Source organism: Dreissena polymorpha, chromosome 1 (assembly GCF_020536995.1).
Source record: "Dreissena polymorpha isolate Duluth1 chromosome 1, UMN_Dpol_1.0, whole genome shotgun sequence".
Taxonomy (NCBI): Eukaryota; Metazoa; Mollusca; class Bivalvia; order Myida; family Dreissenidae; genus Dreissena; species Dreissena polymorpha.
In genome coordinates, this window is record NC_068355.1 from 3,281,352 (window position 1) to 3,407,106 (window position 125,755).

The 125,755-nt window shown below is 35.1% G+C and overlaps 3 protein-coding genes and 1 long non-coding RNA gene across 6 annotated transcripts; 3 read left to right on the forward strand and 1 right to left on the reverse strand.

Annotated features, from left to right (window-relative positions):
- The first annotated feature begins 7,675 nt into the window (after nt 1-7,675).
- On the forward strand, nt 7,676-114,993 carry LOC127868705 (cytosolic 10-formyltetrahydrofolate dehydrogenase-like). 3 transcript variants are annotated; one of them, XM_052410706.1, is made up of 21 exons: nt 7,676-7,786; nt 64,914-65,052; nt 65,930-66,164; nt 68,151-68,316; nt 69,442-69,543; nt 70,050-70,139; nt 70,949-71,083; nt 74,384-74,598; nt 75,403-75,550; nt 91,209-91,328; nt 92,706-92,768; nt 93,995-94,059; nt 94,743-94,893; nt 95,883-96,059; nt 97,790-97,971; nt 100,369-100,468; nt 101,502-101,600; nt 102,549-102,714; nt 105,243-105,348; nt 108,978-109,177; nt 110,915-114,993. In XM_052410706.1, the coding sequence occupies exons 1-21, from the start codon at nt 7,742-7,744 to the stop codon at nt 110,974-110,976; spliced, it is 2,766 nt and encodes a 921-aa protein (XP_052266666.1). In that variant the 5' UTR covers nt 7,676-7,741; the 3' UTR covers nt 110,977-114,993. The 3 variants fall into 3 exon arrangements, with proteins under 3 accessions (XP_052266666.1, XP_052266674.1, XP_052266683.1); XM_052410714.1 differs by lacking the exon at nt 7,676-7,786 and adding an exon at nt 30,694-30,859; XM_052410723.1 differs by lacking the exon at nt 7,676-7,786 and adding an exon at nt 32,184-32,298.
- Nucleotides 10,089-18,903, reverse strand: LOC127868728 (uncharacterized). The gene is made up of 2 exons (XM_052410757.1): nt 18,664-18,903; nt 10,089-11,221 (listed from the first exon to the last, which is right to left on the reverse strand). Exons 1-2 carry the CDS (start codon nt 18,890-18,892, stop codon nt 10,158-10,160), a joined length of 1,293 nt encoding a protein of 430 aa, XP_052266717.1. The 5' UTR covers nt 18,893-18,903; the 3' UTR covers nt 10,089-10,157.
- LOC127868737 (uncharacterized) lies at nt 55,851-59,814 on the forward strand. The gene is made up of 5 exons (XM_052410770.1): nt 55,851-55,940; nt 56,761-56,871; nt 57,170-57,232; nt 57,558-57,624; nt 58,645-59,814. Exons 1-5 carry the CDS (start codon nt 55,886-55,888, stop codon nt 59,081-59,083), a joined length of 735 nt encoding a protein of 244 aa, XP_052266730.1. The 5' UTR covers nt 55,851-55,885; the 3' UTR covers nt 59,084-59,814.
- LOC127868800 (uncharacterized) lies at nt 105,910-106,552 on the forward strand. Its single transcript, XR_008044253.1, has 2 exons — nt 105,910-106,140; nt 106,303-106,552. It is a non-coding gene; the product is annotated as an uncharacterized LOC127868800 (long non-coding RNA).
- Nucleotides 114,994-125,755: the final 10,762 nt, after the last annotated feature.

Here is a 125,755-nt window from a genome sequence, read left to right on the forward strand (position 1 = left end):
TACACACCACTTACAAATTGATTTCTGTTCTGGCCAATAGGACCCAATACCCGATACCCAATATATTTTGGTCATAAATGTTGTCGTTGTAGTATATGTTACCGTCCTGAAGATTTGTTTCACATTTTAAAGTTCACTTGTTTGTTGCCATACTTAACATTTCCACAATAAACTCGAACTGTCTGCCTACATGTATTCAACTACCAAAATCTACCAAAATCTTACAATATCTTCCCGTCATTGACCCAAATCTACACAAAATTGATACAAATAATTATTTTACATCACGTTTGTGATATGGGCACTATTGTTTTTTTCATTCTTCATCTTTACTCGGCACGATATGTAATTTTCCACATGCAGGTGGTTAGCGTGTTTCTATGATACCTTGTTACATATATATTTAATTATATTTTTTTCAGAAAAGTTAATTGTTCGTTATAATTTGATTATTTATCATTCAAAATGATGTTTTCACTCATTAATATCATAACCACAATCTATACACCTGTGTAATTCCCCAATAAACATCAAATATAGGTTACACACCACTTCGCTAATTGATTTCTGTTCGGGCTACCCAATAAATTGTGGTCATACATGTTATCGCTGTAGTATAAGTTATTGTCCTTTAGATCAAAGGTGTTTTACATTTTTATGTTTATTTGTTTGTTGCCGTATTCAACAGTGTTAACAATCAACTCAAACTGCTTGCCCATTCAACTACCTAAATCTACCCAAATCTTACCAAATTTACCCAAAATTGACCTAAATCTACACAAAGTTAAAAAAAATCATGTTTGTGTGACGGGCACTTATATTTGTAAATGCTTCATCTGAACTCGTGACAATATGTAATTTCCTAATAAGAAATTACTTGAATAAATATGGGTTACACACCACCTACAAGTTGATTTATTTTCTGACTATTCTGCTACTGAATAAATTGTGGTCATGCATGCTATCGTTGTTGTATATGTTATTGTCCTTTAGATCAAACTTGATTTACACTTTTTATGTTTATTTGTTTGTTGCCATACTATCCAATTTCAAAAATCAACTCGAACTGCCTGCCTATTCAACTACCTAAATCTACCAAAATCCTCCAAAATCGCCCAAAATATACACACATCTTGTAAAAGTAATTAGTTTACATCATGTTTGTGTGATGGGCACTATTGTGTTTTTTTAATGCTTCATCTAACACAATTGATTCTCCCTCTGCTTTTCAAAGCATATGTCACTTCTTATGACATGTACCATACGGGCTTGGGACCTTCTAGCTTTTATATAAGCAAAACACAAACGAATTAATCACTGTGTAATGCTTAATAAAGGCTAGGCAGCATTAAGATGGGGTTTTTTTTCATTGTTACTTTCACAGTTGATATTTATAGTCCAAAGCACAGAACCTGTAGTGCTATGTAGAGTATGGCAAGTAAGGTTCTGCTGGGACTGAAATCGACGAAGTCAGTGCCAGGTCAGGGCGGGAGCAGTCACAAATCGTACTAATGGTGCCGGTGCAACGGGCACCTGCACTTCTTGCTTGGACTTCTGTTGGAAGAATTCGTCTATTACAGCTGCGGTATGGCAACTTCTTGTTGTACTGTCTCTGGAAGTACCAAAGGTTAGGTTCTGCTGGGACTGAAATCGACGAAGTCAGTGCCACGTGAGGGGCGGGAGCAGTCGCAATGCAATGGGCACAGGTAATTTTGGCTTGAAACATTCGTCCGTCCGTCACTTCTTTCGTTCCTCCTTCCGTCTGTTCGTTCTTCCGTTCATTCCTTCGTTATGCCGTTTGTACGTTCGTGCGAACGTTTGTTCGTCGGTCCGTTCGTTCGTCCCTTCGTCCGTACGTTTGTTCGTTCGCCCGTCCGTTGGTCCATACTTTTCGTTCGTCAGCCCGGTCCTTCGTTTGTTCGTCCGTTCGATCGTCCGTAACTTCGCGCGTCCGTCCGTTCGTTCCTTCGTTCTGCCGTTCGTTCGTCTGTCTTTCGTCTCTTCGTCCGTCCGTTCGTTCGTTCGTCCGTCAGTTGGTCGGTACGGTCATGCGTCCGCTCCTTCGTCCGCCCGTTCCTCCGTTCGTTCGTCCGTTCTTTCGTTCGTCCGTTCCTTCGTGGGTCCGTTCGTTCCTTCGTTATGCTGTTTGTTCGTCCGTCCGTTCGTTCGACGCTTTCTTAATCCGTTCATTCGTTCGTCTGTCGGCCCGTACGTGCGTCCTTTCGTTCTTTCCTTTGTCCGTCCATCCGTTCGTTCGTTCATCCGTCCGTCCGTTCCTTCGTGCATCCGTCCGTTCGTTCTTTCGTTATACCGTTTGTTCGTCCGTCCGTTCGTTCGTCCCTTTCTCAATCCGTTCCTTCGTTCGATCGTTCGTCTGTCGGTCCTAACGTTCTTCCGTTCCTTCGTCCGTTCGTTCGTTCCTTCGTCCGTCCGTCCGTTCGTTCGTTCCTTCGTGCGTCCGTTCCTTCGTTCATCCGCCCGTTCCTTCGTTCGTCCATCATTCGTCCGTTCGTCCCTTCTACCGTCTGTCCGTCTGTCCGTTTGTTCGTCCGTCCTTCCGTCCGTTCGTCAATTCGTCAGTACGTTCGTCAGTACGTTCCTCAGTACGCCCGTTCCTTCATTCGTTCGTTCGTTCGTTCGTTTGTACAGTCGTTTTTACGTCCGCTCCTTCGTGCCTACGTTCGTGCCAACATATGTCCGTGCGTTCGTCCCATCTTTCGTTCGTCCGTTCGTTCCTTCATTCGTCCATTCGTTTCTTCGTTCGTCCGTGCGTTCCTTCTTTTTTGTGACTTATTAACGAAAAATGATCATAGAGCTTGTCCTTCTTCCTTTTTAAGGAACAACAATGCATTTTTATATCGTTTCTAAGTATTGGACCGTTAAGTTAAAGTAGTGTTATCGTTTTGAGACATGCCTAAACATCTTTACAAAACAGCCATTAGCCAACACTAATTTTATGGCAGGTATGCATTTAAACTTTGATAGAAGGATTGTATCGCGTGAATGTGAAACATTTGAACATGATACATGTTGACCCTAGAGCTATACTAGTCTACCCGTGTACAACAACTCATTAAGCAAACCCCTCAGAACGGTTACCTCCGGCATTTCAACATTTGTTAAGAGATTTTAAGCGCATACACTTTAACGGCCTGCTAGGTTATTAATATTCCAGCATAGAAACTGAAGGTATACCTTATATAAGTATAGCTTTAAGTCGCAATTAACATATCACTTTCAAAATGGCGATTTGTGATTAACCCGATTTCCGAAGAAGCTTATCCAATCACCTAGTATAGATATTCGTTATCATAAATCCGCTGCCAATATAAACCAGGTCATGATGGTCGATTAAAACCTGTTTCATATCATTTATATTATTTTTTCGTTTGAGTGTTCAGTACATAAAAGAAGGCCATAATGCCCCCGAAGCATTCACATGGGTACAATATTCACCAATTGCCGTATACATTACCTGGTATCCTTGTTTAAATACCACTTGTCACAGTGCGATACGAGTAACATTACAGACATCATCTTGTATTTGTCATTACAAATAAGAAGTAAAATTTACGTCGTCTGGGACATTACAAAGAAAGAGAAAACAATCGAGTTTGCTTCACCTTGTACTGCGACCTTGACTTTCATCGAGGAGATTTACAGATGCACGCTACACATTGTCTTTTCGTGTGGAAAACTGTTTCGAAATTATAGTTTAATACTCAAAGCTAAACAGAGGAACCAAAATGTATTACCGTTTGGCCTCGACTTAAAACCGATAAACAATTGATTTGTATTAGACAATATCTGATCATGGAGGGTTTATAGTAAAATCCTCCAAAGCACGTTAAACTTACAGAGCAGAAACACACACGTGTGTGCGTAATTGACATTCGACTTTCTCCTTAAAATGAGACAGTTGAATCATTGGAACATCGGCCTAGGACCAGTTTTATTAGGCCACGTACGCAATTCTAAAGATTACGCACATAATTTTACTAACATCAACATACGGCTGCGTGCTATCAACTAATGTGGGAATCAATAAAACAATCCACAAGAAAGGTAGGTCCTTTCAATATATGGTTTGTTCTGGATATTGATTATTCAATTGATGAATGCGATAAATAGAATAAATTGTTAATCATAAATAATTACTCGTTTAAGGTCGATTGAATACAAAGGAATCAAGGTGATCTGTTGATATAAATATATATGTTCAGCGCTCTGCATCGTGCTTTGCAAACGTTAAGCTTGTTACCACGCTAGAGCCCACATGTGCTTGTGAAACTTGTGTTTGAATCTGAGTCATGTTGAGTAACAAAATCAGTTCGCAAGGTCAAATCTGAGACAGGCCTATTTACCCAAACACTCAATCCTAAATACCACACACGTTGTATATTCTTTTTTGTAATTTGTTTATCGGGGACGACTAAAAATGTGCCCTCCATCTGTTATGTATGTTTGTCAGTTCGTCCATTATCCAGTTATACATAAATACGTATTCAAGTCACTTTGTTGAAACTTGGTATACATCGTGAAATTATTCGTCTTTGATTTTTACCGATGGTTGAGGTAAAATTCACAGTAAATAATACAAAAGCAAAACTGAGTAAATGCCAACAGCTTAAAAACGTGCATTAGATAGTGTCATGAAACTTAGCGCTTTGGGCTATTTATTTCAATCTTCCATTTAAACTGATTCAAGCAACCCATCATACCTTCCACAACCGCAATTTGTAAAATTACATAGTAACTTGTAAATAATATTGTAGAAAAACGCACCATATACGACAAGACTATTCACTTGTAAAACTGGAATGATCAAATTTCTCAAAATATGTTGACATGACAATGCTTATTCTTTGTCTTGTTACAACCGGTTTTAGTTATTACATCAGTATTTTTTACTATTGTAAAAACTGAATTCGGTCAGAAAAAAGTTTGAGAGCTGTTCGTGGAATGTGATTACGTGAGCAGGATGTATCAACAGTTTGTCACGTGGTCAACCGTAAAATCACGTAGTCCACAATACCAAGAAACAATTCGTTTAAAATAAACTACCTTGAACTTCATAAGTCTTAAATATGCGAAAACATATCGAATGTATGACCTTAGTTTTAATTTACTAAGCGCTGTTCGTGGAATGTAATTATATCAGCAGGATTTCTCCAAAATGTGGGCCGTAGTAAAATATCATGCAACAAAGGAAATCTCAATACCACGAATTCATATTTAAATAAGGGTTTATGTCTTATATTAGGCACAATATCGACATGAGAAAAATGTATTTTCCATTACATCTCTTCCAAATACTACTTTTAACCCGGTTAGCTAAAGGCATGAGACGTTCTTCATATTTGTTTACAACGTTAGTGGGACCAATGTAAGAAAAATGACAAAAACAAACTGAGTGGAAAACAACACCATTAGTTTAATTAAATAATGCGGAATTAATAACACAAGTTTAAAAAAAAGATACAGAGCATACGACTGTGTTTGTATGTAGATAATGTATAACTTTTAAAGGGACTGTCAACCACGACTGACGAAAAAAGAAAAGTTCTAAAATACCGTATTTTTTTACAATTATTAGTTTATATTGATTAAAATTTCCCGACTAGTATATTACATTACTTGATAAAAGTTCATATTTTAAGTATATTTGGTAATACAATTTCGATATGTGAAATCGAAAGTGCATCGCGAAAATAGGTGACATAACGATATACACACTATAAATAACCCAAGTAGATTGATCATTGTATATATAAAATATATACAATTCACTTCGCATGCACAATATGCATTCCTGGGTTTACCACGTGACGATGATGATGAATCTACTGGCGTTATTTATAGTTAACTGGTAGTTACCTGGTAGACATACCCAGTTAAATTTATTACCGAATTTTACTGAAAATATGAAATCATTACAACTTTTTTCAAGTAATGTAATATACCAGTCGTGATATTTTAATCAATATAAACTAATAACTGTAAAAACACACGGTATTTTACAACTTTTCTTTTCTTTGTCGTCGTGGTTGACAGTCCCTTTAAAGTAAACGTATTTTGTTATTTTAATTGTTAAGCAATTGCAATAACAATATTCTCAATAGAACACAAATTATTTCGAAACCTATCGTCTCATTGAAAAATGAAACAGTAAGTGGAACACATACTTTACGGATTTAAAGTTTTTGTTTGTAATTTTAAACTGAAATTATTTTCCTCCAAGAGATCGAAAGTAAGTTTTTTTGCGCGACTTTGCTTTAAGTGTGTTGATTGGGCATGCATGAAGTATAAACTTTTCTTTTTTTAATAGAGGTCGGACATCTTGTGAATATTTAAATACTTTACTTCTTTGATGGCTTTATATAATAGTCGATTATGGACTTGTACATATATAACGAGCAATACAAAGCTACTGCTGATACTTTAAGGGTTACAGTATTTCATCATAAAAGACTCCTGTATTGCAAGAAAATTTGTAAATCGTCTTGTTTAAATGAAACATGTGTTTTTCGGAAATTGTTCAAGTATTCATATGGAATAAATGCACATAACATAAACCATATTTAAAGTGTATTTTTCCAATAGCTACAAACGCAAACATGCGAGTGTTCGATTTTTTATAAGTTACGCCACTGGAACATTCCGCGTATATTTTTTCTACATCTTATTCAAATAACATTTTCTTATTACCGCTAAATATGCTTTTCTTCAAATAGTGGGGATCGAGTAGAATATGTTTGATTTTTCGATTAATGTGACTTAAGCTGTCGGTTAATGAGACCTTCAAACGACAAATTTCGTGCACCGCAATCACATGTAACTGTTTAATTTTGTAGTTAACTGTTTATGTGTTTAGTAAACCGAAAACAAACCTATATCGCGGGCTGATTCTATCCCTTCAGATAATTGTAAGACTTGGTAAGGTTGTCAATGACATATGTTCAGATCGTCTGTGCCGAAAACGGAGACCTTCATGATATAAAAAGTTATCCCACCAATGTAAATATGAAAATTGTATTGGGTACCTAGTATTTATTAATATACTTAAAACTATATTCATATACTTAAAACAATCAATCACTGAGATCTTATAAAGCAACGCGCGCTCATGTAAGTATACCTCTTATGGCAAATCAATACCGAAAAACAAAAAAAGAAGTATGACTGCTAAATGCCCACCGTTATGATTTGAGTTTATTTCAATCATAGTTAGCATAGTTTGTTTATTAGTCCACTACCGGTGAAACCGGGGGGGGGAGGGGTACTTACATTTTACAGTTCGCTTTTGATAATGGCACTGCGCACTGAGCCTGGTCGATTTGGGGCCGAAAAAGCCTGAAATTTCGGACTGGGCCGAAAGAGCTTGGTGCCGAAAGAGCCTGCTACCGATTTGGGTAATTCGTGCCGCCGTCGCTGCTCAGGTCCATCCCGTCCGCTACACCTGTGTATCTAAAACGTGTATGTGTTTGGAAAAAGATCGTATTTAAAGAAATTGATTCATAACCAAAAGTGGATTCAAAAATTCGAATAAATGTTTTGTAGATTACATTAGATCTTCTTAATACGAATCACGCCGCTACTTCGAACTTAGCGACTTATTGATTAAAAATTATTGATAAAGAATTATTAGTGCTTTATAACCCATTATTCCGCATCAGCATAGCGCTCGCGACGCGTTCGTGTCAACACAAACAGTTTTGATTTGGAAAGATAACAGCTGGAGATGTTATGCGCTAAACAGTTTGTCCGACATTTCTCGTTATCGCAGGTAAACACTTAAAAACTGATTGTGTACTATGTTCCAAATGCTGTCGACTTCAATGGCGTTGATATTGTAACATTGTGAATGTTTTACATGCGATTTCGCGACTCATTACGGTGATGCAATACCAATCATACATGCTGATTGATGTATTAGTTGCAATAATTTCACGCTCAGCTTTATAACCCAACTTGTTGCTGAGAATTACAATGCGCCGTATTTTTACCAAAGGAGCAAAATGTTATCATAAAAATAAGGGCTAAGAAACACTGAAACTGCAATAACTAATCAACGTTTACCTAGTCCAACTTGTTGACGCGCTCAAATATTAAGCTACTTTTTATATTGGTAATATTTGGAGCGTACAATGGCGGAACCATTCAAACAATGGTGGACATTTTTCCTTCTTTGTCTATATTGTTGCGAAAGGATTTTGCAGGCTTGGCAAAAATTGCCGGTCCGCCGGTCCAAAGACCTATAGATTACACAGATTGGAATCTCTCGTCTCCGCTATAGCGATATGCGATAATATCTATCGGCGGACGCGGATCACGTGACATTGATTTTGGAGATGCCGGTGTACCTGTAGAATCTTCCCTGTTCCAGCTGCTGTCGGCCATTTTCTTATAAAGCAAACAATTATTCTTCGTAATTAGTCGTTAATATTTGATGTCGTAGGGTATTCTGAGCATGATCTGGTAAGTTTATATTATTTTGATATTGTTATTAACAATTTTAATGTGTTAATTAGTGTTTTTAGCGCTCGGTTGTCAGTTTGCAGAGCAATGAATGCCTGAAAGCGCAACGTTACGAACTTTACGTAGTGAGCAAAGTCGGTCTCCGAAAAAAGACATATTGAATATTCTTTGTGTGATAAGAAATAAGTATTTATTTTCTGTCTTGATAATTCTTTAGGTTTTGGTAGTTATTATTCTAATTAATTATTAATTTATCGGAATTTGAAAGAGAACACTGGATTCGTTCATTTTCGATAATTTTTGAAAAATTGAAAGGCCCGAAGCATTTTTCTATAAACTTCTTCATTAAGCATCACATATTGATAACGTAAGATTTTTATGCTAGGTGAGATGTTAATCTATGTATGATTTATAAAAAGTAGACGAAAATGAGGCATTTTAAAGGATTTTGCCTTTGTACAATTTGTACTATTGATACTGTTATTTAATTCAATCAAGTGGTTTGTATTTTGTTGAAACACTTTTCTATTTTATTTCTCATCCCATATCTTTGAAGTAAGATTTTTATGCTAGGCAAGATGTTAATCTAAGTATAGATTTAAACAAACTACAGAAAAATATTCAATTTAAAGCATTTGGCCTTATACAATGTTGGTACAATTTTAAGCTCTTTTCTTCTGTTGTACAAGATTGCTGTCAAACGTGTTTTTGTTCTTATTGATAAACTTTTTCATTTTTCATCCCAAATCGATTAAGTCAGATTGTTATGCTTGGTGATATGTAATTCTAGGTATGATTAATAAAAAGTAGACGAAAATAAGTCATTTTAAAGGATTTTGCCTTTGTACAATTTTATACTGTTAATTCATTCAATAATTTTTCACACCTGTCGCCAAAGTGGTTTGTTTCTTTGTGAAAACTTTTCTATTTCTCATCCCATATCGTTGAAGTAAGATTTTTATGCTAGGCAATATGTTAATCTAAGTATAGATTTAAACAAACTAGAAGAAAATATTCAATTTAAAGGATTTGGCCTTATACAATGTTGGTACAATTTTAAGCTCTTTTCTTCTGTTGTACAAGATAGCTGTCAAACGTGTTTTTGATAAACTTTTTCATTTTTCATCCCAAATAGATTAAGTCAGATTTTTATGCTTGGTGATATGTTAATCTAGGTATGAATTAATTAAACTGGAGGATAATGTTCATTTTAAAGGATTTGGCCTTGTACAAAGATGGTACAATTTTAAGCTCTTTTACCCTATTATACACACATGTTGTCAAACGTGCATTGGTTCATTGTGAAAAACTTTGTCATTATTCACCTCAAATTGAAGAAATAAGATTTGTATTCTGGGTAATATGTTTATCTTGGTATGAATAAAAGAACTAGATGAAAGTACAATGTATGGGTTTAAATTCTCATTTAATATCTTATTTTATTAGTATTACCAGTTTTCCTGTCAATGTTACACATGCAAGTTAATATACAAACATATTTTAACAGATAGCTGTGAGCTTACTATTAAAACACAAACAAAAGCTGTGAGATGACTATAAAAACCACAAATTGTCATTGTTAAAAGCGTAAGCAATAGCAGAGCACACGTTATTAGTTTCAATATTCCCATACTGATAGTCCTGACGTTAAACTTCTGGTACAGACCTATAATCCCAGTTTATTTCAAATTACCGGTATTCAGTGACTTTAAAGCATCTCTCAGGCTGGCGGATGTTTTCTTTTCATTTTTTGCACTTTTCTCAGTTTTCTTATTTATTAGTTTTGTAATTGCAAAACCTCTTACAGTAAGAAATAGGTTTATGCAATCTTCAAGAAAGCTCTCTCTTTCATTATCATCTTCCACAAGTTCAAACAGATCACAGCTATAGTGCTTTACCATAAATGAGTCAAGAATTTCTTCACGTAATTCATCTTTTAAGAAAGACTTCGAATGAATGCTTTCATGGTCCACTGATTTTCGCACTACATTTTCAAACTCGCGTATCATGAAAAAGAAATTGTCACTTGGTTTTTTCAAGCCACCACAGTTCTTGTAGTCTATCATTGTGCTGTACTTTTCCGTGAATGTTTTCTCTGAGGATTTGTTCACTAAACTCTTTATAACATCTTTCTTATGTTCTCTTTCAGTTGGATTTTTTACCTTGCTATACCTCTTCAGAAGAGCACTGATTAAATATCCAGATATATAGAAAAGCACTTTCGAGTCATTTTCACTGATTACTTCACTAGTGTTTTTGGATGATTGCGCGCACAATTCCACAAAACTCTTAAATATTTCCCCAACAAGTTCAAGAACAAAATCTTGAATGAAATTGTTCACCGCCTCCTCAGAATGTTTAGTTGTTTCATTGTTTATAGTTCTTGTGAGGTCTTCAATCACTGCAGAGCTCAACCTTTTTTCATGTAGTTTTCTGAAGATGGTTTCTCTTTCTGAAGTTGATGCACCGCTACTTCCATTGAACACCTCCAACATTAGGTCCTCAAACTTTTTCCTTACAATTTCATTGTCTACACAACACTTGGCTACCTTACACTGGTCAGACTGTCCAAAAATGTTGTAGATTGGACTGCTGATAATTGTTCTCAGACTATTGGTGTAAGCTTGTTGGAAGACTTTCTTCACGTCTTCGTTTATGCTGGTTGGTGCATTTGTTGTTTTCTTCGGATACATGTAAGCAGCCTCTTTCTTGTTTTTTGCAGCCCCTTTTTTGTGCTCACAAGCTGAAAATACAAAATACAAGATATATTATACTGAGCAAATCTTCTAACTATCTTCTAAATTTACTTATATTTCTTTTATTAATCAATTAAATTCCAACAAAATTTCCTGGAAATGTTACACAGTGTATTGACAACTGACATTTCATTATTTCACAGGTAATTGACAATGATGTGTTAAACACTTGACTGAATTCACAACTTTAATGTGTTAGTAAGTCAGCTAAAATCGATATCGCCTCATACGTTGATGTTTATCAGATTAAAAAATCGTGCATGTGCGATTGGCCTGAATTCAGCGTAAATATGTTACCATAAGGAACTTTTCATAGCGTTTCAGAAAGTCGTTTTTTAGAATCACAAAATCCCATCATGTTTTTTAATCTGAGTGGAAACGGGTTAACCCTTTCAGTGCGGGAACCGAATTTTGAAGGCCTGTGCAAACAGTTTGGATCCAGATGAGACGCCACAGAACGAGGCGTCTCATCAGGATCCAAACTCCAGATGAGACGCCACAAATGGCGTCTCATCAGGATCCAAACTGTTTGCTATTCTGATAGTATTCTTTGAAAAAAATCGAAGAAAATGCTAATTTTAGAAATTTAGCAGACAACATTTTAGCAGACAACAAATTTCCCAGCATGCAAAGGGTTAAGCACATAGCCATTTTCACTTTGCTTCTGAGTGGGAAAGGGTTAATAGACCGTGTTCGTTAATCGAAAGAGTGATGTTAATTAATCAATCTTGAAAGCATTATGAATAATTCAGTATTTCTTTTTCCAGATCAAAATGCCAAAAAAAAAAGAAGAGAGCAGGTGTTTCTGGTCGGCGTCATAAATACCATTATTTAAAAAAGACAAAACATGAAAGCAGTGAAAATGTGAATCCTGAAATAAACTTTGAATGTGACAGTAAACAGACAGTCCAGCGTGAATTCACTGATGTAAATGTTCAAACAATTCAGACAGAATTTGAAGATGCTAGTGTTCAAGCAATACCTGAAACTAGTGATATATCTGTGCATACTATAGAAAGGGAAACTGATCATACATATGCAAACAGTTATACCGATTATTCAAGTGATGACAGTTTTAGTAATGCAGAAATTTATTCTAGTGTAAATGAATCGCATGAAGCTATGGAGCAGATAGAGTCCATATACATTGATTGTGGGGACGAAGTTGTTGAGTCCCTTTCTTTTAAAGAATTTTCTTCAGCTGTCAAGAAAGGATTGAGCAGTAAAACTAGGAGCTATAGTGTACACGAAACAGAATCAGCATTGACACTCATAGATTGCTATGTTTCTAGTGAAGGTGCTTTAGCAGTGAAATTGACAGTTAGATTTAACAATGACTTTACTTGCAATGTGTGTGTGCACAGGAAAGAAATACCAAGATCACACAGTTTGTGGGAATGTGCGCCAGAGGTGTTTCATACTAGCAAAGATGCCTTGGATTTCTTGGAAAGACTTGATAAGTTCTCTGTTTGCTGTGGAAATTCAGAGGCAGAATTTCAGCAGTTAGTACCTGTTGGGTCTGGGTTGACAAAATATTCCAGCAATGATATTGTGGCATACAGAGAAGGAAATTTTGGTGCGCAATACCAGTCCACAATAAGATCATCTGCGTGTGAGATGTTGACCTTGCGAAAGGAAAAATGTCTTAAATGCAAGGATTATGGCTATGCATTGACGAAAAGAATCAAAAGACTCGAGGACAGGAAAGCAACTCCAAGAAGATTTAGCCATTCAACATTCAAACACTCCGACATGACAAGAGATGAACTTTGTAGCAAACTGAAAGAGCAAAAAAATGAAATTAATGACCTCTCAAATACAGTTTGGAAACTTAAAAGACAATTTGAGCGAGAAATTTCCAAAAGTGGTGTTAAAATGAGCGAGCTTGGAAATATTGAGTTGAAAACATTGTTTGCGACTTGTTCCGAGGAAGTTAAGCGAAATTTCCCAGATAGCAATTCGCGTCAAAGACTCTTTTGGGAACAACAAGAACTAGCTGCAAGTAAGTCTGATAAACGTGGGATGCGCTGGCATCCAATGATAATCCGTTGGTGTTTGTTCATGAGACAAAAGTCACAGGTTGCATATGATGCTATGTGCGAATCAGGATTTGTGAATCTCCCATCCTCACGTACATTATATGACTATAGTCACTTCCTAAAAAGTGAGCTAGGATTTCAGGCTGATGTACTTCAGCTAGCAAAAAAGGAGGCAGAGAAGACCGGTTTATATGATGCGGAGTGGAGGAAGAATGTTGGGCTTCTATTCGATGAGATCAAGATCCGTGAAGATCTAGTGTACGATAAACACACTGGTAAGCACTTGAGTCCTTGAAATTAGCATAACTTAATTTTCAATTTTGATGCCCAATAATTGGCATGTATGTGTAAATTATTTCCCTAAAGAAGGAGATGGTCACCATCGCCAGACACATTTTTTAACACACCCGGTTCATAAGAGACAACTAAAAGTGCATCATTCCTCACGCCAGTCTAACAGTCTAACTTGCATCTGTCATTTTCTGGTATTTACATCCACCATCTGATCATCCAAGTCAGAATTTCTCCTCAAAATACCTCCTACCAATTTCTAGAAATTTAATTAAATGAATACAGGTAGATGTTTAGTATAATACAGTTGCTAATGCGTGTCCAAAATATTGCTTTTTTTGCTTCAGTTTGCTCATTTTTGTTTAATAACGGCTATGTTTGCATGATATACAAGTCTTAAGATTATTTGAAAACGTATACATGTTCTTCTTGTTATTTACATTTTAGCGTTTATTACAAAAGATTAATCTAAAAGGTTGTAGATTTTCCTAGAAGCCTGACAAGAAAGTACATTTTTTGACAGATTAATAATTTATTGTATATACCAATTATATAAATGAGTTGCGTCGCAGGAATAGGGACCTTAAGGTGATTGCAACTAGATTGCAACTAGTTTTGGTCCAGATCAGCCTGTGCTTGAAAGCTCAATCTGATCAGGTTCAAAACTGTTCAATATTCAGTCAGTATATTTTAAGTTTAAGTTAACAAAGACTAAGCAATCATTTGGATCCTGATCAGACTGCACTTTCAAGCACAGGCTGATCTGGATCCAAACTGGTTGCAATCTTGTCATAGTCTCTTCCCTTGACACTACTCAAATTCAATAATCAGCTTGGTAAATTATTCATTTATCAGACTGTTAAATTAAAATGTAATTATCTTAAACATTGAAAACACTAATCATGACATGTTGACGAATCTTGTATTCTATTGCGACCTCACAGTATTTTATTTTCACTTTTGGTTTATTAGTCAATTGAAACCATAGTGTGCTAGTTTATATAGTCCGAAGTTATACAATTTGGGGGCTCGCCTCTGTGTGTTGGTCATTCTTGTGATTTCATCAGTAGTTGAACCAACCACTCTCATCTATAAAATTGTGATTTAGGCATAAATGACTATACAATATTAAAGGCCCTATCCATACCCTAGATGGCCGATTTCGAAAAATAATTTAATAACTTGTTGGTAAGACATCAATACTAAGTGTCTGATTCATTTCTTTATCAAATTTTTTGTATATTAACGGTACAAAAACGAATCGGTCACTTAGTTTTAGTATCTTACTAACAAGTACATGTTGTATGACAAATATATCAAAATAATTAAATATTTAAAATTTATTTTGATTTTTCATATTTTGACATCTGGAGTATAGTGACTTTACTGACCTATGAACATGATTAAAGGTAAATGTTATTCTGTATATATTCACAGGTGAAATCATTGGTTACTGCAACCTGGGTGACATTGCTAACCAGATGATGGCGTTTGATGCTAAAAATGCAGAGACTGGACATGAATTGGCAAAACAGGTGCTTGTTATTATGATGAGAAGTGTGTACGGACGTTTATGTTTTCCCCTCAGTGCATTTGCCACAAAATCTATAACTGCAGACTATCTCTATCCAATTATGTGGCAGACAGTGTCAATTGTACAAACTCAACTTGGTCTTCGTGTTCTATTCTTCACATGTGATGGCGCCAGTCCCAATAGACGATTTTTTCATTTGCATCGTGTTGGAAATGAGGAGTGCTTATTCAGGACTGTAAATCCTAACTACAGAAATAGACAAATATATTTCATTTCAGATGTGCCTCATCTTATAAAAACTCTAAGAAATAACTTGAGTAACTCATTCTCTCACAACAAATCCCGTACATTATGGATAAACCAAAAAGATATTTCATGGATGCACATAGTAAGACTATTTGAGGAGCACTGCGAATTAAACTTGTACAATCCATGCCCAAAATTGACCCGAAACCATGTTCATCTGGCCAGTTTTAACTACATGAAGGTTAAGCTGGCGGCCCAGGTTTTGAGTGACAGTGTGGCCAATGCCATGGCAGACTTGTATGGGCCAGAAACTGAAGAAACAGTCAAATTCATAAAAATGTTCAACAAATTCTTTGACTGTTTAAACGTAAGAAGTCCGTGGGAAGGTCGAAATTCAAGAAATCAAAATCTGGAGCCATACAGTGACACAAATGACAACCGCCTGGACTTTCTTACAGGGGAACTAATTGATTATCTGAGGTCTTGGGATGAGCAGGTGAAGAACAGAGCTGGAAATTTCTCTAAGGCCCAAAGGGCGACTATGCTTTTAAGCTACCAGACGGTTGAAGGTGTAAGATTATCTGCTAGATCAATTAGTGCATGTGTGAAACTTTTGCTCAATGAAGGTGCCAGTTATGTGCTGACGCATCGTTTTAACCAAGACCCATTGGAGCAGCATTTTGGACATTACCGACACAAATGTGGTGGCAATAACAATCCATCAGTGTACGAAGTAAGAAATACTCTAACAACAATACGAGCTGTAAATTCTCAAGCCCTAGCTCCGAAACGTGGTAATACTGATAGAGGTCGTGTAGATAATTTTTCAATAGATAACAATTAATTACCCCGAAAGAAGTAAATGCATCCATGTCTCCTTTCACAGATGATGAAAAGGCATTCTGCATTCCCCCCCCCCCCCCCCCAACACTTAATTTTTTGCAAATATATAGAGAAAAACAAAGGTGAAAATTTAAATTATACCGGTATATGTACTGTTATAAAATTACTCTTTTGATATATTTAAAAAAAAAAGAGTAATTTTATAACGGTACATATATAATTTAAATTTTCACCAGTGTTTTTCTCTATATATAATTTTATAGTCTGTCCCATCTTTTTGGGCCTCTGCATTTTTATTCCTCTTTCATGCATTTTTGCTAATTGTAAAAACATATACATGTATTTACATGTAACTGCAGGTTTAAATATCTACAGACACATTTTTGGGCTTAGTTTCGTTATTGAAAGATTGTATCTCTAAGTTTATAATTGGAATGTTATAATCTCCATTGTTGTGTTAAACAAGTGAAATTACATCCAGTTTTATATTCTGGTTACCGTTTTTTGTCACAATTTTCTGCACCCCATGATAAGTTTTCGCTGCTTAATAGATACTTGTTTTAAAAAATGTAGAACTTAGCTACAAGAAAAACGCAAGAACATATTCAAGGTTTATATTATAAAATAGTTTGAACTTAACCCGTTGTACTACAGTTTCATTGGTGGAACCATTTTGAACACTTAAAAATTACATATGAAGGGGCCCAAAATTTGATGGTACGGATTATTTTAAGTATAATAAAAAACTATGTACTACTACATTATGCTTTTCCTAATGTGTGTGATAATGTTTCCTAGTTGATATTGAGCACTATAGATTAATTGTTGTAATTCTATTGAAGTTATGTTTCCTTTGATCTTGAGCATTATAATCAATTGTTGTAATTCTATTGCATTTATGTTCCTTTATAGAAAAGTTCTGTTGGAATGAATTAAGCATTTTTGAGTCTGAAAACAAATATGTTTATTTAGAAATGGTTGAATACTCACAATAGTTACAGGATTAATATGTATTATACCAGACACAGAGCATCATTTGTTCTTCAATTCTACCTCAGTTAATATCATTATCATGAAGTCTAAAAGATCTGTAATATGCTTAACATTATTTTTTGGCTTCTGATCAGGATCCATTACTTCCGAGTAATAATGTGTTGAGATTTTTTCAAATGTGTATGTGTACTTGCTGTAGATTCATTTTACTTTCTATATTTAAAGCGCCTAGACCACATGTGCTATTAATAGTACCAACACTTCGCTATCTACAAGTTAATGGACTGACAAAATATGAAATATAGATGTCTACACTTTGAAATCTTAACATGTAAAACAGGCTTGTAGATAACAAACACATATTAAATTATATAGGCAGAACACACGTACAAGTATGCGTTACAGGTTTGAAATCTCAACCTCTTTAATATATAATTTTCGTTTTCGCAATTCTAGGATGTTCTTTGTAAATTGTTTACGTTCCTTTTTTTTCTTAAATAATAATTTATTTTGTTATTATTATTTATTTTCTTCTCTATTTTATTCCTGTAAAGTTAAGCTTCCATTGTCCTTTGTTAGCTCCTAATTTTTCGTTTTCGCATTAGGTGCTATAATTTCAGAGGAAAAAACCCATCAAGGATTAAGATACGCATTGATCTTTAGGAAGTACCTACATGTATTCTTTCGATTGTGTATGTTGTGTATGCTGGTTCCTATTACAATTACACTGTTTTTCCCTTTTATCTTGCAAATGTGCTCTACAACTGAATCCACTTGCTCTGTATTAATCTAATGCTATGATTGTTATTATTGTTTTGTATTATACGCTTAAATGTTTTATTGTTGTATGTCTTGGCCATAATTAAACTCAAATACATTGTGAATGGCCAAAGGCGAATATGCTGATTCGCCAATAAATGATAGTGATTAAATATTTAACAAGAATTGCAGACTTCGCGAAGCTCAGAAAATCTTCCAGACAGTCGGTCTGACAGGATCCATTAAACCATCAGACCAAAGTATTTATATAAATTTTATTTTCTTTAATTTTTCCAGACAGTCATTTGAACTAGCTCCTAAAATCTGTCAGCTTGCTCAAAAGAAATTTTGTCAAACATGTCCACTGGGGACAGACAGCTTTCGCGAAGTATGGAATATATATATTTTTTGATACTTTTTTTTCATCATGTGATACTTTAATGAATGCCATTATTAAAGTCATTTTTAACAGATGAAACCTGTCTCTTTTAATCAGAACTACTCCCCCCCCCCTCCGGTATAAAAGCAAATCACTTATATTATATTTAAAGATTTGCAGACTTTTAGACTGATACCATTATAAACCTAATCTATGCTAGTACTGGATATAAAATCTATTGCAAATAATTTGGAACTATAACGTGGCTGCTGAGCAGGAAATACCTGTTTGATACACATATATTGTGAGAATTGTTCTTTAAAGAAATGAAGAAAAATGCCATACCTTTAAAGTTCTCGTCATGCTTTTTCGTTACGTGACCTCGGAACCCAGATATAGTCTTGTATTCTCGTGAACAAATTGGACACACATATATATCTTTCTTATCAACACTAACACTATGTTTATCAGTACAAACAGAGTCATTGTCAGTATAGTCCCCTTCAAAAAGCTCATCAAGGTCTAAATCACTATCACTCCAAGCGAAAAAATCAGGGTCTCTGTTACGCGACATGATTGCACAAATGATACAGAATTAAAAAAATGTAAAATCCAAAATATGTATTAGTATGTCCAACTTATAAGATACACAATCGAGAATAGCCTTTTTTAAAACAGTTTTATACAGCATTTCATTGTGTTTATAACGTACTATTATAAACAAGTATATTAAAATCTTACACATTCACAACAAAGACTTACCTTAATTGGACATCACAATGACACATAAAGAATGAATTCGCCGGCCGCGGCCACTGATCACACAATTAAAATCAATCAACAACGCTAACTGATAATTGAAGTAAGAATCCCTTCTTTTAATTAATTCTCAAGAGTAAAGAAAAAACACTCAAAGCATCTTCAGTTCGCTAATTGATTCGACGATTAACACGCGCGTGAAATGTTTTTGTTTTTTTCTTTTCGCGAAATCCTAGCCCACGATACTGAAAGCTTAATTTAATAACCAAAAGAAAAAAACTGGATTACAAACAAAACTTTCATAACCTATAACTCATGAATAAGATCTAAATAAAAAGAGAATTAAACAATTGAAAAAAATCTACACAATCGATATTGAAATAAGTCGAACTAAACCCGGTTTTGGATCGAACGATCATAGCATTTATTATACTGTAATGTTGTTTTAATCAGAGACCTAGATCTATGTGTCCACATATATCTATCCGTTTTGAAATAATAATATTTTATAAGGTTTTAACTGTCTGAAATACCAAATTATACAAGAATATTTTATCAGCAAAAGCCTTTCAAATAAATTATTCAACAGCATTCTCGCCGCAGGGTTTTTTTTGGCCCGATTTTATAGCCGAAATTCGGCTATGTTCCCAATCCCAAAAAGTATACTTTTTTCCCAAAATGTGGCAAAAAATTCCCAATTTAAAAAAAAAAAAAAAAAAATTTTTTTTTTTTTTTTTTTTTTTTAGAAAGAAGTCTTATCTGTATTTTATCTCAATTTTAATTCAATTACATCTACAAAGTATTATATGATTTTCTTTTAATTTGAATGATTATAAAGAGTTAAATCAAATTTAGCATTTCCCTAATCAGTGGAATTTTCGTGTGGAAAAAAAGGCTAATGAATTTATTTTCCCAATTTCATGCAAATTCCGATAAAATTCCCTATTCCAAAGCCATGGGCTATCTTCCCAAAAAGTGGGAAAAAAAACCTGCGCCGCGATTTGGAAGTTCTTAGCGCAATTGCTTCAATGATCGCGGCATTATAAATTCTTATTGTAGGTAAATAAAATCGAGATTTTATAAAAACATAATTACTCATGTTTCTATGAAACTTTATTTTATGAAAATCGGATCATTATTGACCAAGTTACAGCCGCCTTTCTACAGCGCCGTAACTTTGCTCGATAATCGTAGCCGTTGCTACTGACGCGTCGCTATCTTATCGCAATCGTGATACACCGGCTATCTCCGGACTACTCCGATTGATTCATGGAATAAATCGTCTGCTGATCCCAAGTGTTCTTATCAGTTTCTCGACCACGTGACCCCGCCGAGAGATAGCCCGATAAGGCGCGAAGTTTCCAATCTGTGTAATCTATAGGTCTTTGGCCGGTCCTGACTGGCAGATATCCATTTGGTCCGGCAGGTATAACAAGAATGTCGGTCCTGGTGACCGGCAAAATGTGAAATGAATGCAAACAAATCATTTTTTTTTTTAAGTTAAAAATTCAAAGAGCAAACCCATTACTACATCATGAAAATGAAATCATTATTTTGATGTTTGCAATTAGTTTGTTACGTACAAATAGCAAATCCAACTGGTTACACAACACCTACACTGGACTTTCAAACACAGTGGCAAAATCGGCAGCTGCGTTCTAACAAAAAAGATCTTGGTAGCTTAGACATATTTTTCAAGTAGATAAGAACATTAAAATATGAATTTCTTTATGAAGCATGGCTGTAAAAGGTTGCTTATTAAATATAAACAATGTTCTAGTGATACCTTATAACATGCACATGCCATAGGTCTCCAAAAAAGTTATCATTTTAAATTGTACAACTTAGTGTCTGTTAATCGCAATTTTATTTTCGATAGTTATTTTTTACTTGAGTTTACGTTGTTATAATGCCTAAATGGATATCATTGGTCAGGTAAATATAGTTTAACCAATTAGATGCCCTGTTATATATTTCGTTGGATGGTGCAAAGCCAGATGAAAAAACAGCTTACCGAAGATAAGAAAAAAGAAAAGGCTAAAGACTGAAAAACTGTTATCTTATTAGGATAAAGCACTGGCAAGGGCTTGTTGTCAGAGCTAAAATAAAGGGTTTATGTGAATGTACATGTACATAGTTGTGTTGTTGTTTTTTTTTGGTCCGGCTAAATTTTCTCCGGACCGGCACATTTTCTGAATGCCTGTCCGGATGACCGGCAGATTTTTTCCAATTTCCACAAGCCTGATTTTGTGCGCAACATTCAAGCCCCGATATCAGACACTTAATATCAACGGATCGCAATAATATTTACATACCTGTGTAGATAATTCATTTCTCAATAATGTTCCGTAAAAATTATGTAATGACACTTTGAATTTTGCACACCTGAGCAATTTAAATCCAACCACTATTCAGATTTTCAATATCTCTCGATTCGCTCGCTGTGTAGATATAAATCGATAACACAGCCTCGATGTAAAGCATGTGGAAGAATAAACAGAGTAAAATACAGTTTGCGTTTGTCTGTTGTGGTGCAGAGCGTTATATAGTAAACCGATGTTTTTATTATTTTCTGGATTAATTAAGCCTTATTTTTTTTCTAAAGTGACAATTAAAAAGTTCTGAAATAAATAACATCTTTTATTTTTATAGGGTACATAAATAATAGTGATACAGATCGTACAGTAAACCGTCCTATGTAACGTAGAATGTAAGTACATAAAACACAGACAGAGGTGCGAAAAAGACAAGCATAAACAGTTGCTGAAACTTAGAAGAGTAAATAGAAACTGCACCATATCTGTTTTGAACATATATGCTTATTAAATCGACAAAGATGAGCATACTAGATCTACTTAGGTAAAAGTCAGCGTTAAAAGCTCATGTTAAATAAAATTATGCGTACACGTTACACCGTAATTCCTTCTTCTGATTGGTTCGTATTTAAATCAGTTTCATGACATGGCGACAGGTCAGTGATTGTTTTGCGATTTAAGCAGAAGTTTAACTGAAGAATTTATGCCTTTCTAACTTCAATTTGAAGATATTTGGGATAGAAATGGACTTCTGAACTAAAACCTTATGAGTTGGTAATGTTATTTTGCAATTTTACGCAAATTGATAAAAAAATTAACTTTCTGGTGTCCACCACATAATGGACTTTTCCCCGATAAGATGTTCCAAATAATTTAGCCCATATAAAAAGTATCTCTAAATTCTTTGCGCGTCTTATAAATAAGACTAACGTTTACCTATCTGAAGGTAGTAGCAGTAGCAGTAGTAGTGATAGTATTTCTTTTGACCTCGCAGTCAAGGATAACCCATGAAAGTGCAAGCACTTATTTCCAATGGGGTCCTTTGGTTTTGCTGAATGCTGAAGAGACAGCAAGCAGAAGAGACAGTATTGAGATACAAGGAATCCGAGTGCGATACCATAGCTCTTTGCAAATAGATATCTTGGTTCTTTTATGTGCTCGATGTAAAGCACCGATACACGCGAAAATTGCCTGGGTTTCATACCAGTACATTTCTAGTTGGGTGGGAAACACTTGAAGCATTTCTGAAATTTCCAGTGCCCTGGCCAGGAATTGAACCAGGGACCTCTGTAATGGTAGACCAGAGTGTTACCACTCGACTACTGCACCAACAAACCCATGCAAACGATAACATTATAGCACAAAATAATTGCTTTGTATTTACTTTTTTTGTTTGTACTTGTATCCACCATCAGGAAAAACTGTGACATTGTTGCAGACTTTAAGTGTTGCTACATGTATCTGTTAGGTCACAGTGCACTAATCTTTTTCACATTGTGATTTGTGATGTAGCCTAAGTCAATAAAGATTTTCAATTATTTAAACTGTTTCAAATTTCAACATAAAAATGTCAACAAGAAAAGTTTGTTAAAAAATTGTCTTGTTTTTTTAGGGCTCATGTTAAGGATAAAGTTTGTAGCTTTTCATTCAGGTTTTTTTAACTTGTTTTTGAAGTTTATTCTTCGGTTTTATTAATTTGTCACGAACAACGTCTATTCAGGGATGCGCACAGATCAGCTGCAAAAGACAGTGGTTGTGTTTATGAAGTGATTTAAGTTATTCAAAAAGTTATTGCTTGTATTTTCAGCCATTTTCTTTGTATTAGAATGACAGTCTAATGTTCCAAATCATTTAATAATTTTTGCCACTGTAAGTAAGCTCTTAAACATTTTTCAACAATCAAAGAACACGGCTTAAGTCCTCAATCATGCAAATTGGTTGGTATTTTGTGTGGTACAATACTATATGTTGATTAATTTTTGTATTATTGCTGATTTGACTTGTTATTTGAAAACTAAATGCAGATAGCATTTAAAAAAGGGATAGGAGAAATTCATTTCACCCTAATGTTCAAGTTAATCCATAAACTAACAATACATGTAAAGCAACTTCCCATTGAATTTTCTTCAAAAACAATTTATTTTTCACCTCTGTTTAAAGTCCAATTAATCAAATGCAGTAAAATGTCAACTAGTTTTCACACATCCTCTATGGAGCTAAGAATATTATTGTATGGGCAGGATTCACAATGTCAGTAGTCAGTAAGGGTATCACGTTTACAGATTTTTCTTAACGTTTAAACGAAATGAAATAAACGAAACGTTACCGTTTAAACGGTATCCCTATGTCCGTTTAAAAAGCATCAGTACCATTGCATTTCCAAACTAAAAATAGTAATTATTTCGGGAAGTAATATTCAGCGCATATTCCATTCGCGCAATACGTCATATTAAAACCATAAAATATTATAAACCAGACCATCCGTATCACCACATGTGTATTCGTCATTCTATAAAAAAATGAATGTCGAAAATAATGTAAAATCGATGAAAAATACTGCATCCGGAAACGACACTCCGAAAAAAATGTACGTATTTCGCACATGAAATACAATGTGCATATCGTTCGACCACAGAAAATGAAAAACCAGTTAACTAGCAAAAACGTAATCAATATATAATCAATTATATAATTAATAATATAATCAATATATACTTTTCTAATCAATCACTTAAAATAGTTCAAGATTGTGGCATACGCACTGTTTCGTTGCAATGTTGTAAGATTTTCGGAAAGTAGCGAAGATTTTCCGTTAGTTTCCGTTCATGTCTGTGCCATCCTCTAACCAATCAGAAATAAAGTACCGCCGAAAAGGGTAGCCCGGATTAACCGCAAGTACCCGCATTTCGCAGTTCGTCGTCGCTATACTTCGTACGGCTAGTCGGCTACGTTATTTGTACCCCAATATTTATTATATGTATATTGACTATCGTTTAAACGTTTATTGTTTTGGTAAACGTTTATGAGCAAAACACGAAACGCGACCGTTTAAACGTGATAGCCTTAGTAGTCAGTGATTACAATTGTAAAATAATTCAACTCGTAATAAGTTATATAAGATATAATCAAATAACATGATTTCTCAATTTCTGCTGACTTCTCCTTAAATGCCAGTTAAGAGGAAAGTGACTGCCACCTAAAATTTGAACCAATGCCATCCCCTGTGATCTAGCAAGTAATTTTTTACAAAGTCTTGGTTTACATAGTCAAACAAAGTCATGATTACATGAGTGTTCCATGTGAACACATTTTTTTCTGTATATTTGTACATAATGTGGTATACCGGTACTTATTGTCCCCTATCAGTGAAACCGGAGGGGACCTATGGTTTGCGCTCTGTGTGTCCGTCAGTCAGTCAGTCTGTCACACTTTTCTGGATCCTGCGATAACTTTAAAAGTTCTTAATATTTTTTCATGAAACTTGAAACATGAATAGATGGCAATATGGAGATTATGCATGTCATTTCATTTTGTTCCTACGTCAAAAATTATGGTTGCTATGGCAACAAATATAAAAGATATTCTGACAATGGTGGAGTTTCACTGGTAGGGGACTATATTGCTTGACAATAGTCTTGTTTCATCAATTTTTATGCTCCCCCAAAAATTATTTTGGGGGGAGCATATAGTCGCCGCTTCGTCTGTCCGTGCATGTGTGCGTGCGTTTGTCTGTCCGTCCGTGCACAGTTTTTGTCCGGGCTATTTCTCAGCAACTAATGACCGGAATTCGATGAATTTTTAGGGGAAGCTTCACTACCAAGAGGAGATGTGCATATTATCAGCGGGTTTTGGTCAGATGATTTTTTACAGAGTTATGGCCCTTTGAAATTTTCTATAAAAAAAATATTGTCCCCCAACTACTGTGCCCTCAAGACGTTTCCTTTTATCTGAATATATATAGTGCAATATTGTGACATAAAAAAACTTTGGGGAGCATCACCCGTCTCCGACGGTTTCTTGTTTGTGATGCTGCAGTGATTTATCTTTGAAACTTCAATACAAGGGCTCAAAAGTATACATTCGTATTATTTAGATAACTTGTTAGGTCTTTGTAATTACACACTTTTAATTGCCATTTGTTCTTTTTTATGCCCTCAGATCGAATGATCAGGGTATATTGTTTTTTGCCTGTATGTCTGTCTGTCATTCTGTCCCAAAAATTTAACCTTGGTTAAAGTTTGATAACTTTTGCAATATTGAAGATAGCAACTTCAAATTTGGTATTGCAATATTGAAGATAGCAACTTCATATTTGACATGCATGTGTATCTCATGGAGCTGCACATTTTGAGTGGTGAAAAGTGAAGGTCAGGGTCATCCTTCAAGGTCAAAGGTAAAAAAATACAATCCAAGCGAAGTTATAAGCTTTAAAAAGGAGATGATTTTTTATGCCCCCCTTCGAAAAAGAGGGGGTATATTGCTTTGCTCAGGTCGGTAGGTCGGTCGGTCCGTCCACCAGGTGGTTTCCGGATGATAACTCAAGAACGCTTGGGGCTAGGATCATGAAACTTCATAGGTACATTGATCATGACTCGCAGATGACCCCTATTGATTTTGAGGTCACTAGGTCAAAGGTCAAGATCACAGGTGAAGGTCACAGTTACTGGAAATAGGCATTATAAGGATTAAGCATGGTTCAAACAAGGGAAACAACTACGGTTTATGCATGTTCTTTTTATTACAGATTTGCCTCCCTTTAATTCATTCAAAATCTCATTTTACAGCAGAGATTCCAAATCTGACCTGTAAATGAGCCCCATATTTACTGCCAGTGCTAGGTTACCTTTTCCCATTTGATCATTCTTAAGTATTGGTATTGTAATGCTGCTACTGCTACTTCTACTACTACTACTACTACTACTACTACTACTACTACTACTACTACTACTACTACTACTACTACTACTACTACTACTTCTACTACTACTACTACTACTACTACTACTACTACTACTACTACTACTACTACTACTACTACTACTACTACTACTACTCCTATCATGACTTGCAGATGACCCCTATTGATTTTTTACTATATAGCCTTGCATCAAGCATAGATTAGTGTACAAGTAGTACTGCTATGTTAGTTGTTAAATATTATATGTTACAGAATAAAATTAGTCAGTGAAAACCAAGATTTGGTCAGGGAAAAGTCAGTGAAAAGTCGGGGAATTTTATTTCATCAGGTTGGTGGCAACCCTGATAAACTACATAGCAACTTCATATTTGGCTTACTGGGGGGCATTGTGTTTCTCAAAGAAATCTTGTTAAACCTGCCAAATGATATGTTGACTTTTTTTTCAAAGCGGTGCAAGAGGGGGCATTGTGTTTCTGACAAACACATCTCTTGTTTTATATTTATTTCATGTTAAAAGGTGTGTTACATATTTCACATACAAAATAGACATTTGACTTTTTATTTTTTAAAGCAAAGCTTTTTAAATACAGTAATTACTTTTTTTCGGACACTCTAAATTTTCAGACACCCCCATTTTTTTGCAAATATAATTATTTTGTGTGATTCTAAATTTACGGACATACAAAGTATCATCAATAATTAATGAATCTTAATTTTCTGACAGTTTATTGTATTTTACCAGGATTCTGCCCTGTTGCGCTAAATTTGTGACACTTTGATCATGCGTAGTTACAACCGCATTATTTTCTAGTAATTTAGGTTTTCCTTTAATTTTTTTCAAAGTATGAATTATTCGTGAAATAAATCATACAGGTATCATGTCTAGTGCTGAATAAAGGCTGATGTCTACTTAACCCTTTCCCACTCAGAATCAAAGTGAAAATGGCTATGTGCAACCAGCATAAAACCAGAACAGCCTGCAACTAACTCGCAGTCTCTTCAGGTTCTATGCTGTTTGCTGCTCATCTGTATATAAGGCTTGGAGATGAAGCCTTAAACGCTTGAATGGAGTAAGAAAGGTCTTAAATACGGGAATTAAGTTATGATAAATGGAATTGTTTTTTGTTTTTCTAGCAAAAATTTAACTTTGAATCATTGAGGAATAGCATAAACCAAATTGGCATGTTTATTTAACTCGCAATAAAAATAAATCGAGTAAGACTTTGGTCAGAAAAATACATGCAACATGATGTCAAATACATTCAACACATTCAAAATTATGTGATTAATAATGAAAAAGATGTATAATGATAGTTTTCACAAAAAAGGACCCCAGTACACAAAATTTGTGTCACAAATGACTGGTAGCAAACACTATTGTTAAGTTTGTTAAAAATACATGTTTATTGTATTTGGACTGACAGTATGGCATTAATTCAAGTGCATAAAGAAGTTAAATAATGCTCTTATCTGATATTTTATAAGCTTCAAATTTCAACGCATTAAGGGAGCTATTTTATCAACTCCATAGTCAAGTTAGTGTGATATGTTATAAATCTATTCTATTGTTTGTTTTTCTCTTCTTGGAGGTACATGTTGTATGAATCAAGCAGCTTATAAAGTATGACGCAATATTGCATACTACAATTTACAAAGTCTATATGTTGTAATAATGCAGTGCTGATAAAGTGTGGTTTAGTTGCATCAGTAACTTTAATTCGGTCAGACACTGTTTACAATCTTTATGGTCTGCGTTTGTTATCAGTTTAAGTTCACAGTAAAGTACATTTTGTACTGTTGTTGAGGTCACAATTACATTGTTGGTTAGGTCACAATGACATAATTATGGTATGATAAATGAGAAACGTAAATATGCATACATGTACATGTTTAGTAGTTTATTAATAGAGCTTTCATTATTTAACATGAAGTGTTTCAAATTAAGTTCATTAATGATGGCAGTGCACATAAATATTACTGAATAGTTTTAAGCCACATAAATCATCAAAATACACAGTTGTGTTGTCCTTATTAAAGGGACCTTTTCACATTTTGGTAAAGTGACATAATTTAAAAAAATAGTTTCAGGTTCGCAAATTTTCGAAACAGTAATATTGAACATTTATTATGCTCAAAAATATCCATTATATGCATCTTTTGCTGATTTAAATACCTGAAAATTATTAAGAATTGCAACTAATAACAATTGAATAATTTGGAGAGTTCTATTGTTATCAATATTTTGTGACTCTATGAGGATTGCTTATAAAAAGTATAAAATGCATCACTCGTATGAGCACGGATGGCTTAGTTGTCCAAATGTTAGACTTTTACTCCAAGTGTCGGTGGTTTGAGCCTAGTTGACTGTTACTTTTTTTTCTTTCTTTTTTTATGTTCCCCACTATAGTAGTGGGGGACATATTGTTTTTGCCCTGTCTGTTGGTCTGTTGGTTGGTCTGTTGGTTGGTTTGCGCCAACTTTAACATTTGCAATAACTTTTGCAATATTGAAGATAGGAACTTGATATTTGGCATGCATATGTATCTCATGGAGCTGCACATTTTGAGTGGTGAAAGGACAAGGTCATCCTTCAAGGTCAAAGGTCAAATATATGGGTCAAAATCGCTCATTTAATGAACACTTTTGCAGTATTTCAATATTCAAGATAGCAACTTGATATTTGGCATGCATGTGTATCTCATGGAGCTGCACAATTTGAGTGGTGAAAGGTCAAGGTCATCCTTCAAGGTCAGATGTCAAATATATGTGGCCAAAATCGCTTATTTTATGAGTACTTTTGCAATATTGAAGATAGCAACTTGATATTTGGCATGCATGTGTATCTCATGGAGCTGCACATTTTGAGTGGTGAAATGTCAAGGTCAAGGTCATCATTCAAGGTCAGAGGTCAAATATATGTGGCCCAAATCGCTAATTTTGTGCATACTTTTGCAATATTGAAGATAGCAACTTGATATTTGGCATGCATGTGTATATCATGGAGCTGCACATTTTTAGTGGTGAAAGGTCAAGGTCAAGATCATCCTTCAAGGTCAAGTATATGGGTCAAAATTGCTCATGTAATGTCACTTCTGCAATATTGAAGCTAGCAATTTTATATTTGAAATGCATGTGTATCTCATGGAGCTGCACATGTTGAGAGGTGAAAGGTCAAGGTCATCATACAAGGTCAAACATCATATAGGGAGACATTGTGTTTCACAAACACATCTTGTTTATTATTGTTTTTTACTGGAGCTTTTTAGATCCAATGTTAACATTTATCAATATACAGCATTTAATGACAAACTTCAGTACATGCCGAAATATGTGACAAGGTCCCTTTAACAAGTATGCAACATCAACCCCAAAAATCTTTAATGGCAAGCCCTTTCCAATGCAGGGCTCAAATTTAACATTTTCTTCTACTTGCAAAAAATTGCGAGCAGCTTTAATACCAACTCGCAAAATCAAGAACATTCTCGCAAATTTTGATGGAAACATAAAAAACTTGGACATTATTAGTTTAGTACTATTTAAACAAAATAAAAGTACTTAACATGTATACACATTTTATTTCTGCAACCATACAAAGATATCAGTTCCTTGGACCATAACGGCCCACATCAGGTTGATTGACCATCTTCATCTACAACAAGTTTTAGTCTTATTTTAAGTTATTTTTCCCACTAATTCACTGTTTTCGTAGAAGGATTTAAAATCCGTTTTTTCTAACTAAACGGTTAACTTTGCTTTATCTTTTGTATTATGCATATTTTGTGTTATTTCCGTCTGTGGGAATAAAGTGACAAGTTATTTTTCGCTTCAATGAACATGTGTAAATACACATGTAGTCGACTGTTTCACTTCCTTTGTACCAATACCATCCGCGTATCTGTATATACCAGTCTACATACAAGGTGCGCGCTTACGCATAAGGGTACTTGGGCATTCAGCCGTTCTAAAAATTGACCTAAGATTTAGCCATAATTACGTCGAGCAGCATTATACCTACTCATTTCTTTTCACTATTTATTTACTCGCAAAAAAATACTAGTGGCTTAAAACTTAACTCGCAATCAGTATTTTTTACTCGCATTTTGCGAGTGTGCGAGTGTTAATTTCGAGCCCTGCCAATGATGGTTTCAGGCCATTGTGTGCAAGTTGAGGAGATTAAATGTTGAATTTGTTGTACTGATAATTTTGATAATTTGCAATTTTTAAAAAATACATTTAGTGAAATAAAATGCATCTGCAAATCTAAGATAGTAAGCAGTGTACATGTATGTCTTGATATGGTCACATATTAGGTCATGTTTGCGTGTCATTCACTGATGTTCTTGATTTCTTATCTGCAGTTTTATGAAATTCAAGGACACTGTCAGACACAACAAGTGCTGTGATAAAATCTAGGGCACACACAGTTCAGATTTCTGAGTGATGATTGTTGTGTTGTGGAGTTACTAAAGTTAGACAGTTACAATACTTCAGTAGTCAGTGTATTTTTGGTTTGGATAGTTTATCGGTTTGGATAGTTAATCAACAAACTGTAAGTACTTATTCAAATTGGCTATATTTATGCAAGGCATAATTTTTTAGTTACTTAATTGTATTTCTGTGTATCAGAAGTTGATAACAGTGGTTGTATTTACATATTTATAATATTCAGGTTCTTTTGTAGTATAAAATATACTTGATCATTGGTATATGTTGGTAGCAAATTAAACATGTTTGTTGATTTAAATTTCCTTTATAGTTTATTTCCATTTAGTAAGGAAAGTACATTGAGAAATGTAAAATATGCATATTATGTGACACAATTTGTATAAGAATTGTTATTAATAATAGCTGTTAAAAAGTTATGAATATGTTACGAGAACTAATGCAAACACTTAATTAAATGAATGTGTGTTTTGCACAAATTCTACTTGTAATACCTGTAATGAAGGAAATTAAGTGAGCCTCACACAGGGAGAACTGGGCTTAATGTGAGTGTGAAATGTCATCCCAGAGTACTAGCCTGTGCAGTCTCACACTTTTCTTCTAAACTAGATTTTCTTGAACAAAAAAGTAATTTGTATCATGTTGAAAGAAAGTCGCCAAGAAGCAAATGAACAATACATTTAAATAACAAGAGCACCTCTTAACGGGTGACACGCTCGGCTGCAAAGGCTTCCAGAAAAGTGCTGTCCCTCATTAGCCTGTGCAGACTGCTCAAATTCCCACATATCAAGAGGCTTCCTAGATAGATAAAGACCACTGATTGTTATCAGAACTCTTTGTAAGCAGATTGTTTTGATTATCTTGTCTGGTATTCAATGGCTGTATTTTGGTAAAGACCATATTGATAGCATTACTACTAGTCTACAGACTGTAAGACCCACATTGGGTAAACAAGAAAATCATAATACCTGTGTTGATTTTGGCCTTTGTTCCATATGTGTTTACTGGTGGGCAATATCAAACCTAAAATCTTGAATGATATTGATTGGTTAAACTGTTACTTTAATGTTGGGTCAGTCCATTGTGTGGGAGTGGGGAGTTAAATTGTTTAATTTGTTTGTTCTCAGGTAATTTGCATATTAAGTTAATTTATTCATGTAGTGAAACGCAATACAGTTACAAGTCTCAGATACGAATGTAGGTAAAAATGCCAGAGGTAAAAATGCCATAGGTAAAAATGCCAGAGGTAAAATGCCAGATGTAAAGTGGTAAAAATGCCATAGGTAAAAATGCCAGGTCATTGAATGGTATGTGTGTCATTCACTTAATTAAAAGTTGTACATTTCTTATCTGAAGCCATATGAAGTTCAAGGGGACTGTTGGTCAAACCTTAAGTGAGGATAAAATCTTGGGCACACAGTACAGGATATAGAATATCATAAGCAGTGAGGATTCAGTTTGAATTAATGTTTTGTTGTTTGAAAGTTAGCGTTCTTGAGTAATAAGTGTATCTTTGGTTTGGATATTTCACAGGAAACAGTCATTGTAAGTATTTTTCAGCATAGCTATTTAACCTTAAATGACCTATACAGGTACATACAGTTACCTCCAGCAGATAGAAGTATAAAATATACTTGCTTTATGGTATATGTTAGTTAACAATTTAAAATACTTGGTGATTAACATTTCCTGTGAAGTGTTTGTACCTGTGAAAGGAATGTTAGTTAAAATATTGTATATCATTTTTAGCGAGTCTGTTTTCAGAGAAAACCCGAGCTATTGTCATAGCCAGCTCGCCGTCCGCAGTCCCATATCCGCCGTCCGCCGTAGGCGTCGTGCTAAAACCTTAACATTGGCCATAACTTTTTAAATATTGAAGATAGCACCTTGATATTTGGCATGCATGTGTATCTCATGGAGCTGCACATTTTGAGTGGTAAAATTTCAAGGTGAACATCATCCTTTAAGGTCTAGGGTCGAAAAAACAAAGTCAAGGGAAGTAATAAGCTTTAAATGGACATAGTTATCTGACCTGCCCACATATATATTTTTGTTAAATAAATCAAAGCGGCGCAGTAGGCGGCATTGTGTTTCTGACAAACACATTGTGGTAAAAAGTCAAGGTAATCCTTTACAGTCTACGGTAAAAAATACAGATTTAAGGGAAGTAGTAAGCTTTAAAAAGGGAGAAAATTATAAAATATTGAACATAGCCACTTTATATATTTGGCATGCGTGTGTATCTCATGGAGCTGCACATTTTGAGTGGTGAATCTACAGTCACAGTAGTGGCTTTTAATTATTTGCTACTAAAAATAGAGATTTGTTACAGACAATTATTTTCAAGGGAAGTAATTTATATAATTATAAATCTCATATTATATATTTCCTTACCAAGAATTGAAGTTCTTTTCACATCTAGTTACTGTACAGATTTATTATTTTGATTATTTATAACCCAAATGATTGATTTTTCAAAGTTTTTTTTTTAAATGATATAATTATAATTTCTTTGATGTTCATTACATACCTGTGGACTTATGTCCATAGATACATGATCAACTCTGGCTATGATCTCTTTTAAAACACAGGCCTTGGTTGTCAGTGATGTCTGACATGGTCATAATTGACTGTGAGACCCTCCCCCCCCCCCCCCCCCCCCTCCCCGGTTGGCTTGGACAAAATTCAAGCAGTACCCCAGATAAGCTGCATATCTGCGTCTTTCACCCTATTAACATGTTTAAAAACGCAAAGAAATACAATATCATGCGTATTAAAAACGCAACCGAGTTGACTTTTACGCAAATTTGTCAAATTTGATGCGTACGATACAATAGCTTCGATCGAAAATGCTTCGCTCATTTTGGTATTTTCTCATTGGAATTATTATCGTAATCCGGCGACGCTTTCATTCAGCAAGCACCTGGAAAACGAAGCAGGAAAACAGTCAATGGTATCAAAACGCTCTGCGGACTAAATTTCATTGTTAAATAAAGCGTCTTACCAAATTATTTAAGACGACATACATGCGTTTTAAATCTGACTTAAACCGTCGTTCTTTGTTCATGTCTTTGTAAAGCGTCTGTACTTTCAGCTTCTATTACGATGCAAAATAAAAAGTCTCAGAGAGGTCGAAAGACGTCCGCGATTGTTGCGCCAAAATATCATTCGATCGCAAACGTTTTCGAACCAAGAAAGCAAAAGCCAATAAGAGCCGAATCATTTGTGTAATCATTTGTTTTTAAGTATAAAGTTTATATTATGGACAGTTTAAAGGATTGAAGATGTTATGAAACATCAGTTTATAAAAGTTAATGATGATAGTTTACAATTTTATTGAATCAATACAAGTATGCAGCTTCAACAGAAGTAAAGCGGCAATGATTTTATGGTATGCATTTTTTTAACTCATTTCACCCTATTTCAAGAATGAAATCACCCTATTTTTCAACACCAATGGGTTAAAACCCAGTATTTCCCATATAATTATCTTGGGCACTGATTCAAGGGAAGTAATAATCTTTAAAGGGAGATGATTTCTATACCTGCCAAATGATAAATAGAAAACACATCTCTTGTTGGGTCACTAGGTCGAAGGTCAAGGTCACTGTGACCTCTAAAAAAAAATAAAAATAAAAAATTCTGACAAGCCTTTGCAGCCGAGCGTGTCACCCGTTATGAGGTGCTCTTGTTATTTAAATGTATTGTTCATTTGCTTCTTGGCGACTTTCTTTCAACATGATACCCTATGTGCAATGTCATACCTGACTCAGGATGGTTGAAGACCACAGGTTATAATCAGAACTCTTTCTGAGCAGATTGTTTTAATTGTCTTGTCTATGACTGTATTTTTATGAAGACCCCCATTGATAGCATGTATTGTCTACAGGTTGTAAGACCCACATTGGGTATACAGGAAAATACCTGTTAAAATGTACCTTTGTTTCATAGGTGTTTTAACAAGTATGCAACATCAGACCTTAAACCTAATAATATTGGCTTATCTTTTACTAGGTCAAGTTTTTCCATTATGTGCAAGTGAGAGGGGATTTATTGTTGAATTTGTCATTGTACTCTGGTAAAGTGGTAATTGTATAACATCATGGGTTAATGTATGCATTCAGTGAAATTAAATACAGCTGCAAATCTAAGATAGCAGCAGTCAACTTCTAGTTTTCTTAACATCTTAGGTCATGTACATGTATATGTCATTTACCTGTTTTCTTGTCTGCAGTCTTACAAAATTCTAGCAAACTGTCTGACATATAACAAGTGATGATTAAATTTGGGGCACACATATAGTACTACTCCAAATAATTAGACATAATCTACCAATTATAGCATCCTTCTATTTATAATGTAAGAGCAATTACTGTACAGGATACATAATATCAACAACAGCTTGACGCATACAGATTAATGTTCTGTTGTATGAACGTTTAAGTACATTTGTAATCTTTGTGTCTTTGGTTTGGATATTTCATAGTTAACAAAGTGTAAGTACTTTTCAATTTGGCTCGAAATATTTATTCAAGACATAATTTAAGTGCTAAAGATTGTATTTCAGCTCATCAGAAATTGATAACACTGCATGAATTAACATTTAATAGTATAAATTGTTTTAACACTTCTGATGTTTTTATTTTTATAAGTACACAATATATGCTGGTATATGTAAGTTACAAATTGTAAATATTTGGGAATTTTTAAACGTTCCTGTAAATTTTATTTAGTAACATTTAAAAGGAAATCTGTTACAAATTGTATTCCATGTTTTGTTAAAATGTATCATTTAGCCAAATATTTTTATGGGAATTATTCATATATATTTATATTCAATATGATAATATGTGATGTCATACAGACAATAGTTACATGATGTAAATTCTTTAACCTATGGTAAGTAATTATGAATAACTGCTTTAAACTGGCTTCTTTTAATAATTAAGTGTAAAAGCTTAGTAATCTGTCTTATTTGTCCTTATTAATATTTGGGGTAATTAGCTCATCTATTTTTTTATTTTTTCGGCATCAGCGTCCAGTTAAGTTTTGCGTTTAGGTACACTTTTCTCATAAAGTATCAATGCTATTGCATTCAAACTTGGTACACTTACTTACTGTCATGAGGGGACTGGGCAGGTAAAGTTAGATAATTCTCGCTTGCATTTTGACAGAATTATGTGCCGTTTTTATACTTTTTTGGTTAAGTTTTGTGTTAAGGTCCATTTTATTCCTTAAGTATCAAAGCTATTGCTTTCATACTTGCAACACTTATTAACTATCATAAGAGGACTGTGCAGGCAAAGTTATGTAACTCTGACTGGCATTTTGACAGAATTATGTGCCCTTTTTATACTTAGAAAATTGAAAATTTGGTTAAGTTTTGTGTTTAGGTCCACTTTTTTCCTAAAGTATCAAAGCCATTACTTTCATACTTGCAACACTTACTAACTATCGTAAGGGGACCGTGCAGGCAAAGTTATGTAACTCTGACTGGCATTTTGACAGAATTATGTACCCTTTTAATACTTAGAAAATTGATAATTTGGTTAAGTTTTGTGTTTAAGTCCACTTTTTTCCTAAAGTATCAAAACCATTGCTTTCATACTTGCAACACTTACTAACTATCGTAAGGGGACTGTGCAGGCAAAGTTATGTAACTCTGACTGGCATTTTGACAGAATTGTGGGCCCTTTATACTTGAAAATTTTGTTAAGTTTTGTGTTTTGGTCCACTTTACCCCTAAAGTATCATAGATATTGCTTTCATACTTGGAACACTGGCAAACTATCATAAGGGGACAGTAAAGGACAAGTTGCATAACTCTGGTTGTCATTTTTACCGAATTATGGCCCTTTTTTGACTTAGTAACTTTGAATATATGGTTACATTTTGTTTTTAGATTCACTTTACTTCTAAAGTATTAATGCTTTTGCTTTTAAACTTTAAATACTTTCATGCTATCATGAGGGTACTGTACCTGGCAAGTTGAATTTTACCTTGACCTTTGAATGACCTTGACTCTCAAGGCCAAATTATTAAATTTTGCTAAAATTGCCATAACTTCTTTATTTATTATTAGATTTGATTGATACTTTGACAAAACAACTCTGACCTGACATACCACAATTGACTCTGTCCAAACCACCCCCCCCCCCCCCCGAATCCCCCCTCAATCCCCCCGTTATTTCGTTATTTTATTTTTTAATTATAGATCATCTAATAAATGACCACCACACCCTCACACTATACCCCCCCCCCCCCCCACCAAACCCCAAAAAAATAATTTTTATGCGCCGGGTAGGATGGCATATAGCAGTTGAACTGTCCGTCAGTATGTCAGTCTGTCTGTCTGTCTGAAAAAAACTTTAACATTGGCCATAACTTTTTCACTTTTTAAGATAGCAACTTGATATTTGGCATGCATGTGTCTCTCATGGAGCTGCACATTTTGAGTGGTGAAAGGTCAAGGTCATCCTTCAAGGTCAAATGTCAAATTTATGGTGTCTGTCCGGCCGAAAACTTTAACATTGGCCATAACATTTTCAATATTTAAGATAGCAACTTGATATTTGGCATGCATGTGTATCTCCTGGAGCTGAACATTTTGAGTGGTGAAAGGTGAAGGTGAAGGTCATCCTTCTATGTCAAATGTCAAATATATGGCGTCTGTCCGTCCGAAAACTTTAACATTGGCCATAACTTTTTTAATATTGAAGATAGCAACTTGATATGTGGCATGCATGTGTATCTCATGAAGCTGCACATTTTGAGTGGTGGAAGTTCAAGGTCAAGGTCAACCTTCAAGGTAAAAAAAAATAAAAATTTAAAGCGGCGTTCTCATGAAGCTGCACATTTTTAGTGGTGGAAGTTCAAGGTCAAGGTCATTCTTCAAGGTCAAGGTCATCCTTTAAGGTCCAAGGTCAAAAAAAAAATCAAAGCGGCGTTATCATGAAGCTGCACATTTTGAGTGGTGTAGGGTCAAGGTCATCCGTCAAGGTCAAGGTCATCCTTCAAGGTCAAAGGTCAAACATAATATTTAAAAAATCAAAGCGGCGTTATCATGAAGCTGCACATTTTGAGTGGTGGAAGTTCAAGGTCAAGGTCATCCTTCAAGGTAAAAAAAAAAGATTTAAAAAAATCAAAGCGGCGTTCTCATGAAGCTGTACATTTTGAGTGGTGAATGTTCAAGGTCAAGGTCATCCTTCAAGGTCAAAAGTCGAAATTTTTTTTTTTTAATTTAAAGCGGCGTTCTCATGAAGCTGCACATTTTGAGTGGTGGAAGTTCAAAGTCAAGGTCATTCTTCAAGGTCATCCTTCAAGGTCAAAGGTAAAAAATAAATAATTTCAAAGCGGCGTTATCATGAAGCTGCACATTTTGAGTGGTGGAAGTTCAAGGTCATCCTTCAAGGTCAAGGTCATCCTTCAAGGTCAAAGGTCAAAAAAGTAATATTTCAAAGCGGCCTTCTCATAAAGCTGCACATTTTGAGTGGTTGAAGTTCAAGGTCAAGGTCATCATTCAATGTCAAAGGTAAAAAAAAATAAAAAAATAATTTCATAGCGGCGCAATAGTGGGCATTGTGTTTCTGACAAACACATCTCTTGTTTTTTTCAAACATGGTTAAAAAACACAAATATTTGTTTTTATTTTTTTTATTTTTGAAATACCGTCCAACCATCCCACCCAAGAATCCCCCCCCCCCCCCAAAAAAATAATTTTTTTTTTGCAGTTTTTTGCATTTTTTGGAACATAATGTAATAAATGACCACACCACACCCCCACACTATACACCCCTCTCCACTCCACCCCTCCATCCTTTGTGATTGAAATTGAGATAGGTCCCTTCACCTTTAAAAAGAAAAATAGATGAGCGGTGCTCTTGTTTTATATCTGTCTAGCAATATAGAAGTTTTTTATGATCATGGGTTTATTGTTTTTGGCCTGTCTGTCTGTCTGTCATTCATTGTGTGTGTCCCAAAACTTTAACCTTGGTTAAAGTTTTGCGATAACTTTTGAACATAGCAACTTGATATTTGGCATGCATGTGTATCTCATAGAGCTGCACATTTTGAGTGGTGAAAGGTCAAGGTCATCCTTCAAGGTCAAAGGTCACACACAAAAATTCAAAGCGGCGCAATAGGGGGCATTGTGTTTCTGACAAACACATCTCTTGTTCGCTCTATATTTGTTGTTCAGTTTGCAAATCATAAGTAAGGGTTTTCAGGTTTATGCTGATATTGAAAGTAAGGGTTTTTATGCCTACAATTTTAATATTTATCACCCCCATTTTGTATATGTCAATATTCTTATTCTTTGGAGATTACCTTTACCAAACATTTTTGTATTGGCTATATTGAAGATTTTAAAGAGTAACCTACAGTATAACTTGGTATTAGCATCAAAATATTTGTGAAAAAAGGAACTTACCTGATGGAGTATAATGCTGAATATATGTTTGAATATAAGTTCTTAAGTGAGAACAGCACATATTAATTCACATTCAAAGTTTTACCATTAAACCATTTTTCATGCAAGATGTCCCCTGACCCTTTTCTGGCATTTTTTAAGTCTGGCTTAAAGCGGGTATATACGATCTTGTCAAATATTTATTGATTAATATAAAATGTGTACAAAATTTATTATACATATATTGCAATATAAACTAAAATAAAAGTTAAGAAGAACATGTGTCGAAAAATGCTAAATAAGCCAGATATTTAATTCTGAAATCGAAAAAGGCTGTACAGCCGAATTCACCAGCATGTATATCATGCATGTACGATGTGAATCTAAATTTAGTTTAACGGTTCATTTGAAATTCCTGCAGCGATATCGATTCATACGACACATGAACACTTACTTAAAAGACGAATGCATCGGTTATTGTAGGAAAATAATTACGAATTATCTTCGTCACAATCGGCTCGGGGCGCTAATTTGTATTTGCTGTATTTTATAAAATTCGCCTTTAATGTATCATTTTTCTTGCATATTGTGTGTTATTATAACATATTTGTATCAATATTTTACAATTCAGCACATATAAAAATCGTATATACCCGCTTTAATCCTTAGTGAAAGATGTAATCCGGTAGAACCAGTGCTCCAGTTAAAAATTTTAACTCAGAGTACTTAGAATCTCATAAATATTAAGGCAGTTATAAAACATGTTATTGCTCTTAAGCATTATTTGGATATTTGTCTAACTTGGCTTCATTGCTCATTTTGATAACCGAAGAAAATGACAAGTTTTATGTATCAATTTTAACAAATGTTAACTTCTCTCAGAGGCAAAGTGAAAATGGCTATATGAAAACAGCATAAAACCAAAACAGTTTGCGATTGCGAGTAACTCACTGTCTGTTCAGGTTTTATGCTGTAAGCTGCTCATCAGTATCATTGGTTAATGCCTTTAAAATTTGAATCTTTTTTTTTTTTTTTTTTTTTTTTTTATTATCATTTTTTTTTTTTTTTTTTTTTTACTTTTTTTTTTTTATTATTCAATATAAAAACATACAATATAAATATGTGCATAAGCAAGAACAAAAGTGGTACAATACAACAGTAATCATGTCAAACACATATTATACATGATATGCTAGGATATACTGTTTTTTTTCTCTTGGTTGCATGTGGTGTATTCTGTTATTTTTAAATGTAATAATCAATCCTATAGATGAGTTGCGTAGAGTTAGGTAGAAGACAACTGGACTGGGTTATGAAAGGTTATGCGTTTCCATTTTGTTCAAAAATATGAAGTTTATCGTTGTTGAGGGCTATTTCTTTTTCAATTTGGATCTTTAGTTTTAAATAGTTTATAAAACAGTTGAAAGTAGGTATTTGTTTTTTGTATTTGAAGCTAAATATAAAATATTTCATTAATATGATAATGTGGTTCACAGTGTTAATAATTTCTGGTATTTTAAAAGTATTCACACCGAAACTGATATTTAAGAGAGACAGTTTTAATTTTAATTGTTGTTTCTCTAGAAATGATGTTAACTGGTTCCATAGAATTTGAATATGTTTGCATTCCCAGAAAAGGTGTTCTATTGTTTCAATGTGTTCGCTGCATATATCACATAAATTTGTGTTGGATAGGTTGCACTTAAAAAGGTATTTATTTGTAGCTATGATTCTATGGACATATTTATATTGAAAATTTCTCAGTGTGCTATCTATAGTTGTTTTATATGGCATGATAAATATTTGTTTCCAATTAAATTCTTGTTCCCCAAGAAGGCTTTGCCATTTATTTTGAATCTTGGAGTTTTCTGCAGGGTGTTTTATTTGTAGTTTGTAAAATATTTTGTTTGTTTTGTTTTGTTTTGCAAGTATGTTTTCCGTGAATGATGTTTGAGTACATGGTGTGTTATTAGTATTAATTGTAGATTTAATATGTGTGGGTATGCTTTTAATTAATGTGTAATACATTAGGAAATTGCTTGAAGGTATTCCGTATATATAACATATATTCTCAAAAGAATAGAAGTCTTTTATTCTGTAATCGTACAATTGGTCGACATATTTAATGTTTTTTTCAAACCAAAGTTTATAGAAAAAAGTCTTATTGTTTGAAGTTATGTCTTTATTGTTCCATAAAATAGTTTTACTGGTGATTTGGGTTTCTAGATTATGAGTAACATTAGTCCATGCCGATAAAACATTAGATAGAAATATGTTTTCGTTTGCAATTTCATGCAAAATGGTTTTGCTGATGTTACATTCAAAAAGTAAGGAGTCACCATATTTTTTTAGGATTTTCTGGTAAAATAATTTCCATTTACTTGTATTGGTATTATCTAGATATCTTTTAACCCAGCTGCATTTGATTGCATTCAAGAATGAGTCGATGTCCGTTAATTGGATACCTCCATTTTCTACAGATTGAATTAACTGAGTTCGCTTAATTTTATCAGGTTTACCGTCCCATATGAAATTAAATATTTCTGATTGTATATCTTTAATAATATCATTTGGTGGGTTTGGGAGAACTGTTAGTGTATAAATTAATTTAGGGAGTGCAAACGTTTTCAACACCGTGTTTTTTCCGATTAGTGTAAGTTTACGATGCTGCCATGATTTTAAACAATTTTTAAATTTTTGTAATTTAGGCAGTATGTTTTGTTGAACTGTTTCATTTTCATTGTTTGTAAAGGTTATTCCTAACGTTGTTGCTTCATCTGATGTCCAGTGGAATTTCATTTCTTTTTTAAGTTGAATATTACTTTGTTTAAATTTACCTACTCGTAGCACAGTGCATTTACTTTTGTTAAGTTTAAGACCCGATGCCATTCCAAAAAGGGTAAGCGATTCTATGAGATTATTGAATGAGTCAATACTGTCATTTAAAAAATAAGTTGCGTCGTCAGCAAATAGGGACTGTTTAATATCTTCGTCTGGTTCTAGCGATATTCCATTTATATGTTTATTTGATTGGATATAGTGTGATAGATACTCGATGCATATAATGAATAGTGAGGATGAGAGTGGACATCCTTGTCGTACCCCTCGTTCGATGTTAAAACTGTTTGAGAAGAAGCCATTGTTAATAATTATACTGTTAATATCGGTATAAAATAGTTTTACCCATTTAATAAGACTTTCACCGAAATTCATATTTTCTAAGCAAGAGAACATAAACGAATGGTCTAGTGAATCGAAAGCCTTTTCAAAGTCTGCAAAGAAAATGAGGCCAGAATTGTTTGGTTGGTTGAAATAATTTATGCATTCTTGTATCAGACGTACATTTTCACCAATGTATCGTCCTTTAATAAAACCAGATTGAGATCTTGAAATGACTGATGGTAATACTTTTTTTATTCTGTTTGATATACTTTTAGTTGCAATTTTATAATCATTGTTAAGTAGACTAATCGGGCGCCAGTTTGATAAGGATTCAAGGTTTTTTCCAGGTTTTGGAATGAGTGATATTATACCTTGTTTTTGTAGCGTAGTTAGGTTTTTGTTGTTAAATGAATAGTTAAGTGAATCAATTAAATGTATTTTAATATCGTTCCAGAATATTTTATAAAATTCAACTGTGATGCCATCAGATCCTGGACTTTTATTATTTTGCATTTCTTTAAGTGCTAATCCACATTCATATTCATTAAGTAATCCGTCGCACAGTTGTTTTTCTTCTTGATTTAAAGCATGATGTGTATTTTTAAAGAGGGTGTTATTTTCAACATGTTTTCGTTTATAGAGGGTTTCGAAAAATAAACGTTGTTCTTCTAGTATTTGAGTTCTGTTTGTTATATCTAAGCCATTAACTACTAATTTGTGTACAGTTTTTTGTTCACTTCTACGTTTTTCGATGTTTGCGAAGTATTTTGTATTTTTTTCATTGTGTTCAACATGCTGTGCACGTGCTCGTAATATAATTCCATTGAGTTGTGTATGATAAATTCCTTCTAATACTTGTTTTTTTGATGTTATTTCATTCTCAATGTCTTTGGTATCGTTTGTGTTTGTTTCATGTAATTGTTTTTCAAGTGTTTCAATGCTTTTGATGGTTTCAGTTTCAAGTTTGCGTGTTTCTTTTTGTTTAAATGATGTGTATCTAATTGTTGTGTTACGTATATTTCCTTTAATTACTTCCCATAAGGTGTTTGGGTTCGCATCTTTATTATTTTGAACTGTATTGAGTATTTCTTGTTTTATTTGCGTTTGGTATTGTGTATCTAATAATATGCTGTTATTGATTTTAAAGTATCCTGGGCCTCTTTCAGGCTCTATGTTGTGTATTTTAAGTTCAACTAGAGAGTGGTCAGTCATATATCCTGGTTTTATGTGACATGTGTCAATAATGTTGCAAAGTGACTCAGATATTAAAAAATAGTCTAATCTACAAAATATTGTTGGTTTTGTGTTTGAGTGCCAGGTGAATTTGCTTTCGTTTGGATTTATTGTACGCCAGATGTCTATCATATTGTAATTTTCAATTATGTTATTCAAAATGTTTCTATTTTTAGAATGAGCATAAAGGTTTCCCCTCTTTTTATCTAATAATGGGTTAAGAACAGTATTGAAATCACCACCGATTATAATGTTTTTATCTTGGTTATTAATTACAAACGAGTGTAATGTTTCGTAAAATGTGGAATCATCTATGTTAGGGCCGTAAACGTTGATTAATGTTAATTGTGTTTCATGTATTTTGATATCTATACTTGCTAGTCTGCCAATTATTATTTCGTTAAAGTTATCGACTGTGATCCCTATATTGTTTTTAATCAGAAAGGCAATGCCTTGTTTATTAGTATGTTGCCCACTGAGGTAGATGTCTCCGTCCCATTCATCTTTTAAGGTTTGTGCTAAAGTATGTGTCAAGTGACTTTCTTGTAGTAGGCATACACTATTTTTTTTTTCGTCTAACCATTTGAAGATTTTTATTCGTTTGTCTTTATTGTTTAGCCCTTTTACATTCAAAGTACATATTTTAATCATTTAAAAAGGTGTAAGGTGATGTGAATGATTATGTGTGTGTGCTTGACCGGTTCGTTTTATTTTGAAAAATAGAGAAGAGCTATTCATCCTACACAATAGGTTAAGCGTAATGGAGTTATGGGTCAGATGAGTACTCTGTATGCAAAAATTCATGTCCCAAGTCTCAGCAATGGATGTTTCATAAACAATACATTGTATTATGCTTAACAAAATCATACGTGAGAACGTATTTTTTTCTCTATGCAACCATATATAGATTAAAAGGAGACAACAAAAAAACATTATATGTACAAAAACAATACCTGACAATTTAGTCAGACAGCCTAAGCATGGATTAGCTCTATAAACACATTTTATACAATTTGTGACAATGTATAGCTATATCGACATAAAATATACAGCTGGAAAACATACCGAGTGTTAATACAAGAAAATGAACTAAATCATCTATATTATTACAATATGCAGTGCATTGCATAAATTTAGTTCACGTCTTATTATATTAACAGTGATTAAATGAATAAGGATTAAAAATGGAAGGTTTTGTGGATTGTAATAAATTCTTACAATTATATCCTATAAAGGAATTATATTTGATAAAAATTAATTCCAGGTTTAGTGCAGTGTCAAGATTCTCTTATCTTTTAAATTAACTAGAATTTCAGTTTGCACTGCACTGCGCATATTTACACATCTTTATCGTTAGTGTTTCAAACGATACCGTGGAAGGCTATGCATTGATAAATGTTTACTAAGACATGCACTATAAATGAAATAATAGCATCGAAAATACATACATACATGAATATAGAGGCAACATATATTATCATTGTAGATAAATGGGTATAGAAGCAAAGCGAGACAACAAATTTATGTGTTTCCTTTTTGCCTTTAATAGATTGGAACAATACAGAAACAAAAAAAGGCGGAAGGCAATATATTGCGCAACTTACTGATAGTGCTGCCAAAACAAATTCAGTAAATATGAAAATAGAAAGGTGCATCGCAAATATACCACTTTACGTTTGTTGAAAATGCAATGTATTTGACAACTGTTTGTGAGGATAGTGTAGTCCGAACATACACAATACAGGAAAATATGTACAAGTAACTACACAATTTAGTACGAATGGTACTTAATAAAGGGCTTGTATAGAAAACACAGTATGTGCGGATCCCCGTGGGAATGAATCTTCCAATAGAAGAAACTTATGGAGATACTACACATTGTTAAATATGCTATATCATTTTCCTTAGTTGCTCTCTTTTGCGAAAACGAAAAAAAGAGATGTGGTTTAGGAATTTAACACACGTAACATTGAGAGATATATTTAAGAGAAAGTTGGAAACATTGCATGAAACAATTCTGCCCTAAAAAAATAGACACATAGGTATAAATGTAATTGCAACAACAAATAATTGCATGCTTCACGTTCGATCTTTTTACAAACAATAACGTGAAAAGGCAGTATATTGACACATATTTGCAAGAATACCCCTGCGAAGATTTGTTCTAGAAATTGGAACAGTTCTGGAACTGTTCTAGAACATCCAGAACAGTTCTAGAATGTTCCATATTCGCGTTCTAGTTGCGTTCTAGAACTAATGTTCTGGAATTGTTCCAGAACTGTTTTCTAGAATAATTCCAGACATTTGTGGAACAAGGCTTAGTTCTGAATCTGTTCCAATAATATACAAGAACATTTTTAGAACATTTCTAGAACAAAATAAGTTCAAGAAATTTCTAAAAATGTTCTAAACTGTAGTTCTAGAACACATTTAGAACTCTTTAAGAACCAGTAAGTTCTACAAACGTTCTAATGGGGAATAAGAACACATGTAGAACAGGTCTAGAATCAAAGTCTACAATTGTTCTACATATTTAAAACAAACTAGTTCAGACAATGATAATTTGACTTCTTTCAAATTATATTTCAAAACAATTTTCACATTGAAACTTTGCTTGCTGTGGTGTCTGCAAGATATTGCTGTCATATCATGAGATATATATATCATACACAAACAGAGGACTAATGTTAAGGAGGAGTGTTTGTTGATAGGTCTGGGATACTTTCATAAAACATTATGTGGGTACTCACTAGAAACGACGTTACGAGGCACTTCTAATGAGAATCCAAACATAAGCTTTTTTTTGACCAAACATTTTCTAACTAAGAACTCTGAATAAATTTAGTTCATGAACTATCAATTTATTCCTTTTCCTCATACAGACAACTATACAGTTCATTATGAAAATGTCACTTGGTTTTTATTGTTGAATGTAGCTTATATAAGTAAATTTTTGAAAAAGATGTACATACTTAAGTCTGTAATCATTACATGTTAAAAATACAACATTTACATACATTTTCAACATGTACATGACTTGTTGAAAATGATTGACTATTTATTTTTAATGAAAGTAACAAACACAATATATGAAATGACTTTGCTTATTTATGACTGAATTTTTTTAATTTCTGAATGCTAAATGTTTAAATGAATAACAAAAATGGACTGTACAAAAATATGCTATAAAACTGTTACATTTTATACAAATATCTTTTCTTAATCAAAAGTTATGTAGAAAACAACAGAATTTTCCTTGCATCAGTTCTGCGAATCATGATTTAAATCTATATATATATATATATATATATATATGCATTAGGAAAATCATTAAAATACAGGATATTAAAATCTTAATAACTTTTGAACCAGAAAAGCTATTTTAAGATTTTGATCAGTTATGATAAGTTCTGAATGAGAAGAATATGATTTTGTTATAAAATACAAAATACATGTAAGGTCAGTAATAGCTCTGGGCAGATACATTTTGAAAAGATAGTCAAAAAGGAGTAATCAAACATCAAAGTTATTTCTCCTTTGCTAAAATATTTGTTTCATTTCTTACAAAACTGAAAACTGTGGAAAGTGATTTAATCTTGATGCAAGACTGTTCATTTCAAAATGGCATGACCATGTGCACTAGGCATCAAAGCAACATATTCTTCTTCAGGTGTGGAATTTACACTAATATTTATATAAACTAATGTATCTATCAAGTGTTCTGCAGGTACAATTTCCACAAGGTTAGTAGCTCTAACTTTTGTAAGATGACTATTCATGTTTTCAGAGTTATATTTCTTTATAACAGCATAAACTAAATTGTTGTCTTTGCAATAAATAAAGTATTCAAGGCTACCAACTGATGTTGAACTACTATCGTAAAGCACAATGTAGCAAATTCTTCTCTGCATCCTTCCATATCTCCTGGATGAAAACTGTTTTCCATGAACACGAATACGGTCGGCGATTTTCATTTCTCTCACAGATTCAGGGATGCAATTTGATAGAGCTCGAACAATATCTTCATTCAATTCATGTTCATCCAAACTCTTGATTATTCCACATATGTCACAGTTATGTGCCTTTTCACTTAACTTCCAAAGAGAAGATGATGTTGATTCAATACCCTTTTGTCTCAAATTTGACTCTGTATGTTTGTATTTCATTATTTGCTTCATTACATTACCAGTGCCATGAGCAGCTTGCAGAATTGTAGAATTTGCATCCTCAAAAGGAAAGGTACTCCAAGCCCACAGAGGACCCCATAATGAAACATACCAAACTAAATGAGAACAAGCATTATGCACATTTAGACCACAGGATCCAGCAGAATACAACTTTGCAAAATCTGCATGAAATGTATTGAGTAATGCAGCAGCTTTCTGTAATTGAGCTGTAGATATACTGTCCCCTAAAAGTATGTAAACAGCTTGAGACAAGCATGCAAAATGCTCTAAAAATCTGTCAGGCAAGATGCCAGATAACGAAGGGATAGCATAGAATAAAAGCCATGCTTGTAATTCTGTGGCTTTTAAGCTTAGGAAGTGTTTTTCTAAATCCCGAGGCAATCTTTCAATACTTTGTGGTGGTTTGATATTCTGCAAACGTTGGGATACCACTTTTATATGCTTTCCAATGAAATAGTCCTTGCCACTTTCACTTGATGAAAACCACTTCTTTAATAATGTATTTGTTATACCCAGAAGAATGCCATGCATGTAGTCAGGAACAGTCCCTGTAACAAGATCATAGGACTGTATTGCAAGCATTCCAGAAACACCTTTAAAACCCTTAACTCTTTTTTTGATACTTGCAATTTTCATTTGCTCTGCAACTTCTTGATGATTTCTGATTTTTGCCTTTTCAGTTTCCTCTTTGTGTGGAAAAAACCTTGCGTTTCCTTTCCCTTGTTTTACAACAACTCCTGGTTCTTCACATGCTATACAACTTTCTGCTCCATTAAAGTATGTCATGTTTAGCAAGCTTGCCTTGGCAGGTAAATCAAAAACTCCACAAATAATCGCCAGTTTAACAACAATTACTTCATGTTCAACTACAAGTTCCAAACCTTTTGTGTACATGTTCTCCAATTCTGCGCCTACATGTTCCATAAAAATTTGAAATGGTGGCTTTCCTTTTCCTTGCCAAATTCCTAGAAGTAACACATTTTCCCTAGCAAACCTATGTTTTGGACTAAGTTCATTAATTGCTATAAAAATTGGCCACAATTCAACTTTTGATGATGAGAACAGATTAATTCCATCAGTATTTAATATAGCAGTTAAATTATAATTTAATCCAATACTTGCAAGAAAACCACCAGGTCTTAGAAGTTTCCTGTACTCTGACCCATCTGTTATATCAGTAAGAACAGCATCATCCTTCCTGTCATTTATTTGGCTTTTACACTGTCTTATTTCCTGTAATATACCAGGAGTTTTCAGAAGACTTTTGAGCTGAGCTTGAATATCTGCCAGTATGAAAGACTTTCGTGGCTGTCTTCGACTGCTGTTTTGAAGTGATAGTGATCGCTTGTAACGAATACCATCACAGTTATCCCCATTACATTTAAATTCATTGGGATCTTCAGGAAAATCAGAGTTGCATTTTTCACAATAGTGCACTTCTTTCAAAAAATAACTATTATCAGCATTAACTACACTATAAATATAGTCTAAATCTAAAACTTTCACTTCTTCTGAAGATGGGAACAAGCTTCTCATTGTTGCTAAAATATCTTTGGAAGCACTAACAGACAAATTGTGCTTTTGAAAACAAGAAAGAATCTTGAGAGCCTGCCTTTCATTTTCTAACAGAGGCACACTGACAGTTGTCAAGTTTGACTTGCTGTATACATTATAAGAACTTGAATCACTGTCACATTCTGATACATTATGATCTGATGAAGAGTTTGATTGAAATGAATCTGAATAACTGTCACAACTAGAGATATCATAATCTGAAGAAGAGTTCCAGTCACTGTTATATTCTGAGGCATCATGTTCCAAAGAACAGTTTGATAAAGAAGCATCTGAATCATGGTCAATATAGTCATGTTCTGACAACATGTCTAAACTGTCCGCAGCTTCATTTGACATACTAGTACTTGGATTATTCTTATAGTTTAAACTCGTATTTGTCTCAACAGTTGACATATTCAAATATGAACTTGGCAAATCTTCAGGGTCTAAGTTCACTTGAGCTTTTGCAGCAAATTCTGTCTGTATTTCAATATCTCTAGATGTAGCCATGTCTGAAAAGGATAATAAATTTGGTTTACAGATGGAATGTATCATTTTCAAAGATTAAAGAGAAATTCAATAGTATAAACCTATGTTAGCGTTTCCGATCGCCAAAATCGCCAAAGGTGATTGAATCTTTCAGCTGGCGATTAAAGTTTAAAATGTGAATGAAAATGGCGATTGCAAAAAGCCCTGATATTTCTCTATAAGTATATAATATTCACTACTTTTAAAGAGAACTCGGTACCGATTTCCACATGTAATCGCCATAAAAGCTCCAGGTGGTAATAGATAGTCCACTGATAAGAGATAACCGGATGCCCTTATCGTATATTCAAGCCACATAACACAGTCATGTATGCTGACAGATGCATCACGGAAAATTTTCGGGTAACTTTCCAGTTGCCAAACTGTGATATGTAACGTCCAATCGGTTACGAGAATGTTTATGGAGGCGGAGTTATATAGCGATTATTATTTTTGATTGACGTCGGTCACAGAGTAAGCGTTTATCGCAGGTTTATTAACATTGAATCACAGTTGTAGCATTAATACGTGATATAAAACCGGTAAATAAAGCAGTACATTAAAGGCGGTTTCGGGCATCATCATCACACCTATTTACCGTACTGTAAACAATCATTAATTATGAGAAGTTAATTGCAATTGGTGAGCAGTGTAAATTTACTTGTGTAAAGTTGTGAAAAAAAAAACCCGTTAATAATTTGATGCGGTAACAAATTTAATCCAGTGCATGTATATTTTATCATGTCTATTTGTAGAACTGATTTACACCGTTTTTCTACAGCCACGTGATAATAACTAGGTATTCACTATGCATTAATACCGGTATGCCATGTAGAACCCGTGTTATAAGAAAGAGCGCGAAATTATTGCTGTCGTTCTACGCATGCAAAGCATGCTTTTTAAAAAAAACAGAAGATGTGTATCTAAATATAGCCGTGCCGCTCAGTACATGCAGTATTTAAGACTTACAAATGTACCGGTACGTTTGAATAAATTATATATTGCAACTATGGAAAAATATGTCCATTCAAGAATACATTGCAGTAAATATATTTTTCAAGAATCAAGAAGCACCGGACTACGGCAAAAATTATTGGGAGAAAGGGGGGGGCAAATAGGAGTTACGCAAGACCCACCCAATCAAAGACCGGGGCATATCTGAAAGTTCTAACATTGTATACCGCTTATGCCAGTGCATGAAAATAAAAATAAATGAAAAATAAAAACATGAAATTATTTGATTACACGTAACAAATAATGTATTTAAATGCTAAATGCGACTTCATTGATAATTTAATACAGACATTATTGATACCTATAGATTCGTGATAATGATTATGTTGTTCATTGAGCAAATAAGGTTATAATGTGGGTCGTCATCGTAGTGCTGAAATTTGGCTACTAATTTTTTTCCTTAGCGCCAACCTAGGTATTAACTAAGTGGATTGATAAATTACTTGGAGTTTGCTGGAAGGTCTCTGGTGCAACTGATTTGGAGGCCTGTAAATCAGACGAAGCAGTCTGCTGCTCTGTTGAATTTCCTGAAAATAACAGAAAAAAATATGTATCAAATATTTTATCTTCCTGTTAAAGTTTTCAGTTTGCCTATTGGCCCAGGTGAGCTTAACATGTCCATGGACATTTTCAATGTAAAAATTGTTACAAAAATAATATACTCAGGGTGTTCAATGCTCTCATCGCAGACCTAGACAGTAGACACTAACAGATCAAGGTGAGCAAAACAAGCTCCTAGTAGGCTCATGTTTATACATGTACATGCATAAAGACCCTTAAGTCTTGTAGCCACAGTACAGAAGGTGTATTTTATCTCAAAAGATCACTGCAAGCTTATTTGTTCAAGCATCTTTATTGATTTTTTATGAAGGGGCTGTAATAAGTAAACAATAGGTCAACTCAAACTTAGCCCGGTTATCATATTATGGGGTTTGTGATTGCTTTTCATTCCACCTATACTGTCAGCTCTCTACAGTAAAGATGGTTGATAACACAGCAGGTTACAATTTAACAAAAAACCTAGGGATGATTGCGACCAAGTTTCATCAAGCTGTTTCAGAGAAGATTGTTTTAAAAGTTCATGTCTATAACGCATGCCAATTAATGGTAAAACAAGCAAATTCGTTGAATTGATATCCCCCGCCATTATACTTCTGGACACAAGATATGGCTCCGGACACAAAAAAAGCATGTTTTCAAAATACAAAGGGCCATAACTCCGTTAATATTCGATGGTGTACAATGCCATTTGGAGTGCATCATCCTCTTATCCATATATATACTCATACCAAGTTTCAATGAAATCTGCCAAAACAATTCCAAGATATGGCTCCGGACACAAAAGTGCCGGAAGGACGGACGGAAAGACATACGGACAGACAACGCCAAAACAATATCCCTTCGCCTATGGCGGGGGATAACAAATTTAGGCCATGTGAGGTAAAATGTTTAAAATTTACCTTCTGCACTGTAATCAAGCTGCTGGCAATATGCAAGTGATCTTTTAGCCCTTCCTTCATTATTATTCTGTCTTTTCCATCTGTACAATGTTGACAATGGTACAGAAGCAGACTCATCTTGAAGATATAGTTTCTTTTCCCTCTTTACTGGGGCTACAATAGGTAAAACAAGAAAGTGACAATAAACATGGTCTATTAGGTAAACCACCTACCCAGCTTGGTCATTGTCATTGACGCAAAAACCCATTGAATAATCTAGAATTTAATACCACTATGGGTCCCTGAACTCGCAGATTTAAGACCAATGAGTCCCAGGCCAAAATTATTGAGTCCACCTTGAAAAAGAACGAGTCCCAAATTTTGAAAGATACCAAGTCGTGAAGAAAATGACTATATAAAGTATATTTTGCATTAAACTTTTTAAAATCTCAAAAACAGTGAATTTTGGAACCAAAACATAAATTCAGAGTTATTACTATCGTGTTTGCCTTCACATAAGTTATAAACTTGTCTGTAACATGAATGTTACCTGTTACAACATTTCAACTGGATTCAAGTCGTGATAATATTTAACGTCCGAATTACGAGCTTGATATTATTGTTAACGTCCGAATTGCGAGCCATTTACCTACCGTTATTTAAGTTTAGAGTTGTTTGTTTTGGATTAGCTTCAACACCTTATTTCCGGGCATTATTTCTATATTATTTATGACGAAGTTACGAAAGGTTAGAGCAGGCTATCCGGGGACTCGAGAAAATATCATAACAAACTCAATTAAAAGGTCGATTCTTATTGGTTCGTATACAGCAGCGACTCGACTAGAGCCAATCAAAAGACTTGTTGCATTTTTCAGCGTTCATCCCTACACTTTTGACTCGTACCCAAGATGGTTCGTATTTATCGTGATTCGCGTATGCGTTAAAGGATTCGATTCAGCAATGCGTCCGAGTGGATGCACACATTTCAAAACTATGCGTCTATTTCGATATTTCTGCGTCTTAGACGAGGGACGCTCGGCTTGATTATTCACTAAAATCGATGAAATTTAAGAAAACTTGCATTAATCAGGGGCCATAAAATTAACGATAAATGACAAATAACGTAACAATCTTAACCAAGATCATATCAAACGTCTAGGGTTAAATGTAGCCGATCTGGTTTGGGACTAAAACGTCAACAAATCGTATTCAATATGGCATCGTAAACCGTGAAAAAGTTCTTACTCATTTCGTGTAAAATGTGTAGGTGTGACAATATCCTCTGCTTGGAAGATAGAGATTTGTTGCAGATCAAACAGACAAATTTGCCATCAGCTTTACGGAAATGTTTGTACTTATTTGAACTAGCCATAGTCCTGGCACAAACTAGCCTCTAAACCTATAAGTTCGTGCACATTAAACTTTAATTTGTTTTGTGGAAATCTGCTTGCGACTGCATGTGCTTGCGACTGCATACGAAGATGACGTCATCCCCGGTTTTTATTCTTAAAATAAATCGATATTAATTTCCCGAAATTAAAACGGTGTTGTTTTTCATTTATATTTTTAATTATTTTTTAACTTGTACTATCGAGAAACAATCATTAATAAATAAATAAATATGATAAAACATACAACCGTAAATGTTAGGTCAAAAGCCATTGGTCTGTTGTTGTCAGCATTCTATCCGAGATGTCGATTGGTCCAATCGACTAACCACGCCGCCAGTTTTTTAAAATGGAGGAAAAAAGGCGTTTTGCTATCGTCCATTGGGAAGATAAATTAACAAGTGTAATCAACTTAGAAGATATCAAACACCCGAAGAAGCCTTTTACTGACTATCGTGATGGGGACTACGTGGTGGCATTATTCCATAAAAAGGCTTTCAAAGCCAGGCTTTCGCAGATCAGTGGTAAGTGCATTGTCCAAATGCATCAACGTGTCAAATCAGCGCGATTTACAATAAATAAATAAAAATCCACCGAATGTAACTATATTGTAACAAATTATGAAACTAAAATATATTCATATTATGGCTTGTTGTATGAACGACCGAAATGTCTGGTTTTTTTTTAGAAATTCATTTAAGAAATGTGTTTACAAGACTGAATGTCCTGTAAAATTTCCAAATTTCACAGGACATATTTGAAATCTGCTAGTGATTATTGGATAATCAATATGCTTCAAACCAGGTTATTTACTAATTTCATGACTGTAGTACAATTATTTGTTTGCAGACAACAAGTCGGACCTGATGGCTGAGAAAAACAAAAATGACGAATTTCCACTACAATTTACTTATGAAGAACACGATACTCATGATAAAAAAGGTGGGTTTTGAAATTAAGACATGCAATCTAGACCTAACGAGTACCATAAATCTATATCTATATTTGGAACAACGGTAAGGAAAATAGCCTCAAAGTAACAAATTCCATTTTTAGAGCCATTAAATATTGCATTGTACATGTAGTATATCAGTAATTTTGCGCAATGTTTTTAATAAAAACCTGAGATGTGTGGTAAACACATTTGTAATATGAAATTTATATGAGTGACAAGCATATCGGATAAATGACGATGTGTCAGATCATTTCAGATTTTGAGCAATAAGTATGAGCGCATGAATTTGGATATATTTTATTCTCACCAAAAATTTGTCAAGTTATCAACGGCTATAATGTTCTGATTTTTTTTAAAGAAAAATCAACATTGCCAGTATTTTCAGTTGTACCGAATAACTGCAGTGCCTTCACGGCTTCAGGAATTTTCTACAACAGTATGTAGAAAGACATTTTTTGAAAGATATTTGCATGCCTTGTACATAAATTTTAAACAATTTGTCATTATCGCTTATTTCAGCCAATTCAGGAGACACACATTTGGCCTCAAAGAAGACCAGCATTCGAAAGATTGATGATGTTGTTGATGTGAGTTATAATGTAGAACCAAGTGTGGAAACAACCATATCAGGTAAATATATACATGCTGAGTAAAAAAATATGATCTGAAGCTTATTATTTATTTTAATATTCCTTGTCTGCAGGAAATGCTTAAAGCCTTTGCCTAAAAGTTGCATTAACACAAAACATTTTTATGCCCACCTTCAAAGAAGGGTATATTGTTTTTGGCCTGCCTGTCTGTCCCAAAACAATATTGAAGATAGCAACTTCATATTTGGCATGCATGTGTATCTCATGGAGCTGCCCATTTCGAGTGGTTTACGGTCAAATATATGGGGGTGGGCATAGTGTTTCACAAACACATAAATTTTTATCTTTCTTTAATTTTATTCTTGTTTTTTACTGGAGCTTTTTAGATCCAATGTTTACATTTATCAATATAAATCATTTAATGACAAACTTCAAATATGACAAAATCTGTGAAAAGGCCCCTTTAAGGTAGTAGGGGACTAATGGTCATTATCACAAGTGTGTTTTATTTTGTTCTCATCATAATCATATATTAATAAGACATTATGAATACATTTTTTTTTATCATTAATGTGTTTATATTTTTGTAATATTAAATTATGCTGTCACATGTTTTGGTAGTTTTCCATTGTTGCAGGGCCCCCCATTGGAGTCCCACCCCCAGGTCTACATCATATGACACAACACTCCAGTCCTAGGATGACACCACACCCTAGACCTGGAATGACAGGTTGATATTCAAATTAAGTGTAAATCGATATAATTTTGTACAGCCTGATTACTTCATACAGAGGTGTAAGTAGATTAAATGTATGCCTTGAAGTAAAGTGCACTGACAGCACCATATTTGAGAAGAGTAATGTTTGGGTAAATTATACGTCTTAACACTTTACCCCAAAGCAAAGTGAAAATGGCTATGTGAAAACAGTATAAATCCAAAACAGTCTGAGAGTAACTCACAGTCTGTTCAGGTTATAACATGGTTTGAGGTCACTAGGTCAAATGTAAAGGTCACTGTGACCTTTACATTCAAACAGTTATGCTTTTATGTAGTGACAAAGTTACAGTTGGAGGCATTTGTGTGGTGTGGACACATCTATTGTTAAATTTGGTTTGATCTTTAAGTAGTTTATTGGAATTTCAACCAACTCTACATCTTTTCTGGAACAACCTGCGGCAGAAAATGTAGGGTAGTCTTAAGAGTGTATGTTAACCCTTACAGTGCGGGAACCGAATTTTGAAGGCCTTTGAAAACAGTTTGGATCCAGATGAGACGCCACAGAACGTGGCGTCTCATCAGGATCCAAACTGTTTGCTATTCTGATAATATTCTTTGAAAATAAATCGAAGAAAATGCTAATTTTAGAAATTCAGCAGACAACATTTTAGCAGACGACAAATTTCCCAGCATGCAAAGGGTTAAGCACGAGATGATTTTCAATTACAACTGCAAACTGCAAACATTGAAGCACTAACAAGATTTTTGTAGATCATTTGTCCATGGCATAAACATGAATTTTAAGCAATGTTGTAATTATTTTTTCTTTCAGCATACTTAGGAGACACGACACAGATGATTACAAAGACGACGAGCATCAGTACACCAACAATTAGTGATGAAAACAATAATGGAACGTTTGGTGTGAAAAGGACCCTATCAGGTAAACTTATACTGATGGTTAAACCTCTTTGAACCAGAAGTTTCTTTGGCTGCAGGACTTGCTTGCCCTAAAAGTTGCTAAACACAACTGTGATATGATTGTATATTTGTAGATTTTGTCTAATATAGGGAAGGCATACAATTAGGGTTAACCAATTTTGTTCAAATTATTCCCCTTGGGTCAAAATTGGCTACGCCCCGGGGTCACCTGTTTTACATCGTCATATATATAAAATCTTCAAAAATATTGTCCCTCTGGGTAGAGCTCTTGTGAGCATATTGTTTTATTAATATTTCAGGCAAGTGTTCTGAAGCAAGTGAAAGCCAGTCGAATATGAAGAAAACAAGGACAGACACTGAAGGTGTGTGTAGTTTTGGTTGTAGGTCTTATATTTAAAAAAAGTTTCAGTCTGCCTTGTCATTAGATCATGCATGCCATTGCCGATGATAAGTCACAGTCATCCATAAATGTTAACAATTTAGATATCTTTACTGAAACCTAGTTCTGCTTGCCTGTGTGTCAGGTGGGATTTTCTCGGGGTACTCCCACAATGAAAGAGTGGTTTGTGACTGATATGGGGGAAGACAGTGTTTTCGCTGAAAACAACCTTTATTTTGGTCTTTTAAATCTACAATAGTTTCATATTTTAGTTTGAAAATTTGATGTTTTATATTAATCCATTTCAGCAAGCACCACTTCTGGTTCACAAGTCGAGACAACAGTCCATATGTCATCCATCAGCTCCCAATCTTGGTGAATATCTAATGCATCATTAGTTGATAATTCTGGATTGTTATTATACCCTCCCCGCACAGATATAGGGGAGGGGGTATATAGTAATGAAGTGTGCATTAGTAACCGCAACTCCTAAACGAGTCTATGAATTTCAAATAAACTTTAACAGACTGCTTCTAAACTAGCTTTAAGGGACCTTTGATAATCCTGAGCTATTCCTTTATCAAGGCCTCTGTCGTCAATCCATCCATGAACCTGTAGGTTCTCATTGCGATAACTGCAACAGATTTTGTTTGATTACAATGAAACTTGGTCAGTTCAAACGAATGGTCTTGGAGTGAGCTCAAATTTTAGTGTTCTAATGGGTCACGGGCAATTCACAAGAGCTAAAAATAGAAAAAATGCTTTTTGCTCTCTAACTTACAAAATGAAAACAGTGTGTAGGCAAAAAAAAGTAAGACTTAAGTTTAATTTTACTTAATTATGCCCCCCTTCAAAGAATTGGGGGTATATTGCTTTGCTGAATGTCGGTCGGTTTGTCGGTAGACCAGTTCGTTTCCAATCAATAACTCGTCAACTAATTAACAAATTGGCTTGATACTTCCCATGTTCATTGGCCTTGGACAGTAGATGACCCCTATTGAAATCTGGGTCACTAGTTCAAAGGTCAAGGTCACTATCACAATAAGTAAAAATCTTTTCTGATCTATAACTGGTCAACAAATCGACATATTGGCTTGATACTAAACATGTCATTGGCCTTAGAGAGTAAATGACCCCTAATGAAATTGGGGTCACTAGGTCATAGGTCACTATCACAATAAGTGTGAAAATCATTACCGATCAATAACTTGTCAACGAATAAACATATTGGCTTGATACTTCACATGTGCATTGGCCTTGGACAGTAGATGACCCCTATTGAAATTGGGGTCACTAAGTCAAAGGTCAAGGTCACTGTGTCATAGCCCAGTGTTTTTTTTTTAGGGCAATAGTCTCTGACTGTGGAGCTCTTGTTCAGTAATGTTTTTCTTCCAGTTACAGAAAATTGGAAAAAAAAATTGCCGACCTGGAGAAGGAGACGCACAAACTGAAGAAAAGAGTTAAAGATTTAGAGCAAAGAGCAAGTACTTCTTCCTGTGTGGAATCCACTCCAGCAGACACAATTGAAGACCAAGATAAGCAGTTGAAAGCCTTACTTGCCTTAGTAGCCCATTTGCCGAGCAACACAGAAAGGGACACTAATATTATTATAAGGAGATTATCATTACATGTATTTTCAAAAGACGAACTAGTCACCTGCACAAGGACAGGGAAAAAAACTGTAAAGGCGGGAGAAGCTCCAAAACCGGCACTTAATTCTCAAAAAATGGAATTGTTAGAAAAAGCGGTCTTTACAAAATGTCCACAAATGATGTTAGATGCTTTCCGCAAAAAGTTTGACAATGTGCTCAAAATGGAACGCAGAATAAAATAAGTGTTTTATTCTGCATTCCATTTTGAGCACAAACTGTTTATGGGGCATTTTATTGTTGCATTTGCAGTGTTCCCCAGAAAATAACATTTCTTGTTTGTTTTTAAAAAAGGGTCTTAATCTGGTGTTTTATTCTGTGTTCCATTTTGAGCACAAACTGTTTAGATGGCATTTAATTGTTTTACCCCTACAAACCAAGTTTAGGGGGGTATATAGGAGTGAACTTGTCTGTCGGTCGGTCGGTCTGTCTGTATTATGTGTCCGCTCTCTAATAATTCAAGTTGTTTTCATCCGATCTTCACCAAACTTGGTAAGAAGTTGTATCTGGAAGATGTCTAGGTCAAGTTCGAATATGGGTCATGCCGGGTCAAAAACTAGGTCACGGGGTCACTTAGTGCGATTTAAACATTCAGCATGTTGTCCGCTCTCTAATTCGAGTAGTTTTCATCAGAGCTTCACCAAACTTGGTCAGAAGTTATATTTATATGATGTCTAGGAAAAGTTCAAACATGGGTCATGGCAGGTCAAAAACTAGGTCACATGGTCACTTAGTGCGTTTTAAACATTGAGCAGGTGTGCGCTGTTTTTTGTGAAGACAACATGCAAAATATTCTGTGTCAATGGGGTGGTGGGGGTATTTGTCACGTCTGTGAAGCTCTAGTTGCATTTGCAGTGTTCCCCACCAATAACATTCTTGTTTGTTTTGTGATTTGCATAATAAAATGACAACTCAATATTCTTTTTGTATTTTAGAGCATTCCATGGGACAGGTTGTGAGTGGAACAAAGTCCTAGAACTGTTCAAGGGCATTTTCAGAACTTTTCTAGAACGTTTGTTCCAGACCTATTTGAAGCAATTCTTCGAAACTGTTCTAAAACATTTCTAGAATTGTACTGGAACACACCGGCTAGAACTGTTCTGTAATCATACTGAAAATGTTCTAGAATTATTCTGGAACAGTTGTTGAACGTTAAATGAGAAAAAATTTCTAGAACAATTCTATAACAGTTCTGGAAATTTATTCAAGAAAAATTCTGGAATAGTTCCAGAACGATAGTTCAAGAATTGTTCTAGAACAGTTGTTGAACGTTAAATGAGAAAAATTTCTAGAACAATTCTATAACAGTTCTGGAAATTTATTCAAGAAAAATTCTGGAATAGTTCTAGAACGATAGTTCAAGAATTGTTCTAGAACAAACCTTCAGAACTGTTTCAGAACAAATTGTTCTAGAAAAAATTCTCATTTAACGTTCAACAACTGTTCTAAATCGTTCTAGAGCATTTTAAGGATGATTCTAGAACACTTCTAGTCATTAGTTCCAGTACAATTCTAGAAATGTTTTAGAACAGTTCTAAAAATCTTCGCAGGGGTAGTATACAGTGCTATAATTGAAATATTAGCATCGTACATACATGGATATAGAAGCAAAATGAGCCACAAAATTTATGAATATTACCCTTTTCTCTAAAGAGAAGAAGAGCACAAAGGGTTTTATAAAAAAATATATATAAAAAAAAAATATATATATATATATATATATATACACATACATATATATATATATATATATATATATATATATATATATATATATATATATATATATATATATATATATATATATATATATATTAGCATCGTAAATATATGGATATAGACCCAAAATGGGACAACAGATGTATGTATGCTTCTCTTGTGCCTTTAACAAAAAAGGAATAACCCCCCCCCCCCCAAAAGAAAAAAACAACGGTGGAAGGCAATATATTCGACAACGGTTTTAAAGAATAGTGCTCGCAAATACACCACACTATAATAAAGAGAAAACATATGTATATATTGTGATGTATATATTTACTATTATTGTTTGAATTCTTATTTATTATTTTACAGTTTGATTATTATTTTTATTTGAATACTTATTTATTATTTTACACTTGAATAACACTATTTAAATATATATGCAAAAATACAATATATAAACATTGTGATCTAAATTAATTTTTGTTGTATATATCACTATAATATAATATGTCTATTTAGTGTAACATGTATATGATATTTATAAATATTTTTATTTATTGCTTATAGTTGATGTTCTCTATAAAGTTTTTTTTTACAATTTAATTACACTATACAAAAGCATACAGAAATACAACATATAAACATTGTGATCTAGATTAATTTTTGTTGTATATATCACTGTAAAATAATAAGTCTATTTAGTGAAACATGTTTATGATATTTATAAATATTATTATTTATTGCTTATAGTTGATGTTCTCTATATAGTTTTATTATTTTACAGTTTAATTACACTATTACATATATTATACAAAATACACTATGTAACCATCGCGAGCTTGATGTATCATTGGTGTAGCTATCAGTATACAATAATTAGTAAACTAAATGTAACATTTATATAATATTTATAAATATTATTATTTATTGCTCTATTATGTTCTCTATATAGTTTTCTCTGATGTAAGCACTTTACATAAGAAGTTGTTAACAATAAATATTATCAAACGTATTATTACTTATTTTGTCATGTTATGCTAATGCCCAATACAAAAACGTTGATTTTGTTAACTGCTTATTATTGTAATATTTATTTACGTGAAATCAATATTTATCATTTATGCTATTCTTTGTTGACCTTGTCTATAAAAAGGTGACAACACAAAAGAAATGCGTTTATTTCGTGAACCTATTTAACCGCTTCTGAAAATTATGATGATACGAGAGCTGTTATAATTACATCCATTTATAAGTTCTGTTACGCATGATAGCACAGTTTAAATCATTCACAAGTCTATACTGTTCAGTGATAGATAATGACGGCACTGACAGTCGTTATTTTGTTGTTCGTTTTGGCCAGGGCAGGTCTAGCCAGGTCTGATAGTCCTCATAGTGGACGCGGGTGACCTGTTCCTGTGTGTTTTTGAAGAAGATAACCCCATTACGGGTCCATACACTGGACACTTCGTCAGACATTTTTGAAAAATAGAGAAGAGCTATTCATCCTACACAATAGGTTAAGCGTAATGGAGTTATGGGTCAGATGAGTACTCTGTATGCAAAAATTCATGTCCCAAGTCTCAGCAATGGATGTTTCATAAACAATACATTGTATTATGCTTAACAAAATCATACGTGAGAACGTATTTTTTTCTCTATGCAACCATATATAGATTAAAAGGAGACAACAAAAAAACATTATATGTACAAAAACAATACCTGACAATTAAGTCAGACAGCCTAAGCATGGATTAGCTCTATAAACACATTTTATACAATTTGTGACAATGTATAGCTATATCGACATAAAATATACAGCTGGAAAACATACCGAGTGTTAATACAAGAAAATGAACTAAATCATCTATATTATTACAATATGCAGTGCATTGCATAAATTTAGTTCACGTCTTATTATATTAACAGTGATTAAATGAATAAGGATTAAAAATGGAAGGTTTTGTGGATTGTAATAAATTCTTACAATTATATCCTATAAAGGAATTATATTTGATAAAAATTAATTCCAGATTTAGTGCAGTGTCAAGATTCTCTTATCTTTTAAATTAACTAGAATTTCAGTTTGCACTGCACTGCGCATATTTACACATCTTTATCGTTAGTGTTTCAAACGATACCGCGGAAGGCTATGCATTGATAAATGTTTACTAGGACATGCACTATAAATGAAATAATAGCATCGTAAATACATACATACATGAATATAGAGGCAACATATATTATCATTGTAGATAAATGGGTATAGAAGCAAAGCGAGACAACAAATTTATGTGTTTCCTTTTTGCCTTTAATAGATTGGAACAATACAGAAACAAAAAAAGGCGGAAGGCAATATATTGCGCAACTTACTGATAGTGCTGCCAAAACAAATTCAGTAAATATGAAAATAGAAAGGTGCATCACAAATATACCACTTTACGTTTGTTGAAAATGCAATGTATTTGACAACTGTTTGTGAGGATAGTGTAGTCCGAACATACACAATACAGGAAAATATGTACAAGTAACTACACAATTTAGTACGAATGGTACTTAATAAAGGGCTTGTATAGAAAACACAGTATGTGCGGATCCCCGTGGGAATGAATCTTCCAATAGAAGAAACTTATGGAGATACTACACATTGTTAAATATGCTATATCATTTTCCTTAGTTGCTCTCTTTTGCGAAAATGAAAAAAAGAGATGCGGTTTAGGAATTTAACACACGTAACATTGAGAGATATATTTAAGAGAAAGTTGGAAACATTGCATGAAACAATTCTGCCCTAAAAAAATAGACACATAGGTATAAATGTAATTGCAACAACAAATAATTGCATGCTTCACGTTCGATCTTTTTACAAACAATACCGTGAAAAGGCAGTATATTGACACATATTTGCAAGAATAGTATACAGTGCTATAATTGAAATATTAGCATCGTACATACATGGATATAGAAGCAAAATGAGCCACAAAATTTATGAATATTACCCTTTTCTCTAAAGAGAAGAAGAGCACAAAGGGTTTTATAAAAAAATATATATAAAAAAATATTTATATATATATATATATATATATATATACACATACATACATATATATATATAATTATATATATATATATATATATATATATACATATATATATATATATATATATATATATATATATATATAGATATATATATATATATATATATATATATTAGCATCGTAAATATATGGATATAGACCCAAAATGGGACAACAGATGTATGTATGCTTCTCTTGTGGCCTTTAACAAAAAGGAATAACCCCCCCCCCCCCCCCCCCCCCCAAAAGAAAAAAACAACGGTGGAAGGCAATATATTCGACAACGGTTTAAAGAATAGTGCTCGCAAATACACCACACTATAATAAAGAGAAAACATATGTATATATTGTGATGTATATATTTACTATTATTGTTTGAATTCTTATTTATTATTTTACAGTTTGATTATTATTTTTATTTGAATACTTATTTATTATTTTACACTTGAATAACACTATTTAAATATATATGCAAAATACAATATATAAACATTGTGATCTAAATTAATTTTTGTTGTATATATCACTATAATATAATATGTCTATTTAGTGTAACATGTATATGATATTTATAAATATTTTTATTTATTGCTTATAGTTGATGTTCTCTATAAAGTTTTTTTTACAATTTAATTACACTATACAAAAGCATACAGAAATACAACATATAAACATTGTGATCTAGATTAATTTTTGTTGTATATATCACTGTAAAATAATAAGTCTATTTAGTGAAACATGTTTATGATATTTATAAATATTATTATTTATTGCTTATAGTTGATGTTCTCTATATAGTTCTCTATATAGTTTTATTATTTTACAGTTTAATTACACTATTACATATATTATACAAAATACACTATGTAACCATCGCGAGCTTGATGTATCATTGGTGTAGCTATCAGTATACAATAATTAGTAAACTAAATGTAACATTTATATAATATTTATAAATATTATTATTTATTGCTCTATTATGTTCTCTATATAGTTTTCTCTGATGTAAGCACTTTACATAAGAAATTGTTAACAATAAATATTATCAAACGTATTATTACTTATTTTGTCATGTTATGCTAATGCCCAATACAAAAACGTTGATTTTGTTAACTGCTTATTATTGTAAAATTTGAATCTATTAAGAAAAGTCTTAAATCTTATTTGATTTTTAGGGGACTGCAAGCACCTCAAAATGCATATCTGAGTGCTAAAGGGAATTCTGTGATTTCAGTCTCTACAGAGGATGAAGATTGCGGTGATTGGTCAAAGTCTGTTTGGGGCCGACGTCTACCGGCTGTTACAGAAGGATGGCCACAAGATTGTAGGGGTGTTCACTGTACCCGATGTGAACGGCAAACCTGACCCACTGGGTATGAACTGTAACTCTTCATCATGAAAGTTTGAACTATTGAGTCTTGTTCAAAGAAAACAATGCATAATGCATGTTCTTAAAGTGTCCTCCAGGATAAGTCTGTGCAGCCTTTGGAGGCTTATCAGTACGACTGTTTGGAGGCTTATCAGTACGACTGTTTTGGCTTTAATCAAATGTTTCAATGACAAGAAGTCTTTTAAACAAAAGTTCAGTCTAGGTGGAAAGTGTCATCCCTGATTAGCTTGGGCAGATTGAACAGGCTAAATATGGGAGGAATTTTTTTAAGTTAAACATCTTCAACTTCCAGGGTTGTGATTTCTCTTCCTTTCAGCTGATTTCCTCCTTTTAAATGTCAAAATTATTTTTTTACAAATAGTTATTTACCAAATATAAGGGGGGGGGGGTAGGAAATTTTCCTACCCTGTGGTGATTCTTAAATCTCATCCCTAATTATGGATGCTTGATAAAAAAATTGTATTCAATGTGTATGCAGAACTAAACTATTTGCTGTAATGTTCTCTGGTAAAGGTTAATGTGCAAGCTCTACATATCGATGTTTTAAATTACATGTAACGCATTAAATTGAACTTTCACACGTGTTTTTAATGTTGCTATTCAAGATCAATTAGTCTGACCTGCAATTAAGTATAATTATGTGCCTTTTTTGAATATTTCGCTTCAGCTAAGCAAGCAACATCTCCTTATCACTGTTTCTGCAACAGATATTCAGTCTGCACAACGCTTTATGCTTTTCTTAAAATTTGTAATCAAACAAAGTCTGCACAGGAATATTTCTGACTACACTCTTGGTACATGCATCAAGCCCCAGTGTTCTCTGAGGAATGCTCATATTTTATTATTTTATTAATTTTCAGCTATTGCAGCCAGCAATGATGGCATCCCGGTGTTCAAGTACAAGCGCTGGCAGGTGAAGAAGCAGGCCCTCCCAGAGGTCTTAGAGGAGTACAGGGCCCTGGGGGCGGAGCTCAACGTGCTGCCATTCTGCTCCCAGTTCATACCAATGGAGGTGATCACTCACCCCCGGCACCAGTCCATCATCTACCATCCCTCCCTTTTGCCCAGACATAGGGGGGCGTCGGCCATCAACTGGTGAGTGGGGCATGGAAACTGTGTCAATGCCTTTATGTTTTAATATAATATTTAAACAGTTTCAACTAGGTTTTTCACATAGAAGAGACGTCCTAAGAACAAAAAATACAATAAAAGGGAAAAGTGTTGTCCTTTAATAGCCTTTTGCAGATTGCACAGAGGACAAAACTTTACGCAGATCCATTTAGACCTGTTTTCCCAGTGCATGGTTCATTTCTGTATATATGTTCATACACATGGAGGTGATCACACACACCCAGCACCAGTCCATCATCTACCATCCCTTCCTCCTGCCCAGGTGTTTGCCATCAACTGGTGAGTGGGGCAATGCACACTGTTTGTTTGGTTTCATGTTTGGATTTTTTGATATATTTAGTTTTTGAAAAATCTGATATTTGTCAGTAAGGTACTTTGCCCACATAAGGGGTTTCATTAAACTATATATACTAAGCAAAGCTTTAAAATAAGCATAGTGTTGTTAAATATTTTGTTCAAAATAGCAAAGTGATACGACCTCAATTCTGGTCTAAATGAAATCCCTGACACATGTTTCCAGAGTTTACTTATCTGAACCATTTCCCACTTTGAAGCAGAGTGAAAATGGCTATCGGAAAACAGCATAAAACCAGAACAGCCTGCGAGTAACTCACAGTCTGTTCAGGTTTTATGCTGTTTGCTGCTCATTTGTATCTAAGGGTTGGAAATGACACCTTTAAAACTTGAATATAGTAAGAAAGGACTTTAATTAAATTTTACTTTCTGAGGGACTAGAAATGCGTGAAAATACTTATCCAAGTGGTAAAGGGTTAATGAAGAGTTCAATGAGGTAAACATTCATGTGCATATAGTGGTAGTTTTAATGCATCCACATTAGTGGAGAAATTGTATGGGTTGTGCTCTGTGAAAAAGGGGTTTTAATGCATGAGCGTAAAGTGTCGTCCCTGATTAGCTTGTGCAATCTGCACTTTCCGCTTTAATGGTATTTTTTGTTTATGGAAAGTCTTCTTTGCAAAATCCCGTTTTGGTGGAAAGTTTTGTCCCAGATTAGCCTGTGCGGACTGCACAGGCTAATCTGGGACTGCACTTTATGCACATGCATTAAACCCTCTTTTCACAGAGCAAGGCTCATATTGTTTATCCGGAAAACAATTTAAATTTGTAAAATAGCCGCAAGTTATTTCTTTTAATTGACTTACATATCGATCCTAATATGGTAGTGTTAAAGACGAATGTTTTATCAAAAATTAAAAAAGGGAAATAATTCTGCTCAATAGCTTGAGTTTGCATTGAGGAATATCTCGTGCATTTGTTGTTTAAATGTCCATAAAGCTTGGGGTGCAAATAGGCCATATGCTGAATGGTGAAGATGGCTGTTGCAAAAAATAGTTTCTGGTCAATTACGTTAGGATGTGATTATTTTGTGTGTGTTGGTAGATAACGATCAGACCTGAAATTGCACAATTCTTAACTTAAATTAACAATAATTTACTAAATGTTGAAGATGAGGTTTAATGGCAGTGTCTTATTTTTTGCTGTCTTCATTATTTTCTGTGACATCATTTATACAACAAATTACAAATGTAGTACATACTTCAAAGATCAATGTAAACTAGACCTTCAAATCGGCATTTTTATGTTACAATTAAGTTGGCGATTTCTCAATTTGTGCTGGCACTCACTACTGTATTAAAACATTTACATGTACTAGGTACTTTTTCAGTGACTGATATGTGCCTTTTTATTGTCAAAAATTGCTTCACTAACAATTTTTTATTTTTACAAATCTGTTAAAAATGTAGACTTGTTAAATCCAACAAAAATCCAATGCAGTTCACACGGGCTAATAATTGACAAACCTTTCCGCTTTTATTGGATTTTTTTCATCTATAACATTTCTACCGTGATGTGTTCCAGAACCACCTCCCTGCATATATTTAGTTTTTTTTATGTTCATGAATTCCACGCTAACTCCCGTCTGCCCAACAGGACCCTGATGCAGGGGGACAAGGAGGGAGGCTTCACAATCTTCTGGGCCGATGACGGCCTTGACACTGGGCCCATCCTGCTGCAGAAGAGGACCTTTGTGGCCCCGAACGACACAGTGGACTCCATTTACAACAGGTTCCTCTACCCAGAAGGCGTGAAAGCAATGGTGAGAAGATTGTGCAGGCCTTTTACCTTGCATATTGTAATAGTCCATAAACGGACCCATTTCCAAAGTAAAATTGTTAAAAAAAATATCAATTAAAAAAAAGAAAAAAAAGGGGTGGGGTAGGAATAAGTGTCTTGTGATTATTATATCTTAATTTTATTTCAATTAATTTGTTACTTTAATTTATATGATAACATTTAAAATAAATACATGTGTAGTTATATGTAATAATTTTTTCCAAAATAAGTTTTTTTTAATGTCACAAAAAATCCCTATCCCGAATTTGCATTTTCCCCAAAATGACCAGGAAACGGCCTGTTGTGCATTTTGAGGATTGAATGTGTAACTATTGTATCTTTAATAGAAATGTTTAGCAGGTAAAATAGGTTCCCACTAATTCAAAGATCAATTAAAAATTGACTAAAATGTTACTTATCAGATAACTGACATCTTAAGTATTCAGAGCTTCAATAATTATCTGATATGGTTATATGTTTAACCAATTTATGCCTAGTGGACTCTCCCATTCTTCTAAATTGGATCAATTTATTTCTAAAATTAGAGATGTCTAGTTTATTTTTTTCTATATTTAGAATATTTCTTACAGAAATTCCTTTAAGCAAAAAGCGCAGACCCTGACGAGAAGGGCCTTTTTCTAGAAGCTAGGCATTAATGGGTTAATAATTTTAATAACCTTTCCTATACAAAAATAAAAACTTAACAGAGTTCATGAGTTTTATCCCCACAGAGCGTTCCTTCAATCTCCACCAATGAAACCAAGTACTGGTTCATGTCCCAGGAAACAAAATCAAGAGTTTTTCAATAAGAATAAGGCGTTCAATCTTGCAATCAATCTAAAATAAATTGGTTTAAAATAAGTTAATATTACTGCCTTTTAGCATTGACATTGTTTGGGTTTGGTAATTTCAAACTATTACTAGCTCATGAAACTAATAGGGTAGTCTATACATGAACCATACTTTGCCATTCATAACAAACAGCCAGGTATAACGCGCACCAAACATGAACCTTAACATGGCAACCTCATAATGCCTTAAGAGCAATGATATGTACTTCTAATGCTCTAACATTCAGAATGGGGATGCATGTTGTTTTCTGTTTAAGGGTGAGGCAGTGAGATTGATAGACCAGGGCATGGCCCCTAAAATTGTCCAGTCAGAGGAAGGGGCCACATATGATGCAATGTTAAAGAAGGCCATAGTTGGGGTAAGTGGTTTCATAGCAACTCAGTAAATCTACATTAGAAGCAATGAATTTCTAGTTTTTAGACAAGTTAAAGTTTATTTTGTTTATTGAGGCTAAACAAAGTTGATAAACATATGTACCGGTGAATATTACTTTTCTTTGGTTATCAGTAAAACAAGAGTTCCACATTATACATTCTTTTTTTTCTTCAATGACATGGTAATGGTAGGAAAGTAAAACCTAGCCTATTTAAATAATTTGAAAGTAGAATAAGAAATGGCTAAATGTTTATGAAAATAAAGTTCATTAAATTGCAAAGTTAAGAAGTGGAAAAATCTGTAACACAAATTTCTTAAAAGCCTTAAGATCTTAAATTTCCAATCAGAAACAAAATGATGACCTTCCTTGTTGGCATGGGCCTGATGTGAACAAGAGTTGATTTAAACAGGTTAGCAGCAATAACTTGTATCATACAAGACATCTTGTTCTATTGCATCCTTCCTAACACGCATGTTTCTTGCTGACAGATCAACTGGGACCAGCCGGCCATGGCAATACACAACTGGATACGGGGCTGTGATAAAGTGCCAGGGGCCTGGGCAACCATCAATGGAGAGGTTTGTGTAGAGTGATTTTATTCGAATTTGCTGGGAAAACCGGGCTTAATACATGTGCTACAAGTGTTATCCAAGATAAGCCTGTGCAGTCTGCACAGGATAATCAGGGACTTCACTTTTCACTTTTATGGAATTTTTCTTTCATAAGTAGTATGTTCTGAAGGAAAATCTGGTTTGGGTGGACAGTGTTGTCCCTTATTAGCCTGTAAGACTGTGCTCAGGCTAATCAGGGAGGACACTATAGGCACCAGCATTAAGTACAGTTTTCCTAGAGTGGATATTAGCTTTTCATCTGAGTGTAATGATGGGAACATTTGTAAATATATCTTGACAATATAAATTAAAATGTTTGTTCGTGTTAATACCAACTTATAGCTCAAATAAAGGGAAGTACATGTGGCAAGGCTTGGAACAAGGGATGCAAAAGCCTTGTTTCCAACATGAAATAAATACATGCTGCATTTTTCCTTATCAGTGTTATTTCCTCAATGCCTCTGTGGAGGTTGGATAATTGGTGAAGGAAAAAATGGTTCATTTAATTTTGTCGATGTCCAGAAAATTTACATGGACACGAAGTGAATCAAAGAAATGATCCAGTTCCCTTTTTTTCACCATCCAATACAGCTAGAAAAGGTATCTTTGGCAAATCCATCCAGATTCAGAAAGTTTGTTATCAACATTTTTCAGTGGCTTAGTTAAAATGTTGACCACCTATCAATGAGGAAGTGCCCGGTTTGAGCCCCATTCTGGGAGAGTTGTCAATATATTCTTAAAAGTGTGCATTAACACCCTACTGTTCCTTATTCCAGCAAGTGACCCTGTATGGTTCTAAGATGTGGAACAGAATGGAGCCCCGAGGTCGACCTGTGGCCATAGAGGGCGCATCACATCCAGCCATAGTGCATAAGAATGGCATGGTGGTGTTCGGGAATGACGGAAAAATGGTATGTTAAGGGCTGGTAGAATTTTAATTTACAGTGTGATTCATCAGATTAATTCATGTATTTAGTTTATAATTTGTTGAGATTTACCGTCAGAAATTCAGAATAGTTTAGTGGATCATTATGTGTATTGGGCCATTGTCTTCATCATGGTAGTTATTTGAGCCATGTTCAGGGAATATTGGCCTTAATGCATTTGCACTGTTTCTTCCCAGTCTGCACAGGCTAATCAGGGACAACACTTTCCACCAAATCTGGAGTCAACTTAAGAAGTCTTTAAATGAAGAATTCCATAAACACGGAAAGTGTTGTTCCTCATTAGCCTGTGTGATATCTGCATCCACCCAGACAGGAAGCCTTAATATGGAAAGTAATGAACAAAATGAAATTACCATACATTAATGAGTTTCTTCCATTTATATGCTTTCATGGGGTATCCTCAATAAATAAATGATTTTTAGCTCATCTATTTTTTGAAAAAAAAATATGAGCTATTGTCATCACCTTGGCGTCGGCGTTGGCGTCCGGTTAAGTTTTGCGTTTAGGTCCACTTTTCTCAGAAAGTATCAATGCTATTGCATTCAAACTTGGTACACTTACTTACTATCATGAGGGGACTGGGCAGGCAAAGTTAGATAACTCTGGCATGCATTTTGACAGAATTATGTGCCCTTTTTATACTTAGAAAATTGAAAATTTTGGTTAGGTTTTGCGTTTAGGTCCACTTTTCTCAGAAAGTATCAATGCTATTGCATTCAAACTTGGTACACTTACTTACTATCATGAGGGGACTGGGCAGGCAAAGTTAGATAACTCTGGCATGCATTTTGACAGAATTATGTGCCCTTTTTATACTTAGAAAATTGAAAATTTTGGTTAAGTTTTGCGTTTAGGTCCACTTTTCTCAGAAAGTATCAATGCTATTGCATTCAAACTTGGTACACTTACTTACTATCATGAGGGGACTGGGCAGGCAAAGTTAGATAACTATGGCGTGCATTTTGACAGAATTATGTGCCCTTTTAATACTTAGAAAATTGAAAATTTTGGTTAGGTCCATTTTATTCCTTAAGTATCAAAGCTATTGCTTTCATACTTGCAACACTTACTAACTATCATAAGGGGACTGTGCAGGCAAAGTAATGTAACTCTGACTGGCATTTTGACATAATTATGTGCCCTTTTTATACTTAGAAATTTGAAAATTTGGTTAAGTTTTGTGTTTAGGTCCACTTTATTCCTACAGTATCAAAGCTATTGCTTTCATACTTGCAACACTTATTAACTATCGTGAGGGGACTGTGCAGGCAAAGTTATGTAACTCTGACTGGCATTTGGACGGAATTATGGGCCCTTTATACTTAGAAAATTGAAAATTTGGTTAAGTTTTGTGTTTTGGTTCACTTTACCCCTAAAGTATCATAGATATTGCTTTCATACTTTGAACACTCGCAAACTATCATAAGGGTACAGTCAAAGGACAAGTTGCATAACTCTGGTTGTCATTTTTACGGAATTATGGCCCTTTTTTGACTTAGTAACTTTGAATATATGGTTAAATTTTGTGTTTCGATCCACTTTACTTCTTAAGTATCAAGGCTATTGCTTTCAAACTTCAAATACTTTCATGCTATCATGAGGTTACTGTACCTGGCAAGTTGAATTTTACTTTGACCTTTGAATGACCTTGACTCTCAAGGTCAAATTATTAAATTTTGCTAAAATTGCCATAACTTCTTTATTTATGATTATATTTGATAAATACTTTGACAAAACTACTCTTACCTGACATACCACAATAGACTCCACCCAAACCATACCCCGTGCCCTCCCCCCCCTCCCCCCCTAATTTTTTTTTTTTAAGATCATCTCACAAATGACACCCTCACACTATACCCCCCCCCCCCCACACCCCCAAAATTTTTTTTGAAACGGTTAAAAACACAAATTTATTTTTATTATTTTATGTTTAAAAAAGCATTTACCACAATAGACTCCACCCAAACCATTCCCCGTGCCCTTCCCCCCCTCCCACCACACCCTCACACTATACCCCCCCCCATCCCACCCCCCCAATTTGTTTTTTTGAAAGGTTAAAAAACACAAATATTTATTTTTATTATTTTATGTTTGAAATAGCATTTACCACAATAGACTCCACCCAAACCATCCCCCGTGCCCTCCACCCCCCTCCCCCCCTCCCCTCACCCCCCTCCCCCCCCCCCTAATTTTTTTTTTTTTTTTTTTAAGATCATCTCACAAATGACCACCACACCCTCACACTATACCCCCCCCCCCACCCCCCAAATTTTTTTTTGAAACGGTTAAAAACACAAATATTTATTTTTATTGTTTTATATTGAAATACCGTCCAACCATCGCACCCAAGACTCCCCCCCACCCCCCCCCCCCTCCCCCACCCCCGAATCTCCCCCCCCCTCTAATTTTTTTTTTTTAATATCATCTCATCACAAATTACCACCACACCCTCACACTATACCCCCCCCCCCCCCCCCAATTTTTAATTTTTTTTGAAACGGTTAAAAACACAAATATTTATTTTTATTATTTTATGTTTGAAATCCCGTCCAATCATCGCACCCAAGAATCCCCCCCACCCCACCCTCCACCCCCCCTCCCCCAAATTATTATATTTTTTTCGTTTTCTATCGCATTTTTGGAAGATAATGTAATAAATGTCCACACCCGCACACTATACACCCCTCTTCACTCCACCCCTCCCTCCTTTGTGATTGAAAATGAGAGTCCCTTCACCTTTAAAAAGAAAATAGATGAGCGGTCTGCACCCGCAAGGCGGTGCTCTTGTTTATTTTAACTTGATACTCTTTCATGTATTGTTTAAGAAAGAAAGTATCACTGCTAAAACTATCTGATAGCAAAATATATTTCTGGATCTTGAGAGCAGAATAGTGATAAATATAAGCCATGCTCTGTGAACAAAGGTTTACAGTCTCTTCCAAGATTACCCTGTGCAGTCCCCGCTGGCAAATCTTGGACGACACTTTCTGCCTAATTGAATTTTCTGTAAAAAGAGACTTCCTTTAAACAAATAATACCATGAAACAGAAAATGTCATCCCTGATAAGCCTTTGCGGACTTCACAGACCAATTTTAGACGACACTTTTTCCCAAATTGGATTTTCACGAATAAGAGACTTTCTTTAAGCTAAAACATTAACCAGAAAGTGTCGTCCCTGATTAGCCTGTGCAACACTAAACGCACATGTATCCCAACCAGTTTTCATAGTGCTAGGCTGACATACATTGAAACCCCCTCCCCAGGTGAACATCAGCCAGGTTCAGCTAGCCAGCGGTAAGATGATAAATGCCAGCAAGTTCGGCCGGGACGAAGCGGGGGAGGAGAAGATTGAGTTAACCAAGGAAGAGGAGGCCATGATCTCTAAGCTGAAGACTGTGTGGACGGGGATACTCAACATCAACGTGGAGATTACAACGGATTTCTTCAAGTCTGGCGCTGGATCCATGGATGTTGTCAGGTATTGATAGCAAGTATGGCTACTTGTTTGTGCATACGTAAGCATCTAGGAGTTAATAAACATAATTAAAAAAATTAAAATGAACCATGTTGTTGTTTTTATGCCCCCGGTAGGGTGGCATATAGCAGTTGAACTGTCAGTCCGTTTGTGTGTCTGTCTGTCTGTCCGTCCGTCCGAAATCTTTAACATTGGCCATAACTTTTGCAATATTAAAGATAGCAACTTGATATTTGGCATGCATGTGTATCTCATGAAGCTGCACATTGTGAGTGCACATCTCTTGTTTCACTTTGTTTTAATTTTTTTTTGATGGCGCTTGTGCTTGGTACAGTTTTAGTGCTTTTTATAAAATGTTATTTTATGATAGAATTAAAGCAAAGAAATTCATTTTTGAGCTTTAACTTCATTTTTACCAAAAAGAGACTTCCTTTAAACATTACATTCCATTGAAGCAGATATTATTTCCCTTATTTGACTGCAGACTGCACAGGCTTATCTGGGATGACAATTATTGCACATGCATTAAGCCCAGTTTTTCCTGAATGCGACTCATATGAATTAGATCGTCTGCGTACACTAAATATAAAATATATTTATTGGGCTCATAGTATTGGTAGTCTGGTCTTATAAACTTGTTTTTTCAATACAAACGGAATATTTCATGACAGCATTTTTTTTTCAGGCTAATGTTGGAAGGCACTTTTCCCGTACCAGTTTTATTTTTGCAAAGCTATACTGGAATGTTAAGCATATGCATGTACCTCTTATGTGCTCTCAACTCTTCATTGGTGGATAATTTTGTAGGCTAGTTGAGGAAGTGAAGGAGAAGTGTAATGGAGTGTCACTGGAGAATGATGATGTCTACATGAACACAGTGTTTGAGGACTTCTGTATGTGTGTCGTGAAGAGGGGGCGGGGCATTGAGGAAAAGGAACCTTTCGTGTTTGATGCTGTAAGTTGTTGGGTAATCATACAGTAAAATGCGTCCTAATATATGTTTAAAAAAATGTCCCAGATTAGCCTGTGCAGTCCACACAGACGTACCAGAGACGACACTTTTTGCTTTAATGTTTTGTTTTTATTTAAAGGAGGTCTCCACTGAATGGAAAATCCAGATTAATTGGAAAGTGTCATCCCTGATTAGCCTGTACAAAATGCACAGGCTAATCTGGAATGACACTTTACGCACATGTATTGTAAAACTGATCAGGTGCTGCTATGATGTATTAAATCTTGCTCTATCATCAAAGTGCTTTTTAGCTTGACTATTATATATTAAATATCTATAGTGGAGCTTTCCTATTCACCCCGGCATTGCCTTTCCAGTTCCCGTTGGCATTTGCGTGCAAATGTTAAAGTTTGCGTACTACCCCAAATATTTCCAATGTCCCTTGACATATTGCTTTCATATCTTGCATACTTGTTAACCATCATGACCCCAACCTATAAACAAAAGCAGACAACTGTATCAAGCATTTTGACATAATTATGGCCCCTTTTATAATTAGAATATGCGTATTATTGATAAATCTATGTTAAAGTTGGTGTACTACCCCAAATATTTCCTGTGTCCCTTGACATATTACTTTCATATTTTGCATACTTGTTTATCATCATGACCCTAACCTATAAACAAGAGCAGACAACTGTATCAAGCATTTTGACAGAATTATTGCCCCTTTTATACTCAGAATATGCATATTATTGATAAATCTATGTTAAAAGTTTGACAAAACAACACTTACCTGACATACCACAATACACTCCACCCAAACCATCCCCCCCCCCCCCCCCCCCAGAACCCCCCCCCCAATATTTTATTTTTTTTTCTTATTTTTGAAAGATCATCTATGAAATGATCACACACCCACATTATACCCCCTCCCCCCCTCTCCATGATGGTTTGCTAACGTTATACTGTCAAGCATTCGAATAATCGAGCAGGCTGTCCTCTGACAGCTCTTGTTTAATGCTCTTTTTTAGTCTGGCAGCTTTATTTGTTTTCCCCTCCAAAACCCAACCTGTTTTCACTTTGTTGTCACAAAATCTTTTTGAAATTGTTAACCATCATAATAGGACGTGTGGCAATATCCGTCTCCCTATCTTCTAGACAAAGACAAACAATAGAGATTAAAGATTAAATTTTGCAATAAATAAGCTTGATAATGTCTGCCTCAGCCTTAACTATACCATATATTTATAAGACCATCATAAAACAAACGGTTGCATGTTACACTCATCTCTCTCTTCCTCAAAGATCAAGGTAGCAATTAGAGTAAAAAGGTCAAATTTTGCTTTCAAATAGCTTGTAACTTAATGACCACCATTAGTCTTTCACCAGTCTCCTAACCTAAAAGGTCAAGGTCAATGATGCCAGAAGTAAAAATTTGCCATACATAGCTTGTTTTAAACATGAATGGAGTTTTTTTAACACAATTGAAATGTGAGAACACTTGGGCCTGGTGGTTATATGCCTTTTTTTGAGCTCACCTGTGCACAATGTTAACAAGGTAAGCTTTTGTGGTCGCCTTTAGTCTGTTGTTTGTCATGTGTCATCTGTGGTCACCATTTTTACCCAAAAAAAAACACTAGACACATATTGTCACAAAAGACATGTCTAGTTGATGGTGTGTTTTTTCAAACAGCTTATCATAGTAAGTTTTCATCAACAGAAATAAGAATGATGTTTTAAAGGGTTAATCAGAGATGACACTTTCTAAAGGGCTAATCAGAGATGACACTTTTTAAAGGGCTAATCAGAGATGACACTTTTTAAAGGGCTAATCAGAGAGGACACTTTTTAAAGGGCTAATCAGAGAGGACACTTTTTAAAGGGCTAATCAGAGATGACACTTTCTAAAGGGCTAATCAGAGATGACACTTTCTAAAGGGCTAATCAGAGATGACACTTTCTAAAGGGCTAATCAGAGATGACACTTTCTAAAGGGCTAATCAGAGATGACACTTTCTAAAGGGCTAATCAGAGATGACACTTTCTAAAGGGCTAATCAGAGATGACACTTTCTAAAGGGCTAATCAGAGATGACACTTTCTAAAGGGCTAATCAGAGATGACACTTTCTAAAGGGCTAATCAGAGATGACACTTTCTAAAGGGCTAATCTGAGATGACACTTTCTAAAGGGCTAATCAGAGATGACACTTTTTAAAGGGCTAATCAGAGATGTCACTTTCTAAAGGGCTAATCAGAGATGACACTTTCTAAAGGGCTAATCAGAGATGACACTTTCTAAAGGGCTAATCAGAGATGACACTTTCTAAAGGGCAAATCAGAGATGACACTTTCTAAAGGGCTAATCAGAGATGACACTTTCTAAAGGGCTAATCAGAGATGTCACTTTCTAAAAGGCTAATCAGAGATGACACTTTCTAAAGGGCTAATCAGAGATGACACTTTCTAAAGGGCTAATCAGAGATGACACTTTCTTAAGGGCTAATTTGAGATGACACTATCTAAAGGGCTAATCAGAGATGTCACTTTCTAAAGGGCTAATCAGAGATGACACTTTCTAAAGGGCTAATCAGAGATGACACTTTCTAAAGGGCTAATCAGAGAAGACACTTTCTAAAGGGCTAATCAGAGATGACACTTTCTAAAGGGCTAATCAGAGATGACACTTTCTAAAGGGCTAATCAGAGATGACACTTTCTAAAGGGCTAATCAGAGATGACACTTTCTAAAGGGCTAATCAGAGATGTCACTTTCTAAAGGGCTAATCAGAGATGACACTTTCTAAAGGGCTAATCAGAGATGACACTTTCTAAAGGGCTAATCAGAGATGACACTTTCTAAAGGGCTAATCAGAGATGACACTTTCTAAAGGGCTAATCAGAGATGACACTTTCTAAAGGACTAATCAGAGATGACACTTTCTAAAGGGCTAATCAGAGATGACACTTTCTAAAGGGCTAATCAGAGATGACACTTTCTAAAGGACTAATCAGAGATGACACTTTCTAAAGGGCTAATCAGAGATGACACTTTCTAAAGGGCTAATCAGAGATGACACTTTCTAAAGGACTAATCAGAGATGACATTTTCTAAAGGGCTAATCAGAGATGACACTTTCTAAAGGGCTAATCAGAGATGACACTTTCTAAAGGACTAATCAGAGATGACACTTTCTAAAGGGCTAATCAGAGATGACACTTTCTAAAGGACTAATCAGAGATGACATTTTCTAAAGGACTAATCAGAGATGACACTTTTTAAAGGACTAATCAGAGATGACACTTTCTAAAGGGCAAATCAGAGGTGACACTTTTTAAAGGGCTAATCAGAGATGACACTTTCTAAAGGGCTAATCAGAGATGACACTTTCTAAAGGACTAATCAGAGATGACATTTTCTAAAGGACTAATCAGAGATGACACTTTTTAAAGGACTAATCAGAGATGACACTTTTTAAAGGGCAAATAAGAGATGATACTTTTTAAAGGGCTAATCAGAGATGACACTTTCTAAAGGGCTAATCAGAGATGACACTTTCTAAAGGGCTAATCAGAGATGACACTTTCTAAAGGACTAATCAGAGATGACACTTTCTAAAGGGCTAATCAGAGATGTCACTTTCTAAAGGGCTAATCAGAGATGACACTTTCTAAAGGACTAATCAGAGATGACACTTTCTAAAGGGCTAATCAGAGATGACACTTTCTAAAGGGCTAATCAGAGATGACACTTTCTAAAGGGCTAATCAGAGATGACACTTTCTAAAGGGCTAATCAGAGATGTCACTTTCTAAATGGCTAATCAGAGATGACACTTTCTAAAGGGCTAATCAGAGATGACACTTTCTAAAGGGCTTATCAGAGATGACACTTTCTAAAGGGCAAATCAGAGATGACACTTTCTAAAGGGCTAATCAGAGATGACACTTTCTAAAGGGCTAATCAGAGATGTCACTTTCTAAAAGGCTTATCAGAGATGACACTTTCTAAAGGGCTAATCAGAGATGACACTTTCTAAAGGGCTAATCAGAGATGACACTTTCTAAAGGGCTAATCTGAGATGACACTTTCTAAAGGGCTAATCAGAGATGTCACTTTCTAAAGGGCTAATCAGAGATGACACTTTCTAAAGGGCTAATCAGAGATGACACTTTCTAAAGGGCTAATCAGAGATGACACTTTCTAAAGGGCTAATCAGAGATGACACTTTCTAAAGGGCTAATCAGAGATGACACTTTCTAAAGGGCTAATCAGAGATGACACTTTCTAAAGGGCTAATCAAAGATGACACTTTCTAAAGGGCTAATCAGAGATGTCACTTTCTAAAGGGCTAATCAGAGATGACACTTTCTTAAGGGCTAATCAGAGATGACACTTTCTAAAGGGCTAATCAGTTATGACACTTTCTAAAGGGCTAATCAGAGATGACACTTTCTAAAGGGCTAATCAGAGATGACACTTTGTAAAGGGCTAATCAGAGATGACACTTTCTAAAGGGCTAATCAGAGATGACACTTTCTAAAAGGCTAATCAGAGATGACACTTTCTAAAGGGCTAATCAAGGATGACACTTTCTAAAGGGCTAATCAGAGATGACACTTTCTAAAGGGCTAATCAGAGATGACACTTTCTAAAGGGCTAATCAGAGATGTCACTTTCTAAAGGGCTAATCAGAGATGACACTTTCTTAAGGGCTAATCAGAGATGACACTTTCTAAAGGGCTTATCAGAGATGACATTTTCTAAAGGGCTAATCAGAGATGACACTTTCTAAAGGGCTAATCAGAGATGACACTTTCTAAAGGGCTAATCAGAGATGACACTTTCTAAAGGGCTAATCAGAGATGACACTTTCTAAAGGGCTAATCAGAGATGACACTTTCTAAAGGGCTAATCAGAGATGACACTTTCTAAAGGGCTAATCAGAGATGACACTTTCTAAAGAGCTAATCAGAGATGACACTTTCTAAAGGGCTAATCAGAGATGACACTTTCTAAAGGGCTAATCAGAGATGACACTTTCTAAAGGGCTAATCAGAGATGACACTTTCTAAAGGGCTTTCATAATAAAGGTATTTTAGTTTCAAAGGTTGCTTTTACTTCTTTATAAAGTGTAATACATTTCTTAAATCTAAAGCTTTAAACATGTGTGTGAATTTCACACCAAGGGGTCGTTGATAAAGCATGTCACGCTTTTGTTTACCATTTTTACCCCGGCATGTCACAAACTGTTACAAAATCTTGGACCCCCTTCCCTAAAGTACGTCACAAACTCACACTTTCGAACATTTTTTTAAAATTAATACTTAATTTAAATTTAATCTAAAACTCAATTCACTATTTAACCGTATTAAAATTTCACTTACCGGTAAAAGAACTTTCACATTACAGGCTTTTATAACTGTAGGGTTGTTACGATGAGCAGTATGAATATTTATCCACGTGTTATAATTTTCAGTTATATTAAATTTAATTTTATAGGAAATATTTTAGCTTTTCAATTTTTACTATTTGCCTTTATCTAATTTTGCAATAATATTTTAATTTGAACACTGAAGTATTCACTGTAAAATGAATAGATGAGTTTTAGGAAAAATAGAGTGATCATGAACAGTAACTATTTATAGTCTTCTTTTTTAGCTCACCTGAGCACAACGTGCTCATGGTGAGCTTTTGTGATCGCCTTTTGTCTGTCGTCCGTCGTGCGTCGTCCGTCATCAACATTTTGCCTTGTGAACACTCTAGAGGCCACATTTATTGTCTGATCTTCATGAAATGTGGTCAGAACATTTGTCCCATTGATTCCTCGACTGAGTTTGAAACTGGGTCAGGCTGGGTCAAAAACTAGGTCACTAGGTCAAAAAAAAGAAAAACTTGTGAACACTATAGAATTTGATGCCCAATCTTCATGTTACTTTGTCAAAATGTTTGCCTAAATGATATGTTGGTTGAGTTCAAAAATGGTACTAATCAGAGATGACACTTTCTAAAGGACTAATCAGAGATGACACTTTCTAAGGGGCTAATCAGAGATGACACTTTCTAAAGGACTAATCAGAGATGACATTTTCTAAAGGACTAATCAGAGATGACACTTTTTAAATGACTAATCATAGATGACACTTTCTAAAGGGCAAATCAGAGATGACACTTTTTAAAGGGCAAATCAGAGATGACACTTTCTAAAGGGCTAATCAGAGATGACACTTTCTAAAGGACTAATCAGAGATGACATTTTCTAAAGGACTAATCAGAGATGACACTTTTTAAAGGACTAATCAGAGATGACACTTTTTAAAGGGCAAATCAGAGATGACACTTTTTAAAGGGCTAATCAGAGATGACACTTTCTAAAGGGCTAATCAGAGATGACACTTTCTAAAGGGCTAATCAGAGATTACACTTTCTAAAGGACTAATCAGAGATTACACTTTCTAAAGGGCTAATCAGAGATGTCACTTTCTAAAGGGCTAATCAGAGATGACACTTTCTAAAGGACTAATCAGAGATGACACTTTCTAAAGGGCTAATCAGAGATGACACTTTCTAAAGGGCTAATCAGAGATGACACTTTCTAAAGGGCTAATCAGAGATGACACTTTCTAAAGGGCTAATCAGAGATGACACTTTCTAAAGGACTAATCAGAGATGACACTTTCTAAAGGGCTAATCAGAGATGACACTTTCTAAAGGGCTAATCAGAGATGACACTTTCTAAAGGGCTAATCAGAGATGACAATTTCTAAAGGACTAATCAGAGATGACACTTTCTAAAGGACTAATCAGAGATGACACTTTCTAAAGGACTAATCAGAGATGACACTTTCTAAAGGACTAATCAGAGATGACACTTTCTAAAGGGCTAATCAGAGATGACACTTTCTAAAGGGCTAATCAGAGATGACACTTTCTAAAGGACTAATCAGAGATGACACTTTCTAAAGGGCTAATCAGAGATGACACTTTCTAAAGGACTAATCAGAGATGACACTTTCTAAAGGACTAATCAGAGATGACACTTTCTAAAGGGTCTAATCAGAGATGACACTTTCTAAAGGGCTAATCAGAGATGACACTTTCTAAAGGGCTAATCAGAGATGACACTTTCTAAAGGGCTAATCAGAGATGACACTTTCTAAAGGGCTAATCAGAGATGACACTTTCTAAAGGGCTAATCAGAGATGACACTTTCTAAAGGGCTAATCAGAGATGACACTTTCTAAAGGGCTAATCTGAGATGACACTTTCTAAAAGGCTAATCAGAGATGACACTTTCTAAAGGGCTAATCAGAGATGACACTTTCTAAAGGGCTAATCAGAGATGACACTTTCTAAAGGGCTAATCAGAGATGACACTTTCTAAACGGCTAATCAGAGATGACACTTTCTAAAGGGCAAATCAGAGATGACACTTTCTAAAGGGCTAATCAGAGATGACACTTTCTAAAGGGCTAATCAGAAATGTCACTTTCTAAAAGGCTAATCTGAGATGACACTTTCTAAAGGGCTAATCAGAGATGACACTTTCTAAAGGGCTAATCAGAGATGACATTTTCTAAAGGGCTAATCTGAGATGACACTTTTTAAAGGACTAATCAGAGATGACACTTTTTAAAGGGCAAATCAGAGATGACACTTTCTAAAGGGCTAATCAGAGATGACAATTTCTAAAGGACTAATCAGAGATGACACTTTCTAAAGGACTAATCAGAGATCACACTTTCTAAAGGACTAATCAGAGATGACACTTTCTAAAGGGCTAATCAGAGATGACACTTTCTAAAGGGCTAATCAGAGATGACACTTTCTAAAGGACTAATCAGAGATGACACTTTCTAAAGGGCTAATCAGAGATGACACTTTCTAAAGGACTAGACTAATCAGAGATGACACTTTCTAAAGGGCTAATCAGAGATGACACTTTCTAAAGGGCTAATCAGAGATGACACTTTCTAAAGGGCTAATCAGAGATGACACTTTCTAAAGGGCTAATCAGAGATGACACTTTCTAAAGGGCTAATCAGAGATGACACTTTCTAAAGGGCTAATCAGAGATGACACTTTCTAAAGGGCTAATCAGAGATGACACTTTCTAAAGGGCTAATCTGAGATGACACTTTCTAAAGGGCTAATCTGAGATGACACTTTCTAAAGGGCTAATCAGAGATGACACTTTCTAAAGGGCTAATCAGAGATGTCACTTTCTAAAGGGCTAATCAGAGATGACACTTTCTAAAGGGCTAATCTGAGATGACACTTTCTAAAGGGCTAATCAGAGATGTCACTTTCTTAAGGGCTAATCAGAGATGACACTTTCTAAAGGGCTAATCAGAGATGACACTTTCTAAAGGGCAAATCAGAGATGACACTTTCTAAAGGGCCAAATAGAGATGACATTTTCTAAAGGACTAATCAGAGATGACACTTTTTAAAGGACTAATCAGAGATGACACTTTTTAAAGGACAAATCAGAGATGACACTTTTTAAAGGGCTAATCAGAGATGACATTTTCTAAAGGACTAATCAGAGATGACACTTTTTAAAGGACTAATCAGAGATGACACTTTTTAAAGGGCAAATCAGAGATTACACTTTTTAAAGGGCTAATCAGAGATGACACTTTCTAAAGGGCTAATCAGAGATGACACTTTCTAAAGGGCTAATCAGAGATTACACTTTCTAAAGGGCTAATCAGAGATTACACTTTCTAAAGGGCTAATCAGAGATGTCACTTTCTAAAGGGCTAATCAGAGATGACACACTCTAAAGGACTAATCAGAGATGACACTTTCTAAAGGGCTAATCAGAGATGACACTTTCTAAAGGGCTAATCAGAGATGACACTTTCTAAAGGGCTAATCAGAGATGACACTTTCTAAGGGCTAATCAGAGATGACACTTTCTAAAGGGCTAATCAGAGATGACACTTTCTAAAGGACTAATCAGAGATGACACTTTCGAAACGGCTAATCAGAGATGACACTTTCTAAAGGGCTAATCAGAGATGACACTTTCTAAAGGACTAATCAGAGATGACACTTTCTAAAGGGCTAATCAGAGATGACAATTTCTAAAGGACTAATCAGAGATGACACTTTCTAAAGGACTAATCAGAGATGACACTTTCTAAAGGACTAATCAGAGATGACACTTTCTAAAGGGCTAATCAGAGATGACACTTTCTAAAGGGCTAATCAGAGATGACACTTTCTAAAGGACTAATCAGAGATGACACTTTCTAAAGGGCTAATCAGAGATGACACTTTCTAAAGGACTAATCAGAGATGACACTTTCTAAAGGACTAATCAGAGATGACACTTTCTAAAGGGCTAATCAGAGATGACACTTTCTAAAGGGCTAATCAGAGATGACACTTTCTAAAGGGCTAATCAGAGATGACACTTTCTAAAGGGCTAATCAGAGATGACACTTTCTAAAGGGCTAATCAGAGATGACACTTTCTAAAGGGCTAATCAGAGATGACACTTTCTAAAGGGCTAATCAGAGATGACACTTTCTAAAGGGCTAATCTGAGATGACACTTTCTAAAGGGCTAATCAGAGATGACACTTTCTAAAGGGCTAATCAGAGATGTCACTTTCTAAAGGGCTAATCAGAGATGACACTTTCTAAAGGGCTAATCAGAGATGACACTTTCTAAAGGGCTAATCAGAGATGACACTTTCTAAAGGGCAAATCAGAGATGACACTTTCTAAAGAGCTAATCAGAGATGACACTTTCTAAAGGGCTAATCAGAAATGTCACTTTCTAAAAGGCTAATCTGAGATGACACTTTCTAAAGGGCTAATCAGAGATGACACTTTCTAAAGGGCTAATCAGAGATGACACTTTCTAAAGGGCTAATCTGAGATGACACTTTCTAAAGGGCTAATCAGAGATGTCACTTTCTAAAGGGCTAATCAGAGATGACACTTTCTAAAGGGCTAATCAGAGATGACACTTTCTAAAGGGCTAATCAGAGATGACACTTTCTAAAGGGCTAATCAGAGATGACATTTTCTAAAGGGCTAATCAGAGATGACACTTTCTAAAGGGCTAATCAGAGATGACACTTTCTAAAGGGCTAATCAGAGATGACACTTTCTAAAGGGCTAATCAGAGATGTCACTTTCTAAAGGGCTAATCAGAGATGACACTTTCTAAAGGGCTAATCAGAGATGACACTTTCTAAAGGGCTAATCAGAGATGACACTTTCTAAAGGGCTAATCAGAGATGACACTTTCTAAAGGGCTAATCAGAGATGACACTTTCTAAAGGGCTAATCAGAGATGACACTTTCTAAAGGGCTAATCAGAGATGACACTTTCTAAAGGGCTAATCAGAGATGACACTTTCTAAAGGGCTAATCAGAGATGACACTTTCTAAAGGGCTAATCAGAGATGACACTTTCTAAAGGGCTAATCAGAGATGACACTTTCTAAAGGACTAATCAGAGATGACACTTTCTAAAGGGCTAATCAGAGATGACACTTTCTAAAGGGCTAATCAGAGATGACACTTTCTAAAGGGCTAATCAGAGATGACACTTTCTAAAGGGCTAATCAGAGATGACACTTTCTAAAGGGCTAATCAGAGATGACACTTTCTAAAGGGCTTATCAGAGATGACACTTTCTAAAGGGCTAATCAGAGATGACACTTTCTAAAGGGCTAATCAGAGATGACACTTTCTAAAGGGTTAATCAGAGATGACACTTTCTAAAGGGCTAATCAGAGATGACACTTTCTAAAGGGCTAATCAGAGTTGACACTTTCTAAAGGACTAATCAGAGATGACACTTTCTAAAGGGCTTATCAGAGATGACACTTTCTAAAGGGCTAATCAGAGATGACACTTTCTAAAGGGCTAATCAGAGATGACACTTTCTAAAGGGCTAATCAGAGATGACACTTTCTAAAGGGCTAATCAGAGATGACACTTTCTAAAGGACTAATCAGAGATGACACTTTCTAAAGGGCTAATCAGAGATGACACTTTCTAAAGGGCTAATCAGAGATGACACTTTCTAAAGGGCTAATCAGAGATGACACTTTCTAAAGGACTAATCAGAGATGACACTTTCTAAAGGGCTAATCAGAGATGACACTTTCTAAAGGACTAATCAGAGATGACACTTTCTAAAGGACTAATCAGAGATGACACTTTCTAAAGGTCTAATCAGAGATGACACTTTCTAAAGGGCTAATCAGAGATGACACTTTCTAAAGGGCTAATCAGAGATGACACTTTCTAAAGGGCTAATCAGAGATGACACTTTCTAAAGGGCTAATCAGAGATGACACTTTCTAAAGGGCTAATCAGAGATGACACTTTCTAAAGGGCTAATCAGAGATGACACTTTCTAAAGGGCTAATCTGAGATGACACTTTCTAAAAGGCTAATCAGAGATGACACTTTCTAAAGGGCTAATCAGAGATGACACTTTCTAAAGGGCTAATCAGAGATGACACTTTCTAAAGGGCTAATCAGAGATGACACTTTCTAAACGGCTAATCAGAGATGACACTTTCTAAAGGGCAAATCAGAGATGACACTTTCTAAAGGGCTAATCAGAGATGACACTTTCTAAAGGGCTAATCAGAAATGTCACTTTCTAAAAGGCTAATCTGAGATGACACTTTCTAAAGGGCTAATCAGAGATGACACTTTCTAAAGGGCTAATCAGAGATGACATTTTCTAAAGGGCTAATCTGAGATGACACTTTTTAAAGGACTAATCAGAGATGACACTTTTTAAAGGGCAAATCAGAGATGACACTTTCTAAAGGGCTAATCAGAGATGACAATTTCTAAAGGACTAATCAGAGATGACACTTTCTAAAGGACTAATCAGAGATCACACTTTCTAAAGGACTAATCAGAGATGACACTTTCTAAAGGGCTAATCAGAGATGACACTTTCTAAAGGGCTAATCAGAGATGACACTTTCTAAAGGACTAATCAGAGATGACACTTTCTAAAGGGCTAATCAGAGATGACACTTTCTAAAGGACTAGACTAATCAGAGATGACACTTTCTAAAGGGCTAATCAGAGATGACACTTTCTAAAGGGCTAATCAGAGATGACACTTTCTAAAGGGCTAATCAGAGATGACACTTTCTAAAGGGCTAATCAGAGATGACACTTTCTAAAGGGCTAATCAGAGATGACACTTTCTAAAGGGCTAATCAGAGATGACACTTTCTAAAGGGCTAATCAGAGATGACACTTTCTAAAGGGCTAATCTGAGATGACACTTTCTAAAGGGCTAATCTGAGATGACACTTTCTAAAGGGCTAATCAGAGATGACACTTTCTAAAGGGCTAATCAGAGATGTCACTTTCTAAAGGGCTAATCAGAGATGACACTTTCTAAAGGGCTAATCTGAGATGACACTTTCTAAAGGGCTAATCAGAGATGTCACTTTCTTAAGGGCTAATCAGAGATGACACTTTCTAAAGGGCTAATCAGAGATGACACTTTCTAAAGGGCAAATCAGAGATGACACTTTCTAAAGGGCCAAATAGAGATGACATTTTCTAAAGGACTAATCAGAGATGACACTTTTTAAAGGACTAATCAGAGATGACACTTTTTAAAGGACAAATCAGAGATGACACTTTTTAAAGGGCTAATCAGAGATGACATTTTCTAAAGGACTAATCAGAGATGACACTTTTTAAAGGACTAATCAGAGATGACACTTTTTAAAGGGCAAATCAGAGATTACACTTTTTAAAGGGCTAATCAGAGATGACACTTTCTAAAGGGCTAATCAGAGATGACACTTTCTAAAGGGCTAATCAGAGATTACACTTTCTAAAGGGCTAATCAGAGATTACACTTTCTAAAGGGCTAATCAGAGATGTCACTTTCTAAAGGGCTAATCAGAGATGACACACTCTAAAGGACTAATCAGAGATGACACTTTCTAAAGGGCTAATCAGAGATGACACTTTCTAAAGGGCTAATCAGAGATGACACTTTCTAAAGGGCTAATCAGAGATGACACTTTCTAAAGGGCTAATCAGAGATGACACTTTCTAAAGGGCTAATCAGAGATGACACTTTCTAAAGGACTAATCAGAGATGACACTTTCGAAACGGCTAATCAGAGATGACACTTTCTAAAGGGCTAATCAGAGATGACACTTTCTAAAGGACTAATCAGAGATGACACTTTCTAAAGGGCTAATCAGAGATGACAATTTCTAAAGGACTAATCAGAGATGACACTTTCTAAAGGACTAATCAGAGATGACACTTTCTAAAGGACTAATCAGAGATGACACTTTCTAAAGGGCTAATCAGAGATGACACTTTCTAAAGGGCTAATCAGAGATGACACTTTCTAAAGGACTAATCAGAGATGACACTTTCTAAAGGGCTAATCAGAGATGACACTTTCTAAAGGACTAATCAGAGATGACACTTTCTAAAGGACTAATCAGAGATGACACTTTCTAAAGGGCTAATCAGAGATGACACTTTCTAAAGGGCTAATCAGAGATGACACTTTCTAAAGGGCTAATCAGAGATGACACTTTCTAAAGGGCTAATCAGAGATGACACTTTCTAAAGGGCTAATCAGAGATGACACTTTCTAAAGGGCTAATCAGAGATGACACTTTCTAAAGGGCTAATCAGAGATGACACTTTCTAAAGGGCTAATCTGAGATGACACTTTCTAAAGGGCTAATCAGAGATGACACTTTCTAAAGGGCTAATCAGAGATGTCACTTTCTAAAGGGCTAATCAGAGATGACACTTTCTAAAGGGCTAATCAGAGATGACACTTTCTAAAGGGCTAATCAGAGATGACACTTTCTAAAGGGCAAATCAGAGATGACACTTTCTAAAGAGCTAATCAGAGATGACACTTTCTAAAGGGCTAATCAGAAATGTCACTTTCTAAAAGGCTAATCTGAGATGACACTTTCTAAAGGGCTAATCAGAGATGACACTTTCTAAAGGGCTAATCAGAGATGACACTTTCTAAAGGGCTAATCTGAGATGACACTTTCTAAAGGGCTAATCAGAGATGTCACTTTCTAAAGGGCTAATCAGAGATGACACTTTCTAAAGGGCTAATCAGAGATGACACTTTCTAAAGGGCTAATCAGAGATGACACTTTCTAAAGGGCTAATCAGAGATGACATTTTCTAAAGGGCTAATCAGAGATGACACTTTCTAAAGGGCTAATCAGAGATGACACTTTCTAAAGGGCTAATCAGAGATGACACTTTCTAAAGGGCTAATCAGAGATGTCACTTTCTAAAGGGCTAATCAGAGATGACACTTTCTAAAGGGCTAATCAGAGATGACACTTTCTAAAGGGCTAATCAGAGATGACACTTTCTAAAGGGCTAATCAGAGATGACACTTTCTAAAGGGCTAATCAGAGATGACACTTTCTAAAGGGCTAATCAGAGATGACACTTTCTAAAGGGCTAATCAGAGATGACACTTTCTAAAGGGCTAATCAGAGATGACACTTTCTAAAGGGCTAATCAGAGATGACACTTTCTAAAGGGCTAATCAGAGATGACACTTTCTAAAGGGCTAATCAGAGATGACACTTTCTAAAGGGACTAATCAGAGATGACACTTTCTAAAGGGCTAATCAGAGATGACACTTTCTAAAGGGCTAATCAGAGATGACACTTTCTAAAGGGCTAATCAGAGATGACACTTTCTAAAGGGCTAATCAGAGATGACACTTTCTAAAGGGCTAATCAGAGATGACACTTTCTAAAGGGCTTATCAGAGATGACACTTTCTAAAGGGCTAATCAGAGATGACACTTTCTAAAGGGCTAATCAGAGATGACACTTTCTAAAGGGTTAATCAGAGATGACACTTTCTAAAGGGCTAATCAGAGATGACACTTTCTAAAGGGCTAATCAGAGTTGACACTTTCTAAAGGACTAATCAGAGATGACACTTTCTAAAGGGCTTATCAGAGATGACACTTTCTAAAGGGCTAATCAGAGATGACACTTTCTAAAGGGCTAATCAGAGATGACACTTTCTAAAGGGCTAATCAGAGATGACACTTTCTAAAGGGCTAATCAGAGATGACACTTTCTAAAGGACTAATCAGAGATGACACTTTCTAAAGGGCTAATCAGAGATGACACTTTCTAAAGGGCTAATCAGAGATGACACTTTCTAAAGGACTAATCAGAGATGACACTTTCTAAAGGGCTAATCAGAGATGACACTTTCTAAAGGGCTAATCAGAGATGACACTTTCTAAAGGGCTAATCAGAGATGACACTTTCTAAAGGACTAATCAGAGATGACACTTTCTAAAGGGCTAATCAGAGATGACACTTTCTAAAGGACTAATCAGAGATGACCTTTTCTAAAGGGCTAATCAGAGATGACACTTTCTAAAGGGCTAATCAGAGATGACACTTTCTAAAGGACTAATCAGAGATGACACTCTTATTTCAGGCAATTTTTTGTGTAAAGGAAGTCTCTTCTAAACAAAATCCAGTTTAGGCAGAAAATGTTGTCCATGATTAGCCTGTGCGGACTACACAGGCTTATCTTGGATTACACTTGATGCACATGCATTAAGCCCTGTTTTCTTAGAGCGCCGCTCATTGTTGCTTGGTTACCCAGGTGAAGATGAATGCCAACAATATGGCGCTGACCATTCCATACCAGCTGTTCATTGACAACGAGTTTTTGGACTCCTCAGACGGGAAAACTTTCAAGACCATCAACCCTACCAATGAACAGGTATGTTTGAACACATAGATTATAAACATTGTGTAAAATACATGCTTTTTGTAGGCAATTTATGTTTTGAAAGACACCTGACAAGAACTTTAAAACTGCCAACACAAAATAAGTTATACAAGTACACAGACTTCAAACACGAAATGCAAATTCATATTTTTTATTTCCGCCATCTACCAGGTATTACTGGAAATGCCTTTATTTGTTGTTTTATACATGGAAGCATTAATACGCCATGCTGTCAAGTTTCTCATCAACCAAGTTCTGTCTGTGGAAATGTTCCTAAGTTTCAGGTTTCCATTTATCATTTCCTACATTTCAAGTGATTTGTGAGGTAGCCAAGATTGCATGCTGTCTTATTGCTCATCTATTTGTTGATTCCATGGAACATTTGCCTACATATGTGAGATAGTTGTTGCTTCCCTGGTGATATGTGAGGTTTGCTTTATTTCAGATGATATGTGAGGTTTTCTTTATTTCAGTTGTTATGTGAGGTTTCCTTTATGTCGAGTGATATGTGAGGTTTCCTTTATGTTGAGTGATATGTGAGGTTTCCTTTATGTCGAGTGATATGTGAGGTTTCCTTTATGTTGAGTGATATGTGAGGTTTCCTTTATGTCAAATGATATGTAAGGATTTCTTTATTACAGGTGATATGTTAGGTTTCCTTTATGTCAGGTGATATGTGAGGTGTCCTTTATCTCATGTGATATGTGAGGTTTCCCTTATGTCAGGTGATATGTGAGGTTTCCTTTATGTCAGTTGATATGTGAGGTTTCCTTTATGCCAGTTGATATGTGAGGTTTCTATTATTATATGTGATATGTGAGGTTTCTTTTATGTCAAGTGATATGTGAGGTGTCCTTTATGTCATAAGATATGTGAGGTTTCCTTTATGCCAGTTGATATGTGAGGTTTCTTTTATGCCAATTGATATGTGGGTTTCCTTTATGCCAGGTGATATGTGAGGTTTCCTTTATGTCAATTGATATGTGAGGTTTCTTTTATGTCAAGTGATATGTGAGGTTTCTTTTATGTCAAGTGATATGTGAGGGTTCCTTTTTGCCAGCTGATATGTGTGGTTTCCTTTATTTTAGTTGAAATGTGAGGTTTCCTTTACGTCAGTTGATATGTGAGGTTCCCTTTATGTCAGTTGATATGTGAGGTTTCCTTAATGTCAGTTGAAATGTAAGGTTTCCTTTAAGTCAGTTGATATGTGAGGTTTCTATTATGTCATGAGATATGTGAGGTTTCTTTTATGTCAAGTGATATGTAAGGTTTCCTTTATGTCAGGTGATATTTGAGGTTTCCTATATTTCAGGTGATATGTGAGGTTTCCTTTATGTCAGGTGATATGTGAGGTTTCCTATATTTCAGGTGATATGTGAGGTAGCAAAGGGTACACCTGAGGATGTCAACAGGGCAGTAGAGGCTGCCAAGGTAAGGCTCATCATACATGGACAAACACAATTACTTGTTACTAAAATAACCCCTTACCACTCAGATATGCATTCTGACTTGTTTGTTGTCCCTTACAAAATCACACAAAATCATAGACTTTTCTTAATGGATTTAAGTTTTGAAGACTTCATTTCCAACCCTAAGATACTGATGAGCAGCAAACAGCTTTAAACATGAACTAACAGTTACTCGCAGGCTGCTCTCATTTAAGGCTGATTTCTGTTTTGAGTGGGAAGGAGTTAAGCATAAATTTGAAGTTCAAATGGATTATGAAAAAATAATTGAAGTATTCCTAATTTTGATCAATTAAAAACGATTTTGTTTAAAGACCTATCCACTCATAGATCCAGTTTTTCAAAATGTTTATCATTGGTTAAAATAACCATAATTAGTCTTCAGAAAATTGTATCTTCCTTTGCTGACAAAAACTGATATGAAGGCTAAATTCTGAAATACTGCCTGCTTAATACACAGATTTTGGGTATTGCATGATTTATCAAAAATTACCAAATCTGTGTTGTTTAGATAATCAACCATGGTTATCAAGAAACCAAAGGGTAACTCTTTGATGAAAGTACGAGGAATGCTTGAAAGGAACAATATAATAGACACATTTACAGATGTCAACGACATTCACAATTTTAGCTCGGCTGTTTTCAGAAAAAACCCAAGGTATTGTCATAGCCAGCTCGTCGTCTGCCGTCTGGCATCTGCCATCCGCCGTGCTAAAACCTTAACATTGGCTCTAAAATCAAAGTGCTTCCACCTACAACTGTGAAACTTCATATGTAGATGCACCTTGATGAGTTCTACACGCCACACCCATTTTTTGGGGTCACTATGTCAAAGGTCAAGGTCACTGTGACCTATAAAAAAAATTCTGACAAGCTTTCATTTATTCAAAACTACACCCTCAGCAAAGCATTGGCACCTGTTATGCGGTGCTCTTGTTTGATTTTATAATCCTTTGATTCACTTTGATATTGCCTGTTTAGTAGTTAAACTTTAACAAAGAGGAGTGGAGTCTTTTTCTGAAAATTATGTGCTGTCATGTTTGTTATTGTTAATTAATGGAAAAGAATATGTTCATAATATTGGTGGTGAACATTAAACTATCTGTGTCAAAACCTGAATTGGTCTTCATTTATAATTATTGAAGACATGCTACAGGATACATATTTGTCAGCCCATCTTTCTTCTGGCAGGCTGCATTCGAGGAGGGTCCTTGGGGTAAAATGAATGCCAGAGACCGCGGCAAACTCATGTACAAGTAAGTAGATGTAAGCAAAGTTTACCATTGTGTTTGCATATACAACGTTAAAATAGATACACAAAATGAGTGTTGTATGATTAAAACACATTCAAAGTAAATAAACTATTTGAGCTAGCAAAACAATATATATTTAAACTGTTTGTTTTTTTATTAATTCAAATCAGAATTAAAGGTACAGCATTGTTTTGTATTTTTGCACTTCAAATCCAAACTGCATTTTTCTACCTAATTGTTCAACCTGAATAATAGAAATGACATTATTATGTGAAACACAGAGGTGTGATTGCTCCACCTTTCAGCTGATATCCTCCCTTTCAATGTCAAACTTATTTTACAAATAGTGATTAACTTTTCTGGATCTATTTAAAAATGAAGAGTTTAACTAAATCCTGTCATTTTCCTCCCCTTAGGTGGTTCTTAAATCCCACCCCTGCATACACAAAATATGAGCTGTGCTCTTATGGTATGTGTGTAAAATCCAAGGCTCATCAGGGATGACACATTGGGCTTTGATTTGCTTAAAGGATCTCCCTTCTTAAAGATAAAACAATTATGGCGCAAAGTGTTGTCCTTAATTAGTCTATCATTACTGCAAAGGCTAATCTGGGATGAAACTTTACGCACACGCATGTAGCACCCTTTTCCAAAACTAGTACTCATGTTTATTCCTGCTTCTCCAGACTGGCAGACCTGATGGAGGCACACAAGGAAGAGTTGGCTACACTTGAGACTCTTGACTCTGGCGCCGTCTATACCCTGGCATTGAAGACCCATGTCGGCATGTCCATTGACACCTTCAGATACTTTGCTGGATGGTGTGACAAGATACAGGTCAGTTGATATGGGGGCAGGAAATACACTGTAACTTTGTTATATTGCGGTCCGTTATATATTTGAAAATACGGCTAGATTGCACTTTACCGGTACGCAGTTGTTTACCACTGTAGTCAAAGCGGGGGTTTGGGGGCGATAGCCCCGGATACTAAGGAAATATATGGTATAAAAAGGATTATTAGGTGTTGTGTTAGGTGTTGCGGGTTAGGGTACGCTTTTGCGTTCTTTTTTACGCACCGGTAAAGTGTAATTACCCCGAAAATACTTACATGGAATAATGTATAACATATGGGTATATCACATAATCCAAGAATGTAGGTAAATAGCCTTTGTTGAGATTGTCAAACTATGCTTCTGCAAACATATGCATCATGCATGAATGGGCTATATCGCAATCCGGATTTATCTCTATTGCGATCTGTGGATCGCGCGAACCACAATATAATGGATCTGTCTTGTATGAATTTACAATAAATGCTTATGTTCATCAGTAGTAACTTCCCAAACAAAGTTTAAGATGGTATTTTTGAGTCACTCTGTTGTTTGTTCAGTCTGTCACCGTTTTAGTTGGGCCAAAGTCACAAAGTGTTACACTTGTTGAGTGAATTTCATCCTCATCTATCAGGCCATTAAACTTGAAACTTGTAATACACATTCCAGAGCAATCAGCATTTGAAATTAGTCATGGGCATGGCAGTAGCAACAGATGTTAAATTTGTTAATAAATTACATTCATATTTCTAAAGCAATTTAATTGAAACTTCAAATGTCTAGATGTGCAAGAAACTTTTCATCCAAACATTCCTGAGTTATTTACCCTGGAATATAGCAGACGAAGCTGGTTTGGCTATTAATTTGGTCATGTTTTCCTAGTTCTTTGTACATTTAGTCAACGAAGTAGGTCAATAAGCTTTGGTGGGGGTTTTTCCATGATGAGTTTTTTGCTCTTGACTTGTCAATAAAGACATTATAATTGCCATTTAAAGGGCAAGACAATCCCAATCAACCATGCAACACCGAGCCGCAATCTGACGTTCACTAAGCGCGAGCCAATCGGAGTGTGCGGTATTGTTGTGCCCTGGAACTACCCTCTGATGATGCTGGCCTGGAAAATGGCCGCCTGTCTTGCAGCAGGGAACACTGTGGTGCTGAAACCAGCTCAGGTAGTGAAAAGCCCTAAATTTGTTTTATAAGTTGAAATGGTTGTATTTCTTCCAATATTTCTATAACAATAAAAGCAGATAATTTGTATGACCCCGGATCGAAAGGCATATTGTTTTGTGTGTGTCACAAACTTTAAACTTGGTTAAACTTTTGCAATAACTTTTTGAATATTGAAGATAGCAACTTGATATTTGGCATGCATGTGTACCTCACGAAGCTGCACAATTTGAGTGGTGAAAGGTCAAGGTCATCCTTCAAGGTCAAAAGTAAAAAATACAATCCAAGGGAAGTAACAAGCTTTAAAAGGGAGATAATTTTTAACCTGCCAAATGATATATTGGAATTTTATTTCAAAGCGGCGCAATAGGGGGCATTGTGTTTCTGACAAACACATCTCTTGTTTTTTATTGTAACATAAATGTACATGTTTATGTTACACTTCAAAGCTCGTAAGTTTTTGTTATTCATTGTATCTAACTTTTATACATTATTATAGTTAAGTTTCATGAAGTATCAAACCAGGTTTTAATGCAATTTTCACACTTTTTTCACTATAAAATGCTTTGATTTATAATTATGTTGTCATAAAATATTTAATCCATCTTGGACCATGCCAATGCTGTGGATTGCAGCATTTCTACAAATTAATCTTACTGTGTCAACCACACATTTAAATGGGCTTTATGGATGAAAACATCCTGTAGCGGATCCGTGGTCTAGTGGTAACACACTGGCTTCACAATCCAGAGATCGCTGGTTCGATCCCTTGCTGCACCTAACCTTCTAACTCGTCTTTCGCATGAGACGTTAAACCGAGGTGCAGTGTACTAGGTGCTATACACCGGGCACTAAAAGACCCAGGGTCACCTCTGGAACGGGGTGTCTCCTGTGTCTTGCACTATCCCCCGTAACCAACTAACACGTCTTTCTGGGGGCGATGGCCATATGGGAGACAATCCCGGTGCACTCGATAAAAAACAACAACGAAAACATCCTCATTTTTTTTAGCTGCTTCCTGCATCATTGCATGCCACAAGAGCTTTTTAACCAGGTTTTCCGAAGGAAAAAACTGGTTATTAGATTGGCAAATGCAGGCCGGCTGGCTGGCGGGCGGGCAGAACAAGCTTGTCCGGGCCTTAACTATGTTGTTCATTGTCAGATTTTAAAATCATTTGGCACATTAGTTCACCGTCATTGGATGGTGTGTCGCGCGAAAGAATTACGTCAATATCTCCATGGTCAAGGTCAAACTTTGAGTTCAAAGGTCAAAAATGGCCATAAATGAGCTTGTCCTGGCCATAACTATGTCATTCATTGTCAGATTTTTAAATCATTTGGTACATTTGTTCACCATCATTGGACGGTGTGGCGTACGAAAGAATTACGTATTATGAATTACAGGGTAACTGTGATGACTTTTTTTATATATTGAAAACCTGGTTTTGTGACAATTTTGTCTCTTGTTTTCTACAGGTATTGCAGAATAAAGGCCCCATCCCCTGAGAAAATGTCTTTCATAATTCATAGATATTTGCCTAAAAATGACATTTCCCTTTTAAAATGCCAAAAAAACAACAATCTTGAATCAGTTTGGCATTATGCAATTTGTCATAAAATTTATTTTCTGGTTATTAAATTGTGAAGGTCATGGTCCCTTTCCTAGAGCTTTAAAAAAGCACACAAGAAAGTATGATAAAATTCAACGCCCACTCTACTTTAACTATTCCAGGTGACCCCGCTGACAGCTCTTAAGTTTGCCGAGCTCACCGTGAGGGCCGGATTCCCTCCAGGTGTAATCAACATCCTTCCGGGGCCCGGATCCTCCATAGGCCAGGCCATGTCTGAACATCCGGACATCCGTAAGATTGGTTTCACTGGATCCACTCCCATCGGAAAAACTATCATGGAAAGGTATGATGTTGGCTTTAAGATGATTTAACCCTTGTTCCAGGAAAACTGAGATTAATGCATGTGCCTTAAGTGTCATCTTAGATAAGCCTGTGCAATCAGATACAATATGATACTTTACGCCTTAACTAGATTTTTGTTCAAAAGAGACTTTTCAAACGAAAAAATTCCATGCAAGCAGAAAGTTTCCTCCCTGAGTAGCCTGTGCAGACTGTGGGATTACACTTTATGGACATGCATGGATTGAGGCTCATTGTGGTTTAAGTGTCTGTTTTGTGATTTCCAGTGTTTGAAATTTTATTTCCCTCAATTTTGAGATGTTTAACTATTAAATTTCAACTCTTCTTTTATTGTGTTTGTGTTGTTGAGGTATGATGTTTAATTGCAAAGGCATGTGCAATTTAGATTAAATATGAATTTTTGTTACAGCAGAGACTTGATATTCATTCCTCTATCTCATTTAATGTTATTACTCCACCATTACTTAAAATAGTAGTGTATGCGTGAATGTGCATGCGTTCGTTCAATCTATTCCAGACTGGAACATTGTTATTCTTTGTGCAATTATATCATATACCACAAATGACGACAATCATAAGACAACCTGTCATGTGTAATACCAATCGCAATGCCTCAAAGGTCAAGGTTACACATATGTCACATTTTTGCATAAAAAATGTGTCCCAAAGTTAACTGTGTCATTCATCATGCAATTCTTAAATACTTACCACAAATAACCACCAAGAGGAGATTGGCTGTTGCAAATAACACCAATCTGCCTACCCCAAAAGTCAAGGTCAAACTTAATGGTACAACTGTAAGGTCAGAGGTTGAATTTCAGCAAAAAAAAAACTTGTCTGGATCTTTCATTGTCAAATTGAAAATAACCACTATGGGCTAAAGATGTGTCACTCCTTGGGCAAAGGTCAAAGGACACTAGAGGTCAAAAGTTAAACATTTGAATTGTAAAGCTTGTTGAATAATTATAAAAATTCTAAATGATGGGCTCAACGTGTTGCTGGCAGGAGTCGAGTTAAGGATTAACCCTTTACCACTTAGATACGTATTTTCAAGATTGTGTAGTCCCTTAGAAAGTTATATTTAATTTAAGATCCTTCTTACGAGATTCAAGTTTTTAGCTCACCTGTCACAAAGTGACAGGGTGAGCTTATGTGATCATGTGATGTCCAGCGTCCGTTGTGCGTGCATGCGTGCGTCCGTCAACAATTTGTTTGTGTAGACAGTAGAGGTCACAGTTTTCATCCAATCTTTACGAAATTGGGTCAGAATGTTTATCTTGATTAAATCTGGGTTGGGATTGTATTTGGGTCATCTGGGGTCAAAAACTATGTCACTAGGTCAAATAATAGAAAAACCTTGTGTAGACAATAGAGGTCACAGATTTCATCCAATCTTTATGAACTTTGGTCAGAATGTTTATCTTGATGAAATCTGGATTGGGATTGTATTTGGGTCATCTGGGGACAAAAACTAGGTCACTAGGTCAAATAATAGAAAAACCTTGTGTAGACAATAAAGGTTACAGTTTTCATCCAATCTTTATGAAATTTGGTAAGAATATTTATTTTGATCAAATCTGGGTTGGGATTGTATTTGGGTCATCTGGGATCAGAAACTAGGTCACTAGGTCAAATAATAGAAAAACCTTGTGTATACAATAGAGGTCACAGTTTTCATTAGATCTTTATGAAATTTGGTCAGAATGTTTATCTTGATGCAAACTGGGTTGGGATTGTATTTGGGTCATCTGGGGTCAAAAACTAGGTCACTAGGTCAAATAATAGAAAAACCTTGTGTAGACAATAGAGGTCACAGTTTTCATCCGATCTTTATAAAATTGGGCAGAATGTTAATCTTGATGAAATCTGGGTTGGGATTGTATTTGGGTCATCTGGTGTAAAAAACTGGGTCACTAGGTCAAATAATAGAAAAACCTTGTGTAGACAATAGAGGTCACAGTTTTCATCAGATCTTTATGAAATTTGGTCAGAATGTTTAACTTGATAAAATCTGGGTTAGGATTGTATTTGGGTCATCTGTGGTCAAAAACTAGGTCACTAGGTCAAATCATAGAAAAACCTTGTGTAGACAATACAGGTCATAGTTTTCAACTGATCTTAATGAGTCAGGTGAGCGATTCAGGGCCATCATGGCCCTCTTGTTAAGGCTTTATTTCCAACCCTTAGATACTGATGAGCAGCAAACAGCATAAAACCTGAACAGACTGTGAGTTAATCGCAAGAGTTACTCGCAGGCTGTTCTGGTTTTATGCTGTTTGCCATTTTCACTTTGCTTCTAAGTGGGAAAAGGTTATGGCATGGTTGGTAAATTGATTTACTCTATCACTGATTTTACAACCTGACAATTTCGTGTTTCCAGCTGTGCTCGAGTGAACGTAAAGAAGGTAGGGCTAGAGTTGGGAGGCAAGTCTCCACTGATCATCTTCAGTGACTGTGATCTGGACAAGGCTGTCAGAATGGTATGCACAAGCTTCAGTTAATACTTTCAAACAAAGTTATAAAAAGGGCTCATGTGGATACACTCTGTCAGTTGTCCTGTCACAAGAAATGTTGTAAGTTTGTTGTGTAAAATACTTCTGTATTGCTCAAGATCTCAAGATATTAAAGTTGAACTTTAGGTTTATTTAATTATCACCGTAAAAATGTCATTATGGTGTTCTTTGGATATTTTTCCTTAAACATAATTAAGTGGGAGTATTAGGCACATTTGTGACAAAGCACGACTTATCAAAGAAATGAAGTTTTTAAATTTCTATGTTTCATACACGTACCTATATTTATTGGCCTTGCTAAATGATTGATTTGAAATCTAAATATTTTCCGTAATGTTTATCCTTTGTTTGGGTTCTTAGCAATGTAAGACTTAGGATAAACTACTCTTCTATTTTTCAACAAAGATTACCAACAAAAAAAGATATTAAGATTATGGTGTGAATTGAAGTTGAATTAAGAACCAAAGAATTGTATAATCTGGTCATGTTGGAATATTGATGATTTTCTTATCATTTGAGTGTCATTGTAGGAACACTGGTCTTAAGGCATGTAAGTCAAGTGTCATTCAAGATGAGCAGTTGGCACAGGCTTATCGGGAACAATACACTGCCAAAATGAAATGTTCTAAACAAAAATCCAGTCAAGGCGGAAAGTGTCAGCCCTGATAAGTCTCTGCAAACTGACAGGCATCTGGGATGAAACTTTATGCACATGAACTAAGCCCTATTTTTCCAGAGCAAGGTTCATACATTATCGGCAAATAAACAATAGTATGCCATGCTGATGCATGGTGAAAAACTAATTAACTAGCTAGCACCCTTGTAAAGTAAGTTATATTCATCAAAACCATTTGGTTTTAACAGGTCAACAACTATTTATAAATCAAAAATAGTAATAATAAATAATAGTATTATAATATTTACAAATTTACAATGTCTTCTTCACTGATGTTTATTGTGCCTTTTTAACCATGTTAATCAATTTCTTTGTGCTGTATAGGCCTGTGGTGCTGTGTTCTTCAACAAGGGAGAGAACTGTATCGCTGCTGGGCGAGTGTTTGTAGAAGACTCCATACACGACGAGTTCCTAGCTAGAGTGGTACGCATATATCTGATACATTTGCAACCAGCTTGTTATAAACTATTGTATACCTGTTGCAACATTCTGTTGAATTCATATCAGTGCTACCGGTACTTTCATTTTTATGCCCCGCATTAAATGATCGGGGCTATATTGTTTTTGGCCTGTCTGTCTGTCATTCATTGTATGTGTGTGTCCCAAAACTTTAACCTTGGTCATAACTTTTGCAATATTGAAGATAACAACTTGATATTTGGCATGCATGTGTATCTCATGGAGCTGCACATTTTTAGTGGTGAAAAGTCAAGGTCATCCTTCAAGGTCAAATGCCAAATATATGGCTTCAAAGCGCAGTATGGGGCATTGTGTTTCAGAAACACAGATCTTGTTGAATATGGCCAGATCCTAATCAAAATGGCTTTTAGTTTTTATCCAATTCCATATCTAGATAAGTCTTGGCTCCAGTATTGTTCATGCCTCAATAATTATAAACAGTTTGTTAGTAGCTCTAATTATTAAATTATGAATTGATAAGTTTGTTAACCAAAGCTTGAAAAACCTGAATTAAGCAAATAGACTTACATGTTATCAACACTTATTCAATTTCTATTTACCCCAACAATCTCATTTCTTTCTGCATTTCTAAAAAACTAACAACTAACAAGACCATGATGAACACAATGAAAAATCAGTTTAAACAAGTATCAAATTGAACACAAAGTCATAAACATGCAAACATTATGGGTTTTTTTAGTTTTTGAAAATTTACAAATGAAATGGCAGGAAAAAAAAATTCATGATGAAATGAAATACGACTTCACTATACTGCAGATGTATGCTTTTTCAACAGGATGTGAATTCAGATTATTCTACACAACTTAAAAACTTGAAAAAGAATGGAAGCAAGAGGTTTGGTTAAACAAATCCTTCGGCAATTACCAGGTATTGTATGTTTCTCCTTTGAAGGTTAAGGAAGTGAAGAAGATGAAGATAGGGGACCCCCTGGATCGCTCCACGGACCACGGGCCCCAAAACCACCGGGCCCACATGGAAAAGCTGCTTGAGTACTGTAAAATAGGGGTCCAAGAAGGGGCCAGGCTCGTGTACGGAGGGAAACAGGTGGACAGACCAGGTAACCAGTGGGGGTTGAAACATAGGGTTAAAAATAAAGGGCCAGGCTTGTGTATGGTGGGAAACAGGTGTACAGACCAGGTAACTAGTGGGGGTTGAAACATAGGGTTAAAAATAAAGGGCCAGGCTTGTGTATGGTGGGAAACAGGTGTACATACCAGGTTACCAGAAGGGGTTGAAATATAGGGGTCAAAGAAAGGGCCAAGCTTGTGTATGGAAGGAAACAGGAGGACAGACCAGGTAGGCAGTGGGGGTTGAAACATAAGAGTTTAAGAAGGGGGCCAGACTTGTGTATGAAGGGAAACACTTGGACAGTCCAGGTAACTAGTGGGGATTGAAACATAGGAGTCAAAGTATGGGCCAGTCTTGTGTATGGAAGGAACCTGGTTGGCAGACCACCTTGTTACCAGTGGGAGTTGAAACATAGGGGGAAAAAACGGTCAGATTTTTGTATAGAAACAGGGAAACAGGTTGACAGATAAGGTAACAATTGGGTGTTTAAACATTGGGTTTTAAAGGTTGGATGGCTAGGTTACCACATGTGGTTTGAAACATAGCTGTCGAATAAGAACTCAAGTTAGTTTAAGGGGCAAACTAGGAACAAGTTAGATAATCAGTGGATTATATGAAAGAAGGGATGAAAGAAGGGGCCAGGCTTTTGTATTTATTGCAAAGGATGTGAAAAGACTATGTACCTAGGGGTATTGAAACAGAACGGGTCTTGCTAGTGTATTGTACAAACAATTGACTAATAAGGTAACCATAAAGTGACAGTTGAAACATAGGGGATGGAGAGAGGGTCATACTTGATAATGAGGACAGACAGTAGACACACCTGGTAACCAGTGAATGGATTGAAAAATAGGGGTCATAGAAAGGGCCAATATTGATTTGAAAAAATAAGCAATGATACAATGCATGAATCTCTTGGAAAACATGTGGACCCGCCAATTAATGTCATTAGGCTTATTGAGCTGGATAGTACATTGTTGTTTTTACTATTGCCTGTTCCTGTGTTTTTATTGTTGCATTTCTGTAAAAAAAACATGTTCATGTAGTAACTGAATATGCTGTACTCACTAAAAATATATAGAAAAAAGAAATATGTTTTAAAATCTTTAGAGGACCAACCTGGTAGGATGCATGTGTGAACCGTATTGCGTAATTGACCTGCATAAAAGCAGAATAATTTTACTAACATTCAGTAAATCCAGTTTTCCTTATTTTATAAAGACATAGCGTATGGTAAGTTTGTATGTGCCTTATTCTGGGAAAACTGGGCTTAATGAAGGGGGACACTTTCCGCTTTAAAGTTATTTTGTTTAAAAGAAAATTCTTAGCAAAAATCCAGTTTAGGCAAAAAGTGTGGTCACTGATATGCCTGTGTGAAATGCACAGGCTAATCTGGGACAACACTTTATGCACATGCATTAAGCTCTCTTTTCCAGAGCAAGGCTTATTTATACAATAGTTAGTATAAATGTTTTCCTGTGCTATTTCAGGCCTGTATAAATGTTTGTCCTGTGCTATTTCAGGCCTGTATAAATGTTTTCCTGTGCTATTTCAGGCCTGTATAAATGTTTTCCTGTGCTATTTCAGGCCTGTATAAATGTTTTCCTGTGCTATTTCAGGCCTGTATAAATGTTTTCCTGTGCTATTTCAGGCCTGTTTAAATGTTTGACCTGTGCTATTTCAGGCCTGTATAAATGTTTGTCCTGTGCTATTTCATGCCTGTATAAATGTTTTCCTGTGCTATTTCAGGCCTGTATAAATGTTTGTCCTGTGCTATTTCAGGCCTGTATAAATGTTTTCCTGTGCTATTTCAGGCCTGTATAAATGTTTTCCTGTGCTATTTCAGGCCTGTATACATATTTTCATGTGCTATTTCAGGCCTGTATACATGTTTTCCAGTGCTATTTCAGGCCTGTATACATGTTTTCCTGTGCTATTTCAGGCCTGTATACATGTTTTCCTGTGCTATTTCAGGCCTGTATACATGTTTTCCTGTGCTATTTCAGGCCTGTAAAATGTGTTCCTGTGCTATTTCAGGCCTGTATACATGTTTTCCTCTGCTATTTCAGGCCTGTATACATGTTTTCCTGTGCTATTTCAGTTCTGTATAAATGTTTTCCTGTGCTATTTCAGGCCTGTATAAATGTTTTCCTGTGCTATTTCAGGCCTGTATAAATGTTTTCCTGTGCTATTTCAGGCCTGTATAAATGTTTTCCTGTGCTATTTCAGGCCTGTATAAATGTTTTCCTGTGCTATTTCAGGCCTGTATAAATGTTTTCCTGTGCTATTTCAGGCCTGTATAAATGTTTTCCTGTGCTATTTCAGGCCTGTATAAATGTTTTCCTGTGTTATTTCAGGCCTGTATAAATGTTTTCCTGTGCTATTTCAGGCCTGTATACATGTTTTCCTGTGCTATTTCAGGCCTGTATACATGTTTTCCTTTGCTATTTCAGGCCTGTATAAATGTTTTCCTTTGCTATTTCAGGCCTGTATAAATGTTTTCCTTTGCTATTTCAGGCCTGTTCATGACACCCACAGTTTTCACAGATGTGGAGGATGGAACTATGATGGCCATTGAAGAATCGTTTGGCCCAGTCATGATCATATCAAAATTCATGGATGGGTAGGCTTTACACTATTTTCACCTTGTTAGCCTTCTTCTAAGAAGTGTTATCCCAGATAAAGTATTCTCTTTGATTAGCCTGTGTAGACATAGGCTGATATGGGGCAAGACTTTGCACACAGGTATTTAGCCCAGTATTCCCATAAAGTGACTCATCATTCATGTCATGTCTTGTTTATGGTGAAAGACAATGGTGAGATGGTACGGTATATACAGTTAAGTCTGCTTACAACATCATATGTTTTAATTTCATAGTTTTAAATTGGAATTAGTAAATTTAATTGCCTGTGATTGGTACCACATTAAAAGTTTAGTTACACCTTGGTCCTAGCCTGTTCAGTAAGCCATAACTGGTTTATGTTTGTGCTAGACCTTAATAGTCTAATTTTTTGCTATTAAATGGGGAACAAATGTTATTTTTACACAATGTTTTTTCACTTAGTTTAAATATGTCCATGCACTTCCATATGCAATGTAGCACCTTTAAGTGATTTGAAGTTTCACTATAGTGAATTCATAATGTGGCTTAATTTCATAAAACTAAGAAACTATCAGAAATGTTTTATTAACCAGGTTTTCGGAAGGAAAAAACTGGTTATTAGATTGGCGAATGCGGGCGGGCTGGCTGGCTGGCTGGCTGGCGGGCTGGCTGGCTGGCTGGCGGGCTGGCGGAATAAGCTTGTCCGGGCCATAACTATGTCGTTCATTGTCAGATTTTAAAATCATTTGGCACATTTGTTCACCATCATTGGACGGTGTGTTGCGCGAAATAATTACGTCGATATCTCCAAGGTCAAGGTCACACTTTGAGTTCAAAGGTCAAAAATGGCCATAAATGAGCTTGTCCGAGCCATAACTATGTCGTTCATCGTCAGATTTTAAAATCATTTGGCACATTTGTTCACCATCATTGGACGGTGTGTCGCGCGAAATAATTACGTCGATATCTCCAAGGTCAAGGTCACACTTTGAGTTCAAAGGTCAAAAATGGCCATAAATGAGCTTGTCCTGGCCATAACTATGTCATTCATTGTGAGATTTTAAAATCATTTGGCACATTTGTTCACCATCATGGGACGGTGTGTCCCACGAAAGAATCACGTCAATATCTCCAATGTCAAGGTCGCCACGACTAAAAATAGATTTAAAAAAAAAAAAAAACTTACAAAGGGGGTTAATTTTGTTTGGTCATTTCAAAAGTTCAGTTTGAGTTTTCTCCCTTTATCAGATTTTTTTTTCACAATGAAAACCTGGTTTTGTGACAATTTTGTTCCTTGTTTGTTATTTAATAGAAAATCAATTTGTTTCTATACTACAGGGAAACTTTTTAAAATGGTTTACAAACAAGCATGCTTTATGAGCTTGCATCATATATCTGTCATTCCCTGTTGTAAATGATCATGTGATAAAGGCTACTCACCACCTTATCTACCAGTTTTATTGCTCTCTTGATTGTATTACATGTGGGTTGTATACTTTCTAGACATTGCAATTCGTATTGATTAATATATCAGTGGATTTTCACATCCAAGAAATAATGGAAAGAAGCAATATTTCTTCTGTTAGATTTGATTTAACTTAAAAAGCGTAGAAAAAGTTCTTGATTATGGAAGCATATTATTGAATTACATGTCAGGATCAAGTTATTTAAAGATATTATTTAAATCCCATGTGAATCATCAATTGGAATGAAATATGTATGGAATTGATTTTTTAAAAGTCCCATGGTAAAGAAGATATTGGATATCAATAAATTGAGCTTTGCTTTGGGAAATTGGGACTTAATTCATACACCTTAAGTGTTGTATCAGATAAGCTTGACCAGTCAGCACAGGATTAATAAGGGATACACTTTCTGCTTTTGTTGAATTTTTTGTTTAAAGGATGTCGCTTTTAAACAAAATTCCAGTAAAGGCGGTAGGTGTCCTCCTTCATAAGCCTGTGCAGACTTCACAGGTTTGTCTGACACGACACTTTACGCACATGCGTTAAGCCGTGTTTTACCAGAGGCAGGCGCAATAATAATTATTATATTTCTGTGTGAAGTGACTAAGTATGTTACCAAGTCTGACTTTTATTATTATTTCTTTGACAGTTTATAGAACAAGTTAATGAATACAATGCTCCATATGGAACTTTTTATGCCCCCGGTAGGGTGGCATATAGCAGTTGAACTGTCCGTCAGTCAGTGTGTCTGTCCGTCCCTCCAAAAAAAACTTTAACATTGGCCATAACTTTTAAAATATTGAAGATAGCACCTTGATATTTGGCATGCATGTGTATCTCATGAAGCTGCACATTTTGAGTGGTAAAATTTCAAGGTGAACATCATCCTTCAATTTCTAGGGTCGAAAAAACAAAGTCAAGGGAAGTAATAAAATGAACATAGTTATCTGACCTGCCCACGTATATATTTTTGTTAAATAAATCAAAGCGGCGCAGTAGGCGGCATTGTGTTTCTGACAAACACATTGTGGTAAAAGGTCAAGGTCATCCTTTACGGTCTACGGTAAAAAATACAGATTTAAGGGAAGTAATAAGCTTTAAAAAGGGAGAATTTTATTCAATATTGAACATAGCCACTTTATTTATTTGGCATGCATGTGTATCTCATGGAGCTTCACATTTTGAGTGGTGAATCTACAGTCACGGTAGTGGCTTTTAATTATTTGCTACTAAAAATAGACATTTGTTACAGACAATTATTTTCAAGGGAAGTAATTTATAATTATAAATCTCATATTATATATTTCCTTACCAAGAATTGAAGTTCTTTTCACAGTTACTGTACAGATTTATTATTTTGATTATTGACAACCCAAATGATTGATTTGTCAAAGTTTTTTTTAAATGATATAATTATAATTTCTTTGATGTTCATTACATACCTGTGGACTTATGTCCATAGATACATGATCAACTCTGGTTATATATATGAAAAAGAAAAAAAACCTCTGGCTATGATCTCTTTTAAACCACAGGTCTTGGTTGTCAGTGATGTCTGACATGGTCATAATTGACTGTGAGACCCTCCCCACCCCCCTACCCTCGGTTGGATTGGACAAAATTCAAGGGAAGTAATAACCTTTAAAGGGAGATGATTTCTATACCTGCCAAATGATAAATAGAAATTTTATTTCAATGCGGCGCAGTAGGGGGCATTGTGTTTCTGACAAACACATCTCTGGTTTTTTTCTTAATCTATAAGAAATCCATTGCATGATTATTTGAGAAATGCATATGAATTTAAAATGGCAAAGCGAAACCAAGTATATAAAATATCAGAAGCCCTCAATCCATTTTTTGGCTTTTATGATATTTTTCGTTTAAAGAAAGTCTCCTTTTTACAAAAATCTATGTGGAAAGTGTTGTCCCTGATTAGCCTGTGGGGACTGCACAGGCTTATCTGGGAGGACACATGATGCACATGAATTCAAGCCCCCTGTTCACATAGCATGGTCCAATTTAAATCATCTATTCCAGTTTCTCCATTGATATTGATGCATTGATAGTCTGTGCTAAACATAATAATTGGAAAACGTTTTTATTCAATTATAACTGCCATATCATTGACAATCTCGGAATATTTGTCTTTTTCTAACCCTCTGCCCCCACCTTATTTTTCCCAGGGACATTGATGGTGTGATAGCCCGCGCCAATGCCACGGAGTACGGTCTGGCGTCTGGGGTGTTCACCCGGGACATCAACAAGGCAATGACTGTGGCAGAGGCCATCAAGGCTGGAACGGTGTTTGTGAACACGTACAACAAGACTGACGTGGCTTCCCCCTTCGGTGGCTTCAAGCAGTCTGGGTTCGGCAAGGATCTGGGTATGTAGAATGAATTGAATGACATTGCCAGCTTTGTTCTGGGAAAACTGGGCTTAATGTATGTGAGTCAACTGTCGTCACAGGCTAATCAGGGAAGACAATTTCCACCTTAACTGGATTTTTGTGTAGAAGAGACTTCCTGCACACTAGAAAAATCCATTAAAGTGGAAAAGTGTTGTCCCTGATTAGACTGGTGAGACTTTCTGCTCATGAATTTAGCCCAGTGTTTCCAGAATGTGGCTCTGTTTACGGTTGACCATTAAACATTTCTTTAAACAAATAATACTTTACTTTCAAGTATAAAGATGAGCTGGCTAGCTCAGATGGTAGAGTTTAGCGGCTATAAAAGGAGTGGTGTTTTTTTTTAACTCTTTAAATTTTGAGAAAATCATTAAACATTTCCCAACATGAATATCAATATTTGTATGTGAAATTTTTAATATAAAACATGATAACATTCTGGTTGTAAATGATAAAAATTCTTTAAAGACAATATGACTTGCCTTGTGCAAAAATGGGTCTTATGCAATATTGTGCCTTAGTAGCTCCAGACCAGCCTGCCTGTGCATTGACATTTTAAACCTTAATGGCCCAATTTATGTTTACTGTGAGGCATATGTGTCATACATTGTTAAAACATAAATACCATGGTCACAGACGTTTTTTGATATAAATACCATAGATACAAATATTGTTGCACTTTAATGCCATACTTATATAGATTGATATATTTGGATGAAATAGTGGGATACAGTGTTATACCCAGATGCCATATTTATTATACTGTTTGACTGGCAATTGGTTGCTTGTCTAAAATGTCAGACTGGCTTACTGTAATGTCTCTCCTGATAAATGAAAATGGAGTTTTAGTTTCGGTTTTCCAATATGTTAATGCCATAAGATTAGCCACATTCTGTCATACATTGTTGAGAACTTTTATCCCTATTATTGACAAGATATAAGATGCAAAGTGCTGATTTTGCAGAAACCTCCAGATAATTTAATAGTAGCATAAAACCAGAGAATATGATAATCGATACTGTTTCATTACTTCATAATTGTCTGCCAGTAAAACAAGCTGTAAAATATAGAGTGCCCAGAAGAGCCATTAAATTGTCCATGTGGAAAACTGTTATCTTAAAGCATGAAGCTAATATGGCATTTTTATTGTGTTTCGAATTAATTGCTCATGGGCTTATCACAATGTGCAATGTCTTGCAGCTCATGCTTTATGGATGATTTAACAAGATTTATTTCAGGCATGAATTTCCTAATATGGAACTTACATTGGTGTTAGGGATCTCAGTTACTACAAAATACACAAAAAACAAAAGAAAGTTCATACTTCAAGAAATTGTAACTTTGTTAACAACAAGTTTTCCTATCATATGTGCACATTAGTTCTCTGATTGCAAAACCATACTTATTTAGCAGCGATCTGGAAAAACAGGGCTTAATGCATATGCTGTAAGTGTTGTCCCAATTAGCCTGTGAAGATGGCACAGGCTAATCAGGGAAGACAATTTCTGCTTTTATGGAGTTTTTTGTTTACAAGAAATTATCTTCTGAATAAAAATCCAGTCTGTTGGAAAGTTTGATCCCTGATTAGCTTGTGCGGAATGCACAGGCTAATCTGGAACAACACTTTAAGCACTTGTATTTTGCCAATTTTTCTCAGAGTTCTGCTCACTGTTTTTGTCACTTTGATTTTAATCATTCCCCTCTTTCACATTACAGGGGAAGAGGCGCTCAATGAATACTTGCAGACGAAAGCTGTTACAGTTGAATTTAGTCTCTAAACATAGAGATATTAGAAGCTTTGAATACTTGCAGACAAAAGCTGTTACATTGGAATATAGTTTCTAAACATGGAGATATTAGAAGCTTTGAAATTATCAATTATCATACTGTTATAAAGATGGAAATTCCCCTGACTCCAAAATTTCTATTTAAATAGATACACAAGGGTAGGGCAGTTAATAACTGACAATTATTTGGTAAACAATACGTCTGCAAGGAGTTTAATACCAATGATTAAATATTTCAGATACATACTGCAAATTGATGGGGTCAGTTGAAAGTATAAAACGTGTAGTGTCCAGTAAAATTTGGTTAAGATTATAAAAATTGTATCACATCTATATCTATTCAGAAGTTTTTGCATTGTATTAACCAAATCCTAACAAAAAATTGTATTTGTGGTTGCTTATTTTATGGACATAATGGCAGTGCCTCAATATATATTTATTGGACAATACTTTTTTTGCTAGAAAGTTATTACATTGCCATCATCTCATGGAATTTGAATTTCAGACTTGTTATATCCAAAAAATGCTGGTGCCTATTTTGGTAAGATGTTTATTTTTTCGTAATATTAAGATGGAGGTTAGAAAATGTTCAGTTAGTTTTTCTTACATATTATTGTTACATTGTTACAGTGATGTTGTTATAACCTTCAACGGTTAGTATGCTTTACAGATTTTAATGCCCCCATTGACATGGAATGTCTTTAAAAAGGTAATTAAAAAAGACCTATGTCTAACGCAGTGCATTTCTTGTAATGATTATATTCAGTAGATTTTGGTAATATATTAGGATGACATCAGATATAACATTTTTCAGATTGGTGACAGATTTAATCTGTTAATTGTTAATATGATTGAATACTGTTTTTATAAATATATTTGAGTATTTCATAAAGAGACATTTCAGTGCATTTAATGCAATATTGCTCAATGTATTTGCAGAATATTGTTAGAAAAATATGATTGCATTTTATTTTATGAACTGGCCAAGACATAGTCTGTAGGCTTAATATGTTTGTTTGCCCTTTCTTCTTGAACTCATTCTCTTTGCATTATATTTACATAAAATGTTGATACTGTAAATCATTCATTTAGAATTACCCAGGTTTAGTTTTACCTCAAAATTTACTTAGTTGCTGTTATAAAGTAAAACTGCTGTATAAATTGTATGGTATTATGACTAATATTTTCACTTAGAAATATTAATACAAATTATTTAGTTGAAGTAAATTTTATAAATTATTACAATTCCTGTGGCATTTAATCAACTTTTTTTACTGTTGTAGTTGTTATTATAACATACAGTAAGGAGTAAATATAGGTAATAAGATTTGTATATAGATATAGGTAATAAGGTTTGTATATGAATATATATAGATACATTATATTGTTTTATAGTTTCACTTAATACTCACCCAAATATGTGTACTATAATACTTTGTTTAATATTATCAATTGATACTCATATAAATATTTGGACATGGAAGAAACAGATTTTTCGGTTGTTGTTTTTTATATATTACTTGTAAACAGATAAAGTTTCATTATTATTGGTCTGTAAAAGAGATAACTGCATACTGCACATGTAATCTGAGGTGACACATTACGCACATGTATTATGAACAGGTTCCCAGAACATGCCTTCATTTATCTATTGTCTTCATCAAAGTGGTCTAGGGGAAGCCTGCTAATATCTCAACCAGTGTTATTCTAATAAACATTTAACATGCTACCATGTTTAATGTCAATTTTAATTTCTATATATTTTTAAGCAATTTATATCGCCATTTTATAGATATATGCATTCAGGTTTTTTCAAGAACTGTTAATAAATTGTGTTGACCGGCTGGCCTTTCTACATGTATGCATTTGTATGTTGTATAGCTCTTAAACACAAGGAATATTTTGTTTGAAATGTTTGCAGTGAAATGGTATTGGATATCAATGTGTGTTTGTTAATGTAACTAACATTATGTTTTGGTCAACTATAAGAAATTTATATTTTTTATATTTATGTGTTTTCAAAAATGGTGTGTTGTTATTATAATAGATGATTGGCAACTTACGTAATCATGTTAATTTCTAAGTTGCATAATTCAAATATAACGTGAATTTTTAGGAAGTTTAAATTTATATGAATGAAAAATACCAGCTCATGGTCTGTATTGACAAATCTTTGTAGAAGAAACCTATGTGTTTATCACATTTTGAATGTAAACAATAGTATATTGTTCCAAATTTCCACAAGAAAGTCAGCATTTGAAGACATTGACTTCAAGTGTTCACCAAATAGCTAGGGTGATGCAGGCCTTGGTCATTATAGACAGAACCATAGTTTATCATCGCTTGACAACTGTGTGTAAAACAGTATGTTCGCTGAATATTCTTTTGCACAAAGATTTATGATCACGGGTAAATTAATTACAATAAATGTCTCAGTACTCGCATAATATTGACAAGACAATAATACATTATGAAACATATTGAATTTTGTTCAGTAAATAAAGTATGTAGTTAAGCTTTTTTTATCGTACAACAACAACAATTGAAGAAAAAAAGCACTTGCAAAAGCATATTATAATAACTGGTTCTAGCAAGCTGGAAAGCCTTTGTTGGGAATATGTTTATTGTCAATAGTTGTGTTTTGTGCCATAGTGATAACAGCTTATAAATAGTCCCGACATGTTTCATCGATGATGTCATGTTTAGTGTGTGTTTTTTCCATTTTCATATTTGGTTCTAGGCCTACAATAGTTTACTTCCATACATATCACATAAACATTGCAAAAAGTCTCAAAAGATGTTTCCATAGAGTTTTCTTTGAATCCTGTCTATATATATCGAAATAATCTCATATCAACAAGTGGCGTTTCTAGTCTATTATAAACATGTCTGTGATCTTCCAAATCAGCATTCAACCCTGAAATAATGTCATCTAATACTTAACTCTTGGTTCATTTTGTTTTTGACTGTTTTCTTTTACATCAGCTTAGATATGAGCCTCGTTTTGGGAAAACGGGGCTTACGGCGTGTGCTTAATTAGTGTTGTCACATATATGACTTCGCTGTCTGTAAAGGCTAATTAGGGACGAAACTCTGTCTGGACTGGAATTAAAAAGACTTCTTTTACCCACAAATTACCATGAAAGCGGAAATTGCTGTCTAGATAAGCCTGTTTGGACTATACATTAGAATGTGGGACAAAACTGAACGCACATGCATTAAGACCCATTTTCCCAGAGCAAGGCTCATAAGTTAAGTTTATCAATCGTGTCTTGTTCTGAGAAAACTGGGCTTAATTCATGTGTGTAAAGTGTCGTCCCAGATTAGCCTGTGCAGTCCGCACAGGCTAATCAGGGACGACACTTTCCGCCTAAACTTGATTTTCGGTAAGGAGGGACTTTATTGAAACTAAAAATACAATTAAAGGGGAAAGTGTCGTCCTGATTAGCCTGTGCGGACTTCAAAGGCTAATCTGGGACGACACTACGCACATGAATTAAGCCCAGTTTTCTCAGAACAAGACACAATCAATAAACTTACAAGTTTAGCAAAGATCTGATTCCAGATACTCGTTAATGTATCGTTAATATTATTTTTAACTGTATAATATTCTATGTTAATGTCTTCTTTTGTTGGGATAAGTTGCTAAATTTTTTAAGGTTTAAAATGTATATCAATGCAATTGTTGGGGTTTTACTTATTTTATCATATTGCTTTCCAAAGTATTTGTTGGACCAATTTATAATTCAATTAAGTTTTGATGTGTTTTTACAGGGTTTTATATTGCGATTGTTGTTTTTACGGAGTAACTGATTGAAATAGCATACTTGTAAATGTACATTGCGTTTATAGGTTGATTTACAAATGGAAAAAATCTATGCAATACGTGTTATATATTTCTGAAATAAATGAATATATATTGTTATGAGGTATACATATGTAAAATTTACATACTCGCATATTTAGTTTGGATTTGGATTGATTGAATAAAAATACATTTAAAGTTGTTGTCTGTCATTCGTTAAATATCATGGAATAAGCTCGCTCTTTGTACAATATGGTATTCCCGGAATCAGCTTACTCGTGGAGAAACCAACTAATCTGTGCGTAATGTGTGAATTTATAAGTTTGCAAGGACTGGGGCTGCATTATGTTAGGACCCGCGGTGTCATAACACTCCTATCTAATTTTGATTAGGTCTACTAGCCTCGATAAAGTTGGAACGAATTTTTTTAGGACCAGTTTCCAGCAATTGAGTTTTTACTTACATATATTCATTTTTAGTGTGTTGTAACTTGTAAGGGGGGGGGGGGGGGCTGGAGTACGTGTAGGAAACCCCACCTTTCCGGTATGGGGACCACCAAGCGCAATCACATCCTATCGGAGACGGGGATTTAACCCGTGTCGCTTTTAAAAGCGCGTGTACCAAACACGGCGCTTTTGGAGCAGCCTTATCTGCAGGTTAATACAATACAGACACATGTATAATTCTTTAAAAATCTTAACCGTCATTATCTAAATGGAACATACATTCGAAAAGTGTCGTCAATGACTACACTGTGCGGACTACACAGGCTAATATAGGACCACATTTTACGCTCATGCATTTAGCCCAGTTTGCAAAAAACGAGGCCCGTAAGGCGTATATATACTTTACTTTATTTTAGATCGGATGCACCGCACGCAAGACACTACATGATTGTGCATGACTGAGATTACCGGTAATACTGGCGCAGCATGTCTCGCAATGTCGCCTGCATGTGAGATCACCGGTAATACTGGCGCAGCATGTCACGCCATGTCGCCTGCATGTGAGATCACCGGTAATACTGGCGCAGCATGTCACGCCATGTCGCCTGCATGTGAGATTACCGGTAATACTGGCGCAGCATGTCTCGCCATGTCGCTTGCACGTGAGATTACCGGTAATACTGGCGCAGCATGTCTCGCCATGTCGCCTGCACGTGAGATTACCGATAAAACTGGCGCAGCATGTCACGCCATGTCGCCTGCATGTGAGATCACCGGTAATACTGGCGCAGCATGTCACGCCATGTCGCCTGCACGTGAGATTACCGATAAAACTGGCGCAGCATGTCACGCCATGTCGCCTGCACGTGAGATTACCGGTAAAACTGGCGCAGCATGTCTCGCTATGTCGCATGCATGGCGGATAGTGTTTCAGTTTTGCTTTACGTAAATTCCTCTGATATCACCATCGCTTGCCCGTATACGTGTGCGGTATTGTTTTAAGTTGACACGTTATTGGCTCCATCAAGAATTAGTTGAACAATCCCGAAACGGCGCCATGTTTGTCAGTAAGTTATCGTTCCAGCGTTTTAAATAATCCAAAGACTTTAACGGGAAAGAAATTCTTATATACCGCTACATTCAATAATAGTCTTAATCATCATAACGCTACAATCAATAATAGTCTTAATCATCATAACGCTACATTCAATAAGTCTTAATCATCATACCGCTACATTCAATAATAGTCTTAAATCATCTTAACGCTACATTCAATAATAGTCTTAATCATCATAACGCTACATTCAATTATAGTCTTAATCATCATAACGCTACAATCAATAATAGTCTTAATCATCATAACGCTACATTCAATAAGTCTTAATCATCATACCGCTACATTCAATAATAGTCTTAAATCATCTTAACGCTACATTCAATAATAGTCTTAATCATCATAACGCTACATTCAATTATAGTCTTATTCATCATAACGCTAAACGATTTTACAGAAGAAAACTCTGGGTGTCAGATTTAAGTTTGCTTGTCATACCTTCCATGATTTATCCGAAACTCTCATGAAGGACTACTTTTTCAGTAAATATGCCACGAAACGTTCTTTTTTAAATCAATATTCGAAGATAGTAAATAAACAATCCTTAAATAATCAAATTAATATTTATAAATGCATGTAATATATATACAATGAAGAGTATAAGATTCGGAACTTGATACTTACAAGCCTTTATTAACAGCTTTTCTAATAACTTGTTTACCGAATGCAAAACAAATTGCTAAATTGAGTGTCTAATAACATTATCACTTATCAAGATTGATGCATTCAGTGGACTCTTAGTGGGTAGGCATATTCCTAAAATTGTCAATAAACGTGTCTTGCATTATGTGATGTCGAAATAAACGCGGGCTCGGCGCCATAGAATTATCAATGCAAAAATACACTGACGGCTAAAACCAGTTTCAAAGTTTTAGTTAAATTGCACACACTTTAAATATTTTTTCACTGACTGAAACTAGCATGAAACTGAAACTGTTATATGCAATGGATCAGTATTATTTTTTGTTCCTACGGATTAAAGATGTTGTTTTTTTCCAGATACAGATATGTGTTATGTTTTGAAGGGGCCATTTCACAGACTTTGGCATGTATTGAAGTTTGTCATTAAAAGCTTTATATTGATAAAAGTTAAAATTGGATCTAAAAAGCTCCAGTAAAAAAATAAAGAATAAAATTTATAACAAAAAGAAAAAAACTAAAACCTCAACAGGGCTCGAACCACTGACCCAGTGGTCTTGGAGCAAAAATGCCCCCAACGCTTGATAATTTTCAGGTTTTTAAATCGTCAAAAGATGCATTTAATGGCTATTTTATAGCATGGTAAATGTTCAGTATTACTATTATTATTAACTCACAAATATCATAACTAAAACGAAAATTTGAGAATCTGAAACATTTTTTTTAATTTTGTTACCAATTTACAAAACGTGAAAAGGCCCATTTAAAATGGTCGCTTATGCGATTATTATATCGAAAACTGCATACATGTACGATACACACTTTTTAAGGTCATTCCCTCTGTCTGTAATGTCAACTTTGTTTTCTTCTGTTACATGGCACCGCTTATACATTTTGCTAACCAAATGTACCCACACTCTCTGTAATGGACATTCTATCCGACGGACATTCCATCCAATCTAATGCCGGTAACCGGAACTGCATTTCCTATGTCAATTCCAATTATCTGCGTTATGGGCTAGTTTCCCTAGTTTTCGTAATACATCATAGCATGTATACGATTTCGTAGATTCGTAGTACTTAGAATCTCCTTTTAACATAAGGACAGTAATGAATTGTGGGTTTCGTTTCAGCATTAATTACGCCATGTAATAAGCCGGTGTCGGTGACAAGAGGCTTAATACATGTTCGTTAAACATCGTTCCGGATTAGCCTCTGTAATTTTACAAAAAAAAAAGTGGTGCTTCATAGACTTACCAGGACGGACATTTAAAGGGATCAGCAGTGATTCGTAGTGATAAGTAGTGATTCGTAGTGATTAGTAGTGATTCGTAGTGATTAGTAGTGATTCGTAGTGATTAGTAGTGATTCGTAGTGATTAGTAGTGATTCGTAGTGACTAGTAGTGATTCGTAGTGATTAGTAGTGATTCGTATCAAGTACATAATCTGATAAACGTCTATATATTAAAATGTACATCCGATTGATGTAAATAAAATACGTCCTAAGGCCTTATGTCATGTTTTAGTGTCGCTTTTGTATTAGTCCATTTACAGATGTATGAATCATAACGATTATAGCAACATCATTTATAAATTTTTGTTTTCGCACTCATTTGTTGCAAAGTTATTTCGATATCCCAAATATAATGTATCCTGCTAGGATCGGATTCGATTTCCCAAATATAATGTATCATCGTTTACTATATAAAAACAAAATATACATTGCAAGAACATAAAATATTGTATAGAACTCTGCCCTACTACTTCACGCAGGAAGGTGTCAAACTAGCTGTAGTCGAAGATTGTTTACGCTCAGTCTTGCAATTTTACTATCTTTGAACATGATGTACTGTTTCTCATAAAACAATCCTCCTCACATCAATTATTATTTATGAATATATGCCACACAAACAATCCCTCGCATTGTCTTTCAACAGCGTAATTAAACAGCGGAATTGATTTTCGAAAAATAACACTCAGCAATCAACGAAAACAATGGTTCCAACATTAATATGTCTTTGTCTCTAAAAATGTCACGTTGAAAACAATGATTTTAATTATGAATATAATTTCGTCTTGCTTTCGAACAATGTTGGTTTATTATATTCGATCGAAAAGTGACGGAGTATGCCGATCGTGCTAAAATTTCGGTTCAATATTTGTGTTATTTTCTTTTAATTGACACAATTAACTTTGTTAAGTGCTACAAAATTGAAGACGATTTACAAAACTTATTTATGTGTTAATGGGTGTAAAATCTAATAAACCAATTACAAGATAAAGTGCAAAGCACACATTTAAAAATAAAAAAGAAAATTATAAAACACATCACTAGTAAAATGTTCTGGGTTATCTCCGCATTGCGGATAATAGAAATAAATAATTGTCCTTGAACATTTGCAAATAAAATTAAAAAAATTCATCAATTTAGTTTTAAACGCATGCTTTCAATAAACACAAAGACGTGTGAAAATTGTGACCGGGACTGTGAAGACAGTTCGAGCCATCCGATTATTCGACCCTCGCGAATTCGAGCCATTCGACAAAAAATTATATGAATATATACATTATAAAATCGGCGATTCGAGGAGAGTTTGAGCCAACCAAAAATTCAAGCCAAACGAGTTCGAGCCATCGGGTTTCGACTGTATTTATATTAATTTATTTGATATCTTTATAGTACTGTTGAATAAACGTTGTTTTGTTTTAAATAAAATGCATTGGGGTAATATAAACACAATTATCAATCTATCTTTGATAAGATGAAACAAAGCACACGTGTTAAAACACAGTATTAACAAAAGACATCGATTTGCTTTTACGAATTCTACCATGCCACAACTTATCAAGGTCCTCACGTTTCCAAATGGGTTGTAATTGTATGTTTCTGTAAATCGTTGGATAAATTAATAATCGCTGAATCCCACTGCATTGTCCGATTTTAAAAATCATGCGAAATATGTTGATAAAACATATAAAACCTAATCACCCTGTAAAATTATCCATGAAATTTCAAAACATCTGGGTCTGAACGCTACCTCGGAAGTTGCATCGGCTCATTTATTTATGCATCTCAAAAAGAGGTGGCGCGCGTGATTAAAGGCCGTGTTTTACAGTTAACAATACTAATAAAGATATTTTGTATACTTTTTTGTAGAGGGATGAAGGGAGTTATATAGACAGAACGAAAGACATACGGCAAAAGGGCAATGCCAAATATTCAGGGACTATATTTCCTATGGATGCATTCGCTAACAACCATACTATATTATTTTGTTTCAATGGAGAGTCTTGTACGCATGTAATTTCCATCAACCAGATATCAAACTCGCAGACGCAGTGGTACGTCTTTTGTAAGCTTCTGCGATGAAACAAAGGAACTCGGGGTGTTATGTTGTCTGAAAGTGTATATACCGTTCATTCTCTGCTATTCTTGATACTATCTTCAATCTTATTAAATCGATATTTTCTGATCATAAATGGTCTCAATTTGTCAAACTTTGGAGCGACCAAACTAGCAACTAAACACAGCTTTTGAAAGTATAAATGCACGTTTAAAACAAAAAAGCGACCAAACACAGCAAACACGTATTCAACTCTGTTCGTTTCATTTTAACAACACTTATAAAACGTATAACTTGCTGTATGCGATTATGCGATGAACTGTTCCCACTGAAGAAAGTGCCGCGTATTGGTAACTATTTATAAATATATATCACAGGAAAACTCTATAACATCTTTCAAAAACGTAATTAACGAAAATAATTATTCTTTAAATATTTATGTGGCCATGTTGGTTTCTTAGTGAGATTAATCAATCAGCAGAAGCCAGAGACGTTCTACACGAACGTTTCACCTTTGAAATTCGTTGCCAGACTTTTACTATTCTCTCAGTTTTTACGTTACCGTGTACATGTATAGTGTTAATGTTTTGAAGACGGTTAATCACACATATACATAATTATGTTGGTGTTTTCATAGTTCTTATCGATGAATTGCAAGATTAACATGTAAACAATAACGTCAGAAACAAAGATATGTCATCAAATCGCTCATATCAAGAAGCGGACAATATGTACGAACATGAGAGCAGAATGGCAATACAGATAGTCAGAATGGCAATACAGATAGTCAGAATGGCAACACAGATAGTCAGAATGGCAATACAGATAGTCAGAATGGCAATACAGATAGTCATAACATTCAACAGATTATTATATTTGAGTATTTGTTTATTCCATGTGTTTTAAAACAGGTCATTGTGTTTTTGTTTATTTAACTCCAATAGTAGGTTTAACCCGGAAACATAATGTGTTGTTGACATACCGTAATTCTTCTTTTGAACACATGCACACTTTTATTTAAAATACTTTCAACAAGTGTACATTTAGCAGCATATATTGTTATTTGTGCTTTGTTTTATTGGTGCGTACATGTTGTAGTTAGAACAGTTTACTGTCTCTCTGATTAAAACAAACAGAAATATAACACACATTGTGTCGGATGTGGGCTGAATAGCAAGGATCGAATATTGTTAAAAATAAATATTGAATTACAGACATGCTTGTGGAAAGTTCAGGGAAGCCCAGTCGCTTGTCCAGTTCTGTCAATAACGTTTCACTAAATCGCATTCAAATGGCAAATTAGACTTAAATGAGAACAAGTATGACAGAAGCATGGTGACTCGCGAAGGGTTTTGGTCTGGTTTCTACAACATGAAACAGTAAGGGCCCAGTTTTACCTGCATTGGTATATGCACAATCGAATGAAACAGAGCCAGGTATCTTTAAAGAAGTATTATTATATGCCGTCAGTCAGACAGCAGACTTTTGCTATAGTCTTTTAAATCCAATATTTGTGTTTGCAGAAAATTGTAAAATGTTTATCTGCGTTCATATGTCTGTCTTTGAATCTGACAGACGTTTGTTTAGGTCTAACGCAAAATGAACACTGGTCATTTTCGACATATGTTTTCACAGTCAATAAACTCGAAATAAGGTAAAGTTTTCCATAGCAAAAGGTTTTCTCTGATACCCAAAGCAGCTGTCATCGTATTAATTTTACTCTATTTATGTATGTTTACATTTTTGCTTATTAAATTTTCCAAGAATAGTTGGCGTGAATGTATTTTTTATAAACACCGATTGACATATAACACAATAATTGTGTATACATACTATATCGTCTGCCGAATTTGGGAAAAGACGGATATTAAATGTCAGATATTATTCTATTATTCTATTACGTGTTATGTATCGACTGGCATATTGCGCCGTTGTTAGAACTTGACTGATATTCTGGTGAAATAAGAGGTCGATATCTTATCATCACTGGTGAAGGTCGTAACTTCATTTGTATAAGTGCGTTATGGTGTCTGTTTTGTTTTTTGTGATTGTTGGTTTATTTTGATCATGACCTAAATAAATTGAAATATGTTTTATTATATGAAAATGATAAAGAAACGACATTTTAATAAAATAAATTAATGTTTGATTTTCAGTGATCGCTTACACAAAGATAACGAATACTCACAACTATAAAAATGGGAAAATGTTAAACTGGGTACCACATATAAGATCCAGTGATCAAGTTGTGGAAACGAAAATGTGTTCTATCATGCAATTCTGCGTCAGTTTATGATATAAATGAACAAATATTGCTAGAAATGCTCTTAAAATGTAACTACATGTATCATAACAACAAAATGTGAAAATTATTAACCCATTTATGCCTAGTGGACTCTCCCACCCTTCAAAACTGGATCAATTTATTTCCAAAAGTAGGCGTGTCTGGTATACTTATTTCTATATTTAGAATATTTCTTACAGAATTTTTTTAAGCAAACAGCGCAGACCCAGATGAGACGCCGCATCATGCGGCGTCTCATCTGGGTCTACGCTGTTTGCAATGTCCTTTTTTCAGGACGCTAGGCATAAATGGGTTAAGACTAAACAAGTACGACCAACAAAACAAACATTTTGTATATTTACAGAATGCATTATCTCAATACGCTAATTTATTTACTTATATAAACATGGCTCTAACCGTTTAACACGTCCTTGTTAAGAAGTCAACACTAATTGTTTTCAACCAGGTCGCCGCGTCGCAGTAGATATGGTGTCTGCCCAGCGACCGAGAGGTCTTGGGTTCGATCCCTACCGTGGGACCGTGCTTTAGATCTCTCTCAAAGACAACAAGTACTGGTTCTTGTACCAAGAAACGGATTCGAGAGCGCTTCCAATAAACCTAAAGCTTTCGATGCAATCGAGCTAAAATAAATAGGCTTAAACTAAACTAATTCTTTTCAATAAATTGCCCATTTAAGCAATTCTACGTGTCATAGTCATTCGCATTATTATTTATATTGATAGGAACGTTACTATTGATAATACGCAATTGCACTATAGTTAAGTAAATAAAGGCATACATATATTTTGTAATTGGCAAAGAACGAGACCCACCATTGCTAATTCCTATTTGAGTCGCGTTCTGAGAAAACTGGGCTTAATGCATGTGCGTAAAGTGTCCTCCCAGATAAGCCTGTGCAGTCCGCCCAGGCTAATCAGGGACGACACTTTCCGCCTTAACTGGATTTTCGTGTAGAAGAGACTTCCTGCAAACGAAAAATACCATAAAAGCGGAAAGTGTCGTCCCTGATTAGCCTGTGCAGACTGCACAGGCTAATCTATGATGACACTTTACGCACCTTCATGAAGCCCCGTTTTCTCAGAACGCGTCTCATTTATCAGACCAGAAGATAACACAATTTTTATCGAGACTTCTGTTTGCCATCATTTCATTAGTGAGAACGTGGATCTTTAAATATACAATACGTCTTTTAAAATTGGATTCTTGCAAACGCGTACAAAAGACATGCCCCTGCGTTTGTCAGGTTGATGTTTTGTTATAAGAAAGTAGTTTTCTCACAAGACATGATGGTATGTAAATATGGGCAATGCTCTTTGTGAAGGGGGTTAAATGAATGTGCATAAAGTGTCGTCCAAGATAAGCTTGTGCAGTCCGCACAGGCTAATCAGGGACGACACTTTCCGCGTTTATGATATTTTTCGTTTATAGAAAGTCTCTTCTTTGCAAAAATCCAATTGAGGCGTAAAGTTTCGTGCCTAATTAGCCTGTGTTGACTGCACAGGCTAATATGAGACGACACTTTTTTACAACACACACGTCCTGTCTTAAATTTCATTTAATTTTTATAAAGTTGTAATTACTAAAACAACCATCCAATACTACGTTTGTTTCATAACAGAGTATACGATTTCTCGTTACTGTCTAAAGATACTGAATTATGTTTTATATTAAAATCCTATTCAAACTTTGCGTGTTTCTTGACTTCTTTTATTCTTGGAATGCAGTATAATTAGAAAAAATAACATTATTTATGGCTCTAACAGAATTTTTTGAATACCCAAGGAGAACAATTGTCTAATTCATGAACGGAAGAGATTGTCATGGTTACGAGCCATCAACTATTTTTAAGATATCTGCCATTCCAATAACACATGTTTTAAATTTCCCTCTCTGTGTTTGGAAAAAATGAAAATATTGATAATCAGTATCATTTTATAAAAACAAATGAGTCGCGTTTTGAGAAAACCGGGCATAATGCATGTGCGTAAAGTGTTGTCCCAGATTAGCATGTGCAGTCCGCACAGGCTAATCAGGGACGACGCTTTCCGCTTTTACTAGATTTTCAGTAAAAAAGGACTTCCTTTAAACGAAAAATACCATTAAAGCGGAAAGTGTCGTCCCTGATTGTCAATCCTATTTAAGTATTGAAATGTATGTTTACTATTCACATCATCTTTTATGCATTACTATAAATAAACATTCCATTTTCAAAAAGTTCACATACAATGAATTTCAGCATCGAATCATACTAACTTTTATTTCCAATAAATATATATGGATAATAAAAAAGAGTATAAAAAAAACTAGAATTCGTCTGTACTCACTACCAATTAAGCACAATAACGTGAGTAGCCTCTCAAACGTCTGTCCAAAAAGGGTTAGACATTCTGTTAGATGTATCTCAAGCATTATGATAACTGCAATTGAACATTGTAATAGTATCAAAATACAGTGTTGCAATATCTATACAATTCATCCATTGAGGTTAAATTCTTTATAACCAAGTAAGTTACATTACTGTAATAAATGCGATCAGAGTGATCAGTTTAAACTTCCTGCACTTTATTCTTTTACAATTGATGTAAACTGTTTTTGCTGAACCCATTTTAACTAAAGCTAATGATAGACTTTATTGAATTTTACCTAGTATTCGTTTGGTAAGACAGTGTTATGAACACGTGAATTTGTAATGATGCAATTGCTGTTTTCACGATAATAATACATGTATTTCTAATTGGTGTTAAAGTTGTGTGTTGTTTCCAATGATTTTTTCATTGTTAAAAATATTCAACATTTGTGAAAGGTCAACGTGGAAATTTATGCCAAGGATTTTTAAGTTTGTGCTACATCCATATTAATTCCCATTATGTTTTTATTAGACCTATATTTGTGCTTGCCAATGTATGCAACATTTGCTTTCTGAATTTTACATTTAGACCTGACATATTTAAACAATCCTGTATAAAAGTATGCGTTTTATGACAAGACTGCGCTTCATAGAGCAACCTTGAATGAACATTGGTCAATTATAAATAAGGGTTTTCTCAGTCAGCATACAGGTGAGTCAATCGCTTTACGACATATTAATTACATTTGGCTGTATCTTTGTCTCACAG

Coding starts and splice junctions, on each gene's coding strand:
- LOC127868705 (XM_052410706.1), top strand. CDS start 7,742: ATGTTATGCGCTAAACAGTTTGTCCGACATTTCTCGTTATCGCAG. Junction 91,329..92,705: donor TCAACCCTACCAATGAACAG/GTATGTTTGAAC, acceptor CCTATATTTCAG/GTGATATGTGAGGTAGCAAA. Junction 102,715..105,242: donor GAAACAGGTGGACAGACCAG/GTAACCAGTGGG, acceptor TTGCTATTTCAG/GCCTGTTCATGACACCCACA.
- LOC127868728 (XM_052410757.1), bottom strand. CDS start 18,892: ATGTCGCGTAACAGAGACCCTGATTTTTTCGCTTGGAGTGATAGTGAT. Junction 11,222..18,663: donor GCATGACGAGAACTTTAAAG/GTATGGCATTTT, acceptor TTGTATTTTCAG/CTTGTGAGCACAAAAAAGGG.
- LOC127868737 (XM_052410770.1), top strand. CDS start 55,886: ATGACACAACACTCCAGTCCTAGGATGACACCACACCCTAGACCTGGA. Junction 55,941..56,760: donor CCCTAGACCTGGAATGACAG/GTTGATATTCAA, acceptor TTTTTCTTTCAG/CATACTTAGGAGACACGACA. Junction 57,233..57,557: donor AACAAGGACAGACACTGAAG/GTGTGTGTAGTT, acceptor AATCCATTTCAG/CAAGCACCACTTCTGGTTCA.